Below are 115,267 nucleotides of genomic sequence, written 5' to 3' on the forward strand. Positions count from 1 at the left end.
GGGACAAGCAAATGTAGACAGCTGTTACTGGGGTGTTGTTTGTATGTCACCAGGACAGGTGTCTGCCCCCGCTCCTGACTAATGTCCTGCTCATAGACTCTCAGCTGCTCAGAATGTACGTATGCTTAGTTGTTAGGATACCTAGCTACCATATGTATCCATGAGAACTAGAACTCCCAGCACAACCTATTACTGGATATGAATATGGCTAATATGGCTAGAGTCTAGTAGATCTCAGGAGTGACTTTCTGCAGAAAGCAGAGGTAAAATGATGGCCATCTGTTTACAGAGTCAATGTTAAATAAAAGCAGCTCAGTTTCTGTTTTTTTATGGGACACAAAATTGTGGTTTGTCTTACTTTTCTGCCCTACAGTAACTGATCCGTTATTATATAACACTGACTATGTAAACTGATGGTCATCATGTTACATCTGTTTCTTATATCCAGTAGGCCTCTTGCAGATGACCATGGCTGAGGTCAGTGTGCTATCCATGTGTTTCCCAAATACCATACTGACCCATTCATTTCTATGGACCCGGATACATGACCATGAATTACACAGTCCCGTGTGTGGGCCCACAATCCGGGCCACAAAATATAGAACAGGTCCTATTTTTGTTCTATTTTGAGGCCCTGCTTCTGTGGTTCCTATTAATGTAAGGGGCCGCGGAAACACGGTCGTCATACGGCATATATTTAATGGCAAACAACTACATGGAATAGCGCCACCCTCTGTGCTATTAAATGTAGTTTAAAAAAGCAAACTCACCAGTTTCCATCTATACTAAGTCTTGGTAGCAGGGCCGGTAAAGAACATTACACCCTGTATATAGGATAAGAGAAGAGATACTGTTCAGTGAATACAGGGCAACAGAAATAGAAGTGGTACTGTGCAGTGTCTATACAGGGAATTCAAAGTCATACTGTGCAAGGGTAGTGATATTACGGGGTCTTTGGAGTACATTTGGACCCATCACACATACAGCACTCAATTTCTCACACACACACACACCACTCATACTCACGCTTTGCTTCCCCAGTATCCAAAGTATCCATAGCAGTTATATCGTGAATCCATTAGGTGGCGCTGCCTCGGCTCCAGGAGTGTTAGCTTTACGATCTGGGGGCTCCACTTGGTAGCCCATCACAGCTTACACACCCAGGGCCTCGGCATTTTCGGGTGTTACATTGTTGAACTAGAGGCTATCTACGGTATGTGTCTCCTATATGCAATCCGAAACTGCCTGGTTTGATATGGTTATAGTAGCTGGTGCTCTATACTAACAGTCACAGGAGGCATCGCAGAGCGCCCCCTAAGCATGAAATGGAATGGTAAACTACATTGACAATCTGCCCCTATGAACCTCTTATGATTTTATATCAGTGAAATATATCATATAGTGCCATCAGGAATGGGGCTCTTAGCAATAAGAAAATGGGAAAAGTGTCCAAATTTGGGATTATTCTAATCACTAAAATTAAAGGATTATTATAAATGGTAATTTGTATCGATTATTGTATTAGTGATACCAACTAGGCTATGTTCACACTTGCACTGCTATTTCCATTTTATTGTTGCATCAGAAGTACAGAAAAACTAAACTAACGGCGGTGCCAGATCTGCTACAATGACGGACATCAACAGCTCCTGTGTGCCCCAATGACTAAAAGGGTCATCTGTGTCCTGGGGTCTGTCACTTTACCATAATAAACAGTATGGCATTCTGTGCTATTTTGACACCCCCCCCCCCCATTTTTTTTAAGAATCTGTAAAGGAGACTCCTAATGAACCCTATAGCACAAATGTAAAGCTCAAACTAAAATAACTCAGGAAATGTGTATTTTTGGTGTCCATTTGTCACTCGAAACTCGAAGAAAACACAGAAAAAATATTTTATTATTTTTACTCATTGCTAGAAAACATATCTGCGAGATTGATTCATGATAGAGTTAACCCTTAAGTACCATCATGGTGTCTATCGTACACCACTACCATAGACATATTATGATAGAAACCATGACAGTACTTAAGGGTTAAAGCCTGGCAGTTTATAGACTGGTGCTAAGGAGCAACTGAGCAGCAATAACAAACATCACATGACGAATGGCCATTGTATTACAAGGTGCCGGCTCTGGGTGTAGACCACTTTATAAGTGCATACATATGAATGAGCCGCTGCGGTCTTCAGGCTGTGCTGTCAGGGTGCAGGATTAGGGAGTCTCTGGGCGCACCCAGTATATCAACTGCACACGCCTATGTTTACAGAAAAAGATAGACTGTATTGTTAACTGTTGCATACATTAACTGATCCACCAGATTTCTATTTTAACCCCTAATGCTGCTTTTTCAGAATTAACCCCATTTTGACCCTATATCCAAACCATTATACGTAAAGTAAGATCCCAAACCAAACTGATTCTTAAATTATTCCAGGGCCCTGCTATATTTATTGGTTCTGTGAATTACTCTTTTCGCGAGACGTTGTCCTCATCATCTTCAAATATCGCTACCTTGGTCTTCCTTTCCGGGCAGTATAAGAACTCTTCCACTTCTCCTCCATCATTTGCAGATGAAATGAAGTGGATATGCAAAAGATCATTGAGTGTTTCCTCATCCTTAATATCAGGAATTCCTGTGATCAAGACTGTCCGGTTACACAGCAAATTCTTCATCTGCATACAGAAAAGCAAAAAATAGGGTGAATAAGGTTACCATAGGCCCTATATATCACATATATTCCAAACCAAAATCTCCAAAATTAATACTTTCCCATCCTTAGACAGTTTTTTGCCCCTTGTTATGGCAGAGCAGGGTACTAGCTGGCTGAGTGAAAGCCCTTTGATATGGGTGTGAACAGTGTTGGACTATTCATTCGTTGAGCCCACCAGATAAAATGATTCTGTGGCCTACACACACCAACAACCTCCAGGAAAGAGACCGTCATACCCTTCAAATTTGTTTGTCTTCTGCTAGACCATTGTGTTAGAGCTTGGGCCCACTGAAGGATCTTCTGGTACCAGAAATAGAATCTTCTTCAAAATTTATAGTGTTCCATCCTCAGACAGTGATTTCAGAGTTTTTTGTCCTTTGTCATGGCAGAGCAGGGTGTCATTTGGTGAGAGACCTTTGACATAGGTCTGGATAGTGTCAGACTGAAGTTCCTTGGGTCCACCAGAAAAAATAATTCTAGGGCCCACCCACCAACAACAGGAAACAGACCATCATATCCTTCAAACTTAGGTGTCTTCTGTTGCACCAGTGAGCCTTAGCCCACTGGAGGACCATTTGGTACCCCGGTGAACCTAGTCAGCCACTCCATTGAAATAACCTGCATGTATAGTAGATCTGGGATGCTGGGAGAGTCTAGTGTATGTGCATATGGTAGAGAACTATAACTAGCTATAATTTCTGATGTGTATAGGTTCTTTCCATCAGCTTACCACATAATTTGTAATGTTGCCATCTAAAGATGGAGATACACAGACTTGGTGAGTTTGTTCTCCAAAGGGCACATCAAACTTCCTTTTTTCCACCAGCTTTGGGGCAACTGTAATGTTTTAATAAAGACATATAAGAGATCCTACAGAGCAGAACACACACAAGATCATGTACAAGTTACTATGACTATGGTTCTCTATAGATGTGGGGACGGTAATCACACTCTAACCCTTAGGACTAGGATTATCTCCCTGAAAACAAACGGATCAATCCTTATTTTCCCCAACATCTGTGGAGAGTCAGGAGGCTTCCATACACACTAGATGGTCGGCTGGGCCCATTAACATTGGCAGGCTTGACTAATACAAAAGAACAAAAGGATGTGGTATGTTGAAATCCAGCAGCTCGATTCTTTCCGAAATCAGTGGCTTCAGTCAACATTAATATAATACACTTAAAGAAACAGCAGCATTCAGTATATTACATGTATTCTATACCTCCTTCATTTACAAATGTCAGGATGGCACTCCTAGAGTCAGCAAGAAACTCTCTGTCGTCCACTTCTCCGCCACCATTTTTCGCTTTACCAAAGAACAGCTCTAGCTTGTCCAAGAGTGCTTCTTGAGATATGGAAGTTGGAAGATTAGATACTAAGATCTTGCGGGGGCTCCGGTTCATGTCCATCTGTAGGTTAGGATATAAGATTTTAATTACTGCAATGATTTATATAAGAATCATTAAAGGGTTTGTAAAAAAAAAAAAAAAATTCTGAAGAGTCACCATATTCTGTCACTTATAACTTTTTTTGTGTTTCTATGTCATATAAAGGGGTCATTAATAGGCATTATTCATACAAGAGGGGTAGCAGCAGGATGGAGATTTCATGTAGTTGAGGACAATGTGGTTCGGGTGCCTGGAAATATGAGGAGTCAAAGATATCTGTGTTAAAAACTTTACAGTCACAGTTGGAAGAAATGGTCATGGCGGTCCAGATGGAAGAGATGTAAATGTAAACAGCCAAAGACTTCACCTGTAAGTCACAACATTGTTCCTGTACTGTATTTACCTAACTGGTCTTTATTGCCCTGTGTAGACCCACTATCCACCACTATACAGTCACAGTCTGTTGGTATACCTAAGCTGGGGGCCCATTTGGACGTGTTCGCCCCCACTTGTGGACCCCTAGCTACGCCTCTGATCAGCATAGCATAGTTTCTAATCATTTGGACAGGATGCAAGACAGATAGTCATTACGTACGCTGAGTTCATCCAGGACTGTAAGATTCACAGGCTCAGCCCTCACATTGATGTGGCAATCTTCAATGGCTACCTTGTGATGCTTCTTCTGGATTACTCTTGCAGCAACTATAAATTGAATAAGTTAGTTAGTAGGACGGTACAGAATACTAAACATACAGTATGTCCTGTCCCTTGTCATCATTTACACCAAATTGTCTGATTTCTTTTTGTATTTGACAATCTTTTTGACCATTAGCCTTATGTAATCCTAAAATGTACATTTCATTGATCCTTACCAGATGGTTCCTCAAAGACAACAAGTGCTGTTCCACCTTTGACAGGATATCTAATGTTATGTTTGACACTCATCCCACATCTGGGAATCTTGTCACTCAATTTGCCTTTGAAAAACATTTTTCTTTCCACTCCAGAAGAGCAAACCTGAAAAGAAAGTAAGAATGGCGGTCATGGTCAGAGTAGTATGACTGTGCAGGTCGAACTACTAGCAGTTAAAAGGATAGCCCCACAATCACGTGTCACCTATCCATGTGGTAGGGGTTATGTGTCTGATTGATAGGGGTTCCTCCAATCAAAAAAAGGGGGCCAGTGTTCCTTGTATTAATGGGACAACTGTCATACATACAAAGTTTAAGGGGCTGACCAAGATGGCGGAGAACCGTACTCAGCTATCTTTATTAGTCCCATAAAGATTCAATAAACAGACAATGTAAATGCAGGATATGAGACCCCCATGTTTGTGATTGGTGGGACAGGTTATAAATTGTGACTGTGGCACAGATGTCCCATGGACAGGCCATGAATGTATGATTGGTGGGAATGTGACGCCCGGTACCCCCATGATCAGCAGAACAAAGATGCAGCAATGTGTGCTGGCGTGCTGCGGCCCCCTTACCGCACTACCAGGCACAGCTACAATGTAAATGACTTTGGGGTACTCACTGCTTCCAGCTTGTCGGTTTCCCTTTCTAGATGCAATATATTTTCTTTCAGGTTTTGTTCCTCTGTCTTCAGCTGCTGGTTACGGTCCTGTATACTATTAATTTTGTCCTATCATAGAATAAATTCAGAGGTGTCATGTGAGAATAGAAGTATTAGCCATGCACAAGCACCTTTATTCTTACTCCATGTGTCCAGGTCTTGTCCGATCGTAACAGAGGGAAAAAAACCAAAATATTAAAAGGCATTTCTGCAATGACTGCCATACCTGCTCCAGAAAGTTAGGGTATGTTCATATGGAAGAATTTGGAGATGATTTTTAAGCAGATTTCGCCTCAAAATCAGCTCTATATTCTGCTTGAAATCCGTCTCCCAAAGTTGGATTTTTTTTTTCAGCATGCTGAAATAAGAAGTATCCTACTTAATCTTGCCGCAGATTCTGCGACTCAAACATTGTGATCTGCGGCACAAGGCTCAGGCTTGATTAACCCCTTTGTATATGAGGCTAATCAATATGCAAACCCACGATGGAAAGCAGACACTTGGCTTCAGTTTTTTGACACGGTGCACAGGGATGGTTTTTGGAGAGGAATTTGAGGCAGTCAAAATCCTCTGTGTGATCTTTGCTAAATGGATAGCTCTTTTCTATCAAACACAGCATCACATCTGTCCACAGGCTGCATCTGGTATTGCATCTCAGCTTTATTGAAGAGAATGGGGCTGAGCTGCAATATCGAGAACCAGTGGACAGGTATGATGCTGGTTTTACATGAAAGAAAGGCATGTTTTTTTCCAGGACTGTGCAAATACTTAGCAACACAGCTGATGCAAGAGTTATACAGTAGATACCTTATGTCATGCTTTGAGAACCACAATGACTGTGACTGGTAAAAACAGTGCACATCATATCTTTACTCCAGCCACGTTTAGTCATACTCTCTGTGTACACTCATTGGTCAGACTCCAGATGACTCACTCGCAGTTTGCCTGGGTAGTAAACTGCTTTCAGCCCATTCGCTTACACACATTCTTTATATCTAGTTCTGTCTAGCAGTCACTAACCCTATACTCACATCATAGTGAATATCACCCACTTGATGGCTGTTTGTGTTGGCTATCACACAGCCGCATTGATTTCACTGTCTGTCAATGGGGCTATTCACATAATCGATATTTTGCCAGTCTGTTGTAATAGACCATTAAAATATAGGTCATGTTCTATTTTTGTCCTTTTTCACAGACCCTCCATGCACTGCAATGTTTTAAGGATCGACCCCTGGGGCACAAAACGACTGTGAAAAATTGAGATTTTTCACAGCCATTTTGAAGCACGTCTGTCTGAATGTTGGCTAATGGTATGTTCACATGACACTAATGGTACAGGTCAGAGAGGTAAACATAAGAGTATTCCCCAATGTATACCTCCTACTTATATCACTGTACAGATATATAGACGTGTAAGTGGGCCACAATACCCAATGCTAAACAAGTATACTGCGCACTTTGTGTTTTTAGTCTACTCTATAGGAAAGTGAAGTGTGAATTTCCATCATACAAAGCCATCACTGCAAAAAAAACACCTGAAATGAAGCATGTCTGCAGAAATTGCCACGGGTCTCTCGCACCTTTCAGCTTTTGCAACAATGAAAACTGCTGATAAACCCCGGGGCAGTAACTGAAATGCTGCAGCCATACTACAGGGTTTAGATACAGCATGTGGATGAGAATTAGTGAAATCTCTTCCACTATACTCCTACTGTACATCGCAGCCGGATAGCCTCTGGGGTGTACGCTAACCCACTGCATGCACACCCCGTATGACCCCAGTCTCTAAAAAGAAAAAGAGGTATATGAACAAATACCAACCAGATGGACCTTATAGCCTGAGAGTGTGGGTCTCACTATTTGTGCCAGAGGCTTTCCATCTGCCAAACATAGCGTGATGTAAACCCAAGCTAATATTGCCAAGTAAAACACAAACACTAGAAAATTCTTTTTAGGATACATCATGTACTCAGGGCTCCTGTGCGAGGATACATGTGTATACGTTCGGCACCATAATGTAGTGAGCATATGATTTTCCCTGCATTGTGCACAAGCTAGAATACAATGATTCAGTTTTGCTTATAGGCTACACCATTTACTAGTATGGACATGAATAACAATCAATCTGAAAAGCAAGCAGTTTCCAAAAGACCCGACAGTGCGGTTCCAAAAGACACAACAGTGCGGTTTTTGTGTCTTTGGTGCTCACTAAGTGTGAGTTCACATATAGATATCTATACTAACCTGAAACCTCTGATCGTCATCACATAGAACGATTTCATTCTCCAATAGTTTTTTCTCCTCTTTTTCTGCCCTCAGTTTAAACCTCTGGGCCAGGGTCTCTGCTTCCTCCTTCTTTTTTTCCAGTTTCGCAATATCTTCTAATAGGGCTGAATGTTTCCCCTTAAACAATACAAGACACTAATGACTGGCAATCCGATGAAATTACTGCGAGCATTGGGCGGACATTTACAACATTATAATATAATAGGAACAGCTTTATAGGCAAGTCATACATAATACACTACTCTAAGGACAAGATGATCCAACACTCTTCATCAACCATACATGATATAGTGGGTAGGGGAAATCTGGTATGGGACAGCCACGGCGTTCATTTTATGTGGACTACTTTCTAATGTAAAATGGAGTTAGCATAGTGTGTAGTTCTGTTACGCTTCTATTATTAGGGCAGACATATAGGGGGAGATTTATGAAGACTGGCAGGATCAATGCTTCATACGTCTCATATCAAACAAACAAAAAACGTGGGGCTTCAACCTAAAAGTAGATTCACACATAGGGGAAGTTTTACTAATAGAGTTAAATGTTGTAAACTACATGTCTAGTCTGGCAAGTGCAAGTTTATTCCATCCATAAGTTGGCTTGCTTTGCACAAGAATTTGCATGCACATTGTTGCATTTTAAAAGGATTGTCCTCACCAAATTGTTCCCCCAACAATGGCTCTCAGGCAGTCCTCCTGGTCTCTGCTTACATGTAACCATTCAATGGCTGCAGCACTCACATGCCTGATTACTAGCATTGGAGTTAAAAGATGGGAGCCACAATGCGGTGACAACAGGCTCCCATCAATTGCCACACTGGCCACATGTTCCATATTTTTTATAACCTGGACAACCCCTTCAAGCCAAGCCCCAATCGTTTGTTTAAAAACAACAACATGAATTTTGTGATTTATTTTTTTTTAACCAACCCAAACTTCTGCAAAAAAACTATGTGTCTCATCTGTTGTGGCTTGTGCTCCAGAAAATGGGTGTACAGGGCCTCAAAAAGATGCTTTTTTGTGCAAAAAACTGTGACATTTTGAAGTTTGTGCCTTGCACACCACGTTCTGTACAGGGGGCATGATAGGATGTGTGGGTGCCAGCAAGGAGGCAATGTAGATTAAAGAGGACCTTTCATGTCCTTGGGCACATGCGGTTTTATAAACCGCAAGAAAGCTGACAGTGCGCTGACGGCTTTCCCATTATGTGCCCCAGGGAAAGAGATATCGGTACCGTTACCAATATCTCTTCACTGTCAGAAAGGAGTTCCTGACAGTCTAGCGGGACTATCTCTGGACCCGGGGCACATAATAGGAAAGCCGACAGTGCACTGAATTCAGTGCACTGTTGACTTTCTTGCGGTATATAAAACCACGTGTGCCCAAGGACATGAAAGGTCCTCTTTAAGGCATAAAAACCCTGGGAAATGTGCCCAATATATAGTGTGGTATAAATTAGGTGCACACCCCAGAGGGGCAGAGATTATCAAACGCCAGTCCTGATAAATCAATCCCTATTTGTGAAGGATTCCTAAGGCTAAGGCCACACATCCTGGAAATACAATGCTGCATTTTTCCCCATAGACTGGTAGGGGAAGGTAGGAAAGACAAATAAAAGTTTTTTTGCTGTGTTTTTTCCTCTGTTGCATTTTTTTCTACAAAGTTTTTTACCAGCATTTCCACAACATGTGGTCTTAGCCTAAGGTTATATTCAGAAGACAGTGATAATGATCCTGTCACATCCGGACGTCACACAGCAGCATTATATTCAGTATCAGTGACTGGGGAACGTTCACATTTCCTGTTATTTTGTTGGTCCGTTGTGACAGACCATCAAAATATGCGTCATGTCCTATTTCTGTGTTTTCAAGGATCCCTTCATACACACAACTGTATGAGGAGGTGGGGGGTAAGGGATCGGTGAAGCGGTTGCCCCTCGGGTGTAAGGCAGCCATTTTGCACCTCGGTCGTCTGAATGTAGTCTAAGGCTAAAGCGCCACATTGGTCAAACACAGTATTTCTTCTGCAGCAGCCAAATGCACAGTACAAGCAAAGTGAATGAGAATTTGGTCAATCTGATCCTCACATTGGGGGGACTGTGGAAAAGCTGTGTTTTTAAAAATCTGTGTGTTTTTCATGTTTCCCTATAGATTTAAAAAAAGGAAGAAAATAGAGCAGAGGGAAATGCAGTAAAAACTTGTTGTGCGGCTTTGTTTCACTGTTTTGCTAGTGGGCCTTAGGCTAAGGAGTTCTCATAGTTTTAGTCAGAGCCTGCTGTGGATCCCTCGCACTGGAGTTTATTTGTTAACCCTTTCGATACACTTCTAGCTTTAGCCTTAATAAAGTAAGCTGCAATGGCATTTTTCCAAAAACCGCAGTGTGTGAAAGCACTCTAGAAGCGCTGGAGTGTTTTCCAGCGCTCTTAACCCTTCCCTGTGCGCCTTCATGCCGGGACACGTCCACCCGCTGCGCTGTACTAGGCTGGGACACGCCCGCGGGTGTAACCCATGACGTCACGGCCCTATCCCGGGGTGAGGTGAGCCGGAAGTTCCCGGCCCTGATTCCCTGGGATTCGGAACAATAGTCATCGGTCAGGGAGGAGTCTCCCCTCCCCCGCCGCTCTCGTACATTAGTTTCACCTGCCTGCAGTCATTCAGCGCTACCGTACAGACTAGGCGCAGCCATGAGCGTCAATACGGCCGACATCAACTTCAAGTGGGACCCGAAGTCCCTGGAGATCCGCACGCTGGCCGTGGAGAGGCTGCTGGAGCCGCTGGTCACCCAGGTCACCACCCTGGTCAACACCAGCAACAAAGGCCCCTCCGCCAAGAAGAAGGGCCGCTCCAAGAAAGCCAAAGTCCTGGCCGCCTCCGTGGAGCAAGCGACGCAGAACTTCCTGGAGAGCGGAGACAAGATCGCCCGGGAGAGCCAGTTCCTGCGGGAAGAGCTGGTGGCCGCCGTGGAGGATGTCCGCAGCCAGGGTGAGCTCATGAGGTCGGCCTCGGGGGACTTCGCTGATGACCCCTGCTCCTCGGTCAAGAGGGGGAATGTCGTCCGGGCAGCCCGCACCCTGCTATCGGCCGTCACCCGGCTGCTCATCCTGGCAGACATGGCCGATGTGTATAAACTGCTGGTGCAGCTGAAGGTGGTGGAGGAGGGAATCCTCAAGCTGAGGAATGCGGGCACCGAGCAGGACCTGGGCATCCAGTACAAAGCCCTGAAGGCAGAGGTGGACAAGCTGCAAGCCATGACTGCAAAGCGGCAGCAGGAGCTCAAGGATGGTGGGCACCGGGATCAGATGGCAGCAGCCAGGGGCATCCTGCAGAAGAACCTGCCCATCCTCTACAGCGCCACCCAGGCTTGTCTCCAGCACCCCGATGTAGCTGCCTACAGAGCTAACCGAGACCTGGTCTACAAACAGCTCCAACAAGCCGTGACTGGCATCTCCAATGCCGCCCAGGCCACCACCTCTGAGGAGAACCCGACCCAGCATGGAGGTGAGCTTGCCGTTGCCTTAAATAACTTTGATAAACAGATTGTAATGGATCCCCAAGGTTTCAGCGAGGAACGATTTAGGCCAACTCTAGAGGAGCGCCTGGAGAGCATCATCAGTGGCGCTGCCCTAATGGCCGATTCTACCTGTACCCGTGATGACCGCCGTGAGAGAATTGTGGCTGAATGTAATTCGGTAAGACAAGCTTTGCAAGATCTCCTTACAGAGTATATGGGAAATGCTGGTCGCAAAGAAAGAAGTGATGCCCTTAATATTGCCATAGACAGAATGACCAAAAAGACCAGAGATTTGCGCAGGCAGTTACGTAAAGCAGTTATGGATCATGTCTCTGACTCTTTTCTTGAAACCAACGTGCCCCTTCTGGTCTTGATTGAGGCTGCCAAAAATGGGAATGAGAAAGAAGTCAAAGAGTATGCCCAAGTTTTCCGTGAACATGCAACTAAATTGATTGAGGTGGCTAACTTGGCTTGTTCTATATCAAACAATGAAGATGGGGTTAAAATTGTCCGCATGTCTGCCAACCAGCTTGAAGCTCTCTGCCCTCAAGTCATCAATGCGGCCTTGGCGCTGGCAGCTAAACCTCATAGCAAAGTAGCCATGGACAATATGGACATTTTCAAAGAACAGTGGGAGAAGCAAGTGTGTATCTTGACTGATGCTGTGGATGATATTACTTCCATTGATGACTTCTTGGCAGTCTCTGAGAACCACATATTAGAAGATGTCAACAAGTGTGTGATTGCTCTCCAAGAAAGGGATGTTGATGGACTTGATCGTACAGCTGGTGCAATCCGTGGTCGCGCAGCAAGAGTCATCCATGTTGTCACAGCTGAAATGGAAAACTATGAGGCTGGCATCTACACTGAGAAGGTGGTAGAGGCCACCAAACTTTTGTCTGATGTTGTTATGCCACGTTTTGCTGAGCAAGTAGAATCTGCTGCCGGTGCTCTTACTGGAGACTCCAACCAAGCAGTGGATGAGAACGAGTTTATTGATGCCTCCAGACTGGTGTATGACGGCATTCGGGACATCCGCAAAGCCGTGCTTATGATAAGAACCCCAGAAGAACTGGATGATTCTGATTTTGAGACTGAGGACTTTGATGTGAGGAGTCGTACCAGCATCCAAACTGAAGATGATCAACTTATTGCTGGGCAGAGCGCCAGAGCCATCATGGCTCAGCTTCCACAAGAGCAAAAGGCTAAAATTGCTGAACAGGTGGCAAGCTTCCAAGAAGAAAAGAGCAAGTTGGATGCTGAGGTATCCAAATGGGATGACAGTGGCAATGACATTATTGTCTTGGCCAAGCAGATGTGCATGATCATGATGGAGATGACTGACTTCACAAGGGGCAAAGGACCCCTCAAAAATGCTTCAGATGTCATTGGGGCAGCCAAGAAAATTGCAGAGGCTGGATCACGGATGGATAAATTGGGCCGAACCATTGCTGACCACTGTCCTGATTCTGCCTGCAAGCAGGACCTCTTGGCTTATCTCCAACGTATTGCCTTATACTGCCACCAGTTAAATATTTGCAGCAAAGTCAAAGCTGAAGTTCAGAATCTTGGTGGTGAGCTGGTGGTCTCTGGAGCAGATAGTGCTATGTCCCTCATACAAGCAGCTAAGAATCTGATGAATGCCGTGGTACAAACCGTGAAAGCATCTTATGTGGCCTCCACCAAATATCAGAAGTCCCAGGGTATGGCATCTCTCAACCTTCCTGCAGTGTCTTGGAAAATGAAGGCTCCTGAGAAGAAGCCCCTTGTCAAGAGAGAGAAACCTGATGAGACCCAAACCAAAATCAAGAGGGCATCTCAGAAGAAGCATGTCAACCCAGTGCAGGCTCTTAGTGAGTTTAAAGCCATGGAGAGTATCTAAAGAGACCTTTATGGACGCTCCTTGTTCATTCCCACTGCCTGCATCATTACACAGTAATTCTATCCATTTTCCCAATTTTAGTCTGTTTTCACTTTGATTTCATTTAAAGTGGTTGTGACCACAGATGGAAGTTTTTTTTAAAGGGGTGTTCCTCTTGATACGTATTGCTCGCATTGGTAACTTGCATATAGGAGCTCCCCTTTAAAACGGCTTGCAGTGTGGTAACCTATATCCATTCCCCCAAGTAAACTTGGGTAAAAAATTGGGGTTCAAGGTTAATTAATGGGGTTGTACCACAAATTTATACTTAAGCCTTCTCCACAGGATAGTAGATAAGTGTGTGATAAGATCGGGTCTCGCCGTTTGGATGGCGCAGCACAACTAGTGTCTGCTGTTCCATTTAAACAGTAAATCAGGAGCCCTGGTTCCATTATCAATGGGGGAGTTCTATGGAAAGGCGATAAGTCAAATTTGTGGTACAATCCCTTAAAATACTTTGTATCACTGTGAATGATTAAATGTAAATGGAACAAAGCCGATTTCCAAAATGTACAACCGAAAGTATGAATACAATTAAAGTTCCATAATCTATCATGTTTTACTGGTTACTTATGCACAGGACAGGCGGCCATATTGTTTACTGGACTAGTATTCAGGCTGTGGATTAATCTGGCTGAATACGGGTTTAGTGCACTGGCTCCTGTATAGAGGGTTGGTGTCCTTTAAATGCTGTTACAGGTATTTTGGGTATGTACTGCCTGCTGTGTGGTCATGTAGTGACGTATTTATCATTTGCAGCACCTATATATTTTTAATTTATTAACCCAGTTTAGATTTTTTTTTTTTTCTAAGACACTAATGGTTTTGGGCCCCAGTCTGCACCCCTGGCTCTGTTGAAACTGCACCTTCCACCATGCCGTCCCAGCTCTTTGTAGTCAGGACATGCTGGGAGTTGTAGTCCCTCAGCAGCTGGAGGACAGCAGGTTGTAGGCCACTACTAGATATTTTGCAATGTGTTTAGTTCTTATTAGAAGTGTCATGTTGCTTTTTTTTTTTTGGCTAAGGTATTGGGCCTGAGATGAATACTGTGATTTGGGGCTAGGGCTTTATAGCGTATATGGCCGTGAAATGTTTTGTGTGGCTAGAGAACGCAGGGTAGCCCTGTCTTCATTGCAAGTAATGAAAGTGCAGTCGAGTCCACAACACGGTGGTTGCAAGATATCTAACTAATGGATATTTTGTGACTATCATGTCTGGGCAACTTGTGTGATCATGTTCACGCTCATTACTTGCAGTGTAGGCAGCACGACACTGTAATCTTTCGCCGTGCCGCCCTAACCTAATTGGTATGTAGGCATTTGAAGTTTGGGGAGGGGGCTACAGAAGATGTGAGCCACAATAGAAGGTACTACACCTAGTGACTGCAATAAGGGGTACACATAGTTTTATAGGGTCCTAAGAATGTATATAAACTTTCATTCTGGCCAGGCGTCTCTGGTATTTACTGCACAACTCTATATAGCAATCCATATAATCTATGCATAATCTCTATAAGTGTCATGACCTATAAAGACCCCCATACTGTGACCCATGTATATTATTATACTATAAACATTATTCAGGTTAGCGTACAATGCATCAATGGCTTCCTGCTCTGATCTATAATAGCCTTATATTACAATAATCTTCTGCGGGAAGCTCACCATGCATGAGTCTTGGCAGTTGCTTATGTGGCTGTTACTAAGGGCTATTGCACAAGAAAATACATTTTTTAAGATTTTTTTTTTTTTTATTCATCACTGTTTTTGAAGTGGATTTATCATGCACATGTTGTCACTTCAGAGGCAGCCATTTTGTGTCACAAGGGGTTAATAAGTTTGGTGAAGGCTGGGTTCACTTGCCATGGTTGTTCCCTAGGGCAGTGACGCTATCAATCGCTCATGAGTGTGGTTTATAAAATGGCTCCTGAGTGCCTTCTCACTGTGTTTCATTGCCACGCCACCACTTTCCTGAGGAGGGTTGCCCTGGGCTCGGGGTTTTTACTTTGTGTTCATTGAATGTCTTTGGAGATGGTTACCATGGGATTTGGGGTTTCACTTGATACAAGTATATTCACATTAAAGGGGTCCTGTACTTGGCTTTGGATGTGTCATTCACTGGCACCTTCATAGGATGGACGACTATGTCAGTGCTATGTACGACTCCTTTAATTTCTAGAAACATCACACTAATATTTCTGCATGGATCACTACTAAGGTGTCAAAATGTATGTCAAAGATGGTGGATAGCAAGTGTCTATAGCGGGTGATGAACACTTGGCCTTGTATATAAAAACGTGGAGTAGCTGCCCCAAGTGACCAATCAGAGTAGCTTTTATTGCTAGTTAAAGAATACAAGCTTTCATTTGATTGGCTGCTATGGGCGACTACTTTACTCTCTATGTACAAGGCCTATGAATGGGGCAGATCTATGAAAACCGTCTAATAGTAAAATTCTTTGATGCCAATAGCAACCCATCACAGCACGTGTTTGCGCCAGAGCGGTTTAGGAAATGAAAGCAGAGCTGTGATTGGTTGCTACAGGCAACAAGAGCTTGACAAATTAGGCCCTTGGGGCACAGTGTAGTGCAACACCTCTCTTCCCTAACCCAACATATTACATATGTGTAGAGGTGACAGGACTGAAGCTCGGCGGCCATTTAGTCATAATATTGGGCGCCCTGGTGCCGCCGTTTCCGTTCGGTCACTTTTACCTCTTCCACGTCTATTTATTTGTGTTCTCTTGACATTTCACCATATGGAGTGTTCTTCATTGTGTGTTTGCTTTCAGGTTGCCGTTTGTGTTACTTTTATAACTTAAATGCTTTGTAGGGTTTTTAAAGTTGCTTGTTTTACTGTAATATTCTGAAGATTTTATTTGTATGTTAACAATAAATTTTGATTTTACTTACAAAAAATAACAAGTGTGAATGTTGTTGTTGTTGGCATATCACAGATAGTTACGGGGGGGGGGGGGGGGGGGGATTCTGCCCCAGCAAGACAACATTTGCTTTGCACCCAGTTTTGAATGGAGTAGCTGACTGGACGTCACACACCGTTCCATTTCAGTGGGATTGCTAGAGATAGTGCCATGTGTCTGGTGGTCCCATTGAAATGAATTAAGTGGCGCACGCTGTCTGACCATCCACTCCATTCATAAGTTGGGTACAAAGCACTCCAGTTCTTGTGATAGCTGGATGTCCAAGCCATCAGACAACTTGCCCCCTACCCAAAATTTGGGGATATGTCTAGAATACCCATTTTAGCATTGTGCTACATTATAAAAATTGCAATTACAAAACTTGGGATAACAAATGGGATATACATATAATTTCACATTGCATTCAGTTGCACATAGCCTTGAGGTGCATTCATGAACATTTATCTGGTCTATTTTAGGCTTCTTTCACATGTTGCAGATTTAGTTAATAATTTGCATCAGTATTTTAAAGTCAGGACTGGATCCTAAATAATATTTCTACCTCTTTCCTTTGCATCCATTTGTGCTTTTAGCTTCAAACTATTGAAGCAAAATACATATTAAAGGGGCTCTATCAGCAAAATCATGCTGCTAGAGCCCCACATATGCGTGAATAGCCTTTAAAAAGGCTATTCAGGCACCGCTAGAGTTATATTAAACTATCCCCCCAGTTTTAAAATAATACCCCTAAAAAAAGAATGATCTACTCACCCATCATGCACGCTGGGCGGGCATTCAGGGTGCGCCGTCGTCTTCATCCACACCTCTTCTTCCTCCGGTCCGGTCCTCCTCCGGCGCTCGCGAACTGACATTGGTAAAAAAAAATGGCCTGGGCGCATACGCAGTAGCATGCGGCTTCTACTACGGCTACTGCGCATGCGCCCAGGCCATTTTTTTTTTTTATCAATGTCAGTTCGCGAGCGCCAGAGGAGGACGGGACCCGAGGACATCGGAGGAAGAGGAGACGTGGATGAAGAAGACGGCGCACCCTGAATGGCCGCCCAGCGTGCACGATGCGTAAGTAAATCACATTCTTTTTTAGGGTATTTTAAAACTGGGGGGTAGTTTAATATAACATTTATGGTGCCTGAATAGCCTTTTTAAAGACTATTCACGCATATGTGGGGCTCTATCAGCATGATTTTGCTGATAGAGCCCCTTTAAAGCTGCAATGTATGAATCAGACGGAGGAAAAAAAGTCATCTTTGCTATTACTATTCCATCCTATAAATGTTATTTGCTATCTTTACACGTAGACCACAGCTCATTGTTGGGAGAATATATCCATGTTTAAAGGCAGAGAACAAGATATGGAGCTTTCACCCCCCTGAAGACATCACGAGGGGTGTTGGCATTGTCTTTATATAGGGCAGTTTCTGTTTTCGGTTATCACTAGTGCTTAAGTAAGGAATGTAAGCAATGCCTCATATCTGGGAATGCTGTAACATGCTCGATATGACAACTGCTCTATGCCAAACGCTCCGTGAGCAGGATAACACCATACTGAAGGTTCCAGCCAGCCTTAAAGGATAAGAGTATTCCTGGAATTATTATTTTCCATCAGGACTCCAGGCAGGAAATGGTATCTTCAGTGTGTTTACAGGTTAGGGCAATAAGGCCATGAATGGAGGTGGGGGTGGATGCATTGGATGCTGCCCTATTAGGTAATGTGTACCACAAGTAGCTCCTATGTGATTGTGCAAGGTTTACACAACAGTGTTCTCACATTGTGGCCCCAAGCTGTGGCATTGTGTGTGAGTGACTGCGCTATCTGCTTACACACAGTAAGGAACATGTCCAAACTTTCTAGCGAAACTGTGATGTCAGTAAGCCAAGCCATTGACTGACGTCTATCATTCCACAGTTAGATTCTTGCTCCAACGCAGACTCCTTCACAAATGGCTGACAGCTATAGGCAGACAGAAGCCATAAAGATCCTCAAATTCACAAAAGAAAACTAGTGATAGAAATCTTCTGAAAATATGTAACAAACTGTATCTACTTATACAATATTAATACTTTGTATAATATCCTTAAATCATTTATTTTGAGGCAGAATTGTCAGTAAATTCAGTGTTATTTTGAAAGCAAATTGGCAAGGGATCTAGTTCTGTGTTATACAATGACATCAGCCAACCATCGTGAAGCTATGAATGTCACAAGTAGGTGTTGCAACTCAAATTGTTGATAGCCTCACTGGAGAAGGTGTGTGTGTGTGTGTGTGTGTGTGTGTGTGTGTGTGTGTGTGTGTGTGTGTGTGTATATATATATATATATATATATATATATATATATATATATATATATATATATGGGCCATTAAGGCCAAGGCCCCATGTAGCGAACCGCAGCTAAAAAACACTAGGCGGAAACGCATCGCATCTTCAGACAGTCCACGGAGTTTCTCCCCCTATTATATCAATACAGAAAACGCCAGTGTTTAGGTATAATTGACATGCTGAGATTTTCAGAAACGTGAGCGTTTTTGAAATCGCAGCTTTTCCACGGTTTTGTTTGCAGTGTGTGGATGGGATTAGCCAGAACCCCTTTGAGTACCATCTTGGCATTATAGAAACCACAATAACCCAGAAACCTCCAAACCAATACAGAAAGCAAATACTGTATGTTCAGGTAAGAGCCACTAACCTTGTACATCTCAATCTCCTTTCTTAAGGCGGCTTCTTCACTACTTTTCTCATCGCCGACGTGTATAAATTCTTCCTAGAATGGAGGAGACAGTTATGTCAATGCTTCTGAGTATGCATATGTGAGTTATAACATCTTACTGCAATTGCTAATGCTTCGCTTTCCTTTTGCATTGTTGCTAACATGAAGCTATGGTTTAGTTTAGCATACAAGATTAATACTAATATAACAATATATAATCATTTAAGGAAATCTGTCTGGGTGATTTGGGGCACTAAACCACCTACTGGTCCCTAAGGACTGGGGTATAGCTTTATAAGCCTGCCAGGTTCCCTTTAAAGTTACTGGAAATGACGACTTTTCAAGCATGAGAAATTAAACGTGGACCTTATCTGTAAGCCCTAGGTTAGGATTAGGCAGTCAAAGGCACATCAGGTGTTGTGGAACTACAATTCCCAGCTTACACACTTGCTCTGCTGTACTGCAACTCCAACTGAAGTGACGAGCATGCTGGGAGTTGTAGTTTCACAGCAGCTGAAGTGCCAAAACCTTCCAGCCCCTGCCTTAGGTAGTACTGAGTGCCCACTCACTTGAACGGACATTATGTACATTACGTACATTACATGACATGTACAAGGGCACAGTGTGGATAGACAGTAGTTAACTCTCTGAGGAATCTTTCATTGGAATCAGAGACCTATCTAGAAGTTCCTAAGCCCTGATGCAAAATCAGTACCTAGCTTGTGCCATTTACAACAGTTGTATATTTTATGTGTCAGAGGGACCCCCTCAAGGTTTAGGGCACGGTAGTGACTGCTCCTGCTACAGCTACACCCCTGGTTGGGATATTTTTTTTTTTAAGAGACAATCACATGGAATATATGAGCAGTAAGGATCACGTAGAACAATACTCATTGTCTTAAACATCCATGTATGGCCTAGTTCACATCTGTGGTAAATTTTCCATTACAATGTCTGCCAAAATTTGGCAGAGGAAAAAGTCCTGCACGGAGGACTTTTCTTCCACCAGTTTCAGTTCTAAAATGGACACCATTAGGGCTCCTTCACACGGAGTTACGCTGCACTCATTCTGAACGTAAAAACACGTTCAGAATGAGCGTGTAAAAAGCAGCTCCCATTGACTTGAACAGGAGCCAGCGTACGTGCGCTCCCCATTGAAATCAATGGGAGGCTTTTTTCCCCTATTGCTTTCAATGTATTACGCACGTAATGATGGACCGGAGCAGAGAATGGAGAGACCGAGCTAGTGTGAACCTAGCCTATGCTCTATGTATGCTCGTGACTAGGGTCATGACTTGTAATATAAGTACATCTTCCTATCTATATCCAGCTTGATATTCAACAGGGTCAAGGTCAGAAGGACTGGCTCTACATGGGCCACCCATGCTAGCATAATATATGAGAAAGAGGGTTGTGGATACATTTGCAGGCCGTGGTCACACTAGCGTTCAGGGACTATGGAGCATGGGCTGGCCCACTGAGAGGCAACCATCATAATGGGAATACTAAAGCAGTCTCAGAATACAAATGAATGAGATCAGAAAGTGCTCGTACATATAAGATAAAGTGGATTCAAATGGACAGTTTCAGACAATACAATTATTCAGTGAGGACATCCAACTACAACAATCATTTTAATTGACCAATGACAGGCCGTGATCATCTGTTGGGAAGTCGGCCATGTTTGAATTTTTCATCCAGTAGATCTTTCATACTTATGATAGATGTTTGGCCCACAAACACCACATGATCATCTTGGTGGCCTTCCAAACTGGTCATGTCTGATTCCATAAGCTACACATGGGTATAGCATGAAGCTCCTGAACCCCAATGCAACATTTTTTTTTTTTTACAAGGGTCTCAATCTACAATGTTTCACCCTTAATAACAATGTCTGAGGCCTTTGGTCCCTTAGAAGCCTGCTACCAGGTACAAGTGCTACATCTCCACCCACTATAGTTACACCACTGCGGTTATACAATCAGGCAAATGTTAGGACTTTCCCCACTGAGCGTTCATTTAAGCGTAATACCTGCGTCAGGCTAGGGCTTTGAGTGCGAAGTGTTATCTTGAGCTTGACTGGGGCGCCTCCATCAGAGGTTATCTATTAAATGAGATGTGTGTAACCAAATAGCAAATGATGATGGGAGTCCACACACTGAGCCGAATTATATTCCAATATTGTCAGTCAGCTTTGTATGTAGATGGTCTTAGGCCAAGGTCCCATGTTGCGGAAAAGCTGTTTTTTGCTGCAGATTTTGCTGCCTTTTTTTTTTTTTTTTTTTTTTGAGTCAAAGACAAGAGTGAATTGAGTAGAAAGTATTAGGGTCCATCCACACGGAGCAAAATGGCATTGTTTACAGTGCCGAATTTACCGCGCGTAAAAAAAGCGTCCCATTGATTTCAATGGGTGCCGCTCGCTTTTGTTCTACATGCGAGCGGCACCCATTGAAATCAATGGGACACTTTTTTACGCGCTATAAGTTTGGCGCCATAAACAGCACCATTTTGCCCCTTTAGGGTGCATTCACACTACGTTTCCTGAAGCTTATTCTGAACGTAAAACACGTTCAGAATAAGCGGCGTATAAAGCAGCTCCATTCATTTCTATGGGAGCCGGCATACGAGCGCTCTCCATAGAAATGAATGGGCTGCTTTTTTCACTGCGAGCAGTCCCATTGAAGTGAATGGGAAGTGCCCGCGTGTACGGCTCGGCATGAGCAGAGCTTGCCGTATACGCCGACACTTCCCATTCACTTCAATGGGACTGCTCGCAGTGAAAGAAGCAGCCCATTCATTTCTATGGAGAGCGCTCGTATGCCGGCTCCCATAGAAATGAATGGAGCTGCTTTATACGCCGCTTATTCTGAACGTGTTTTACGTTCAGAATAAGCTTCAGGAAACGTAGTGTGAATGCACCCTTATATTGTAAAATCTGCAACAAAAAAAGCAGCTTTTCTGCAATGTGCTGTCTCAGTCTTAGGGTGCATTCAGACTACGTAACGCCAGGCGTGTATGAGAGCCGTACCCGCCGGCATTACGGCAGACTGCCGAACACTTCCCATTCACTTCAATGGGAGCGCTCGTAAACGCCGCTGTTACGAGCGCTCCCATTGAAGTGAATGGGAAGTGTTCGGCAGTCTGCCGTAATGCCGGCGTGTACGGCTCTCATACACGCCCGGCGTTACGTAGTCTGAATGCACCCTAAGGGTAAGTTCACACAGCGTTTTCTGATCCAGCCTCAGGTTCCGGATTAGGCCTAATGAATGGGCCTAGTTGGGAGGAGGGAGTGTCTTCAGGCCGTTTCGTGAGGCCTGAAGAATGAGCACGCCCTCGAGGCGACTCGGCCTGAGGAATGAGCATGTCTGTTGTTTTTTCCGGGAGCCAGAACAAACAGCACCTGGAAAAAAAGACCTGACCGGCTCCCATAGATTTCAATGGGAGCCGTCTTTTTGGTCAGGATTTTGAGGTGGATACGGCCTCAAAATCCTGACCAAAAAACCCAGTGTGAACTCACCCTTAGGCTAAGGCCCCACGTTGTGGAAACGTAGCTTCTTATGTTGCAGATTTTGCTGTGTTTTTTGAGCCAAAGCCAGGAGTGGATTTAATAGAAGGGAAAAGTATGTGTTTCCTTTATATTTCTCATTCCTTTTCGAGCCACTCTGAACTATTGTCTCAAAAAAAAGTAGCTTTTCTGCAACATGGAGCCTTGGCCATAAAGAGGATTTCCAGCTGTATAAAAATTGTTGCCAATGGTCTAACAAATAGTTAAAATAATAAAAGGTTTTATACCCATTTACCAGTCAGCTGTCCCAATGATGTCTGGGTCCCTGCTACGCTCCATTTCCACCTCCAAACACAGCAGAAAATAATTGGGAGTACCCATTGTGCCATTTTCTGGATAAGGCAGGTTATCGAAGCAGGCAGTGAGCGGGTGTTCCCAGGAATTTTTTGATTCGTTGTGATAGAAGAAATGGAACGCATGGGGGACTGGGCAGCACTGGAATGGCAGAAGATCTGTAAGAGCAAGCAAAATAAATTAATTAATTATAAGCTTTTTTTTTTTTTAGTTTCTTTTTTTTTTTTTTAATCCCAATTGCATCCCAATGACACAAATTTTTAATTGGCTGAAAAACCCCTTTAGTGCTAGGAAATGTTGTCCTGGTGGCTCAGTGGTTAGCATTGCTGACTTGTAATACTCGGGTCCAATATCTGCATGGAGTTTGTATGTTCTCTCCATGTTTTTGCGTCTTTTCTCCCACATGCCAAAAATATACCGATAGATAAACTGACTGCCTGTACAAACAACTGATCCTTGTGGACATCGGGGGATGAATGCCTGTATGGCAGCCACCAACTCCATAACAACTGAAAAGGGTACAGGGAAAGGGAAATCACAGCCCACTCACTCAATTCAGACGAAAATGTCCCATAGACTTAATAAGGTGTAGTGTCCACAAACAATCGCGGATCCCCGAATCCAGAAACTCCAACGGTGTGAGTAATTATACAAGCACAAGCGGTATCCAGCACCAACGCGTTGTTTTTTCTTAAAACTTAGCCTTTATTTTCAATGGTTAAAAACCATACATCATGGAGAAGTTTAAATTCTTATGATCACATCAGGAGATGATAACTGACGCGTTTCGAGGACATATGATCCTCTTAGTCGTAGCCTACGACTAAGAGGATCATATGTCCTCGAAACGCATCAGTTATCTCCTGATGTGATCATAAGAATTTAAACTTCTCCATGATGTATGGTTTTTAACCATTGAAAATAAAGGCTAAGTTTTAAGAAAAAACAACGCGTTGGTGCTGGATACCGCTTGTGCTTGTATAATTACTCACCAACTCCATAATACTCTCTGAGCTTTGAGTATCTGTAAGAATAGCGAATGTAAGAATTCTGATTTCCAAATTATATTTATTTATTTAAGTAAGAAGGCTACTATGGCTAAGGCCACAGATGTTGTTTTTTTTTTATGGGATGTCTATCGTGGAAACAACCACTGTGGTGGAATAGTGCACTGAACCCATCCACTACACAGGTATGGCAGCATCTAACCTGGCAGAAGATAAGATTTAGGGCCCGTGCACACAATGTAATCCGGTGCTCATTCTGACATGTAAACTCGTGTCAGAGTCAGTGCTTCAAAACAGAATCCCATTGACTTCAATGAGTTCCGTCTTACACGCTACACATTGAAATCAATGGAAGGCTTTTTAACCCATTGATTTCAATGTGTTTCGTGCGTTAAACGGAACCCATTGAAGTCAATGGGATTCTGTTTTGAAGCAATGACTCTGACACAAGTTTACGTGTCAGAATCAACGCCGCGTTACATCGTGTGTACGGGCCCCAAGTAATACTTTACCCTGCCATACACCAAGCCTCAATAAGGTAAAAATGAGAATAGGGGTTTGCTGGGAGTGGATATATTTTTTTGCGGTTCTCCATGGTAATAAGAATAAGAATCACTGCTATAATGAATAATCGATATAGGTGATCCATCAGGTCCCATCACTAGAGGTGAGTGCTAGCTGGATCTGCGCTACCGAAGTGCTGGTAACCATCAGAAGGTGATTGGGGAAGGAATAATCACCACTCTCTCTTTGACCTATGTTTTCCTTTAAGCTCACCAGATCATATACTAATTATTATTATTATTATTTATTTATATAGCACCATTAATTCCATGGTGCTTTACATTTGGGGGTTACATACAATACACAGAATATACAGGTAGATATAATGCTAACAATGACCGACTGGCACAGTGGGGTAGAGGGCCCTGCCCGCGAGGGCTTACAATCTATGAGGGAAGGGGGGTAGAGACAGAAGGAGAGGGGGAGACTGTACAGATGGGGGTGCGGTGATAGTGTTATTGGAGGTTGTAGGCCTTCCTGAATAGGTGAGTCTTCAGGGCCTTCTTGAAGCCTGTGATTGTGGGGGTCAGTCTTATGTGTCGTGGTAAGGAGTTCCAGAGTATGGGGGATACACGAGAGAAATCTTGGAGACGGTTGTGTGAGGAGCGGATGAGAGCGGAGTAGGAGATCATTGGAGGATCTGAGGTTACGTGTGGGTAGGTAGCGTGAGATTAGGTCAGAGATATATGGAGGGGACAGGATGTGGATGGCTTTGTATGTTAGTGTTAGTAGCTTGAACTCAATTCGCTGGGCTATAGGTAGCCAGTGGAGGGACTGGCAGAGGGGAGCAGCCGATGAAGATCGGGGTGTGAGGTGGATTAAGCGAGCAGCGCAGTTTAAGGTGGACTGGAGGGGGGCGAGGGTGTTTGCTGGGAGTCCATGGAGAAGGGTGTTGCAGTAGTCTAGGCAGGAGATTATGAGGGCCTGGACAAGCATCTTGGTAGTTTCCTGGGTGAGGAAGGGGCGAATTCGGTGGATGTTCTTGAGCTGGAGGCGGCAGGAGGTGTTGAGGGCTTGAATATGTGGCTTGAAGGATAGGTCAGAGTCCAGGGTTACCCCAAGGCATCGGGCCTGTGGGACAGGGGTAATTGTGGTTCCATTAACTTTGATAGATGGGTCAGGTGGAGGGGCCATACAGGATGGGCTGAAGATGATAAACTCTGTTTTCTCCATGTTGAGTTTGAGAAAGCGGGAGGAGAGGAAGGAGGCTACGGCCGCTAGACAATCTGGAACTCTGGCCAGCAGGGAGGTAATGTCTGGTCCAGAGATGTAGATTTGGGTGTCATCGGCATAGCAGTGGTACTGAAAGCCATGAGATTCTATGAGTTGGCCCAGGCCAAGGGTGTAGATGGAGAACAGGAGGGGTCCTAGGACGGAGCCCTGGGGGACACCTACAGAGAGAGGGCGTGGTGAGGAGGTGGTGTGCGAGTGGGAGACGCTGAATGTGCGGTCGGTGAGGTATGAGGAGATCCAGGAATGGGCCAGGTCTGAGATACCAAGGGATGAGAGAATTTCTAACAGGAGGGAGTGGTCAACTGTGTCAAAGGCAGAGGAGAGGTCGAGGAGGAGGAGGACAGAGTAGTGGCGCTTGGCTTTGGCGGTTAGCAGGTCATTGGTGACTTTTGTTAGGGCAGTTTCAGTGGAGTGCCGGGGTCTGAAGCCTGACTGAAGTCTGTCAAAGAGCAGGTTGGACGAGAGATAGAAGGAGAGTTCGGAGTGGACATGCTGCTCAAGAAGTTTTGAGGCGTACGGGAGCAGTGAGATAGGACGATAGTTGGCAGGAGAGGACGGGTCGAGGGACGGTTTCTTAAGTATAGGAGTGACAGTGGCGTGCTTGAAGGCTGAGGGAAAGGATCCATTGGTTAGGGATAGATTGAAAAGATGGGTTAGGGCTGGAGTAATGACTTCAGCGAGTTTGGGGATGAGGTGTGACTGGATCGGGTCGAGCACGCAGGAGGTGAGGTGGGATTTGGATATTAGGGAGGACAGTTTTTCGTCAGTTATGGAGGAGAAACAGGTCAGGGATGAGGAACAGTAAGTAGTTGGGTAGAGGGGTTGTCGGGGGAGTAGGGTGAGACTGTCTCTGATGGTGTCAATTTTAGTTTTAAAGTAAGCGGCAAAGTCGTCAGCTGAGATAAGTGATGTCGGAGGGGGGGGCGGGAGGACGGAGAAGGGAGTTGAAGGTGGAGAAGAGCTGTTTGGGGTTGCGAGAGAGTGCAGATATGAGTGTGGTGAAGTAGACCTGCTTTGCACAGGTGAGTGCGTTCTTAAATGAGAGAACTGCTTCTTTGTACCTGAGGAAATCCTCCTGGGAGTGGCTTTTCTTCCAGAGGCGTTCTGCAACCCGCGAGGCACATCTCAGTTTTTTAGTCAGGTCAGTGTGCCAGGGTTGTCTATTGATCGGTCGAGCTCTGGTGTATGTGTAGGGGGCCACAGAATCAAGGGCTGAGGTAATGGTGTTGTTATAGAAGGCAGCAGCGGCATCTGTGTCCTGGAGTGAGGATATGTCAGCGAGTGGTAGGAGAGAGTCTGAGAGGGTGCAGGTGTCAAGCCGGTTGAGGTTCCTGCGGGGGCGTGTTGGTTTAGAGGTTGGGGTGTCTATTGGAGAGGAGAGGGCAGAGAATGTCAGCAGGTTGTGGTCAGAGAGCGTGGATGGAGAGTTAGAGAGGTTGCATATGGAGCAGAGGCAGGTGAATATTAGGTCTAGTGTGCCCCCTTTATGTGGAAGGCAGAGGAGGACCATTGGGAGAGACCAAAGGAGGCGGTGAGGGATAGGAGACTGGAGGCGGAGGGGTGGTCTGTGTTAATGGGGATGTTGAAGTCACCCATGATGATGTTGGGGGTGTCTGTGGATAGGAAGTGTGTAAGCCAGGTGGTGAAGTGGTCGATAAAGGCAGCGGTAGGTCCCGGCGGTCGATATATGACGGCCAGTTGGAGGTTGGAGGGTGAGTAGATACGAACAGCGTGCACTTCAAAGGATGGGGGGGTGAGGGCAGGTAGCGCCTGGATAGGGGCAAATGAGCACTTGTCTGACAGGAGGACGCCTACACCTCCACCAGGTTTGTTGTTGGGGCTTTCGCTTTGTCTAGTAATGAGTTGACATCATCACCAGCATCCATGAGATGGTTAACCATAGACAGAAAGCTGGTATTTCAAGAATTTGGCTTAAGCAAACTAGGTTGATGCTTCCCTACAAGGTCTGTGTTTGCTCAGTGCTTCTACATTTTTGCATTGCATCCCTGGGACCATAGATTTGATGGTAGTTGATGTTTGTACGTCCCCCTGACCTCAGCATTACAGATATAAAGCGGGTTATACACATTAGATAGTGGTCGGCCTAATGTTCTTTCAGCTGTCAGCCATATTACTTGACTCTCCTGTACAAGTGTGCTTGGCCAAGTTTGCACATGTTATGTTACAGCCAACGGGCCAGCTAAACACTAACATTCAGATGACAAGATGAGCGAATACTATTCGAAACAGCAGTTTCTAAATAGCACGCTCCCATAGGAATGAATGGGAGCGGCCGGCGTGCAGGGGGTTAAGCAGCTGGCGCCGGCTGCGTCCATTCATTCCTATGGGAGCGTGCTAATCGAATTACCGTTTCGAATAGTATTTGCTCATCTCTAAAAGTGATGGGAACTATTCACATTTTGACGGACCATCAAAATATAGCTCAAGTCCAATGCATGGGAGATTTGGTGTACTTGGGTGCCATAAGGGCGTTAAAAATAGAGGTTTTTCACACCTCAGGTTGTCTGAATGTAGCGTCACTCATAGTTTAATTGACTTTTGACACATTTAATTGACTAATTATTGACACAATAATTTTGGTGGCCACACAAATTGCACAACCAAAGATCGTTTGATGCTCTACAACAGGGGTAGGGAACGTACGGCTCTCCAGCTGTTGCAAAACTACAACTCCCAGCATGCATACTGGCTCTGCTGTTCTGGGAACTCCCATGGAAGTGAATGGAGCATGCTGGGAGTTGTAGTTTCACAGCAGCTGGAGAGCCAAAGGTTCCCTACCCCTGCTCTACAACATCAGAAGTAATGTAAGTAAATGGGATCACATCAGTGGCGTAACTAGGAATGGTGGGGCCCTGTGGCGACCTACGCCTAAGACTCCGACCGACGTCCCGGGCCCTGTGGCAGCCACTACCACTGCTACCCTGGTAGTCACGTCCCTGGATCACATTGTGACTCCAAAGTTGTTGTAAATGTGATGCTCTGCTGCAAAAAAAAAAAAAATATATATATATATATATATATATATATATATATATATATATATATATATATATATAGATATATAGATATATATATAGATAATTTATACTGCTGAAGGGCAAAACAGCGATCTTTGTGTTAATGATATTGATGCCACTTAATGTACAGAATAACACACAGAAGACGTTTTTCTATTTTTGTATAACACTACATGTTCATGGATAGCTATTTTCTAATATTCATTGGAATGGCTTCTTTTACACCTGGGACTGATCCAGTAGGTCACCGGGTCTGATCATTTTCTATAACTATAATTTCCCATTTAGATTTATAGCATTTATTAGTATAAATAGTTACATTTTATCTCATTATAGTGTAAATCCAGGTAAGACAACATCCACATGAAAGTGTGTGCATCGCCAGGCTTTGTCCAAACGAAACATGGATAATAGTGTGCCAGCGTGCGTCCTTGGCCCCATTCTCTCAAGTCATAAAAAAATGCACCCGGCTCACTGCGCCATACATGGGACCGTGTATGTGGCCATAGGAATGAATGGCTCAGTGTGCTAACTGGGAAAAGCAGAGTCATGCATATGAGGTATAAGAAATAGACTGTGGGGGGGAAGGGTGTTTGGCGCAAGAAGTGTGTTTGTAAGCTACTCCATCTTGGCTAGGGAATTTAAATACAGGGCTAGGGCAACAAACTAAATCTTTGCTGTGGGGGCAGTAAAGCCGATCTATACTTTCAGTAACTCAGCCTGATAGTGTGAATTATGACCGAGACTTACTAGACAACAGCTGTGTCACACTGACAGCATACTGATCCCTATACCAGCTGCTCCACCTATGCAACCTTTAACCCCATTTCCTCACACTGGTGACCCACTCACTGCAGAATATGTTGTCACTTTATATGCAGTGAAATATTTTCATTTGTTGTTCATATGGACAAACCCTATGTTATTTGTATGGTACAAAATATTAGAAATTCCGAAGCACAGAAACAAAAAAAAAAATCTAGAATTTAAGAAATACTGAGCAGAAATAACAACTAAAGTAGCCTTCACAAGGAGTAAACGCGCGTGTATTTTTGCAAAATACACGTGTAAAAATAAGACTCCCATTGACTTCAATGATATTTTTAACACATGTAAAAATACGCCTGTAAAATGTCATTGAAGTCAATGGGAGTCTTATTATTACACGTGTATTTTGCAAAAATACATGCACATTTACTCCGTGTGAAAGCTCCCTAAAGAAACGTTCACACACAAGAATCTGCCATGGATTTGGGAGTGGTTTTAGCCACGTGGCAGATCACCCCCCAGTATCTATCTCCCAGCGTCCTGCTGGATCTTGGATTCTGCAGCCTTGGTCCATTCATCCATGCCTAACCAGCTGAGGAAACCCACAACGGAAAGCCAATACAGTGCTGAATACGGCGGTGGAAAACAAAGAGGAATTTTTCACCATGTGAACCTAGCCTAAAGAAATTGGTAATGTAATAGTAACATATTTTATGTTAGATTTTTTGGCATTTCAAGTAATTCTATACTTCTGTATAACATTCTGATAATCTAAAAGGTTGGATGTCTCAGCATGGCTTATACTAGAGGTAAAGCTATCAGCTGGCTTATATGTAAATCTTATAGTGGTAAACTTGTCTTAAATCTATTGAAGTACCTTTAAGTAAATGAGATTAACTGGAATCAGCATCAGGCTTGCTCCAAGGCGCTGATCTATTATCTAGACAGGAATGCCCTGGAGCTCACCTCTCACTTACTGGATTTGCATTCAATGCTGTTTTTTCCTGCCCTGGCATGTCAAAGATGTGACTTTGCATGTCCAATAGAAATACTCTCGTCTACCATACAGGTGAAAATTAGTTTCACCACCCTACACCCTGACTATATACCAATGAATGACGGAACAGTACTCACTTAAAAAGCTAGACATTACATGTGATAGCGCCTGCAGGAGCAGGAAATACCAGCTCCCTGGGGTGGACCAGACAGCAATTTTACTTCACCCTGCTTTCAGACTTTTAGGCCAAGACCCCATGTAGAGAGTTGCAGCCAAAAAATCTGCAGAAAAGACCGTTGTGGAATCACATTGGGGTTTTTTTGCAGCGTTTTACATTGCATTTTCGTACACTTTCTGCCCCTATTATACCTATATGCAAAACACTGCGTTTCAGCAACGTGGGGCCTTAGACTTGAACACCACCCTTGACAGACCAAGACACTTTGGGAGAATTCATCATTCCTTCTATACCAGAAAACCATCATAGAGGGATGATATAGAGGCGCACATTTGGTACTTTCTGCACCTAATTTATTAGAACTCATGCCAGTTTCCTACAGTGAGTTATAATGGAAATCTACACCAGTTCCTACCCGGCGTAGGTTTACATTCTGGCGCCAGGACCTCTGACAGATTTATAAGGAGGCCGCAGCCTCTTCATAAATTTTTCAGTCCTTGCGCCAGTTGGGCAGTTTATCAAAACTGGCATACGAAACACCAGTCTTAACAAATTGACCCCATTAGATTGCCAATGCTTGTTCAATAGTTATTGGCCAAACACTCAACATGTCCACTCCTTTCACCCCCAACTTCATCTGCCTAGGTTCTGCATTGTTAGGAAGCCCCCATACCCATTAGATAGAAGGCCAGTTTAAGCAGCCTATTGTTTTTCATGAGACCGTCTGACTTGTGTATTAGATGTTTGACTGTTTTTCATTAAGAGTACGTCAGGGAGAAACAGGATCAGGCATGCTGAATTTCAATATACCTTTGTTATCTAGGTAAATAAGCCCCCACCAGAGCAGTATGGCTGCTAGGGACAGATTTGGCCATAATGTAGCCCACGCAATTGCTGCATAATGGCTTATGACTTTTTTCTATAAAATCGCCCACTTCCTATTAGATTATTTCAACAGGTAATGGCTGACATTTACTCACTGATCCCCAATCCTTCAAAGGTCTGCCTCACAGAGTCAATTCACCTACAAATTACCAACCTTCTCCAGTGCTCCAGAGGGAAACAATTTGCTGCCATTTTCACATGCAAATAATTTTAGGCCAAGGCCCCACGGGTCGTATGCGATGCGGAAAGAACCGCTGCATGATCGCATTGCGATTCTTTCCGCAGTGCCTTGAAGAGAAAGATCACAGAGTTTTCCTCTGTGGACTTTCTCTTCCCATTATATCTACGGGAAAGCCGCCAGCGTTTCCGTAGATATAATTGACACGCTGTGATTTCTTCCGCAAAGTGGGCATGGGATTCGCGTGAATCCCATCCCCTTTGCTTGCACTGTAAAACACAGCAATTTTTCCCACAGCGTCTCCACTGCGGGCAAATTGTGACGTTTATGTCCCGTTGGGCCCTGGCCTTAGGATCACATAATGTGCCAAAAGGTTATCAGTGTGTCTTTTATTTTACCTCATTTTTGGATGCCATCTTAGTATCTTCCGTCTGACAGCTATGATATCTGTAATCTGAAAGCAGAAATCAGAATATTAGGAAAATCATTAAAATGTTTGCTTACATAAATGTAAAAAAAACCCACAAAACTTTAAATACCATATCTTTATATCTATATATTGCTTTCTTAGGTTATGCACTACATTTTGGGTTCACACTAGCAATTAGATTTAAGTTTTGCGGTTTGCTTGGGGATCTAAAAGACGAAAACCTTATCCTCTTAAACTGCAGTTACCCATGGAGACCCGAAGTCCTCATAGACTATAATGGGGTATGCCGATTTTCCACCTGAAATTGTAGGAGAGAAAAGTCCTTTTTTTCATTAAGAAACTTAATGAAAACTTATTTGGCTGACAGCGGTCATACCAAACTACCATGCACACTTTGGCAGAACTCACTGAAATCAGCGGGTTCAGCTGATACACATCTAATATGTATGACCTGCTTAAGCTATAGTTTACCTGCGCACACATTTTCACGAAATGTTAGTATGATCTTGTATATTTTGGTCAGTATTGGTCAAAATGTCTTTTGTTATTTGATCAGGCCAGAAAGATTTCAAATGAATATATTAGGTGAAGTATCGCAGCCCGCCCTTTCCACTCACAGAGCGCAAGGAATGGCCTTGCACTGGTGTAGATGGGATTATAAATGCCCCCCCAATATCCGGATATAGAACCCTAAGGCCTGGTTCACATCTGTGTCAGTAATCCGTTCGGGGAAATCTGCATGGGGACAACCCCGAACGGACTACCGAACGCATTGTTGAGCAGTGAAAGCACACAGACCCCACAGATTATAATGGGGTCCTTGTGCTTTGCGCACGGCCTCCACACAGAACATTCGGACAGAAAAGTAGTTCACGATCTACTTTCCTGTCCGCATGACTCGTGCGGAGACTGTGCGGAAAGCACACGGACCCCATTATAGTCTATGGGGTCCGTGTGCTTTCACTGCTCACCGATTGCCAATGCGTTTGGAAGTCCGTTCAGGGAGGGGGGGGGGGTGTCCTCATGTGGACTCCTCCGAATGGATTACCAACACAGATGTGAACCAGGACTCAGGTGATCTAGTGGTCCAGTATATATATATATATATATATATATATATATATATATATATATATATATATATATATATATATATATATATATATAAGAATTTTGATAGTGAGCACACACTTATGGCCCAGGAATGGTGGTGGGATCTTAGCAGTTAGGCCTCTTGCATTCAACCATAGCGAAAACATGCAAAAACCATGTCAGTATATCATCTGCAAACACAGATTCACAAAAGAAACTTGTGTGATCCCCTATACTCGTCTGGGTGGCAAATGTAAGCAAAAATGGGGCATGCTTTATGATTTGCATCTTTGTATATAGCACGGACACAAAACCTATGGCCATGTGTATGGGCCCTAGAAATATATATGTCCAGACACAAACTACAGTCGTGTGCAGGAGACCTTAGTGGCCCTGGCATCCATGTTTTACAGGCTATGACAATTAATACTGTACCTAAAAAAAAAAAAAAAGGCATTAGCAATACAGCATGTATTAAAATAGACAATAACCTCATCCAAAACATTTCTCTGCGGATCAATATGTGCACTGAATATCAGCGAGACATTTACCAGTCATTGACCACCATCTTCTACAGAAAGAAGTGATCAGACACCTATAGTAAAGCTATCCTCTGGAGGAACAAATGATGAAGAATACTAAGCTCCAGCACACCCAAACCTTGTATCCCTGGCAGTCGTGCTGCCCCCTACACATTATATGGTCAGCAGATTCCTCTGAAAGTGGTGGGATCAGCTGGCATTTCTGTGTATGTTTAGCTCTAGTTATTCCATTAACCTACTACAATTGTCAGATGTTTGTCCCTGGTAAACAATAGGACTCCACAGAGCTCTATTGTAGGACTGCTGATAGGCTGTGCCAGAAACCTGGAAGCAAACCAAGCTTAAAGGGTGCGGTCCTATATCTACAAATAGAGATTCTAGAGATGATAATAGCACAGGACTACTGCCGCATAGACAGAGGGAAGGAAAATTACAGCTATGGAAAAAAAACACAACCAGATGTTAACTCAAAATGCTGGAGCGTATATATATATATATATATATATATATATATATATATATATATATATATATATATATATATCAGCCATGCCATGAGATGTCATCAGCAAAAGTGTCCAGGATGGCTAGGAATTTGGGCACCATTTTTGCAAAGGACCCATGTACCGAGCCGCAGCCAAACAACACTGCAGTAAGGACCACAATGGAAACTCGTGTTTTTTTGTCAGCAATTTTCACAGAAAGTCCAGAGTTTTCCTCTGCGGACTTTCTGCCCCTATTATACCTATACGGAAAACGCTATTATTTCCATAGGTATAATTGACATGCTACGATTTAAAAAAACAAAAACAGCTCTTCCGCTGCAGATTTTTTTCTGCAATGTGTGGATGGGATTGATCAGAATCCCTTCCACTTTGCAGGCAATATGAAATGCAGTGTTCTTTGCCACGGGTTTTCCATTGTGGCACAAATTCTGTGTTTATGCCACATGGCGCCCCTGCCTTATAGTCTCTTTCCCCCTACGCCCAACAGCAGCACAACTGGGGTATTCCTGCCCCTATGAGCTGTTAGGACAGGTGGAATTTTTAATTACCTAACAGCTTTTGACCTCTATAAGAGGCCGGAAGACCTGCTCCTCCCTTGTGTTTTTTTCTGTCCTGTGGGACAGGACAGGTGGTCAGGGGGGAGCAGATGTTCTGACCTCCTATAGGGGTCCACTACTCTCCCCCACCGGTACCTGACAGCAGAAGATCTTTTTCTGGACATCCTCTTTTTTCAGCAGAGGTCCCCTTCTCCCGGCGGGGACCCTGCCGGCTCGTGCACGCTCCTGTCCGACTGGGGCGCCGGGTCGGGGCTTTCCCCTAGGAACGCTAGACCTAGGAACCTTTCTCAGGTTCCTCCGGTCCGCCGTCTAACAGGGTCCGCCGCACATGCGCAGTGCGCGGGTCTCGCGGCGGACGGGAAGAGAACAACCCCTAGACACGAGCATTGCACGGTAGTTCGGGAGGGGGGTCCCCCGGTCCTGGGGACCATACCTGGGTCAGATCCCCCTCCCCCTGTCTTCTCCCCTCCCCTTTTTTTTTTCATGAGATTCTGGCTCCGTTGTAGCCCCTACCCCTTGGGCCTATTTAAGTCCCCTTAGAGCTTCAGTTAGTGCTTGTCGCTCCGGTTGCAAGCACATCAGTTGGTGAAGCTCCCTGGTCAATTTCTGTGCTGGAGAACTGTCTTCATTGACTAAGGTTTGGTGGACATGGCCGGGGGGGGGGGGGAGGGAGGTTGGAGAGTTGCATCTCTGAGTGCAGTAAGTAGTTAGTGTATCCTTTTTCTTCCTCCTCAGAATGTCTTCTTCTTCCTCCACTGTTCCGCCTAGAAGGAAGGCTACTTCCAAAAGGAAGCATCTGGCGTGCGCTTCTTGTAGAGTGCCGCTGCCTGATGACTCCCAATATCGCTTCTGTCAGGGGTGCAGGGCCCCCTCTGTTGAAACAACTCCCATGCGAGAGATGGTGTCCTGGGTGAAGGGGTACGTCCAGGACTCCATGAAAAGAATGGAAGCCGTCTCCCTGGCCAAGAGGCCACGGCTGGATTGCGAATTGTCCCTGCCGCCTCTGGAAAAGCTGCGCCTCAGGGATGTGGAGTCGTCTTCTAGTACGGAGGAGGAGAAGGAGATTTTTCCCCTGGACAAAATGTCCAGAGTATTCAAGACCCTAAGAATCAGAGACCGGGAAGGCGGGGAAGGCTCTAGCCGTAGGTCTCGTACCTTCAGGCCCTCTTCGGAGATGCTCCGCCTGATGGAGGGCGAATGGAGGCACCCGGAGAGATCCTTTGCGCCATCCACACGCTTCAAGGCACTTTTTCCCGTCTCTGAGAGTCAACTAAAGGCGTGGGGTCCCCCGCCAAAGGTGGACGTCACCGTGGCCAGGTTATCAAGGCGCTCCATCCTTCCATCAGAGGACGGCTCGGGCCTCAGGGACCCCATGGATCGCCGAGTCGAAGGATCTTTGAGGCGTGTATATTCGTCCGCCTCTGCCCAGGCCTCTTTGGGCATGGTCGCGAATGAGGTAGCAACTGGCTTACGCGCAGAACTGTCATCCCTGGCCAAGGACATCGATTCCGGCGTGGATCGTGATGATCTCCTCGCGGCAGTGTCCGACATCACGCTGTTGGTGGATCACCTGACAGAAGCTACCCATTTTCAGACCCGTCTGGCGGCTAGATCCATGGCACTGGCTACTGTGGCTCGCCGACCCCTATGGCTGAAGCCCTGGAAGGCTGACCTTACTTCCAAAAATAGCCTCTGTGGTCTCCCCTTTGAGCCCGGACGGCTGTTCGGAAGGGAGCTCGACCACATCATGGAAGGCTGGGCCGACTCTAAGAGCAAGAACCTGCCACAGCCCCTTGAAGGTCGGAGTACCTCCTTTCGAGGAAGAGGCACCAGAGGCCAGCGGCGATCCGGGAAAGGAAGAGGTCGGGGCTCATCTCCTGGCCGTAAGAATGCCCCCTTCTAATTCCCTCTCAGTACACACCCCCCTTCCTACTCCCCCCCCCTCCCCTGGGGTGGGCGGTCGTCTTTCCCACTATGTGGAGGCCTGGCGGCAGAATATTCGGGACCCCTGGGTCATCCAGATGATCCAGGAAGGTTATAAAATTAATTTTGTTTCCCAGCCGCCAGAGAAGATGGTAAGAACCCGCCCTCTTCAGGGCCCCAAACAACTTCATCTGGAGAGATTGATTCAGGAGTACGTGGACAAGGCCGCGCTAGAGATGGTTCCTCGCGCAGAACAAGGCACAGGCGTCTACTCTCCAGTCTTCTTGGTCCCCAAGCCATCAGGCGAGTGGCGTATGATCATCGATCTCAGGTATCTGAATCACTTCATCCGCAGGCTGCGGTTTCGCATGGAAACCATAAGGTCAGTACTACCTTTCATGCACCCTGGAGATCACTTCGTCACTCTGGACCTGAAGGACGCCTACCTCCACGTACCCATCTTTCTGGCACACCGAAAGTTCCTAAGGATTGCCGTAGACATACAGGGGAAAGAGGCGCACTTCCAGTTCGCAGCCCTCCCGTTCGGCATATCCTCCACCCCCCACACCTTCACAAAGGTCATAGCTCCGGTCGCTGCCGCCCTGCGCCTTCAAGGCATATTCATAGTCCCGTACCTGGACGACTGGCTTCTGAAGGCTCATTCAAAGGAGGTTCTTACCACGCAGGTGCAGACCGTCGTAGCTCTACTAGACAAGCTGGGGTGGCTGGTAAACTGGCAGAAGTCAGTGATGGTGCCATCAACACGAGTTCAGTTCCTGGGACTTATTCTAGAGTCTCTCAACATGACGGTCTCTCTACCCTCTCCTCGCAAAAGGAAAATTGCTCGGGCGGCACATCATTTGTCTTCCACACGGAAGGTCACCATCAGGACGGCGATGAAGGTCCTCGGATTGATGTCCGCTGCCCTAGATGCAGTTCCTTGGGCCCTATGGCATATGCGCCCTCTACAGAACGAGATCTTGAGAGTCTGGAATCACAGTCCTTCAGGTTTACAGAAGCCAATCCAGTTAACCATCAGCACCCGGCAAACCTTGCCCTGGTGGACCCATCTGCGAGATGGGAAGTCCTCGGTCCAGCCCGCCTGGACCCTGTTGACTACAGATGCCTCCCTCACAGGCTGGGGAGCTCATCTGGGGGAGACCCCGGTTCAAGGTACATGGAATGGAGAGGACGCACTCATCCAACTGGCGCGAGCTTACCGCAGTTCATCGAGCCCTTCTGTCATTTGCACCACTTCTACGAGGGAAAGCGGTCAAAGTAAGATCAGACAATCTGACGACAGTCCACTATATCAACAAGCAGGGAGGAACCAGGTCCCCCTCGCTCATGCAAGTCACCAACCTGATCTTCTCCTGGGCAGAACGAAACCTCTCCCAGCTGGCCGCGGTACATATCCAGGGCCGCCTGAACATCCTAGCGGATCAACTCAGCAGACCGCAGGCCGACCGCAGGCGAATGGTCCCTGAACCAGGACATCTTCCACTACCTGACCAGGAGGTGGGGTCTCCCCGAGGTGGATCTGATGGCCACCCAACACAATGCCAAAGTAGAAAGGTTTTGCTCCCTGTACAGGGAAGACAACCCTTTGGCTGTGGATGCCCTGTCAATACCATGGAGGTTCGAACTGGCATATGTGTTCCCTCCCATCCCGATGATACCGAAGGTATTGGCGAAACTCAGGCAGGACCAGACTTCGGCAATAGTGATCATGCCGTTCTGGGCAAAAAGGGCATGGTTCACCGACCTTATCCTTATGAGTCGGGGGAACTACTGGAGGTTTCCACCAGTCAGGAACATGGTGTCACTGAACAGTCGGCCGTGCCTGGGCCTAGACAAATTCAATCTCACTGCCTGGAGGCTAACCGCGCCATACGCGCAGACAGAGGATTGTCCCAGGGAGTGCTAAGTACCTTAGCCCATTCAAGAGCAGAGGCAACCAATCAGAGCTACCAAAGGATCGCCCGGATATTCCGAGATTGACAGAGATGCAGTCCTAGAGTTCTTACAGAACGGCTTGGAGAGAGGACTAGCACCTGCCACCCTCAAGGTTCAAGTGTCAGCTCTATCTGCTCTCCTGGAGACACAGTTATCACAAGATCCTCTTGTCAAACAGTTCCTTAGGGGGGCTGCCAGGCTCCGCCCCCAGGTACGGCCCCCTGTCCCCAGGTGGGACCTGGCCGCGGTTCTACAAGGGCTATGTGCGCCCCCCTTCGAACCATTATCTGAAGTGGACTGGAAGTACCTGTCATTTAAAGTGACCTTTCTGTTGGCAATAACTTCCGCCAAGAGGGTTGGCGAATTGCAGGCTCTAGCAGCCTCCGAACCTTTCATAACTTTCTTTCCTGACAGAGTACAGCTAAGGTTCGTCCCAGGATTCTTGCCGAAGGTACCCACACTTCAGAACACCAATCAAGTGATCACCCTACCGGGCTTCTTTCCCTCCCCTGCCACTGAGCAGGAGGAGAAGCTACACACACTGGATCTGGTAAGAGCACTACGTATCTACCTGGATCGTACAGCACCGTTCCGAAGATCAGAGAATCTTCTGGTTAATGTGTTTGGCCACAATAGAGGCGCTAAAGCATCAAAGGTAACCCTGTCTAGATGGATCAGAGAAGCTATCAGCTGTTCCCTACGGGCTCAGAATCTTCCTGTTCCAGATTTCCTACGAGCCCATGCCACCCGATCAGTGGCGACATCATGGGCAGAGACACGGTTCCTCTCTCTAGAGCAGATATGTGCTGCAGCCTCTTGGAGCTCACAGCTGACTTTTGCCAAACACTACAGATTGGACTGGCGTACGGCCGATGCTACAGCATTTGGGCACTCTATCTTGGCATCAGCCTGCCAGGAGGTCCCGCCCTAGGGGAGATAATACTTGCTAAATCCCCAGTTGTGCTGCTGTTGGGCGTAGGGGGAAAGAAAGATTATGAATGATAATCTGTTTTCCCTTAGCCCAAACAGCAGCACAAGGCTCCCTCCCTAAGAGGTGCTATTGTACAGATTTTGTGTATGTGTGTGTAGCTCTTGGCATAGATTGCTCTGTATATCATACTTGTTACTAACACAAGGGAGGAGCAGGTCTTCCGGCCTCTTATAGAGGTCAAAAGCTGTTAGGTAATTAAAAATTCCACCTGTCCTAACAGCTCATAGGGGCAGGAATACCCCAGTTGTGCTGCTGTTTGGGCTAAGGGAAAACAGATTATCATTCATAATCTTTCTTTCTCACCACTGCCATGAACAAGATATGGATGCGCTGACATGGCACCAGTAGCGACAGCAGCAAAGGCTACTAGTAAAGGTTATCAGTAGTAATAGTGCCTGATGGGTACAAAGAGTCAGGTACCATGGCCTAGATTAGTGATAGTGAGAACCTTTTAGAGACTGAGTGCCACTAATTGCAAAGTGCCAACACGGAAATTTAACCTTAATATTGCACAGATCCACAATTATGGACCTGCAAAATACGGTCGTATGAATGGGGCTTTATAAACATCTTTATACTGAAAGGTAAAAGTTTGCATTTGGCATAATTTTGAACATTTAACGTTCACTATTTGCATTGCACAGGATCTGTTTTATGGTGACCGTGCAATGTTATTACAGCCTGTACGAATATCACGTCTGCTAGAAAACAGATACTGTTTGATATAAATAGAGAGGGACTCCACACAGTGCAATCTGCGGCAAAGTGGCACACAGTAATCTGTTCCACAGGTGGCTAACCACACGTGCCATAAGTTTGCCACCATGGGCCTAGGTGAATATAGCCTATTCTGTTGGAATTACAGACTTAGACATAAGGCAGCCATTAATAATAAACACTCCTGAGCATTTGTGTGTGACAATTCATTCACATCCTATAAAAAAAATTCCATTGTGTTAAGATAGTTGAAGTAAAAGTGACGGTTTCTCTTTTTCTTCACACTTTTTTCTTCAGATGGCCCAATGTAAACTTTATAGGAGGCATGCAATCCTTAAAGAGGAGCTCTCATGTTCTCGGGGTACATGTGGTATAATACACCGCTAGAAAACTCGCAGTGCACTGAATTCAGGTCCCCATTTGGGGGACGAAGCGTAAGATGAGCCAAGTATGCATCTATATTTTAAATATGTCTCATGATCTATACACACACACATATACATATGTACATACAGCAGAAGGCAGCAGGCGCGATATGATCCAGGGAGATATCCGATCGCCATATTTGGGGTCAGGAAGGAATTTTTTGCCCCTCCTGGGGGATTGTTTCTCCTTCCTCTAGATCAGTGATGGTGAACCTATGGCACACATGCCAGAGAGGGCACGCAGAGCACTCTACGCTGGCACGCGTGCGGTCACCCAGATTGCTCACCAAGGGTGCATTCACACTACGTAACGCCAGCGTGTATCACAGCCGTACACGCCGGCGCTACAGCAGGGCTGCCGAACACTTCCCATTCATTTCTATGCTTTTTTCCATTCATTTCTATGGGGAGCGCTCGCATGCCGGCTCCCATAGAAATGAATGGGAAGTGTTCGGCAGCCCTGCTGTAGCGCCGGCGTGTACGGCTGTGATACACGCTGGCGTTACGTAGTGTGAATGCACCTTAACGGGGAATCCGGTACATGATTCCCTGTTAGTGAGCAAACGCTGCTTTCATCTGGCTGTCCATTGGCTGTCAGTGTAGGCTGCACTTGACGTAAGTCATCAGCGCCTGCAGTGAACAAGAGAGAGGACGCCCGGCGGTGCTTCAAGTAAGTATATTTGTATGTGTACTGTCTGGGGAGGGGGGCTACTGTGGACCATTTCATGCTGTGTGGGGAGGGGGCTACTGTGGAGTATACAGGTATAATCCTTTCTGGGGGCCACTGTGGGGCAGATTGTACTGTGTGGGGGACCACAGCTGAGCAGATTATACTGTGTGTGGGGGACCACAGCTGAGCAGATTGTACTGTGTGTGTGGGCCACTGCGGGGCAGATTGTACTGTGTGTGAGGGCCACCGCGGGGCAGATTGTACTGTGTGTGAGGGCCACCGCGGGGCAGATTGTACTGTGTGTGAGGGCCACCGCGGGGCAGATTGTACTGTGTGTGAGGGCCACCGCGGGGCAGATTGTACTGTGTGTGAGAGCCACCGCGGGGCAGATTGTACTGTGTGTGAGAGCCACCGCGGGGCAGATTGTACTGTGTGTGAGGGCCACCGCGGGGCAGATTGTACTGTGTGTGAGGGCCACCGCGGGGAGATTGTACTGTGTGTGAGGGCCACCGCGGGGCAGATTGTACTGTGTGTGAGGGCCACCGCGGGGCAGATTGTACTGTGTGTGAGAGCCACCGCGGGGCAGACTGTACTGTGTGTGAGAGCCACCGCGGGGCAGATTGTACTGTGTGTGAGAGCCACCGCGGGGCAGATTATACTGTGTGTGGGGGCCACTGCTGAGCAGATTGTACTGTGTGTGAGGGCCACCGTGGGGCAGATTGTACTGTGTGTGAGGGCCACCGCGGGGCAGATTGTACTGTGTGTGAGAGCCACCGCGGGGCAGATTGTACTGTGTGTGAGAGCCACCGCGGGGCAGATTGTACTGTGTGTGAGAGCCACCGCGGGGCAGATTGTACTGTGTGTGAGAGCCACCGCGGGGCAGATTGTACTGTGTGTGGGGGCCACTGCTGAGCAGATTGTACTGTGTGTGAGGGCCACCGCGGGGCAGATTGTACTGTGTTGGGGTCCCTTCACTATTTATATCACACATTATCTATTTTATAGCAGACATAATATTAGTACAGGCTGTAATAACATTGCACGGTCACTATAAAACAGATCCTGTGCGATGTAAGTAGTGAACATTAATTGTTCAAAAGTACCAAATGCAGAGACTGCTACTTTTCAGTACAAGCTCTGTAAAGCCCCATTCACACAACTGTAATTTGTGGGCCACAATTGTGGATTCACAGAGTTTAAAGGTTAAATTGCCGTGTTGGCACTCTGTGATAATTTATTGGGTTTTGGGTTACAATTTGGGCACTCTGCCTCAAAAAGGTTCTCCATCACTGTTAGATCATTAGGTCAAAGGCTCTCATCGCAGGACAAGGGTGGTCTGCAGCGAGTTCTGTAGTCTCCACCAGGCCTGACCTCTGAGTCACTGTGACCTTTTTTTTTTATTTAAAGGGCCAGTAATATTTTCATTTACAATGTTGCCTGTTCAATAAAAAACAAAAAAACATTTAAACATATCTGTATTGTGTTTGTGGTTTTTGTCTTGTGTCTGAATTACTCCTTAGATTGTAACCATGATGATAGTAATGGCTATCACTCAATATTTCAATATCTGCAAATACATTTATTACTGTATTACCTATATATAGGGTAGCAGCTGTTGCAGGACAAGGGACTATAGGGGGCGCCATATACACTGAGCAAATCCCTCGTAACTCTAGTTATTGTGATACCATAATGTCAACTCCTGTCACAGGTTACATTACAAGTGTTATGAGGGTTCTCCCTGATGGGGGAATGGAAAAAAGCAGCCCATTAATTTCTATGGGGAGCGCACATATGCCGGCTCCCATAGAAAGCAATGGGATCTGTTTTAAACGCCGCTGATTCGGAACATTTACACGTTCAGAATCAGCCAGCATATACTCCGTGTGAAGGGGCCCTTAGGTCTGCGGTAGCGCATATGATCAGCGGGAATAAGTGGGAATACCCAATTACAGCTAAGGCCCTATGTAGCTGGCCTCAGCAAAAAAAAAAAGTGTTGTGGGAAAAACCTTAAGGCATTTATGCTGAAGGCTTTCTGCTTTCATTATACCTATAGGGAAACCGCCGGCGTTTCCTTAGGTATAATTGACACACTGCAATTTCCAAAACTGCAATGGTTTGTGTCCATTGCACCTATTTTTCCGCTAGGTGCGGATGGAATGGACTAGATAGTATAGTAACGGACACAGACAATGCCCCCTCTGTTTCTGTCAGTTTACATTGACTATAATGTAGTATGGACATTTTCTTCCATCATGTTTAATTACTATTGTAAAGGAAGAAAACATCTTGTATGCAGAACTTTTTCTTCTGTTAGAAAAGCAAAAAACAATGATGGAAGAAAGCTTACATCGTGTTTTATACACTAGCCTGAATACAGACGAAGTCTCGACAAAGGGGTCTTCGTCTGCACCTTTCAGTCAATAGATGTAGCTCTCATCCTGTGATGGATAAGAGCAACGGTCATTAAATAGTATTAGTGTAAACCCACCCAAAGGCTATGTTCATGTGCATTCAGGTTTCCATCCGGGTGGTCCGCTTTGCGCTCTCTGTCATTTGGGTTCGAACAAGAGAGAGTCCACCCGCTAAAACAGCGCATTTTAGACACCTACAGAGATCTGCGGACCTCACAGACTATAATCAGGTTTCTGATGGTTTTCTACTGAAATGGGCAGAGAAAAATCCTCTGAGCAAGACTTTTCTCTCCACTGATTTTTGACGGATTCTGCGGCAGAGACTCTGACTCTGATGTAAACCTACCCAAAATCTGTCAGGTTTCCTATGGCACGTATAAAGTTGTGGAAGTCCAGGGCTACATAACATTTTTGGTTGCGACTCCCGTGGCATGACCAGTGATCGCCGGGTCACCCTGTGACTACATCACTAGTGTTAGTCAAACACTGCTTGTCGGTTTTGTGACTGGAAAGTTGCAGTCAAGACAAACATTAATGAAGGAGTTGCAGGCCGACCTGGCCGTCTTTGGTTATGGCCAAAATTGACGAGTAGCCCTAGCCTAAATGCTCGCAAAAGTGACCAAAGACTCCCTAGTCTCCCCACGGATTGACCATATAAGAGATCTATACAGTCTAAACATGTTCGATAACTACTAGTCAAAAGCTGTCAGTCCAGTAACCCCCTCCCCCAACCAAGGCCTGTCATAACTATAAAAGAAAGGTGTAAGCAGTTTAGGGTGCCCAATAAATAGATAATCTTTGGTTTGTACATGATATAAGTTTACATTAACCCTAACGCCTTAGTCCATTGCTCCTAGCAGAGGATATATATAAGGGTGCCTGCAGGTGACATATCATTAGGCACTGGATGGGCCCAGGCTCTACAAGCACACAGCATCATTCATAATCTGTATGCTATAGGAATCATTTTGGATGAAATGATGATATTTCCTTACCCCGTGAGCCGGCTCTGCTCCTGCGTCTTGTTTGTCTTCTGCACTTTGCAGCTTTCACTTTCATTTCTCTTCCAGGAAATTCTGACTTATCATAGAAGCTGTGCGCGGCCTCCAGCCTTCATAGGCTTACAGCAAGCCTAGGCTGACCCCGCTTAGGATATAGTTACATGCTGCAGATTTGTTGGATACAATTTTGTCCCATTCATGTGTATAAAGCTTGCAGAAATTCATGAATATGACACTGAAACATTAACATTCACCTCAATGGAACGGATTATCCGTCACTGTAGTTTCTGTAGCAAATTTGCTGTTAGTGAATATACCCTAAGGGACTGTTCACACAGGATTTGATGCTGATCTGAACATGACCCCAATGGATCTACTGTCTGCAAATATTGATCCGCAAAAATAAGTCTGTGTTGTATCAGTATGTCATCCACAATTACAGAACTTGTATGATATCCTACACTGGTCTGCAAAAAATAGGATATGCTTTATAATTGGCAGGTCTTAAATATTGCTCATACATACAGGCGCAAAAATTGTGGTCGTGTCTGGTCCCATAGAAATTAATGTGACTGTTCTTTTATCAAGGGCTGCTTTAACCATAGGTCCAATGGTACAGTTGTTATGTTATCAGGGGCCCCACCTTGGACAGTGGGAAAGTCTTAGGGTAAATTCAGATGGATATTTTGGACCGGAACCTGAAGCGGAGGCTGCCTCAGGTTCTGGACCAAAAGATGGGTCGCCACGTCTGAAAGCCAGTGTATTGCACCAGTATCCAATGAATGGGCCTAGTCCGGAGGAGGGCGAGGCGACTCGGCCTGAAGAATGAGTAGCTCGCTTCTTTTTTCCGGGAGCCAGAAGAAACGGCTCCCGGAAAAAGCTCCTGAGCGGTTCCCATTGATTTCAATGGGAGCCGTCTTTATGATCAGGGTTTGGAGGTGATTATGGCCTCAAAATCCTGACCAAAAAACTCAGTGTGAACTAACCCTTACAGTTGCTGTCCCTCTGTCTTGGGTAGTGGGTCCAGGCGGCGCCAACTCATTGGCATCCGAGGTGAAAACAATGGTGAAGTAGGGAGCCGCCTGCTCCCTGCTTCACCATCCAGCCCCTCTCTCTGCTCCCAGTGCCTTGGAGCAGGAGACATGATGTGGTGATGTCTCTTATAACACATCTGTTGCACCTTGAAGACTCTGGGATCAAAGACACGAGTGAAGAGAACAGGGAAAGATGAGTATTAGGGCTCGTGCACACGGAGTTAACACAAGCTTATTTTAGCATAATACACGTGTATAGAATACACGTGTGAAAATAATACTCCCATTGACTTCAATCAACTCTTTTACACGTGTAAAAAACACGTAAAAAGATGCGCTAAAAAACGTGACGCGTTTGACACGGTTTTTACACGTGTGAAAAATTTAATTGAAGTCAAAGGGAGTGTTATTTTAACATGTGTCTTCTATACAAGTGTATTATGCTAAAATACGCTCGCATTAACTCCGTGTGTACGAGCCCTAAGGGTCCAGTCACACGGAGTAAACGCGCGCTAATTTTTCAAAATACACGTATAAAGAATACACGTGTAAAAAATAAGACTCTCATTGACTTCAATTACATTTTTTACACGTGTAAAAAATGTCATTGAAGTCAATGGGAATCTTACACGTGTATTCTTTACATGTGTATTTTGCTAAAATGAGCGCGCGTTTACTCCGTGTGACTGGACCCTTAAGGGTCTTTTTTCTTTTCATATATACAGTGGGGGTAACTGAAGGGGGACATGATACTGTGGAGGCAACCTTGGGGGGTGGAGGAACATGAAGCTGTGGGGGCAACCTGGAGAGGGAAATAAGAATGTTGGGGGACAATATACAATAATGTCTGAGGGGCCCCGGCGGTGGGGACTGGTTAATGTGTGATGCATGCAGGGCCACTAGGGAGGCATTACACTGTGTGAGGGCCACTAAGGGTGTTATACTATTTGAAGGCCATTGAGGGGGCATTATAATTTCCGCAAATTAGGTATTTCTAAGTGGTGGTGATGGGGGGCCCCACACTTATGAAACCTTTGCATAGGACTCACCAATGTTTTAAAACGGCCCTGCTTTTATCTGCAATAGTGGGTAGAAACTATGGTCATCTGCATAAAGCCTCATTCACACGACAGCGCTGTTTATCACGGACCTAAAATCCATGTCAGCCCATTTAAGTCTACCGAAGGGACGTATTCACATGGCCATAAACATGGATATGGATGGATATTTCTGAAATGAGATCCTTATATGTCAATGTGTCTATTCACATGGCTTTTTGACAATGACAGAGCTTGCCAGTTTTTTTTATGGCTGTGGAAATGGTCCGTCAAAAAACCCCAACAAACCTGTCAATAGAAACAATGAAAACAACGTGATCATAAAACAGCTGTGTGACAGATGTTGCAAAAGCGGGCATCACGTGGCCATTTTTCACTGTATAAATAAGGCCTAAGGCCACCGGGTCAGTATTTTCCATCAGTATTTGTGAACCAGAACCAAGGATGAATCTTACTGAATTAAACATAATGGAAAACTTTGCACGTCTTCAAGTTTTGTACCCACTTCTGGGTTTGGCTTGCAAACACTGATTGAATGCTCACCATATAAAAACTGGCTTAGGCTAAGGCCCCACAGGCCGTAATCGCAGCGCTATTCTCCGCGGACCTTCTGTTACAATTATATCTATGGGAAAGCCGCCGGCGTTTCCGTAGATATAACAGCATGCTGCGATTTACAAAACCGCAATGGTTTTGAAAATCGCGGCGTCCGCACTCTGTTTATGTCCACAAAGTGGGCATGGGATTCGCATGAATCCCATCCCCTTTGCTTGCACTGTAAAACGCTGCGATTTTTCCCGCAGCGTTTCCGACGCAGGCAAATTGCGGCATTTACGTTCCGTGGGGCTCCGGCCTTAGGGCTGCGGACACACAGGGGTACAGGGCAGAAATGCTTGCGGAAAAAACACTGGCCCAGATTTACTGCTAGTGTAATTGTGGTACATGTTGTGTATCTTGGTGCATATAGTTTGGGCTAAATTTTTGTCTTACTCGCTGTATGGATGTGGATACTCAGAAAAAGGGAAATACAAGCAGAATGATTTTCAAATTCACTTTGGTGCAATTTTTTTGCAGCAGTTTTTTCTGTAGCAGTTCAGTCATATATGTCCTTGGTCTACATCCACATTCACATGGCTATTGTGCAAAACAGCCTTGAAAAAAAAACCAAAAAACTGTTTTCACAGAAATTCATCATACACCATCAAACTGGGAAAAATAGAAAATGAGGATCATCACGAACAGCCCATGATCCTGTTTATTTTTGGATTGTGGACATCCATTGTTAGACCGGAGTTGTAATACCAAACACAACCCATGGACAGGTGTGGCACTGTTTCAAGATGAAAGCAGTCGTGACTTTGCAATTCTAGACAACGCCTTTAGCTGACCATAAACATCAGACTTTAGACTGCTGAAGTGGCAGACTTCATACATAAACCAAGGGATATTCAGCCCATATACTATAGTTGGTGGGAACCAATATTGGTCGTGTTGGACTATTTGTGGCCGTCTGTAGGCTGTCATCGTGTATGTAGGCTAGACTCACAGACCTCTGAAGGATTTGTGTATTGTGGATACGTTTATACATCGTTTCTTATCAATTCTTTAGTATTGACCAACTTCTGCCTCTTAGGACATACGCTTTATCCTAAGGATATAGAGCTGGGTTATAGAGCAGAATACACTGAGAAAGAATATACCTCTGTTAAACCGGTTAGTTCACAAGTTTTGCAGCAAAATACATTTGAAGAAATATGACATTTGGGTGTTTGCACCTCCACTCCCATAACATCGCTCCAGGCGTTCTCACCCCTCCTCTCCCATGCCAGCACCTCCTGGACAGTGGGATTTGCTCATCCCACCACCCTTAGATATCAGAGCAGTGGGTATGTAGTATAAAGGGACAAACTGCACTTTTTGCCCATGCCGCGGACCCATTTATTTGCTACAGTGAGCCCGGGCTATAAAACTGACTTGCATAGGACCTGTCCTGAGGTTTACTCCAGGATCATGGGCCCTTATACCCTGGATAATACACAGGTGTTTGTATGGGGCAGTAGCAAATAATGGGTCAGCGTGCTAGCCATGGAAACCATGACCATCACACGGCCCAAGAACACGTTCGTGTGTATGAAGCCTAAATCCGTGCCATGACTGAAAGACACCAACAAAACCCATCTGGCATGAAGGTGTTGCAGCAGTTTTCCCATATAGGTCAAAATCCCAGCATCTAGATCTACTAAGCTAATAAACATACCCAAGAGACTTACATCTATAATATTGTACATTTAGGCCAAGGCCCCACATTGCTGACAGGCTGCTTTTTTGTTGCAGATTTTGCATTTTTTGTTTTTTGGGTTTTTTTGAGCAAAGGCCAGGATTGGCTACAAAAGGAATGCAAAATATATAGGAAGTTCTCATAATTCTTTATTTTGCTCAATCTAGTATTGGATCGGGCTCAAAAAACCTCAGCAAAATCTGCAACCAAAAAAAACAAACAACTTTTCCACAACATGGGGCAGGTCATGTAAATCAAATGGTACAAGCTCTCCAAAAATAAAATTTCACTTCAGGGTAGGCAACCGTTGGCGTTCCAACCATTGTGGAACTACAACCCCCAATATTACTAGAGATGAACGAACACTGTTCGGATCAGCCGATGCGAACACTGTTCGGATCAGCCGATGCGAACACTGTTCGGATCAGCCGATCTGAACAGCACACTCCCATAGAAATGAATGGAAGCACCTGTGATGCTGACTTTGCTGGCGGCCGGCAAAGTCAGCGTCACAGGTGCTTCCATTCATTTCTATGGGAGCGTGCTGTTCGGATCGGCTGATCCGAACAGTGTTCGCTCATCTCTAAATATTACTATTTGCTCTGCCTTTCTTGGAGCTGCATTTAGAAGTGATTGGAACATGCTGGGAGTTGTAGTTCCACAGCAACTGGTGTACCAAAGGCTTCTGATCTCTGTTCCATTGCAACAAAACAGGAAAAACATGAAGCGTTGCGGATACCTTTGTAAGGCACTGTAGACCCTGATTTCCTGGGAATATTCACAGTTGTGTCACAGGGTGTTGCCTGTGTTCAGACTTTATACATCAAGTTGTACAGTGACATCTGCTGCCTAAACATGGAACTACACGTCATATGATGGTGAACTGGATAGGAAACAATATAGAAGAAAACACAGTATATGGAAGACACAATAGTTATGTCCTAGATATGCTACATAACACAGATTATATTCGTGCTGATCGGTACTCACAGTTTATATCCAACTGTATAGGGAGGCAATAAGGTCCAAAATGCCTTCCAAGCCTATAACAGGGATGTGTTGGGGCCTTTAATAAGAACACAATTTTTTTTTTTTTTACGTTGATTGTGAGCCCGCATATAGGGCTCACAATGTACATTATCCCCTATCAGTATGTCTTTGGAGTATGGGGGGAAATCCATGCAAACATGGGGAGAACATACAAATTCCTTGCAGATGTTGTCCTTGGCGGAATTCGAACCCAGGACTCAAGGGCTGCAGTGCTAACTACTGAGCCACCACGTCGCCCCTAATAAGAACACAGTTATACCTTTGTGGCTACAAACCAATAACGCAACCATTATCTTTTATGGCTATGCAAATCAAGGTACTAACCACAAAAGTGCACTGGGGGCGGGGCCTGATTTACCCTTTATTGTCTACAGGATACTATCAGAAACAACATGAACTTCTCCTTTCACTGTAATATTATATATCTTTAAATTCACAATACAAAACACAAAATACACCCCTAAAATGCTTCTCAAAATACCAAATTCACTCTATAATACTACAAATACCCCAAAATACACCTTAAGGTCGGGGTCCCTTATGGCATAAATGCCACAGTTTGGCAAAAGAACATGGCATTTTACATTCCCTGCATAGTGGATGGGATTTAAGTGAAGATGCTGCGATTTCCAAAACCGTAACAGTTTTGGAAATCGCAGCATGTCTATTATACCTACGGAAACGCTGGCTATAGGTATAATAGAAGCAGAAAATTTCAGTGAAAAGCAAAACGTGATGTGTTGCCGCTGTGGTTTATCCCGCAGAGCTTCTTTTTTATGCGGCCCGCTACGTGAGGCCTTAGTTTTCTACAACGTACACCTCCAAATACATTCCAAAATACACTCATTGACAAACAAAACAACGCACCAAGTTGGAAAATCAGATTACTGCAAAACTCTGCAGGCAGTTATGTCTGAGTCTTGCTGCAAGAAAGCATTAAAATTCTTCCCCCTCTACCCTAAAAAAGGATCTTAGGGGCTACTTTTGGGTAGTGTACCTCTTGGTTAGAGATTATTGAAGAGTAGACATGTGGGAGGGGGAATGTCATTGGACTGAAAGAAGGAGAATGGGTTTTTCAAAGCAATTCGAAGCTGGTTGTTAGGAGATGTTGATAGCAGTGGTTACACAAGGGCACACTGTGGACAATGCAGTTTAAAATACAAGACATGCTTCAAAATAATGATAATAAAAAAAGTCTGATACATGTTTATATCTTCATATGTCAGTTCATCCTGGTTTCATATACACTCCTTAATATAGGAACACCAAGGACAAGGATATGCAAATCAAAGAAGTAGAAGAGATCTCTCAGATCTGCAAATGACAACATTTTCAGGCACCTAGCTCCAATCTGTGGCATGTGCCAGGGGCAAAAAAAAAACCCAGATTGAGAGCAAAGTTTTCTTAGCCATGTGAAACCTCAAAAATTGGATCAAGTGGTGTGCGATGCCTCCTGGCTATACACCTATGCTCAGCACTGCGTGTCCTAGTGGTTGGGAGAACATACCGATAGGAAATGTAGATTGTGAGCCGTATATGGGACAGTGATTGACAATGTCTATAGCGGCAGAATATGTTGGCGCTATAGAAGTAAGCAAAACAAATAATGTACTGGAATGACAGCGAGAGGTGTGCAGAGGCGAACCTGCGCGGATGGATAGTCTGACTGTGCTGATCCATCTTGTACTGTAAGTGAAACTGGATATCACATTCCAGGCCTAGCTTGTGGTAACAAAAACCATCAGAAGGCATTTGCATGACATTGGGCTACTCGCCATCTGTTCTATTGACTTCTCACCACTACTCCCAAAGGCTATCATGGTGCCGGGCAAGACAGCAATGGAGGTCTGTCCTCTTCAGCGATGAGTCCTGCTTTTTGTCTTGGATGCAGTTGTAGCCAGAGATTGTCTTGGAGACCAAATGCCATAAAGCGGCCTTCATAAGGGGACAACACACCAGTCCTACTCCCCGGATTATGTGGGGTGGCATAATGTACAATATAGTGATGGGTAGTTTTCAAAGTGAACTAAATCACTTAGCTGACATTCCTGGCAAATATTAGTTCATCATAAACTAAAGCAAGGGTGTGGAGTGGATGGGAGGAGGGAGGATACAGCCCAGCAGCACCTCCCGCAGACTCAATCGCCTTTAGTTCTTGATGTTTTAAAAGCAAAGGAAAAACTCCCGAGTTAAAGAGAGTCTGTGTGTAGCTTCATGCAACCCATTTGTTTTGTGTTAAAATCATCTTGTCACTCAGTGCTATATACACTAGGTGCTGCTGCACTGCTTTTCAGCTCTCTGATACACACTCATCATTAAACTATAACAGGTGTCACTACTGTGCTGATCCATATGTGAAGTAAACCATTTTTTAATGTAGAGTGTGAGCTCCATGAAGGGATCACAATGTACACTTTTTTTTAAATTCCTATCAGTGTGTCGTAGAATGGGAGGAAATCCACACAAACACGGGGAGAACATAAACTCCTTGCAGATGTTGTTCCTGGCAGGTAAACCTTCACGATTTGTGTCTAGTAAGCAGTTCATTTAGTTCATGGGTCATAGGATGCAATCCCTATTATTCTCCTTAGGATACAGAGATGAGAGCTACATGGCATGCTATACATTATTCTGTAAATATGATTATTCCACCACGTATCTTCTCCTTGTTCTTAAAATCTTGCAGTTTACTATAATGTGTCACCAAACTGATAATTCCAGGTTGTAAGGATAATCAAAAGAACTTTGCAGGGTTTAAAGGGGTTTCCAGGCTTTTTTTTTAAATGGCCTATCCTCACCCATAAAAAGGTGGATCAACCCCCAAACCAATCATGTGTACAAAGCTGCTTCCGATGTCCGTCAGTACACAATACAGGGCCAGAAGCAGAACGCTCCATCCATTTTCTTGTGGCTGGGCTAGTCCCACTGACTTCAATGGCAGCTGAGCTGCAGAGAAGGTGCCAGGTCACTATACAGCAAACAGAGCTTTCTGCTTCTGGCCTCGTATTGCGTACTGGACATGTGGCGAAAGCAGCTTTTACAGATGATTGGTCCAGGGGCCAGATGTCAGCCTCCCCCATCAATCAATTCTAGGCCATAAAAAGAGAAGCCCAGAAAACCGCTTTAACATGACGCTGCTAGTTTGTGGTATAAGCAATTGTCCTTAAAAAGCATTAATAATCAATATATTAAATTATTAAAACAGAACTTTAACTCATCCAAGGAACTAATAATGACTGTGTAATATACTAGATCCATGTCCTTAGCAGAACAAAGAAATAATGAACTAGATCATGAGGAGCTAATCTCCAATATGAACTAGATTCCCCATTACCAGTGCAGGTATGCTAACACTACAATGTTACATTGAGTTGTGGAATCAATGGTACGGCCATTTCTCTAAAGTATCCCAGAAGTCATATCTCAAAAGGAAACTATAAGCAGCCTCTGTGGACTTGTCTCCCATCAAGTACATATGTGCCGACATTGGGCAGCCAATCTTATTGTGTCCAAATGCATTTAGCATGGCAACCATGAACTAAGTCATTGAGAACATGCCAAGGCAGCATGTATTCCTGCACATGGTGCTCATACTCTAAAGTGAATACATTGAGAGGTTTCAAATAATATTTTTATAATTCCAATGTATTCACTTGCTTCTTGCCTTTGACATTGCTGGATAAGTCTGCCCCCTATTCACACCTCCTGTTAAACCTTCAGACACCATTGTTTTGATCCAAAATGCCTGATCCTAAAGTTATAATACACTTTATAATTGTCCACATTTATCAACCCCAAGAACTGCAGTCAGATCAAATCACAATACAAATGACACAAACATTCAATGTTTTTCATAAACTTTATTGTTGGACCAAATGAACAGTGATTTAGAACCGCAGCTTCTGGAAGAACCACTTGTTTTTGCCAGTCTTGTACCTGCAAGATACAGAGAGCACACACTTTAGAAATAGAAAAAGTCTAACAGCTCACCACTATGTAGCAATGGATAAATGCAGGTGCACGGAGACTAGGCCACGGACCAAGGCTTGAGGGTAACAGACATGAAGAAAACTACAATTCCAGCACCAAGTCAAGATGAAAATCTTCTTGTAAATTAAGACACAGCTTTTAACAGAGAATTAAAAATATATCACGTGTCCACAAAAAAGCAGCCACAAGAATATTTCATAACCACATTAGTAAATCTAGGAGACTGGACTAACATGACACGCTCTAGTTTTGGATAGATCTGTAATGTCCATCTTTAGTCCGGCACTCCAGAACTACATCTCCGAGCCTGCAATTTATTCACCACATTATGAAGCACTCTGTTTCCCACTCCTGTTGCTATGTTTGTGTTGGCATGCCAAATCATTGTAGATATGGGAATAACCATTCCTAAGTCCTAGCCCCTGGGGTGGGGTTTTCATGAACAGCCAAACACTGCTGCATAGCCTAGAATGGCGGCTACAAAAACAGTAGCACATCTAGCTAAGCGGTTTCCTTAACCCAAGCTGCAGAAGTCATCCAGCTCAGATGTGGCAGCTTCTTTCTGTAGCTTCCATTCTCCACTATGAAAGCTAGGGAAACTGCAGAGCAGCACAGATTTACCAAGAAGGGAGGAACACTTAAGTGTCTTCAGAGACAGGCTGCTTTGGATAATCTTTGTGTGATTATAAGACATCAAACTCTCTGGGTCCCCAGCAATCCATGTCACTACAGAGGGAAAGCATTATACAAGGCCCACTGAAAGTAAGGGGGTGTTCAGATTCTAAAAAGTGTATGCAGTTCCTCTCCACCCAGGGTAGTTGAACTGACTCAAGACCAGTTGTTGTAGAGCAGGGGTAGGGAACCTTTGGCTCTCCAGCTGCTGTGAAACTACAACTCCCAACATGCTCCATTCACTTCCATGGGAGTTCCAACAACAGCAGAGCAAGTATGCATGCTGGGAGTTGTAGTTTTGCAACAGCTGGAGAGCCGTACGTTCCCTACCCCTGTTGTAGAGCTATAATACTGAAGTTTTAGCAGTAACCTTCTACACAATTTATTATCTCTTATTAAACAGGTTGGGAGTTCAACAATTTACAAGATTTATATAATTTAATAAGAGTCTTAAACAATGAATTTATAACATTTCTCACACAAGGGACTCAAAAGTCAGTGGCTGCCATACAGGCACATCCCCTACAATCATGAAGACTAGATTTACAGGTGACCAATTTACCCATCAGTTTTTTATTGACATGGACATTCGAAGGACTTAAAGGGAACTGGTCAAGGTGATTTGGGACACTAAGCCACCCACAGGTCCTTGTGGACTGAGGGTTTAGTGTCCCGAATAGCCCACTTCCAACGCCATCCATGCTCCGATAAAAGCTTCTAACAGACAGTTCTTTAGTGAGGCTAAAGCAGTACAACTTGGTCTCAGGGCACTGCACATGTATAATGAAACCAGAGTGTACATCTCAAGCTGTACTGAAGAACTGTGCAGGCGCCAGGAGCGGAGTGTCAAGCGACCCATCTCTAGGCAAGTGCAAAGGTTTGGTTTTCTTCTTTAATGCTAAAACTAATGGCATTGGCACAGGTCTAAATGTGACACCAAGCCCCCAGTACAAAAAGTTTAGTGTCCCATATCAACCTGCCAGATGGATTATGGTCAACTGGATAAGCTCTTAAACTAGAGTTAAGGAGGAAATACTAAATTCTGGCATAATTTGCACTATAAAACTGGTGTACATGTTTGTTTTTTTTCTTTTAAATGCACTTTTACAGTTTATGTGCCACATACGACATGTGGACAGGGCCTGTTGAAACTGAGCCTTAAATTTAAACCCAAATCCCAGCCATTGCACCAAGTTTCTGTCCTAAACCAAATAAGTGGTGTAACGTTAGACAAGACCGTGTAGAAACTACACCATATTTCTAAACGGCATAAGAAACTTTAGAAAATCTGGTGCAGTTTAAGACCGTCTAGTATAACTTTGAACTGTCTATAAATTAGACAGTTGTAGTTTATCTGCCCCTGCGTGTTCTAGGATTCTGTCCAATAGAAAGATGCGGGTCTAAGGACCTAAAAAAGTGCAGCAATATCCAGGTCTATGATGCTGGTAGATTGAGTCATTAGACTCTGTCAGGGCCGGATTTGCAGTCATAATACACCCTGAACAGTTAAATCTGTCTAAACCCCAAAATTCACATTCACACAATAAAAGCAAATACTTTCCAGTTAGAAGGGACATAACATTTTACACATTGATTTAATATGATATACCAACCTCTCCTCAAATTTTACTTTGGCCTCCCTCCTGGCTTTACGCTTCAGAGCTGGGTCCCGGAAAACATCCTTGTTCACCACAGCCTTGTCAAGAGGGATGTCAACAGAGTATCTGCAAAAACAGAAACATGTCAGTCACTCATAAAATATAGTCACATACATTAAGGTCACAAGAGCACCCATGTAGGGTAATACATCCTCTACAGCTATCGCTTTCATTATTGTAATTTACAAATGCTTCAGTATGGACGAACAAGCAAAATAATTTGCCATTTCAAAGCAGTGGGATTCTGAAATTGATGTCAGAGTGATCTATTTCATGCAGCCATCCACCTCCCGCCACAAGCCAAGATCTGAACAGTTCTTTTACTGTAGTCAATGGTGGGCTAGTAGGACAAGGAAGCCTGCATCAGACGTATCTCACTTTCACTACTCACACCCATAAGCTGCAAAAGTAGCAAAACTGATGCAAATACAAAGACTATGATAGTATAGGAGATTCCTTCAGAGACCAAGGCAAGTCCTTCCAATTCTCTGAAATCACAATGTTGAAGGCGTTTGCATTGAATCCAATGAAAATCTATGTAGTACAGAGCTATTCCAGACTATGGTGGGTAAACTGTCTTACGAAAAAGGCCTGGCCCCCCTGCTGTCGCAGAAGAATAAGACTAGGTTTACACCTGCGCCTGTTCTACAATCAGAGTTTCTGTCCCCAAATCCACTTTAAATGCGGAGAGCGAGCAGGACTTTTCTCTCTGCATTTTTCCACCTTTTTCGGACGGATCCCATTGTAGTCTATGGGGTCCCCAGGTTTCTACAGGGAACCGCTTTTTAAGCAGATTAGGTTTCCGTTCTTCGTGTCCCCAAGCAGAAACCCAAACAGGTGTGAACATAACGTTAAAGAAAACCTTTCACAATCTTGAGCAATTTCAGTTAATAGGCGCTGCTCCAGTGATTTCAGCGCAGTTATTTTCTCTAGCCCTCACTGTTCCTGAGCAATCAGTGCTGTTGGTTTTGGCGCCTGATGTGCTTAAAATAGTTAGCAAAGAGAATACGTCCTGTTGCTCCAGGGTCTTGTTTTGGCAGAATTCCTGTGACCGCTAAGGCCAATCAAGGGCCTAACGAAAGGAACTGGGATATCGCTCGCATATGTCACATAGGACGTCCCATGTCCGTTCCTTAGGCCATTGACTGGACTCTGGTCACATGCAGCAAGGACTTCCACCAAAACAAGACCTGGGAGCAGTAGGACCAGACTGCAGTGGGAAACACCAGGGACAGGCATGTATGCGATTTTGTTTTCCACCTTCACGAGCCTTTGTCAGAAACAGATTATCCTGGACAACCTCTTTAAACTGTGTAATGTCAGTCAGTGGAGTGGGATTCAGAGCTCTAATGTGAAGCAGCCAGTGTTATAGCTCAGATTCACCCCTGGCTTGCTCCTGCTTTACACTACGCACCTGACAGTACAGAGACTAGATAGTATATCAGATGCCAAAGATAACAGCATTGATGGCTCAAACTGTGGGGGCTAGAGAAAAAATATCAACTGTGCCAGAATCAGTGGAGCAGCAACTACTAAATGATGCAAAGAGCTTGACTTATTGGGGGTGGTGAAAAGTCCTCTTTAACAGGGATGGGTATGTATATACAAGCATTGGGGGGGGGGGGGGGGACATTTTGCTACAGACCATCATTGCAGATTTTACCTCTTTCAATGTAGCAAGTGAATATACGTCAAATTCTGTTAACTAAGAAAAACTGCACAATTCACCTCCAGTTCTATATGAAATTGATGAAGAAAAAACAAAACCCAAATACCCCCTTCCACCTCCACCCCCTTAGATGCCATATTATCTAGCTGCGCCTTTTGAAAACCCTCCTTACACTGTGCCCAGAAATCCACCATAAGGCAGTGTACAGAACTACAGGCTGTGGGAAAAAAAACAACAAAAAAAACCCCCAAAGAAATGTGTAGCTTACACTAAAAGTGCTGGAATATGGAAGGCCCTGACATTACCTAAGTATGTAGCAGTAATAGAAAGTCACTAAAGCAGGGCACACAACTGCTTGCACAGGATACCCAGTACTCACCTGGTTGGCATGAGGTGGTTGTAGTTGTACACCTTTACAAAGGACTTGATCTTGGACCGCTTGGCAATTCTCTTCTTGCCCATGGTGGCAGTCACCTTGCGGGGATAGCGATCAATGCCAGCAACCAGGGCATGGCTGTATTGACGGTCTGAGGTGCCATCATCAATGTTCTGCCGGAGAGAGAAATACCACGCTGCCATGAAGTACTGTGATTTACACATTGATAGCCCACAACATCTAGACACTTCAGAGCACAATCTAGAACCAGACATACCTTTACAATGACAGCTTTGCGGCCAGCATTGCGTCCTGCCAGAACAAGGACGACCTTCCCTGGTTTCATAAACTTGCCCATTCCTGCAAGAGAGGATTACATTCATAAGAGAGAGCACACAGTTAACAGATCAGAAGACTGGCCTTTTTATATAGGACTTTAGAGCAGTGGTATATCCCTGGTACTGCTAGAGATTAGTAATTTATCCAAAACACAAGGCATTTAGTCAACACAGGGGAAATGAAGCATCATGGTTACTACTGAAATCTAGGAGCTGTCCATATAACACGCTATCTGGAGCCATTCTCTGCGACAGCTAATAGACTGATAGCGCCAAGCTGTAAACCGGAAATAGACCATTAGGTGGGGATTAAAGGGTTATTCGGAGTGTAATAAAGTGTTCCCTGCACTGGTTAAGCTTTATTATTATTACACCTGGGCTCTATAATACCCTTTTAGAGGCAGCTATCAGGACCAGAACTCTCGGTCCTGTACCACTTGGCCTGGGCCCCAGTTCACATCTGCGATCATTATTCCATTCGGTAGTCTGCTTGTGGCCCCCTTGAAATGGAATAGCAAACGCATTAAAAAGCGGTTAGCTAAGAAACCTGTGTGGTTGCTGCATGAATCATGCGGAGAGAAAAGTACGGCAAGCAGCACTACTCTCTCTGCATGATTCGGGCGGAAAACACACACACCCCATTGATAGTGTATAGGGTCCGTGTGGTTTCTTAGCTAACCACTTTTTAATGCGTTCGCTATTCCATTCCAAGTGGACTACCAAACGCAGATGCGAACCAGGCCTCAGACTCCCCTCTACTCAGGTCACAGGTCCACCAAGTAGAGTGAAGTTGGTCATGTGACCAAATACCAGCATGGGAGTCAAGAATGAGGCCTCCTCAGCTCCACTAGGCAAAAGTAACTCAGCCCCCAGGTGTTCAGTAATAAAGCATAGCCACATAATGCAGTCACTGGTAAGCTCTACTACACCCCAGATAACACTTTAACTGCTAGACTGGCGATGAGACCCCCATTGATCATGTGAAGAGTCCCCAGACTAAAGGCAGCAGAAGCTGTACAGGGCTGTGATCTCCAGCAGTCACTCAGAACGGAATGGCTACATGTGTGCACAACAGCAAGGCTGTCCAATGGGGGTATACCAAATACTCCGGACCCCCATTCTCTAGATCACTGCAGGTCCCGGCACCCCTCTACTAAGGCTTTAACACAATCAAACCCCTCACCAATCCAGACACGTCAGACCATTTAAGCCACTTTCCCTTTAAGCTAGTAACAGACAGGAGATTTTAGGCCAATCCTCTAGATACAGCCTAACAATCTGCACACACACACAGGGGGCGCCACCTGAAGAGAAGACATCTCCAGGAAGCAGATGGACTAATACTGGCGAGCTGAAGCGCCACATGCAGCCACTCACAGAACAGGAGAGGCCGGATACAGCCGCGTATCATGTGTAACCCGCACACAAGACACCCCCGGGGCAGCCATGACTCCAGTACGGTCACACAGACACTTCTATGCCGCCGGCCTGGCCTTATATACAAACAAGCGGACGGACATCTAAGCGGGCACTAAAGAGCTAAAATACGGAGGTCACGTCCAAAATATCTGCCCGGTAACATAAAGCGAACTCTTCCCTATGACAAGCCGGTGTCTACAGCGCGCTACACTGAGGAGACACCGGGGATGGACAAGGATTACACACAGAGCCCCAACTACTCACTCGCTCCAGCTCAATGGCCGCCCTGAAAAGAAAGGAAGTAATTGCGGCTCCGCTCACCTTTCACGCTGCTGTCACGGTGACGTATTTCCGCCCAGAGTGGCTGTACGCTCTATCTTGTGGGAGGGAATGTCTCTATGGTGGTGGAGGACTGTTGTGCTTGTACTGCGGGATTTCAGTGGCTCTCGCTGGTGTCCTGGACTGGTAGATAATGGCGCACGTACAAGTGTCTAGATTAGTCTTGTATAAGGGGGTTCTGACCCATTCAAGGAAGGCCATTGTAACATTGTAGTGGAACTTGTCCAAAGGTTGTCCCTACAGTATAATGTCCCCAGCCAGTTGCCCCCACAGTTTAATGGCTCTCTCCATCTGCCCTACTGTTAAAGGGATCCTATCATATAAACCCTTTTCTTCTGAGTAACACGTAGGAATAGCCTTAAGAAAGGCTATTCTTCTCCTACCTTTCTTTGTCTTCTCTGTGCCACCGTTCCCTAGGAATCCCGGTTCTTGTCAGTATGCAAAGCTTGCACAGTATAGTAAGCGGCCATTTTCTCGTGGCCTGTGGGCATGTACAGTCTGCTCCTAGAAGTTACAAGCTACCGTCGGAAGAAGAGGACGCTGCTGACGAAGATAGAGGCGGCGCTGGAGAGAGTTCTCTCGCAGCATTGGGGACGCCCTCGGTGCTGTTTGAGCGCTGGGGCCCGCCCCCAGTGCTGCGAGAGAACTCATTTGCATACCGACAAGACCTGGATTTTTACGGAACAGCGGCGTGGAGAAGACGACAAAAGGTGGGAGAAGAATAGCTTTTCTTAAGGCTATTCCGATGTGTTAGTTAGAAAAAAAATGGGGTTTGTATGATAGGATCTATTTAATTTCCCCCAAAACACAACAGTATGATGTCTGCAGATAGCTCCTGCTTCATATCTCCAGCGGACTGGGACTGCGGGACACGAACCACAATCCGGGACTGTCCCGCACACTCTGGGATGGTTGGGAAGTATGCATACCTCCCAACTTTTGAAGAACAGAAAAAGGGACAAAATGTTGACTCCACCCATTCTTGGTCATTTTCCATGTGCCCCCACACAGTATAATCCTCCTAAGTTACCCATACGTTACGTGTCCCCACATTATAATGTTCCCTTCCAACTGCCCCACAGCATTAAGTCCCTCTCCTGGTGCCTCAGTTTAAATTGGCAGAAACTAAAGGGGACATGAAACAGTGGGGGTAGTTGGAGGGGGGCAATAAATTAATGGCAGGTGAAGTGGAACATGAAACTGAGGGGGTAAAAAAAAAAAGTGGAACAGCTGCAAACTCTAAAATGATTGCGCAGTTGAAAGTAACCGGCCATGTTTTTTTGAAGCGCACGCATTTTAGAGTTTGCAGCTGTTCCACATCTTTTTTTCCTGCCATGTGTGGACGAGGTATATTTAGTTAAATTTCATTCACTTTGCTGGTTCTGTAAAACACATCATTTTTTTTTCTGTAGTAGACAAAGATGTTGTGTTTCTGCAATGTGGGGTTTCAGGTATTTAACGTCTCCCTTCTGCACGGGATGTTCGCCCCATCATTGCTCCCATACAATATAATGGCCCCATCACTGTTCCCCATACATTATGGGGGCCCAGTGAAGTGGCCATAAAAGATTTGGCCTCATGGTGACGACTCATTTCTGGAAATCCTGTACCTAATTGGTCTCACCGATCACATGAGGTGCAGGACTCCCAGCAAGGAGGCGGCAGCACGAGACTGAATGGACACTGGGGGCGGACAACGGAGCGCCAGGGACAGGTGAGTATGCTTTTTGTTTATTTGTTTTTTATTTTACACCTCTCACCCTTCATGTGGGTTGCTCCATTTCCTGGACAACCACTTTAAAGGATTTATCCATGTTTCTTTTTTTTTTTTTTAACTGTAATTTTTATTGAAAGGATTTTTGTAAAATACAATACAACACAAGAATTGAAAACATAAAAAACATGAACGTGAAGCAATGCATATACCGTCAAACAGACTGGGAATGTATACACATCACAAAAACCTGAGAGTGGAAATGAGGGGGTGGGGGAGGAAGGGAAGGGGAAGGAGTCAGAGACCATTCAAAATACAGTATGCGTCCCAAGATGACCATATAGCCTGGAACGCCTCAATAGTATGGTTAAGTGTGACAGTCAAGTTCGCCATGCTACGGGCATCCTTAACTCGGGCTACAAGATCAGAGCCAGAGGGAGGAGAGGCACTCAAATCAAACAGGCTTTATTGGCACATCCGAGTAGATATTTGGCATTGCCAAAGCTAGTACAGTGGGGGGAAGGGGGGTAGTTAGAGTCGAGGGGGAGAGTATGGGGGGGGGGGTGATTTGGGGTATAACAATCCGTGGAGTCTCATCTTCCTCTTAGTTGGTGGCCGCTATATGGGGGTGGGTGATTTGGGGTATAACAGTCCGTGGAGTCTCATCTTCCTCTTGTTTGGTGACAGCTGGACACGTATTGAGCAGTGATCTCCACAGTGGTCTCTTCTTCTCCCAGTAGGATGTAGAGTTTCCTCTTCTCGTCTGCAGATATGAAGTCTGGGATGTGGGCAGAGAGTCTTTGGTAGTAGACGGCCCTCACTGCTGAGTATTTGGTGCAGTGTAGCAGGAAATGGGCCTCGTCTTCTAGGGCCTCCTGGTCACAGTGCTGGCACAGTCTGTTCTCCCATGGCTTGTACGTCTGCCTGTGTCGCCCTGTCTCCATCTCTAGGTTGTGGGCGCTCGGTCTGTACCAGCTCAGGGTCTGTCTGTGTTTGGGGTGGCGTATTCTCTCCAGGTAGGTGGCCATGGTGTAGTCCCTTTGCAGTGACTGGTACACAGTGAGTTTCTTGGAGTTATTTATTGTGCTTCTCCATTCCTCAATGTACCGCTCTCTGTCTCTCTCAATGACTCCTTTTATTTGAGCCTTGTTCAGGGCATGTTGAGAGTTTTGGCATGGCTGATGCTTGGTTGGGGGATATCAGTTTTTCTCGGAGCTCTGTGGCTCAGCCAGGCTTGGTGGTGGTAAGAGCCAGGGCTGCTGCCCTATATGTGTGTCCAGAATGATAGCGCCCTCTTCTGCATGGTGAGCCATAGGGGGAGCCTGCCTAGCTCTGCCCGGCATCCCATGTTGGAGGTGCTGCGGTAGACATGGAGGAGGTACTTGCAGAACTCCAGGTGGAAGGTCTCTGTTGGGCTGGAATCCCACTTTGACTGGTCTGGGTGGGCCCCAAACCTCGCTGCCATAGAGAAGGATCGGAGCGATGACTGCGTCAAATATCTTCAGCCAGACCCTCACCGGTGGTTTGAGGTGGTAGTTGTCTTCTGATGGCGTAGAAGGTTCTGCAGGCTTTTCCTTTCAGGGTTTCTATTGCTGCTTTGAAGCTTCCTGATTGGCTGAGCTCCAGCCCCAGGTAGGTGTAGCTATTGGTTTTCTCCAGTGTGGAGCCGTTCAGTGTGAATTGTGGGGTGGGGGCTTTATTGTGGCCCTTCTTCTGAAATACCATGACTTTGGTCTTCTTCTGGTTGATGGGTAGAGCCCATGTGGTGCTGAATTTTTCCAGCACTGACAGGCTTTCTTGGAGGTCTTTCCCAGTGGGGGACAGGAGTAAACTGTGGCAAATTTCTGCCACAGCCGTTTCTAACACAGAAGCTGCTCAGATCTGTAATCCAAATGGCCAGATGTAGTAGAGCTTCAGTGGCACTGTAGCACAGCTCAGTAGGCTCTCCATATGCAGAGGTGTACATACAGCTGGGCATGCTGCGCATATGCAGCGATGTAGCAGAGCTGAGACGCGGTAGCGGACGGCTCATCGACAACAACATTTATCTAAATATAAGCAGACACTCGCCAACAACACGCAGACGAAGCTGCGGGCAGATTCTAGTGTGTGTATGTATATATATATATATATATATATATATATATATATATATACACTCACCGGCCACTTTATTAGGTACACCATGCTAGTAACGGGTTGGACCCCCTTTTGCCTTCAGAACTGCCTCAATTCTTCGTGGCATAGATTCAACAAGGTGCTGGAAGCATTCCTCAGAGATTTTGGTCCATATTGACATGATGGCATCACACAGTTGCCGCAGATTTGTCGGCTGCACATCCATGATGCGAATCTCCCATTCCACCACATCCCAAAGATGCTCTATTGGATTGAGATCTGGTGACTGTGGAGGCCATTGGAGTACAGTGAACTCATTGTCATGTTCAAGAAACCAGTCTGAGATGATTCCAGCTTTATGACATGGCGCATTATCCTGCTGAAAGTAGCCATCAGATGTTGGGTACATTGTGGTCATAAAGGGATGGACATGGTCAGCAACAATACTCAGGTAGGCTTTGGCATTGCAACGATGCTCAATTGGTACCAAGGGGCCCAAAGAGTGCCAAGAAAATATTCCCCACACCATGACACCACCACCACCAGCCTGAACCGTTGATACAAGGCAGGATGGATCCATGCTTTCATGTTGTTGACGCCAAATTCTGACCCTACCATCCGAATGTCGCAGCAGAAATCGAGACTCATCAGACCAGGCAACGTTTTTCCAATCTTCAATTGTCCAATTTCGATGAGCTTGTGCAAATTGTAGCCTCAGTTTCCTGTTCTTAGCTGAAAGGAGTGGCACCCGGTGTGGTCTTCTGCTGCTGTAGCCCATCTGCCTCAAAGTTCAACGTACTGTGCGTTCAGAGATGCTCTTCTGGCTACCTTGGTTGTAACGGGTGGCTATTTGAGTCACTGTTGCCTTTCTATCAGCTCGAACCAGTCTGGCCATTCTCCTCTGACCTCTGGCATCAACAACGCATTTCCGCCCACAGAACTGCCGCTCACTGGATGTTTTTTCTTTTTCGGACCATTCTCTGTAAACCCTAGAGATGGTTGTGCGTGAAAATCCCAGTAGATCAGCAGTTTCTGAATTACTCAGACCAGCCCTTCTGGCACCAACAACCATGCCACGTTCAAAGGCACTCAAATCACCTTTCTTCCCCATACTGATACTCGGTTTGAACTGCAGGAGATTGTCTTGACCATGTCTACATGCCTAAATGCACTGAGTTGCCGCCATGTGATTGGCTGATTAGAAATTAAGTGTTAACGAGCAGTTGGACAGGTGTACCTAATAAAGTGGCCGGTGAGTGTATATATATATATATATATATATATATATACTGCTCTCAGACAAAAACAGAGAAAACCATCACTGTGGTGCAATCTCATGGTCACTTATAGGTGGCAGGTCTGATAATTGGGTCCCATTCTCTTCCCTTCTTCACTGATACCCCGGAGTGGATCCACCAAGCCTACACCTCACACACATGATCATGGGCAATAGTGCTGCAGGATATGAAGAGTCCAGTGCCAGGAATACTATTTACTAGAGCATTACTTCTAGCTACCATTGCTTGATGGCATATAAATTGTACTGCATTGGTGGACTAAGTGTCCAGTGGAACTTTGTGCGTTCACACTATGCATACAGGGGTGTAGGTGCGGTGTACACCTTGCCGTCAATTAGGTGCATTCTCTGAGGACCATGTGCCTAAACAAATCTATGAGTTTCCGCAAAGTGGGGGCTCAGCCTTATTCTTTTTTATTATTGGCTTTCTGCACTTCAAAACTTTTTCCTGCTTTGTTTGTCAGTGATTTTGTTTCTTTTATAATTTAAAGGGATTCCACCATTAAACTACCTTTTTTTTTTTCTAATGAACACGTCGGAATAGCCTTAAGAAAAGCTATTCGTCTCCTACCTTTAGACGTGGTCTCCGCCACACCGTTCTGTAGAAATACCGGTTTTAACCGGTATGCAAATGAGCTCTCCGCAGCAATAAGGACGGGCCCCAGCGCTGAAAGGCCAACGAGCACATCCCCATTGCTGCCCGAGAGCTCTTTCATGCGCCGCCTCCTTCTTCTGCAGCAACTCCGCCTCTTCTGGCTTCTCTTGCTCTTGTAGTTCGATACAGGAGCATAGAGAGGCCACCCCAAAATGGCCGCCAGCCGACTCCTGTATTGAACTGCAAGAGCGGCTACCCAAAAATGACCACCGGCCGGCTCCTGTATTGAACTGCTCTAGCATAGAGAGGCCACCCCAAAATGGCCGTTGGCCGGTTCCTGTATTGAACTGCGAGAGCGGCTACCCAAAAATGGCCGGCCGGTCGCCAGCAGCATAAAATCGGCCTATATGCTGATGATGTCATACTGGCCCTGACTTCTCCTGGTTCCTCCTTGAGTGCTTCTACGGCGGTCCTAGAGGGATTTGGTAGAGTTTCGTATTATAAGGTAAACTCCTCCAAATCACAGATATTGCCTGTTCTCGTCTCCCCCTCGTTGAGACGAGATCTCAGTTCTCGATTCCCTTACCAATGGAATGACTCCCGTGTAACTTATCTTGGCATTTCCCTGACGGCCCCTAGTTCTGACCTGTTCTCTGCCAATTACATTCCCCTTCTGACCAAAGTTTCTTCTCTTCTTGCCTCTTTCTCACAGCCGATGTTGTCTTGGGCTAGCAGAATTGCCATTGTCAAAATGATGGTGTTACCCTTAATCTTGTATATATTCCGTACAGTCGCTATCCCCCTCCCTGACTCATATTTTACCAAGCTTCAGTCTATTCTTTCCAACTATATTTGGGAGGGTAAGAGATCTAGGGTCCGACTTAAGGTGATGACGCGCCCTTGGTCCCATGGGGGTGCGGGTGTCCCAGATGTTAAAAAATATTATATGGCGTCTGTCCTAGATCAACTTAAGGTCGGGTGGGATGAGACTTCTAAATGGCGTTGGGCCGAAATTGAGGAATGCCTTCTGGATGCCCCGCTTATGAGTATTTTACGCCCTAAGGATTCAAGTCCGACCATTACTTCCCCTCCCTTACTGAGTATTAGGGCCACAGTGTCTGCTTGGCGTTATTTTTTGTCATATACCTCCAGAGAAGATCTGGTCCCTTTATCTAAGCTACCCGTACTATATCTAACCTCTTTTCTCCCCCAGCTGCGACTCCGTGGATGGGTCTCTAGGGGTCTCTACAAAGTTGCTTATCTGTATATTGATGACGGGCTTAAGTCGTTCTCCATGTTACAGGAAGAGTTCCAGCTCCCTAAGACGGATTTCTTTAAATACTTGCAGTTGCGTCATTTTTTTCAATCCTACGAGCCCTCTAGATTGACCTTTCCCAGGCTAGCCTTAAAATTGTGGAATAGGTCCACGCCTGTTAGAGGGGGGTTATCTGTGTTTTATGGCTTTTTCTCTGTCCCCCCGGAGCGGGTCAAGCCACTTCACCTGCTTCGTTGGGAGACGGACCTTGCCAGAACCATCCCTCTGTCGGATTGGTATGCGGCAGCTGGGTTTGTTAAACGGGTATCTAAGGGGGCAGCACATTGGGAAACGGCTTTGAAAATCATGCTGCGGTGGTATAGGACTCCGGTCCAAATGGCGCATATTGATCCTTCTTGTTCCAGACTCTGCTGGAGAGGATGCGGCCAAGTAGGTTCATTCTTGCACTTGTGGTGGGACTGTCCACCGGTACAAACCTTCTGGATAGCGGTATTTCATTTCATGTCCGCCATAGCTGGTTTAGATATCAGTCCCTCTCCTGGTCTCGCCCTTTGTTTCTTAGATATTGGTAGTTTTCCCTCGGATTTGCAGGTTGTTCTGGGGCAGATCGTGCTCGCAGCTCGGGCCATGATCGCTCGTCAGTGGAAGTCTGCTCTTTGTTTGACCTTAGCTGAACTATTTCACCATGTGAACTTGGCATGCACCTTGGAACGTCTGTTGTCTAACAAAAATCATACTTACGCCAAGTTTCGATCCCAGTGGTCTCTCTGGATTTCGTATGTGGAGTCTAATAAGGGAGTTCTTTCTCCTCGGCCTCTGGCCGCCTCCATGGGGACCCCTTGATTACTATTTACCTACTATGTTGTTACCCCAGGTGGCTTTATTTTATTTTATTCTATTTTTTGGATGTATTTTGTGTTTCTCTGGTATTGTATTCAGGTATGTGGTTTTGTTGTTTATGTTATTGTTTGGTTTTCTTGTCCTCTGCTGTTCCTGTTCCGTCTCCCCTATTTTTCTTTTTCTTGTTTCTTTCCTGCTCCCCTTTTGGTTGTGTTCCCCCTTTCATCCCTTTCTTGTCTTCTCGTAGAATTGGTGTCTTTGTAGCGTTTGTATATCTGGTCCTTTGGTCTTTGTATGTTTGGTCCTGTTTGTGTCATCCGTGTTTTTGGATTGCAGCCCGACGTCCCAGCTTACAACTCCTATTTTACTACTTGGACTTATGCCGATTCTTCTTATGTTTGTAGTTGCTTTTTTATATTGTAAAAGTTTTCTTCTTTTCAATAAAAATCATATTTAAAATAAACAAAAATGGCCGGCCGGTGGCCATTTTTGAGTAGCCGCACTTGCAGTTCAATACAGGAGCCGGCCGACGGCCATTTTGGGGTGGCCTCTATGCTAGAGCAAGAGAAGCCAGAAGAGGCGGAGTTGCTGCAGAAGAAGGAGGCGGCGCAGGATAGAGCTCTCGGGCAGCAATGGGGATGCACTCATCGGCCTTTCAGCGCTGGGGCCAGCCCTCATTGCTGCGGAGAGCTCATTTGCATACCGGTTAAAACTGGTATTTCTACGGAACGGCGCAGCGGAGATCATGTCTAAAGGTAGGAGACGAATAGCCTTTCTTAAGGCTATTCCGACATGGTAATTAGAAAAAAAAAGTAGTGGCTTTGGCTCAAAAAAACGCAACAAAATCTGCAACAAAAGAAGCTGTGTTTCTGCAACGTGGGACCTCAGCCGGAGGGTCCATTCACACGGAGTAAACGTGCGTTCGTTTTGGCATGATACATGTGTAAAGAATACACGTGAAAAATAAGACTCCCATTGACCTCAGGGTGACCTAAGGGTGCATTCACACGATGTAACGTGGCACTGATTCTTGCATGATAACTCGTGTAAGAATCAGCGCTGCAAAACAGAATCCCATTGACTTCAATGAGTTCAGTTTAGCGCGTGTAACACATTGAAATCAATGGATTAAAATGCCTCCCATTGATTTCAATGTGTTACACGCTTTAAACGGAACCCATTGAAGTCAATGGGATTCTGTTTTGCAGCGCTGATTCTTACACGAGTTATCGTGTCAGAATCAACACCGCGTTACATTGTGTGAGTGCACCCTGAAGCTGCTATTGATCAAATTATAATCTAGACTTTAATCATGTCGTACTCTTCTGCCAAACATACTTCAGTGTTTTGAAGTATAAGTGGTTTTGTGGCTATAACAGATTTATTTTTATTTTTTTTAAAAAGTGTTTGTTTATTTTTAATAACCTATATTAGAGTTTCCATGGAGAAATGTATTGTTTATTTCTCTTCCTTCCAAATTTTAAATGGCACAAAGTACTACCAAAAAATAAATAAATATAAGCATTTTAACATCATTTTTTGACGATTTCCCCTTTGACTGGGGCTGAAACACTCCTAGTATATAAGGCAGAGTTTCTGCAGTTCATGGTACCAGGCAGATCACATGACCACCAGGCTAGGGAAAAAGTGCATACAGGGATTGAGAAGGCAGGGATGAGATGTTCCGCTGGCTCCCGATTCCTGCAGCTGGAAAATCTCGTGCTGCGTCTTAACTCTGCAAGGGTGGACCAGTACATCCTTGCAGAGTTAATTGCCAAACACCAGAACAACATATAGTTAATATCACCAGGGCATATGGATGTCATTTGGAGTCGCCTTCCTCTCTAATGCAGAATAATAAAAAGATCTGTAATATATCCCACTGTAAAATAAGTTATATATACATACACACACACACACATATATATATATATATATATATATATACACACACACACACACACACACACACACACACACAAACACATATTTGACAACCAAATCTGAAAACTAGCAGCATTTTATTCTCATGAGATGATCTATTTTCACCACATCTACATAAATATAAGCATTTATACAGACCAAAAAAAAAGTGGCATGACAAATTCCATATATAACATGGCACTCAGGAAATAAAGGGTTTTACTAAATATACACATCTGTACAGTGGATTCTTGGAGATCTGGTCACATGGTCCACAGTCATGCAGCAGTGAGATTTTTTAGGCACATGATTAATATGATGTGAAAGCAATAAAGTGAATTACCTCTCTCATGGCAACCACAATTGTCCCATTTATACCATACAGCTACTGGATGTGGTGAGCTACACCAGATTGCTTAACTAACCATAATGATAAATATGCCAAAGTGCAAAGTATCTGAAAAATGAATTAAAAAATAAAAATCTTGTTTGTTTTCATGTTGTTGAAATCCTAAAACCTTTCCATGTACAATCATAGACCTAAGTGCACACCCATAGTATAACTAGAGTTACATCTCTGCAGGAGTTATGATTCACTTTCCATTTCAGTACTTGTAGTCATGTACCGAGGTGGTCGTACACCCTTTGTACAATACGTAGACCACCACTCTATGGCAGTGGTCCCCAACCTTTTTTTCCACCAGGGACCAGTTTCAGCAAGATAATTTTTCTATGGCCCGGTGGGGGCAGGAAAGGGTGTGGCTGGGGGTGGGATTAAGCATGGGGGTGTAGATTAGAATCATGTACATATGAAAACACAAGAGAAAGTGCAAACTGGTGGACACTGCAGGTTATGAAGATGGCTACTGATGACGGATATCACTCCTAATGCTGCTATTAACTTCACTACAGCTGCATTACACATCACAGGGACAAGTGACGTGTAATGTAGTTGCCCAAAGTTTGGTAGGCGAGTGTGGGGTGGAGCCAAGACCCGCTGCACGTCCTGCATAGTACTAGAATCCCGGACATACAGCGGATCCCGGCTCAACCACGCACTTTGCTCACCTTATCCCGATGAGCAACAACCAAGCGTCAGTGCTGTGGAGCCGGCTGGCGGGTCCTTGCTAAACCTCAGGCACTCGCCAACTCCACAACAGCTGCTGACTCCTCACCGCCAGTACGCGGACTGGTGCAACATGCCCCGCGGCCCAGTACTGGATCGCGGACCGGTGGTTCGGGACCCCTGTGGAACACAAGTTGGTTAGATTGCAGTTATAACAAGAAAAAAATGAGAGTCTGCAAAATGCATGATAATGGAGGGAACTGGCAGGAACGTGAAGGGTTATAAATTGTGTACATTCTGCCATGAACCATCCAAGGAGTAATCCTATGTTATAATGGTATGGCATGCCACTAGGATGTTACACTATAATGATCTGTGGGAGTCCAGTTTCTGGGACCACCCTTGACTCTGGGATGGAGGTCAATTTGCCGTGTCCTAGGTGGCATTGCTGTACAGTGAATGGGGCTGTGCTGTAGTTGTGGCTGGGAATGCAACAGTATGTTAATCCAGGGGTTCTTTCCATTAGACTTCATTGATTTCTATCACAGGTTTGCAATGTGAAACCACACCGTAGCTCAGGGGTAGGGAACCTTTGGCTCTCCAGCTGCTGTGAAACTACAACTCCCATCATGCTCCATTCACTTTCATGGGACTTCCAAGAACAGCAGAACAAGTATGCATGCTGGGAGTTGTAGTTTTGCAACAGCTGAAGAGCCGTACGTTCCCTACCCCTGCCGTAGCTCATAGTGTAATTTCCTACTTATGGATCTGAATTTTGACACGAATTGTTCCAGTGCATTTGGTGCAAACACTGTAGCTGGTGGCCGCATGCAGGTCCCATTGAATGGGGTTGTATATATGGACCCTTGACAGTCGAAAGTGCTAAACCATAGAAGTTATCAGGGGCTCCACCATGTCAGCATATGTATTATTATTTATTACGCTTACTTGTATAGCGCCATCATATTCCGCAGCGCTTTACAGATATTGTCAGTCACTGTCCCATATAGGGCTCACAATCTACATTCCCTATCAGTATGTCTTTGGTGTGTGGGAGGAAACCGGAGTACCCGGAGGAAACCCCCGCAAACACGGGGAGAACATACAAACTCCTTTCAGATGTTGCCCTTGGCAGGATTTGAACCTAGGACTCAAGTGCTGCAAAGCTGCAGTGCTAACCACTGAGCCACCATGCTACCCCAACTGTGCAGGTTAAGGGCAACAGAGCATAACTAGAACCATACCCATTTTAATTGTGAGGACCCCACCATCACCCCCCTCTCACCACTAATTTCTATTAATTTCCACAGAGTTAGAATTAATTTAGAGCATCCCAATATCTTATAAAAATAGAATATTTGACAATAACCAGCTCCAAGTACTAGATCCAGACTGCTTTAGACCATAGACGTAGAGCTGAATTTTGCAAGACGTTACATACAACCATACAGTGTGCTTCAGAAGATAAATACAGACCTTACAGAACATGAACACAAGTATGTGAAATATTCTCCCCGGCATAGTGAGCTTATCACTAACCACACCTGGGTGTCCTAAAACTTTGGATATATAAATATCTTTGGTGCTTAACTTGGTAAATCTTGGTTGTTTTAACACTTGCATTTCTGAAGCTTCTATATTTTATAGAAATATTTCTATTACATGGTCCAAAGCAAGTGCTGGCCACAATACCTGGACTATGTATTTATATAGTGAGCTCCTGAACGGCCATAGCACTGCTGTACTGAAGCCATAGCTTTAGGTCATATTAGTAATGTAGTATTTTGGATGTTGGGGAGCTCGCGGTATCATAATTCAACAAGAGACACAGAGCTCAGCCATCGGACAGAATACAGTCATGTGAAGAAGCCCTTTGATTTGCTTTTCCTTACTGAAAGAATGACGTTGTGACACGGTCATGGTAAACCTACGATCTAGTACGCAATAACATGTAGCTGTGGAGCCGTGGTCTCAAAAGGGAAGGGTTCATGAAGGTCGTGCATGTATAACTGGTGAAAGTCTGACTCCTATGACCCCTACATATCACCAAAACGCAGAGGCAGTGCTGCCAGGAAAGCATGGTACATCAGCCATCAGCTATGCCCGAGCAAAGTCAACAGCAGATGTAGTGACATATGTGCTGTGTAGGAGAACGGCTGTTACTCTCATCCATCATAGGATAAGAGCAACGAACTTTTAATAGTGATAGAGTGTCTGCTGCCACCCACTCTAATGTAAACAGCATGATGGAAGCTTTCTTCAGTCATGTTTTTTTTAACAAGAGTGAATGTAGACACTGGAACACTGCTCGGTCTGCATTCTATGGTTAAGGTCTTCATCCTATGACTGAAGAGACCAATGGACAATAATGACGGTAGTGTGAACCTTCCCTTAGGCCTCATGCACGTGGCCAAGTCTGCATACAGACTCTTCCAGGGGGACGATGCTCTGCTCTTTTGACTATAGATCAGCTCATATCCTGCTTTGTTCTGATGTCATGGAATGGAATCCCCCATTGACGTCAATTTGGGATGGAAGGCAGGCTAATGACATCCAAGCCACCTCTCCCTCACTCAGTCATGTGCACAAGGCCTTGTTTATCAGGTCAGCAAAGATTACAATTCTCCAATACATTACATGAGTCTTCATTGTACCCCTAAGACTTTACTTAGAGTACCAGTCCCATTTTGGATCACAGTGTCTCTTTCAATATCCAAACCCCAGGTCTCTGTTCTAATTTGGTATATACCTACCTCTATGTAGAGCTATACCATCATACAGCAGAATACCCTCAAGTCTGCAATGGCAGTAGTGTCAAGAATAATATCGGATCCATACATATTATATATACTATACCTAAAATACATATAAACATCATAAAATAAATTGCCATTTTGTAACCAATTGGATCACTTCTGGAGGATTTGTGATTGTGCTTGGTATCTTGAAGTCTCCTCAAAGCTTCAGGACCACATGGACCTAGTCATACAGAAAATAATAGGGTGCAGACACAGCACAGTCCTCTACAGACACCTGAAATGATTACAGCGAGATGTACAATACACCAATAGACCAGGTAGCGTCAAAAAGCATCTTTTATATTCTTGAGCTGCCTCACAGCAAGGTCGACGGGCAGGTTGAACTTCAGGTTGCTGAGACGGCTGAGAATGTTTAGGGCACTTTCAAAGCCGCTGCTAGCCATATAACTCCAAGGTTGGTAGTGCGATTGTACCAACACACCCGACTTGCAGATGAGGTTGAGCCATGATACAAGACGCTGCTCATTCAGTGCCATGCAGATCAGCGCCTTGAACTCAGAGTCCGCTCCACGCTTGAATGGGTCATGTTCTATTAATACGGTGTTGATAGCAGAAAGCAGGCTCTGCTTTGGGGTCACCTTCTGACTTCCTGAGACAGGGAGGGAGAAAGACTGGGAAAGTTTGCGTGCAGGAGATTCAACAAACGCCTTTCCGTTCTTCTCATTGTAGTATTTAACAAAAAGTTCCCAAGGATGCATAGAGGGAGGGGAGGCAGTGAAGACAGGGATCAGGCAAGCAATGGGTGCTAAAACCAAGCTCATTCCTTGGGACGTAGCATACAGACCATGTGACATGAGGTCCCGGATAGCAATTGCCAGTTCTTTTCTGACCGCTACTGTCAGGTCATCTTTCCCTCCGAGCGCAATCTCTTGCATAGTGGCATAGCTGATGACGTGATCCTGAGGCTGCTGGCGCAATGCCAACTGCCTCACCTTCTCCACGGCGGTCTCTAACTTCTTAATAAGTGGAGTGAAGTCTCTATTGCTTTCATCTTGGTTCCAGAGGTTTTGAGGAACTCGACTTGCACCACAGCCAAACTGACTGACAGCAAAGATCTGCAGGACGGCCAGGGCCCGACGTAACAGATGGAGTCCCGTCTCTCGGATTTGCTTAGCTTGCTCTGGACTCACTGATAAAACAGAAGACATAAGACATTTAGAAGCATTTCTACAATCTTTAGATTTTACTGTGCACAAGGATCTGTTTCCATTTTCAAAGAAAAAAAAACCAACCTTTTTTGGAGATGGTTTTAAGGGCCCATCAGCAGAAATATTAAATAAACCTATTTCTTGGAGATGGACAACCCCATTAAACTTTCCCTCCATGTATAGATATATGGATGGTCAATTATACATCAAAGGGCAGGACATTGGCTCAGTGGTTAGCACTGCTGCCTTGTAGCGCTGGGGTCCTGGGTTTGAATCCGAACATCTGCATGTTCTCTCTATGTTTGCATGGGTTTCCTCTAGGTATGCTGGTTTATTCCCACATGCCCCCCCAAAATATATTGATAGGTAAATTGGCTTCCTGTAAAATCATGTGGGTGTTGGGGAAGAGCCCCTGTACGGCAGCCACTGACTCTACCTACTCCACCACACTCCCTGTGCCTTGAGTCCCTTGGTGAGGAAAGCACATTGTAAATGTTTGTTGTCAGTGTTAACTCCTTTTATATATTCGATCCTATGAACATCAGAGAGGGCCCCCACCCTTCTATTATGTTAGTCCACACTGACATACACAGCTTGGTCTTATATTACCTGCTCGCCCATTTATTTAAATGGGTGCCTTGTAGAGAAGAGTGGATAGTATTCGAAACTGCAGTTTCGAATACCTCGCTCCATAGGAATGAATGGGAGCGGCCGTGCACGGGTCAGCGCTTAACCCCTTGCAGTTCGCCTGCTCCCATTCATTCCTATGGGAGTGAGGTAGTAATAGGTAATAGGTAATAGTATTCGCTCACCTCTAGTGCCTTGTAATTCTACGTTTTCACTACAGTGGTCACTACATAGGAAGTGTGTGATTGGGATTAATACAAAAAAAGACAGACCATACTGTACATAAAGCATTATTCTCACCATTAGGCCGAGGGTTTAGGCCAGAATTTGGAGAATACCCCGTCGCTCCACCAACAGGATTCTCAGATGGGCTTCCAATTTCATCTATATAAAAGAAAATTATTTTATTTAATTTATTCAAAGGCTATTATCATCAGCGATAGTACAAAACTAATACAGAAGGTGTGGAAAAAATGCTATCAAGTTAGAAATAGAAATGTTAATAGTTTATTTTTGTCAATTAATACAATGTAGTGGGAAGAATATGCAAATCTGTCTCCCAAGATGTAAACAGGGAGACTGTGCCTCTGTTTGCTGCCCTCTATAGCAAGCAACCCTGAACTATGGCTATGGCTCCACACACCTGAGAAGGAGTGACGTTATCCCTACAATGTAGTGATGAAGAAAAGAGAAATCTAAATTCCATCAATATTTGGGGTGACCTTTGCCTTCCATCAGTTCTTCTTAATACACTTGCAGGCAGTTTTTGATGGAACTCAGCAGGGAGGTTGTTCCTGACATCTTGTCGGTGGGTGTAGGCTTGCTCCAATCCTTCATGTGATCTCAGACAGACTGGATGATGTTGAGATCAGGGCTCTGTGGGGGCTATATCATCACTTCCAGGACTCCTCCATAGGGCAATGGTCACACCAAATAATATGGGATTTAGATTTCTTTTCTTCATTCGCTTAATTTTATTAGTTAAAAATAAATAAAACAAAAGCACACTATTAACCCTACTATTTCTGAAAGCATTCTTACTTTGCAATATTTTCTTTTTCTACACCTGCCTAGAACAATTGCACGCTACCATATGCGAGACTAGATGCTGTCGGGAATTAGGGCGAAACATCTGTAGACCTATTATCCCAGTGCTCAGTAGGGGGCAGACTAAGCATCCAAGTACTCTGTTTGACTGAAGTCTTTCTGCAGTATATAAACTACTCATCATGGTATAATAATGTGTTAGCAGCCACAGGTAGAGTTTGCAGTTCACCACCAGTTGCCAGATTGAACCTGGACAAACCATTGGTTTCAAGCTGAAAGAAGATATAGTTAGCGGTAAACCATAAACATTATCCATGGCCGCTAATGCATGTATGCCGTGGGGCTCCTCTACCAGCAGGGGGCTCTGCTCTCCCCATAAACAGTTAATTGTCCGCTGTCTGTTCTTCTGTCTTTATCTGGTCTTGGATACACCAATCCTGAGTCACACTATATGCTATCATAGTATGATAAAAATAAATATGAACAGCCCTGTGCCCAGTATGTAATATAGTGACACCCAGCAACATAGCAAACCCATGTTAATCATTAACCCTTAAAGGGAATGTGTATATTCATAATAAAAATGCTGCAGCTTTGACTTCCACTAGGTCATAATAAGTTGAGATATCCGGGTTTCTGTAGATTTCTTTGTAACAGCCCTGTCACTTCTCAGCACACTGATGATCACAGCTGTCATGTTATGCCCTTACAATAGGTGGCGCTAGGAGAAAATTCCACTTGAGGTCTTATATGTACATGTTAGACACAGAATCCACCAGTCACAATAGATGATTTTACAGTTTATCTACTCCCATTGCTCTCCAATAGGAAACCGGAAGCCACAGAAAGTGTTTTGGCTTAGTGGCAAAAGTTGGAATTGCAAGATTTTGGGGATTTTTTTTTTTAAAATATAGATATTGATTTTGAAAACTGAAAACAATTACCAAAAATTCTTAAAAATATGTTTAAAATAAAAATGTGATTCATTACAGTTTTGAGCTAATCAGATGACCCCATGACATCATGCAGTGTCTTACATATTGTAGAAGTGATACTGCAGCTACATCCCCCCGCTTCTCTCTCCTCCCAGTTCCCTAATTAAGGTTTTGTATGGGTAGATAGTGTGTATAGATTGTATGACAGGTAGCCATATAGTTCAGCAATAAACAAATTGTCACTGCTGAAAATTGGAGATTGCAGCATTTATAATCAGTAGTGTATGCTCAGAACAGTGGCCCATAGAAAACTATAGCGGTCTGAATATAAACATAGAATTCAGTGGATCTGAACACAAGGCCCAAAATCACTTAAAGGGGTTGTCCGCATAAATTTGTTTATTTTAAAGGGGCTCTATCATCAGATTTATGCACTATGAGCCACATATATGCCTGAATAGCGTTTAAAAAGGCTATTCAGGCCTCGCTAATCGTATTATAAAAGACGCCCACCGTGCACAGTAAGTATGATTTGAATATTTGTTTTTAGGGTCTTAGTTTAAAATGGGGGGGGGGGGGATTTACAATACGATCAGCAGGGCCCGAACTATGATTTTATTTTCTCTTTTCTTCTTCACCTCCCCGGCGTATTTAAGTAATACATTTTTTGCTCGGACAACCTCTTTAAGTGTGAGGCCTAACTTTGTACAAAACACCCCCAAGTCTGACCTTGAATGAATTGTATGAACATCTCGAGGTCTCGAATCTGGGTCTTTAGTTGGTCCACTAACTGTTCTTTCACCCGTGCTGGATTGACGATTTGAGCAATGGCAGCGTCCACCCGCTGACGCAGTTCTTCAGGGGACAAGCAGCCGATATCTTCATTTAAGTTCACATCTAATTTCTTTATTAACTCATCGATGATCACCTGTGGGAAGAATATTTATTATATGGATATTATAGTTTTAGAGACACCATCAACTAAGCGAGGCCCTAATACTGCCATACTTCTATAGTCAGAGTACAAAAAGTATGGACAATAGGACTACAAATAAAGCAGACAACAATGGAGCCTGAAGGACCCCTTTGACTATAGTGAAATCTGTCAGATGTCCGTTCTTTGTACCCGAAATCACCGGACTGCAGTAGACAGACACCCAGCACAGGTGTGTATCCAGCCTTAGTCCAGTTTTACTGGGTGGTGTTGGTGACAGGAATGTGAAATGTCCATTATGTTTGTAGTTCTGCTCCTATGGTGGAGCTATCCCATGGAAGTAACTAACACCGATATAATCAGAGCCAAATATATGTATACTGTAATAAAGTATAGATCATCTCACAATATGCAAGGAGGCGCTTACCCGTTGCCTCTCCATGACCATGGACTGGGGCAGAGAGTCATAATTTCCTTCTTGATATGCAAAGGTCTCCAAATCATCCAGTTGGGTCTTGAGCTGTACGATCAGTTCTCGCTGCTTTTTCCTCTGCGCCTCAATACGTTCCCTCTTCTCCCATTCACTCTACAGAATACATTTAAAAAAATAAATAAAAATGATGCCAGCTTATTTCTGTATTGCCAAAACATCTAAAAGAAAGCAAGATTTAGAAGACATTGAGATGGTGCATGATAGACTAAGTCTATTGTGACTATATACAATGAGGAAACAAAGCCAAGGCATAAACATGAGGATCTTGTAAAATGACAAATTATATTAAGTGTTATACATATTAGAAAATACACTAAGGGTATGTTCACACAAAGGAATTGGGAATGGACTGAGGCTTTTCAATGGGTGAATAAAAGCTGCAGTAGTCAGACATCTGCTCCGGGAGTTTGTCAGACCTCCGGGTACAGATTCCATCAATAATCCTGGTCAAAAATGTCCAGTGTGGAGAACGTTATATCCAGCAAATGACAGGTACTAGAACAGGTATCGCACAGACGAAGGTTACATTTACGTTTGCTGCATAGTCTGTTGGAGACTCCACTGCAATGTCCGTCGGGAAATCGGCAGAGGAAAAAAGTCCTCTGGTAACGGAGTCCTATATTTAATGAGGTCTATCGGACTCCATGTGTCACCACTATTTTAGTGTTCCACCTCTCTGTTTTGGTCCTCCACTGGACCAGAACAATGGAAAGGCGATGCTTGTGTGGAACAAGTATCAGTTATAGTCAATGGGATTAGTCAGGCTCCATTTGAGTCTGTCATTGGATGGATCCCCATTTAATATCCTTTCAGTTTTCTGTTCCTATGATGGAACGGAAAAATACAATGGATCCTGCAGATGTAAACCTTGCCTTAGATTTTTAAAGAAGTTTGTCAGGATCAACTGGACAACCTATTTAAGTTCAAGCCAAGTCTTTTTTGGGGTCTTTTTTGCTGCTTCTTCCAAAAAAAACCCAGCAAAGTATGGCACTGTAATGTCTGCTCAACTGTATAAAATACTCCATAGTGAATCCGATTAGATCTAGTAGGGTATATGTACAAATGATGAGTTGGATCGGATCATGACGTTGCGACATCTAGTAAGGAGAGCTGGACATGAAGAAGAATCACTGGATTGGGGGATCAGACAAGTCAAGTTTTGGTGCATAGGAGAGACACCAACCCAGAAAATACAAAAACCTGAATTCTAAGTCTACGTGGAGATTATCTTTAAGACATTATTGGATTAGAAAGGAAAGGTAACTTCATGACTTGTCTGACTTGTGGTTGATACATGACTGCACGACACAACACAGCGGATACCTGACACTTACCAATTCCTGCAAGGGGCGGCATGGAAGAGAAAAGGAAAATAAGAGCTTTTATTATTGGCCATGAGTAGAAGCACAACTGGTTTAACATGTAGATAACAGAGCCGGGTGTGTTGTTTGTAGAAGGCCATTACTCATATTACACATTGGCTGGACTGCACCGCCAGGAGCGAACCATTCTGACATCCCAACACATGGCGGCTCTCACATTTACAGGAAATACTGAGAATGGTGGCCATGCTTCGGAAAGACCTTCAAGAATGTTTCCCCTTCTCTTTTGTTCAAGGATTATTACTTCCTCCTTTTGATGAGAAAAATAACTTGTACAAGGGCCTAACAAGATAAGCTATATGGAGCTGTTTGGTGTGGCCTTTTCCAGTGCCTGGCTATAACAAGGAGGTCATCGTTAAAGGGTCGTTTTCTTTGATGATCCATCCACAGGCTAGGCCATTGATAGATCATTGGAGTCTGACAACCAGGACTCCCTGTTTAAAGGGGTTGCACCACTTTGTTTACATCACTCGCCATCTATTTCATAGTGGCCATGCAGTGTAATTACACTCTCATCCCATAGAAGTGAATGAGACGAGTTACACTCCAAGGTCATTGCAAAACAAAAGCCATGATGGAAATAGAGAAGGGGTCACAGCACTAGCAAACGGCGCAGCTTCTTCTCACAACTGATCAGCATGGGTACCGGGTGTCAGACCCCATGGATCTCTTACTGAAGACACAGCATCAATAAAAATGAGCTGGACAACCCCTTTGAGTCTACCACCACCAGAATCACTTTGAAACCATTTATATGTTTTTGTAGGTGCTGTTAGTGATATAAGAGAAATTTATTTGTGTGAAAGTTCAGACTTGCGGCTGAGAAAATCGTTTTTAAGCCGTATACAAATGGGCTGATCGTGCACCTGGAGCGTGAACCTATCTACTGGAGCACCCAGTTTCACCTGTAGTCATAACACATTAGGGCTTGGCAATACTTATGTTAATGGTGGCACCTACGGGTGAAGACAGATGTGGACATGGATCCTGATACACTGGAGCGTCATCTGCATATGGATTCGAAATTCAAGATTGTAGAAATGTCACTTTAAGCAGAGCTGGAGATAGACTTCCTTGCACCCGGGACAAAGGAGAAGCTTGCTACCCTAGCTTTGTATTTAAAGGGGTATTCCCACGTCGCATACTCACCAGTCTTCACTGCTGTAAAATCTTCTTTCTTCCATCATTTGGTGGGCGGGGTTTCACATGCAACCTGCCGTTTAGCCCCACCCCCAAATTAGCGTGCAGCTCTGCCCACCGCATAGCGTGATACTATGGGGCGGCTGAAGGGCCTGTGATGTCATCAAAGGTCCTTAAACACTATATGCACAATATTGGACTATGAAGTACAGGCAGGAGTAACTCCATTCAGTGTTACATACAGAGACTGCCTATCTCTGCCATAATGAACACAATTGAATTAGCTAGCCTGATAACTGGGAGAACAGAAGACGAGTTCAGAAATGAAAGCAGCTCCTCTCCCCTATCTGAGTGCAGGACCTAGGTCACGTGGTGTAGACACAGGAATAGCTAGATACACAGGCTGACTCCCTGCACCTAGCCCCTCCTCCCTCCTTCCCTCCCCCCTCAGAGCAGCAGATACATTATTTGACTCATGAGCAGATAAGTCAAGGGATGTGTCCCAAAAAAAATGAATAAAGTAAGATAGTGGACAAACAAAGCAGTTTTACTGAAGCAGTGTATTTAGGAAAAGTCTTACATCCACATTAGCAAGCAGTATAGATAGGATCCTTGTGATGGGACAACCTCTTTAAATACTATGATCTTTTGATTTGTTGGCTCCCCTCTGGCATTCAGCACCCAGTGCATAGCCCCTGTTGCCTCTCACCCCTCATCCCCAGCTATGCTTCCTATACCCAATATCACAGAGGGGAACACACTTCAGCACTGACAACCTCAAATAAGCAGAGTCGGGAACTTTTGCAAAAAGCGCAACTCAGAATGACCATGTATTTCACGTGTCTCTGATAGCAGCTTCTTCATGCAGTCAATGGAGGTGATCGCTTGCAGCACTTGGATCACTACCAGCGGGACGGCATTTCCAAGAGGTCAACCACATTATTGTCTGTTTATGGCTCAGCTTGATCGAAAAGAAGTTATATTTGACTTCATAACCCCTCGGAGGCATTATTTTATCACACAATGAAAACCTGTAAATCACAATGTTCTTCTGTAGCAGAACACAGGAACATAACCCACCAGACAGCTCCTCATAACGCAACTTCCTAGAACCTAAAAATTTTCAAAATTTTTTTTGCTTCAATGACAAGGCCGCCGATACCAGTCTATAAAGTAATACTGGTAATCACTCATTAACTCTTCCTGGCCATTGTTCGGCATCCTACTCCCCTGCAGCCATGTCTACTCATGCCAATAGAGCAGGGGTAGGGAACATATGGCTCTCCAGCTGCTGTGAAACTACAACTCCCAGCACTTCCATTGGAGTTCCAAGAACAGCAGAGTAATGCTGCATGCTGGGAGTTGTAGTTTTGCAACAGCTGGAGAGCTGTACGTTCCCTACCCCTGCAATAGAGGAAGGCCTGGGTATGTAGTCACTGGGGTCTCCAGCAGCATTGGCTCAGGGCAGTACCCCCTTCTTGTGGCAGCACCCACAATGGTTAGTTGCTGTAATGATCAAAGGTAGGTACAACTACATTTCACGGAAGTAAACAGGGGTATAAAAACCACAAAAACATGAATTTCCAGTTTTAGGTGGAGCGTTCCTTGTTAAAGTGAAGAGATATGAAGAGTCCAAGTATTCACCCGTATAAGTGTTGTGAGAAAGTCCCCGAGCTGAGATTTCACAGAATGATATGAATATGAAGTGTTTATTGTACTCGTGTGAACACCCAGTGTGAACAAACACTACACGCTCTTAAAGGAGTTTTACATAAACAGAATCAGATTTCAATTTTACAAAATTTTAAAGTTAAGCAAATATAAATATTTAAAAATGTAGTAGTCTTAGGGAGTGTCCGACATGTAGTGTCCGCTCCTAGTGTCCGCTCAAAATCTGTCACGGACACTAGATGTGTCCGTGACACCTGTCATTTATTTCAATGGGCATCGAGTGCGTTCTTTTGCACTCCGTGCCCGTCCTTCCCTGTCCGCAAGTGAAGATGTCCGACTTCTCAAGCGGACAGAGGAACCCGACATGCAGGGTTTTTCTGTCCGCTTGAGAAGTCGGACATCTTCTCTTGCGGACAGGAAAGGACGGGCACGGAGTGCAAAAGAACGCACCCGATGCCCATTCAAGTGAATGACAGGTGTCACGGACACAGCTAGTGTCCGCTCCTAATGTCCGTGACAGATTTTGAGCGGACACTAGGAGCAGACACTACCTGTTGGACACTGACGGTAGTGCGAACGCCCCCTTAAAGATTTTCTATAACCATCTTAGGGGGGCGTTCACACTACCGTTGGTGTCTGTTATGAAGGTGTCCGTTTAAAAGAAAAAAAACGGACACCTATCATAACGGACATTAACGGACACTAACTGATGTTAATGTGTCCGTTTTTTTAACTGATCCATTTAATGGATCAGTTAAAAAAAACGGACACATTAGTATCAGTTAGCATCAGTTAGTGTCCGTTTTTTTATACTGTCCGTTTTTCTTTTTTTGCTGTTTATGCTTTCTGAGCATGTGCAGAAAATAAACGGACAGAAAATAACGGACTGTAACTGATGGCCATCAGTTACTGTCCGTTATATGTCCGTTGCCCATAGACCTCAATGTTAAATAAAAAACGGACACTTTCTGTCCGTTTTTTTCAAACGGACAAAAAAATCCTGCATGTGCGATTTCTCTGTCCGCTTGAAAAAACGGACATGGTTGTTAACGGACCCTTAAGGACACAAACAGACAGATGAAATCCCATTGAAATGAATGGAAATTGTAACGGACACAGCTAGTGTCCGTTGCTAAAATCTTGAACGGACAGTAGCAACGGACACTGCAATCGGACACCAACGGTAGTGTGAACGCCCCCTTAGTGGTGACATCTGTTGTCTTCATCAGTTGCCATTAGATACCACCATGAATGCAGGAACTTTCTATGATCTGGGACTTGTCAGAAACCCAGCCATGATGTCCTTATTGTGGACGGGTTATCAGACAGGAACACATGTATAAGAAGATAACCTGTGACAATAAGGACATCATGGCTGAGTTTGTGACAAGTCCCAAACCATAGAAAGTTCCTGCATTTATGGTCGCATCCATTGACAACCGATCAAGACAACAGACTGTCACCACTAAGATGGGTAGAGAAAATCTTTAAGGCTCTGCTAAATTTTTAATTACTTATATTTGCTATACCGGTATACGCTAGTTTCACCACTGCATCTATTACAATGCCTGCCTGTGACATCATAATTACTTTCTTCATATGCTGTGATGTCACACTGATCTTTTTGTGTGCACTATCCCTGTACTGTGACATCACTATGTGTGTTATCATGGTGTGTAAAGGAGACCAAAATAACTGATCTTGCATCTTCTGGTGGTCAGGGTAGACTGAAGTTTATGGGGTCCCACTGTTACTTGTTACACCCCTGGCCAGGGGTGTAACTAAGGTCCTATGGGCCCAAGGTGCAATCTTTTGTCCGGGGCCCCCTACAGCGAATTCTCGCTAGTGATGGTTCCGGGTGCTAAGGAGTAGTGTGGTTATGGTAATCTGTGGGTCTCCTTGGTTTATGAGCCAGATGGAAGCTGCAATCTCAATACTGATGCCAGTGCTTATGGGCCCCCTAAGGCTCCTGCCCCCCCCCCCCCCCTCGTTGTGACTGCACTCTCTGCACCCCCTCAAGTTACGCCCCTGCCATTACCTCCAGAATAGGAGTAGATTGAGCAGAGGGTAGAAGTATAAGAGCTTCCTATACATTTGCCATTTCTACTCCTTGGATTGGCTAAATCTGAACAAATTCTGCAACAAAAAAGCAGCTTTTCCGCCTTAGCTTAAAGGACTAAGACAATCTCTGTTTGTCTCCTTGGTGGGGAATCTGCGTCAGGCTATGTTGCAGTCACTACAAGCGAAATATAATAGCAAATTGATGGTTTTGTAAGACAAAATACAGCTCTCATCTTGGCCCATACAGGGTGGATTGTATAGGTGGGCCCCACCTATGGTCATTCTTGCGCCCACTTGCCATGTTGTATGCAGAGCGGACCTGGAGAGCAAGACGCCTCAGACTGACATTTATTATAACTCACGCTAGTTTTTTGGAGTTATACAGGAAATCTATGCAAGTATGTAAATGGTACAGATCTCCAGTCCAGGGGACAGACATGGCTGGATTATGAAGAGCCCAGGGTGTGCCTTGTGCCTGTCAACGCTTTATTAAGACTGACGTTTTGCACGCCACATTGTGAGGTCAGATATCAGAGTGTTGCACTGTGCACATGTAAGGGGGCGTTCACACTACCGTCTGTGTCCGACAGCTAGTGTCCGTGCGAGATTTTGAGCGGACACAGACGGTAGTGTGAACGCCCCCTAATGCAAACCCTGCAAGCTTCTGCAACAGTAACACAATTATTGTAGAAAACCCATCTGATGTCATGTTGTGATCACTTATAAGGAAGCATCAGGGTGCAGTGTAGCCCTTGCCTTGGCAAGAACCACTTCTGGGTGTTTAGAAGGAGGAATTTAAGGCGGTGATTTAAGACAAATGGTTAAGATAGGAGAAGGTGGCGCTGTGATATGGCACAAATGTTATAAGACAGGAGTAGGGAACGTACGGCTCTCCAGCTGTTGCAAAACTACAACTCCCAGTTGAATGGAGCATGTTGGGAGTTGTAGTTTCACAGCAGCTGGAGTGCTGAAGCTTCCCTACCCCTGTTATAAGATAATGCCCTTATACTGGGGGTGATGAGAGCCCTTATGTTAGACGGGGGCTTTACACCGCACCCCCTGGTTTAACCAATTAACAGCACGCACGCTTATCACATGACTAGCTGCCCACTGGCAGATTGGTAAATCCAATCAACATTTCGGTTAGGGTTATACCACAACTTTGTCTGCGACTCCCATCACATGGGAATGGAGTCGCACTGCAACCCTGAGGGTGCCGTGACCGTGACCTCTAGTCACTAAAAAATTAATAATTGGGATTTTTGGAGACTAGAAGCAGCAGTTGTAGCACCCTCAGGGTTGCAATGTGACTCCATTTACATACAATAAGTTGCAAGGTGACACAGCGATCTTTGGTGTCACGGCCAATGTCACCGTCCAGCCCTCATCATCTAATCTAATATTCCAAAAATGATCAGTCCTGACTTCTAGAAATGTGTTCAATGGCCACAAATTCCAGTCATTCCATCCAGTCCATTCAAGCCTATTGATGAGAACCCCCCAGAATCAGCCAGTTATACAGATTTATATTGCATATATTAGTAGGACGATCGGATCGTTCCGATATCGTCTGATCTTGACCAAATCGTTGTGTGTAGCACTCACCGACTCATCCAGCCCCGGCTGTCCATGCACCCCCCGGACTCCCTGCACATATGGGCAGCCCTTAAAGGCGAAGTCCTCCAGCTCTGCCAGCAGCCGCTCCTTCTCGGTGCCCTCCGCCCGCACGATCTGCTTGAGCCTGAACTGCACCTGGGCGAAGTGCGAGGTGAGTGCGAGCAGGGACGAGTTCAGCAGGTCCTGCTCCTCCTCCAGCCGCCGCAGCTTCTCCACCATCTCCAGCGATACCGAGCCGGAGCGCAGGCGGCCCGAGCCCTCTCCCTCCCCGCCGCCGCCCTCTGACTTCAGGCCGGGCCCATCTGCTTCATCCGCCACCGCTCCGACCGGAGCCCAGCGCTCCCTGGTGAAGGGCTCCCCATCTGACATCGATAACTCATCGGCGGACATGGCGCTCTGTGTGTCCCCAGCTGGAGCTAGGCCGCCATATTAGAATCCGGACTGCTGACGTCAGCAGTAGAGCGCTGACAGATGTCTGTTGCCATGGAGAAGTGACGCGCAGATACTTCCCTGTTCTCCTACAATTAAAGGGACCGCGCGCTGGTTTGTTGTGATGTCAGCGCCCCTCAGTGTTATCCGGATAGCTAAGAGTTAATCTTTATTGTTCTGACGTAGGCGAGGGCTTCACGGCGACATTTGTGATGTGACTAGAAATTGCTCCCATTAAAGAAAAACGCAACATTGTGCGGCGGCAACGCAATGCACAAAATGCAATGCACATGCTCAACTTTATGTCTCAATTGTGTCACATGTAAGGGCGGGTTGACACCTGCGCCCAGTCTCTGCTTTCGGGTTTCCGTCTTCTGCTGAGAGAAACTGGAGAGGAGATGGGAACCGTCCGTGAGCGACTTAAGCCTCTCAGCGGCGAAACCGTTTTTTTTAACCGGACTCAAAGTCGGACAAACCCAAAAGCAAAGACCGAGCACAGGTGTGAACCTGCCCTAACAGCAACTACAGCAACATATAGGCTGAGGCCCTACGTTGCAAGTTTTTTTTGTTGCAGATTTTGTTGCGGTTTTGGATTGAGCAGAAGGGAGAAGTATAAGAACCCCTTAGATATTTCTCATTCCTTTTGAAGCCATTCCTGGCTTTGGCTCAAGAAACTGCAGTAAAACCCAAGCTGCAGAGCTAACCACTGAGCCACCATGTTGTCCCCTTCTCCAAAGGTTGACCTTTAGGTACTAGAACACCTCAAGAGGAGATCACCCTTAAAGAAAAGTTGCAGGATCAAAAAAGGCACCAAGATCTCTTAGGGCCCCTTCACACGGAGTATACGCACGCTGATTCTGAAAGTGTAACACGTTCTGAATCAGCGGTGTTAAAACAAATCCCATTGCTTTGAGGGGCCACATGGTGGCTCAGTGGTTAGCACTGCAGCCTTGCAGTGCTGGAGTCCTGGTGTTCAAATCCCGCCATGGGCAAAAAAACATCTGCAAGGAGTTTGTATGTTCTCCCCGCGTTTGCATGGATTTCCATCCCATATTCCAAAAAAAGACATACTGATAGGGAAAAATGTACATTGTGGGGCTCACAATCTACATTTAAAGAAAAAAAAAAAATCCCATTGCTTTCTATGGGAGCCGCCATACATGCACACTCCATAGATATGAATGGGCTGCTTTTTTCCCTATTGCTTTCAATGTGATATGCGCGCAATAGGGAAAAAAGCAGCCCATTTATTTTTATGAAGAGAGCACGTATGCCGGCTCCCATAGAAAGCAATGGGATCTGTTTTAACGCCGCTGATTCGGAACGTGTTACAATTTCAGAATCAGCGAGCGTATACTCCGTGTGAAGGGGCCCTTAGGCTCAAGTTGCTGACAACCTGTTTTTTTGTTCCAGATTTTGCTGTGTTTTTTGAGCCCAAGTCAAGAGTGTTTTGAAAAGGAATGGTAAATATAAATAAAATATGATTCCCTTTTGTTAAATGCACTCTTGAAGAAAATTCTACTTAGGGCTCATTCACATCTGCGCCCGCTCTCCGTTCATACAGGTTTCCGTTTCCTGCACAAAACAGAGCAGGAGACGGGAAGCTGCAGGACTCTTTCAAACCCATTCATTTGAATAGGTTTGAAAGGTGTCCGGCTGTGAGTGGCAGTGAGCGTTTTATGCTCTCCGCGGCTAAACAGTTTTTTTTTTTTTCAACGGACACAGAGTCGGACATGGTTTTGGGGTGAAGAGCATAAAACGCTCACCAGCGCTCACGGCCGGACCCGGTCTGAAAGCTTTCCGTCTGCATGCAGAAGATGGAAAGCTCAGAACGGAGTCCGGGCGCTAATATGAACCCAGCCTAAGGGTTCGTTCACATCTGCGCCCGGGGTCTCCGTTCCTGCCTGAAAAGTGGGTAGGAGACGGAAACCTGCAGTCATGTTTCAAACCCATTCATTTGGTTTGAAAAGTGTCTGGATTGAGCGCTGGTGAGCGTTTTATGCTCTCTGCGGCAAAACGTTTTTTTTTTTTTAACGGGACACAAAGTCGGACATGCAGGACTTTGTGTCCAGTTTAAAAAAACAAAAAAACCCGGTTTCGCCGAGGACAGCATAAAATGCTCACGGCCGGACACCGTCTGACAGGTTTCCGTCTTCTACCGGCAGAACACAGAAACCTGATACGGAGACCCGAACGCTGGTGTGAACCCAGCGTAACCATAACCAGCGTTAGTAAATAGTGCATCACCCTCCCTTCCCCTAGTGAATCTTCCCCATCCACTGGCACAGATTGCCACCTGGAGCTGCACTGCTACTGGTTAAGACAGGAGAGAGAGGCCTGTGCCAGGCAGATAAGCCTGTGGTGCTGGCACCAGTGCCAGGTCACAGACTCCTGTATTAGACCATGCATGCCCTGCTAAGAATTTTTGTTATGGAATATGCAAATAAAACCTCAGTGGTGGAAGAAAAGAGGAATGCTCTAGCGCCACCTTTTGGATGGTAGCTCCCTATGAATTAATACTTGGTTTTAAACATGGTTTTACTACAGCACAAACTACAGATTAAAGAGGACCCTTCATGTCCTCGGTCACATGTGGTTTTATATACTGCTGCTTCAATGTTTGAATTTGCATATATTCTTCTATGTGTCCATTACATACAAAATTAATATCAATAATCCATTCATACACATATTATACATATGCATAATAACGCATTTTATAGGTATTTGACATAATAAGTTCTTCGTAGTGATATATAAGTGTATCCCATTGTTCAAAAAAAATAAAAATAAAACCAGAACTCCATACAGTTGTTGTCTTTTGGTGGATTCAGATCCAGATCTCCAGTGCTGCAAGGCCACAGGGCTAACCACTGAGCCACCATGCTGCCAATGGTTATTTGATGTGAAGGCCATATCAATCATGGTCGTATTATAACCTGGCAATGACTGTCATTGCTTTGATCATACCAGACACTGGTAATTTTGGCCAACATCTAAAAATTTCCAGTATGGCCCATCTGTTTTCAGCAGACTGAAGCCTGTCATGAACAGCTGACTGCTTGTGGCTTGTATACACCAGATTTCTGGCTGTTCGTTGGTCAAAATGGATGAATTGGTTATTTCGGATGACATAATATAATGTGTATGGTCGGCTACATTCATAAACATACTATGGTATTTGTGCTTTTTTGCTTTACGGTGACTTTACCCGTGATGCGTGTCATGTGGCTAAAGATTGTAGTGTTCCGCGGTTTTTATGTGAATGAATGTGCTTGAATTATAATTTAAGAGTTGCATAGACCATGACACAAGCGTCACAAGTAGCCCTAAAAACATACTGGATTTTTGGCAAGTGTCATGTTGTGTTTGTGGCCTCCCCTGCAAATAAATCCGTAGTATGGCCCAGGACTACTTTAACCCTAGGGCAAATGGTATACTCCCCTCCTTATGAATAATAGTCCCCATAAATAGTAGTTCCACCTTCTGTAATAATTGTTTCCTTATTTATAAATAAAAGGGAACTATTATTTAGAACGGGGAGAAAGGGCTATTAGTTATAAGTGGGGACTATTATTTTAAAAGGGGAAACTACACTCAGTGGCCAAAAGTCACAGGAAGGCATCCCAGTGTTGGTTGTGTCGGATATGATGCTCAAACAGTGTGAAGCGATGCGGCCTATAGCAGTAGTGTCGCCAGGATATCTGAGCAGTCTGATGCAGACAAGTCTCTCATGAACATGGCAGTATGTCGTGAGTTAAGTGATTTTGAACGTGGGATGATAATCGATGCAAGACACATGGGGCATAGCATTTTGGAGAATACCCAGGAATTTGGGTTTCCGAGGTCAACAGTGTCTTGGGTGGGCCTGCAATATTGCAGAAACAACGTTGGCAGCCGCATAAACTGGCACATCGGTTGATGTGGGTCAAATCACCGCTGATTTGAATGTGGGGCGCCAGAACCCCATTTCGACCAGGACTGTACGCTAAGAACTGCACTGCATAGGCTTCAACAGTGGATGTCCGACCCACATGCTGCTGCTACTACTACTGCTGCTACTGCGCATGCACCCACGCCATTTTTTATCAATGGCAGTTCGCGAGCGCCAGAGGAAGACGGGACCCGAAGACATCGCTGGAAGAGGAGGCGTGGCTAAAGATGACGTCGGACCCTGAATGCCCGCCCACCGTGCACGATAGATAAGTTTAACATATTCTTTTTTAGAGTTTTATTTTAAAACTGAGGGTGGGGTGGGGTGGGGGTGGGTGGGTAGTTTAATATAACTTTAGCGGTGCCTGAATAGCCTTTTTTAAAGGCTATTCACGCATATATTTGGCTCTATCAGCATAATTTTGCTGATAGAGCCCCTTTAAGGTGATATAGCATGTGGGGAGGCGAAAGAAACCCTCATCAAATGATTTTTAGATATAGGGTATATTGCTGTAGACCCTCAGTATATATCTTCAACTGAAGATCTGCCTAGTTATGCCAATACACTATATGGCCTTCGTGTTAAATCCAGGTCCAGTGTAGTCACCAAATAGCATACATATAGCATAGATGTAACACTATGGCATAAACCAAACAGCGTAAATATAGCATTAATGTAGTCCGAGTCCAGTGTATTCCCGGACTAAGTAGCATACATATAGCGTAGATGTAACACTATGGCATAGACCAAATAGCATAGATGTGCCGTTAATGTGGTCCTATAGCATAACTCTACTGTCCCTCCCACACTAATCTACAGTAAGTACCCTCCTCAATGCGTTTTGCTATGGTAGGACATAGCTCATGTATAGTACGATAAGGAAAACCTGATGAATTTGCAATAAAAACTGCACTTCCTGCTCCCTTGATGGTAGGACGCGGTACTATAGATTCTGCCAGATCCAGGCAGAATACATAGTACCGCGTCCTACCATCAAGGGCGTGGGAAGTGCAGTTTTTACTGCAAATTCATCGGGTTCTCCTGGAATGTCTAGGTGGCACCCAAAAAGAGGGATGACCTACCACACTTAGGGCGCATTCACACGATGTAACGTGCCGCGTGATGTGGCACATATACGGCGTGTGAGAGGTTGCGCGCCATAAAAACTCCCATTCATTTCAATGGGAGTTAGGATCGTATACGCCGCGTTATTTTGCGGCCGTGATTTTGCCCAGGCCCAGCAGCATGGGCTTAACTATCAGGGTACCAGATATAGCAGCTGCTATGGGGTCCAGCAACTAAGGGGGCTCATTTCCACTGAGACTTAGGGTGCAATAAGTGATAAGTATGGATAAGGGGTAGAAAATGCTGAGCGCGCCCTCTCGCATATTTATCTTTGTGCCCGTTTAAGATTGTGAAGTATAATGGAGGGCCCTTATAAAACCTTTGCACTGGGACCAATAATTTGCAAAAACAATCCTGTATCTTCTTTCATTCATCTAATATGGCCAAATTTAGATTACTTTCCAGAATGTATATCAGCAAAACAAGCTTTATGCTGATTCTGAGCCTGCTCGGAATTTTGGAAGATTTGAACTTCAATATAGACTATAGCCTAAGATCATTACAATATAGATCATTTGATGTATTTACAAATAAACTCAACTTTTGTCAACTACCGTAATTGACATCCAGAGGTTAATATAATAAGACACTAGGAATTTATCAAGGTACATAATTCTGTTTTTTATAGCATATTTCTTGGAGAGTGATGTAGAGAATCCACCTTTGTTTACTCTGGTGAAGGATCGCTGCTTTGTATTACGTCCACCCCCAGGCGTCTTTTTCTGTTCCATTGCATAAGTGCAGCCACTCACACTCAGTATATTTCCATCCTTCTGTCATTGAACAGCCAGACAATGAATAGAAAGCTGGGGCTTTTATGTCAAGGATTTCTCACACTGGAAAAATATAATGTTAAGTCAAATATGGAAAAAAAATATATTATTTACTTTAGCTACTAACCATAGGCTCGGACAAGAGAAAATATGTTTATTTAACCCCAAGCTAAAACTTAGGGTACAGAAAACTGTACATGGGGCCCACAGTTGTAAAGCTCAATGATTCACCTACTTCATTGTATAAAGGACTGTTTCTTAAACTGTGGGTCATGAGCCAAGTTAGGCTAAGGTCCCACAGGACGTCACGCAGCAAAAAAGCGCTGCGGGAAAAACCGTGACGGCAACACATTGCGGTTCTTCCCGCAGCACTTTAGACAGAAAGTTTGCATAGGTTCCCTCTGCGGATTTTCTATTACAATTACACCTATAGAAAAACCGGCAGCATTTCCGTACGTATAATTGACATGCTGCGATTTCCAAAACTGCACCGGTTTTGGAAATCACGGCGTATCCGCACTGCGTTTTTTACTGAAAAGAGGGCATGGGATTTGCTAGAATCCAATCCACTTTGCCCTGACTGTAAAACACCGCTTTTTTTTTTCCCACGGTGCTTACGTTTCTTGTGGCCCAGGCTTTAAGAAGTTTCTTCCACACTGAATATCTGCAAACCACAGCAATACTAATTACAGGGGTGGGACTTGTACAATAGCTCAGAATATGGAAGCTGTCCAGGGCTGCATGTAGCGGAAAAATATAGAGATAACAGTTCTAAAGTGTGGGGAAAATGTACATATAGCAGATCTGAGTCTGTGAGGGGAAATGTGAATATAGCAGAGCTTAGTGTGTGTGTGAGGGATGTATGTGCATTTAGCAGAGCTGTGTGTGGAGAATGTGGATGTATTTGAGCTGAGTGTGTGTGTGTTGGAAGTGGATGTAACAGAGCTGAGATTGTGAGGGGAAAATGTGGATGTAGCAGAGTTTAAACCTCTGCGGCTCTCCTGACCGGTCTCTGCAATCATAGCCGTATCCACCATCTTCTCCGCCTTCTGAGGCTCCAGTTCTGTTACCTCTCTGCTTCTCCTGTACCATATCACAGCACCAGAACTGGCCACATGCTGCAGCGTGATCCGGACACTTGCTTCCTTGGATGGGACTGCGCTGAGTCGCTGCTTCTTGTAACCAGGGCACGCACTTGGTAAAGAAGCCAGTCCCATACAAGGAAAGCAAGTGTCCGGATCACGCTGCAGCATGTGGCCAGTTCTGGAGCTGTGATACTCAGGACTAGGTCGGCAGCAGATAAATCACTGGCAGATGCAGGGACTGCAGATGCTGCTTGTAAAAGTCCCCCCCTATCTATCTATCTATCTATCTATCTATCTATCTATCTATCTAGTCTGGAACAAGCTGTGGGACGCCTCTGGACCAGACAGGGGTGGAAGAACCAGGGACAGGTGAGTGTGGGTTTTATTTTTCACCTTCCCCGGCCGGACCACACGGGAAAAATCTTGGCATTTTACAGTCAGGTAAAAGTGAATGGAATTCTATCCCATGCCCACCCTCAATTGCGGACCATTTGCGGACTTACATTACGGTCATGTAAGACCAGCCTTACTCTGCTGCCTTGTGAGTAAACCTCCAGTGTTAGTCTTTATGTCCGCCTAGATCATATCTTGTTGTAACTACCCTACAGTATATTCCTCATGTAAATCAGCGCCTCATGGAAAAAATATTGGAATAGTTTTTAGATTTCAGGGATTTCACATGTATATGACTTTCTTCATCTCTGTCATGTATTTCTTCACCTTCTGTCCACTGCAGTAATCCACCACAGAATGGGCGAGCTCTCTTACAAACTACAATACAGGTAGTCCTCGGGTTACGACGGTCTCGGGTTACGACGTTTCGTGGTTACGACTAGAGATGAGCGAGTAGGTCCTTGCTAGTCGGGATTGCTGGCAGCTTGCATTTATGCGGGAGCTGACTTTTTCTCATAGGAATGCATTGGCCAGCGTTGACTGGCCAGTGTACAGCATTCGGCCAATCAACACTGGTTCTGCCGGAGGCTCGTCTGTGAGGAGGCGGAGTCTAATATTGGACCACAGCAGTCTCCATTGTGGTCCGATATTAGACTCCACCTCCTGAAATTCGGTTTACGACGACGCGTAAGTACGGATCAACGTCGAGGACTACCTGTATTCCCCTATATGCTGCCACCTAGTGGTGAATACTATCTACTGGCTACTGGTTGGTATTACTATTTAAAGAGGACCTTTCACCACTTTCTCAGCATTTTTAATTCCCTCATTTTTTTCTATAGGGAAAATGCGAGCATTTCCTGAAGTAAAATTTACAGCTTTTTTACAGTGTTTTTTTCCTCAGTGTAGGGATTGGATTAACCAGATTCTCATTCACTTTTCAGTTACTGTTAAATGCAGCAATTCTTTCTTTTGTGTTTCCGCAACGGCCAAAAACTCTGCATTTCCACAATATGGGGACTTAGCTGCAGGAACATGTCAATTTTACCTGTGGAAACGCTTGTGTTTTCCCTATAAGTTTAATAAGGGAAGAAAAAAATCGAAGAGAAAAACGCAGCAAAAATGTAATGAAAAAGATGAAAAAACATGAAGCTTTTCCTCTACATTTTTCTCTTTTCTCAGATTTTTGAACCAAAACCAAGAGTAGATGTGGCAGTAGAGAAGTATAAGAGCTTCCCTTTCCTTTAGTAGCCACTCTTGGCTTTGGCTCAAGAAAACGAAGCAAAATCTGTAAGAAATAATGCAACTTTTCTGTTATCTTTTTAATTACAGAATGTGAAAGGCAGAATCCAACAATGTAATAGTATTACAAGACTGAAGAACCCAAGAAATCCAACCCTGAGCAGCACAGGAATAGTCAATGGAAATAAAACCAGGTACGAACTGATAGGGGGTGAAAATGGAGAATTTTATTGAATTTACAGTTTTAGTAATGAGAGGACGGATGATCTGATGTAATGTACATATAAAAGTCAAGGATATGTTAAATCCATTGACTTTCATTGATTCAGGGGAAGACGAAAAACCCTCAGTAAGGGATAAAAATTCCTTCCCGACTCCACTTCGGGCAGTCAGACTAGTTCCCTGGATCAACTATAATAGCTGTCATTAATCCAGGGGAAGGCGAAAAAACCTCATTGAGCCATTTGCCAATTCAGCATCAGATGAGGAAAAATTCCTTCCCGACTCCACGCATGGCAGTCAGACTAGTCCCTGAGTCAATTACTAAGTGATGTGTCCCTGAAAGATCGGCCAAATTGTATTATTGATTAGGGGACCGAATTAATTGGGGGTGGGGCGCCTGTCTTGATCCAGAGGAAGGAAAGAAAAAACCCCTTTAAGACCTGTGTCCTGTTATAAGGGGAAAAACAATCCTTCCTGGTGCCAGATATGGCAGTTGTTAAATAAAACCTGGATCAAATGCTCATACCGATACTCACCTTATACTCACCAAAGCTGGATGTGGTTGATCCGGAGCAAAGGGTATCGGCGTCGTCAAGGGAGGTCGCGTCGATGCCAGAGGGTCAGAGGAGTCAGAGCCAGAGTCAGAGTGGGGCAGCGATGACATTTGCGGCAGATGGATGGTACACGAGCAGAGAGAGACAGTCCGGAGCAAGCCAAGGTCAGGTTCACACGCAGCGGGCATAGGAGGCACGGGGTTCTGGGCAGGGGGCACGGGTTCGCTCTACTCTGACCAGCTTGGTGACACGAAGGAAAAGTCTGGCACAGGGTGAGAAGCTGGTCCACAGTCCGGCCAATCCAGGTGTTGTAACTTCAGAATGTGCTGCATGGGAAAGAAGTGTACAGAGATATAAAATATATCATGTTCTCTTCTGCCCTACATATATAACGACTTACCCTACCATAAATCACCCCTCATTCACATGAGCCTAGTCAGAACACCCCTCACTGGCCCATACAAACAATTCTCCATCCATTTACTGAAGTCTGGAGGATTCTGCTATCAGTGTTAGGTGTAATGTAATGTATATATTAATAGCAGCAGTTTACTTGTATGTGACAATTCACTAATGTACAGTCATTGGACACCTACAACATTTACATCATTACTTGCTAAGATCTGCTACATAAAATTACAATAAAGGGACTTTTCCTTTAATCTCCAAATCTCCCTACGTAATAAGCCTTCACTCACATGGAAAGGTGTAAATGGGGCCCGTGCTCTTCCTGTCTCCAGTTCCTCCCAGCAGATGGTCCTGAATAACGGCTGGTCTCTGATGTTTCCGGACACTCCCAAGCGCTTCTCTGGATCCTTCTGTAGCAGGTTGACTACAAGATGTTTCGCGTCTACATTCATCCATGGTGAAAACCTTGGCTCATCTTTGATGATAGATTTGTAGACGTCCTTCCTCAGAGAGCTGTTGGAGAATGGATAGGGTCCTGATGCCATGATGGTCACAACTATCCCAAGGCTCCACCAATCCACTGCTACGGTGTAAGGTTTGTCCAGGTGCATCTCTGGGGCCATGTAGCGGAATGTGCCCTTCCGTCCATAGATCTTACTGGACGCCGTCAGACCGTCTTCTGCAATCCCCAGGTCTATTATCCGGATGTGACCATCTGCATCCAGCATGATGTTGGCTGGTTTAAGGTCTCTGCCAGAAAATAAGAACATATCTAGATCAGTCTCTTTAAAGGGGTTGTATGAAATAAAAGAAAATATACAGATGTTTTTCGAAACAGTGACATGTTTGTGTATGTCTGTAAGTGGAGTTGCTGCTCTGCCGCATTGAAGTGGACCTGAGCTACAGTACCAGACACAGGCCATGGATATTAGAGATGCCCCAAAACATGTTCTTCTTACCGATGGGCGATGCCATGGCCATGAAGGAACTGGATGCCACAGATCAATTCTGCTGTGTAGAACCTGAAAGAGACAGGAGAGTGTCAATGACATGAAATAATTCTTTATCAGAAGAGCAGAGCTCTTGCAGAAGACCACCACCATTAACCCCTTCACTATCACAAGCCATATATTAATATCAACTATATAGCTGTATAATACTTAATGTTACCTACTGAACCACCCTAGACCACTATGAGCAATTGATATTAACCCAGTCTTTGCCCTAGACTACCAGAATTACTAGGGAACACTTTACAAATTTGTGTGTCACCCTTTGGCAGAGGCCAGGCTCTGGATTAACCACTAAACCCCTCTAGACCACTAGCAATATTACATGAATATTACCATCAATGTCCTATGTGATACAGTGTGATGTAATGAATGTACGTACAAGCCCCCATTTATTAATGCCCCATATTTCCTCCCTCCTTCAAGACATTTTTTCCCCCATAGTTTGCCATGGCTCTCATGGTTAGCTACTCGCCGTATAAAGTCGATGTCCAAGGTCCCGCACGTATTCAGTAGAGACTCTAGGCTTCCTCCGGACAGGTACTCCATGATGAAATAGTAGTGGCGTGGAGACTGCAGTGCGGCACTAAGATGACTGATGAATGGGCAGCCTCTGGACGCCAGGAGTACCCGTCTCTCTCGCTGGGCGCTGGCTGCATTATTTTGCCTCTTCTGGATGATCTTTATGGCTCTGTAGGTGATTCGGCCGGGGACAGATGCCAGCACCACCTGTGGAAAGAAATGCAAAATAAGTATCTAAAGAAAACAATGGAGAGCTAATAAATAATAACTGTAGGTAACATACCGTAGATCTTGGGTTTCCATTCATATCTGAGATATAGAAAAGCGTACACTTACTTTGCCGAAGCTGCCTTCACCCAGCACCTGATGGAAAACAAACCTGCTGATGGAAAGTGGGGTCGTAGAGCTAGATGTTATGGCGGTGCTGGGCTCTAAAGGAAAATAATAAGGAATACAGGAATAAGACAGGGAGATAACATGAGATTATTCTATAAAGGTGCTAAGGTCATTTTATCTAAAGACCAGTATAAGCAATATACAATACAGTATATAACAATATACTCTCCACACCACCCCTTGAGAAGACCCTCCCTTTTACATACCATTTTATTTCCTATGTCCATTTTTCCTCCCATTATACTCTATGAATGATGTCTCTATAAGCAGACAACCCCTTTATCCCCCAAAGACCACTTAAGGCTCGCGCCATACGTGGCAAAAACCATAACATTACAGCGCCTGCAAATTGGTTGGGATTCTAGCAAATGCCATCCATACTGTAAATTGCAGAAACATACGTGCAGCGGAAATGCTGCGATTTCCAAAACCGTTGTGTTTTGGGAAATTGCAGCATTTCAATTATACTTACAGTAACTCCAGCGGATTCCTTATAGGTATAATTGAAGCGGAAAGTCTGCAGAGGAAACCTTTAGTGCAATTGTCAGGGGGCCCCTGGGGGACATTATTACTTATCAGGGAGCCACTCAGGCAGGGCCGCACCTCTAATGAGGCGATGTGAAGAGCCCGCTTCGGGCGGCGGCCCGGGCGTTTTTTTTTTCCCCCTCACAACCAGCACAACCAGCTGGTTCAGACATCTACGTGTCAGCGTAGGCGGCGTCATCACGCCACCTACGCTGATACACAAGACGTCCTGTGAGAGAAGGGGATGCGGCAGCGGGAGCAGCAGCGGGAGCAGCAGCGGTCGGTCGGTAAGTATAATAACTGTTTTTTTGGTTTATAATAGGCCGCTGCCTGTTGGAGTATCTACCAGCAGGCAGCGGCCTATTTACCAACCCGGACCTGCTCACTGCCGCCCCTGCTTCCCCTTGTACTTTAGGCCCGGCGGGTGGTAGTGAATAGGCCCGGGCCAGGCCGCGATCCCACTGCCGCTATTATTATATTCGGGGGTCTTTTCAGTCCCCCGAGTATAATAATCGGAGCCCCAGGGGAGGTGAGAGAACATAATAAACACTGATACTCACCTCTCCCGGATTCGGTGTTAATCCAAGCAGGCTTCGGGGCTATATGGTAATGTGTCAGACATCACATGGTCTGGGATACTACCATATAGGCCCGAAGCCTGTGGTAGTAGTAATAATCTGTTACTGCTAGCACAGGCTTTGGGCCTGTATGGTAACAGGCTGTTACTGCTACTACAGGCTTTGGGCCTATATGTTACTGCTAGCACAGGCTAGCAGACCACGTGACGTCTGACACATTAACATATAGGCCCAAAGCCTGCTAGGAGTAACATCAGATCCCAGAGAGGTGAGTAACAGTGTTTATTATGTTCCCTCACCTCCCCTGGGGCTCCGATTATTATACTCAGGGTCTGAAAAGACCCCCGAGTATAATAATAGTTCATGGGTGTACAACTGTGGCGCATAATAGAGCTTGAAGGGTCCACTGTGGCCCCTGTAACCTCTATTATGCCCCACAGCGGCCCCCCTGCAACCTCTATTATACCCCACAGTCTATTGTGCCACTGTGGGAATATATATATTGCATATATAGATATATATATATATATATATATATATATATATAAATATTTATAGGGGTTGGATGTGTGGAGAAGTGAGGAATCAAAGATGTCTGTGTTGCAAACTTTACAGAGTCAAGTCACAGCTGGAAGAAGTGGTCAAGGCGGTCCCAAGGGAAGAGACGGGAAATGTGGGAAGACGTCTCCTGTGAGTATTGCTGCACAAAATATCACATTGCCACTGTGGGGCATAATATAGGCTGCAGGGGCTGCTGTGAGATATATATATATATATATATATATATATATATATATATATATATATATATATATATATATATGGGTTGGATGTGTGGAGAAGTGAGGAATCAAAGATGTCTGTGTTTCAAACTTTACAGAGTCAAGTCAGAGCTGGAAGAAGTGGTCAAGGAGGTCCCAAGGGAAGAGACGGGAAATGTGGGAAGACGTCTCCTGTGAGTATTGCTGCACAAAATATCACATTGCATTGTATTTATTGTAATGTTGTAATTCATTGTAATGGTACTGCTAGCACCCCCAATCCCCCCGCTGTCTGAGGCGGACGATCGAAAGATGAACAAGCCCCCCCCCCCCCCCGAACTCAATACGGGGGGGGGGGGGGGAGTCTTTTGATCGTCCGCCTCAGGCAGCAGAGAGGCTAGGTTCACCACTGCACTCAGGGACATTATTACTTGTTTGGGAGCCACTTGGGGACGTTATTATTTGTCTGAGAGTTGTTGGGGGACTTTATTAGTTGCTGTGGGTCACTGGGTGACAATTTGAGATGTCAGGGGGTCACTGGGGACATTATTTAGTTGTCAGGAGGCTACTTGGGAACATTATTAATTGTCAGGGGGCTACTGGAGAACATTTCTACTTGCCTGAGGGCCACTATTGAATATTATTACTTGCCTAGGGGAACTGGGGAGCATTATTAGGTGTCTGAGGACCACTAGGAAGAATTATTAGTTGTCTGGGGTCCACTGGGGAGCATTATGAGGTTTCTGTGGGACAGTAGGGAGCATTATTAAGAGGCCAATGGGGACATTACACTTTGCGGTAAAAAGTGTGGTGCGGAAACGTCACGACTTCCAAAACTGGTGTGGTTTTTGGAAATCGCAGCATGTCAACTATACCTACAGAAATGCCGGCAGATTCCCCATAAGTAAAATTGTAACAGATAAGTCCGCAGAGGACACATCTGCAAACTTTTAGTCTAAAGCGCTGCAGGAAGAACCGCGATGCATTGCTGCCGCGGTTTTTCCCGCAGTGCTTTTTTGCTGTGGAGGATCTGCAAAACGTTGCAAAAACAACACTGGAGAACAAAAAGCTGCGAAAACACAGGTTTTTTTCCCGCAGTCTTTTTCATCGAGCTTTTCTGAATTTTTCTCTGCCCTTACTTTCCCTATTAAAATATGTGGTAATTCTCGCAACTTCACAGCTAAAATTAAAGAGGACCTTTCATCAGATTGGGCACAGGCAGTTCCATATACTGCTGGAAAGCCGACAGTGCGCTGAATTCAGCGCACTATCGGCTTTCCAGATCTGTGCCCTGGGTAAAGTGCTATCGGTCCCGGTACCGTAGCGCTTTACAGTCAGAAGGGCGTTTCTGACAGTCTGTCAGGAACGTCCTTCTCCACAGCAGCGCCTATCGCGCTGTACAGTGTGAGCGGGAAGGAATGCCCCCTCCCCTTCCTGATAATACTCGTCTATGGACGAGCTGTGTGAGCAGAGGAAGGGGGCGTTCCTCCCCACTCACACTGCTGGGTTTTCGCAATGTGGGGCTCTGACCTTTCACCACCTGGGGCACATGCGGTTTTACTGAATTCAGCGTACTATAAGACTGACCCCTTCAATAAACACCATGAGGATATTCGCATCTTTATAGGGAGGGAGGGAGGGAGGAGCTTGATTGAAGGTCTTGACGAGCTGCCCCAGAAACAGCTGATTTGCCCTTATTTATACTCAAAATTCCCGCCATAAAATCATCAGCTGCCAATCAGCTGTCAAGCAAGGCTGATCTGGGGGTCTTTTACATTCTGACAGTGAAGAGCGACGGTACCGGCACTGATACCTCTTCACCGGGGGCACAGAACGGGAAAGCCGATAGTGCTCTGAATTCAGTGCACTGCTGACTTTCTAGTGGTGTATTACACTGCATGTGCCCCAGGAGGTGAATAGTCCTCTATAAAGATCTGAGGAACACTCTAGTAAACAGCAGTGATAGGCAGTGCAGTACATCAACTTAACAATAAGATTATGTAGTAGGTACAATACTTAAACATTTGGGGCCCCACTTTTAATTTTGCCCAGGGCTTCACTTTTTCTAAATACCGACCCGGCATATATGTCCCGAAGGAAGAGGAGCCACATGGCGGTCCAAAGGGAAGTGACGGGAAATGTGGGAAGACGTCCTCCTGTAAGTATTACTGCACAACATATTACTGCATTGTATTCACTGTAATGTTACCTTTAGCAACCCCCCTCCCCCGCTGTCTGAGGTGGGCGATCAAAAAATGACCCCTCCCCCCCTGGTATTCAGTCAGGGGTGGGAGGGTGTCTTTTGTTCATCCGCCTCAGGCAGCAGGAAGGCTAGGGTCACCACTGCTAGGGACTACCGAAGAAAATTACTACTTTCATGGGGGTTAGTGGGGAGCATTATTAGGTGTTTCGGGGTGAATGGAGAGCATTATTAGGTGTCTGGGGGCCAGTGAGCAGCATTATTACGTGTCTGGGGGCCAGTGAGCAGCATTATTAGGTGCCTAGAGGCCACTTAGGACAATATTACTTCTCTGAGGCTCGCAGAGATCATTATTAGGGGCTACTAAAGAACATTACTATTTGCCGGGGGGGGGGGGGGGGGGCTTTATACTATGTGTGGCCACTAACAGAGCTTGGTGATGGAAAAACGTGAATTTTTGTATGTGCCGTGTGGTAAGTGTAGGATGGTGCAACTTTGAGTATGCATTCACATGTCGCAGTTGTGATGCAGTTACAATTGCATCAAAACTGCACTAGAAAAATCCATGCAGTTTTGGTGCGTTTCCAGCAGTAATGTCAGAAAAACACTAAAAAAAAAAACACTAAAAAACTGTAGTTTTCTTTGTCTTTTGGTAAAAATTATTTGGTAGAGGAGCCCCGGAGAATTTTTTTTTTCCAGGGGTTGGGAAACTCGGCTGTAAACTGTCACTAACAAAGCTGTAATATACATAAAGACCCCCCCAGGTAAATACTGCAGCAGCAACTTCCCTCTCATTGCAATGTCTGAATAGTGCTTAGTGATAATAATACAATCACAGTTTTTCGTGGTATTTTTTATTTACTCATTTTGACAAGCTCTTTTTTTTTTTTTTCAAAGAAATTAGGAGAAAACACTTGAAAACACAACTCATAAAGCATTAAACCACTATAAGTGCATTAGACTGTGGAGCTCACACCCCCTGCCACCAAGCCCCACACACTGTATTAAGTGCAGCATTAAAAATATAATTTTTTAACTCCCAACAACCATATAAATCTGCAGTAGCAATGTCTAATACACAGAACTTGTATAACCCTCCTCATATTTATATGGGGACATTTATAATAAAGAAATCCATAACTAGAAACACATTGTGGATGAAAAAGTGCCCTGTATAAATAAAGCGCCCCCTACCTGTTCTTGGCTCCTCCTCCTCCAACTCTCTGGCGTTGGGTCCAATCCTCTTCCTCTTGATGTCTTCCTCCAGGTAGTCCTCTTCTCTCTTCCTCTTCTTGTCCTCTTCTTTCTCCGTCTTCTCCTCCTCTTCTTCTCTCCTCTTCTTCTCATCTCCTCCCTCCATCTTCTCCTCTTCTCTTTTCCTCTTCTTATCTCCGTCTTGTCCATCGAACGTCATTTTGCGCAGAAATCCCCGCCGGGCAATCCAACTCTCTTCTACTCGCTGCAGTCGACAGTTGAAAAGTGAGCGGCAGTTGAGCGTGCGCCAGTCACATGACCTCAGAACAGGAAATGGAATCTTGTGTTGGCACCTGCCATGTAGGTGCTTCATGTATCTGCTCTGCCACATGCAATGTAATGGAGGCATCTAGTGTAGATGGATACAGAAAGGCATAGATGGACTTTCCACATATAGAATTGTAAACCATAGAAGACAGGCTTCAGATAATGTGACTGCTATATCTGGGTGCTCAGCTGTCATTTCAGTCTCTTATGGGGTTTGGTGATCACAAACATAAATGGAAATTCACCCCTGCGGCTTATAAGAGGGACAGCTTTAGTGTTGATACTTACCTCTTCGCTCCCCAGCATCTTCCACTCTTTTACTCTGCTCTGGGCATACCGAGGTTACATATGTGCACCTGGAGTAAAGAACGGGGGCGCAACCAGGCATAGTGAGGGAATTACTTGGGCCACTGCTGTGGGGACATTAAAATGTATGAGGCCAATGCCGGGGGACATTAAAATGTATGGGGCCAATGCCAGGGGACATTAAAATGTATGGGGCCTCTCATGAGGGACATTAATCTGTATGGGGCCAATGCCGGGGTGATATTAAACTGTATGGGTCCAATGCCGGGGGGATAGTAAACTGTATGGGGCCAATGCTGGGAGGATATTAAACTGTATGGGGCCACTGCTGGGAGGATATTAAACTGTATGGGGCCACTGCTGGGAGGATATTAAACTGTATGGGGCCACTGCTGGGAGGATATTAAACTGTATGGGGCCACTGCTGGGAGGATATTAAACTGTATGGGGCCACTGCTGAGGTTATTTAACAATATATCTGAATGTGGCCTTTCAACTTCACATTTTTTCTATGTGCGGCTTATTTGTGCTGCAGCATTGGAGATTCCTGGACTAGGTGAATATATCCTATTAATATTATAAATGTGAAAGTTTGTGGGTTTGTGGGTTTGTGTGTTTGGATGTTTGCATGTACGGATGTTTGTTCCTCAATCACGGAAAAACCGCTCCACCGATTTGGCTGAAATTTTCCACAAACATAGTCATTACACCCAATTAAACAATAGGCTACTTTTCGTCACAATAGCGCACATACGTTTGTGCCAGGACCCCCACAAAACCCAAACTCACACCACCATCTCTGCAATCTCACACACTTTGGACCATAGCAAGCCACAAAATTCATATTGCCCTCTACAGCCTCGCCCCTAACCCCACACAATCTCATATACATATACTTTACCACTTTGCCCCTCACCTTAACGATACTCCAGGAGGCGCTCTTTAACGCTCCGGAGCAGCCATGTTTGCCGACCCCCACCGCTCTGACAATCCGCGACACCGCCCACCTATGTCAATACCCCTAGGTGGTCTAATAAATGCAAAAAAAAAGTTTAAAAAAAGTAAAAAAAATAAAAATAAATAAATAAAAAGGATTAAAAATTCAAATCACCCGCCTTTCCCTAGAACACATATAAAAGTAGTTAAAAACTGTAAAACACATACATGTTAGGTATCCCCATGTCCGAAATCGCCCGCTCTACAAAGCTACACAAATATTTTTCCTGTTCGGTAAACGCCGTAGTGGGAAAAATGGTCAAAAGTGCCAAACCGCCGTTTTTTCACTGTTTTCATTCTGATAAAAATTTGAATAAAAAGTGATCAAAGCAATAACATTTCCCGAAAATGGTAGAACTACAAAGTACACCCAGTCCCGCAAAAAAAGACGCCCTATTCATCCCCGTACACGCACGTATAAAAAAGTTACGGCTGTCGGAATATGGCGACTTTTCAAAAAAATAATTTTTTAACACAGTTTTGGATTTTTTTTAAGGCGTCAAAATGTAAATAAAACCATATAAATTTGGTATCCCCGGAATCGTAACGAAACACAGAATACAGGGGACATGTCATTTTGGTTGCACAGTGAACGCCGTAAAACCAAAGCCCGTAAGAAAGTCGCAGAAATGCATTTTTTCTTCAAATCCATCCCATTCTGAATTTTTTCCCTGCTTCCCAGTACATTATATAGAATAAATAATGGTGGCATCATGAAGAAAAATTTGTCCCAGGAAAAATTAAGACCTCATATGACTCTGGGAGCGGAGAAATAAAAAAGTTATGGGGTTTAGAAGGAGGGGAGTCAAAAACGAAAATCAAAAAATGCCATCGGCGGGAAAGGGTTAACTTCAAATACTTCTGTCCCAAAGTCACTATGTAAAGTTTCGCACCACAACGTATATATAGCAGCTCAAATACAAATTACATCCAACACAAAAGTCTCACGTATGAATTACAGCAAAAACAAGATACAAAGTTACATTTCATATCCCATACCTTATACAAAGTACGAAAACATTATCCACACCTGTATATACCCACTTCTACAATCACCGCAGACGAAGTCGCGGGTACCAGCTAGTAGTTCATAATATGTAGAGGCCTCAAGGCTATGGAGGGAATTAAAAGGACTCCTTTACTTTGTGGTAACAACTAAAATGACTCTATTTCTGTAAGGGGCACCAGTACTGTTACGGGGTAATAAGTGGGCACTCATACTGTGAATAGGCAGTAAAGAGGTGCCAATACAGATGAGGCAATAATGGTGGGATGACATAAATTCTAATCCTCTATATAGCCACTGAGCAGAGCCACTTCTATTTCCAATTCCCTGTATAGACAATACACAGTACCACTTCCATTTCCATTGCCCTGTATACACTGCACAGTATCACTTTTCTTATCCTGTATGTTGGATGTAGTTTCCAATATCTGTTCTAGTGTAGTAGTTCTATGTATGATATGGAGGGATCAGTGTAGTAGTCCTGTGTATAATATGGAGGGGTCAGTGTAGTAGTCCTGTGTATAATATGGAGGGGTCAGTGTAGTAGTCCTGTGTATAATATGGAGGGGTCAGTGTAGTCCTGTGTATAATATGGAGGGGTCAGTGTAGTAGTCCTGTGTATAATATGGAGGGGTCAGTGTAGTAGTCCTGTGTATAATATGGAGGGTCAGTGTAGTAGTCCTGTGTATAATATGGAGGGGCCAGTGTAGTAGTCCTGTGTATAATATGGAGGGGTCAGTGTAGTAGTCCTGTGTATAATATGGAGGGGTCAGTGTAGTAGTCCTGTGTATAATATGGAGGGTCAGTGTAGTAGTCCTGTGTATAACATGGAGGGGTCAGTGTAGTAGTCCTGTGTATAATATGGAGGGGTCAGTGTAGTAGTCCTGTGTATAATATGGAGGGGTCAGTGTAGTGGTCCTGTGTATAATATGGAGGGGTCAGTGTAGTAGTCCTGTGTATAATATGGAGGGGTCAGTGTAGTAGTCCTGTGTATAATATGGAGGGGTCAGTGTAGTAGTCCTGTGTATAAAATGGAGGGGTCAGTGTAGTAGTCCTGTGTATAATATGGAGGGATCAGTGTAGTAGTCCTGTGTATAATATGGAGGGGTCAGTGTAGTAGTCCTGTGTATAATATGGAGGGGTCAGTGTAGTAGTCCTGTGTATAATATGGAGGGATCAGTGTAGTAGTCCTGTGTATAATATGGAGGGGTCAGTGTAGTAGTCCTGTGTATAATATAGAGGGGTCAGTGTAGTAGTCCTGTGTATAATATAGAGGGGTCAGTGTAGTAGTCCTGTGTATAATATGGAGGGATCAGAGTAGTAGTCCTGTGTATAATATGGAGGGGTCAGTGTAGTAGTCCTGTGTATAATATGGAGGGGTCAGTGTAGTAGTCCTGTGTATAATATGGAGGGTCAGTGTAGTAGTCCTGTGTATAATATGGAGGGTCAGTGTAGTAGTCCTGTGTATAATATGGAGGGGGTCAGTGTAGTCCTGTGTATAATATGGAGGGGTCAGTGTAGTAGTCCTGTGTATAATATGGAGGGGTCAGTGTAGTCCTGTGTATAATATGGAGGGGTCAGTGTAGTAGTCCTGTGTATAATATGGAGGGGTCAGTGTAGTCCTGTGTATAATATGGAGGGGTCAGTGTAGTAGTCCTGTGTATAATATGGAGGGGTCAGTGTAGTCCTGTGTATAATATGGAGGGGTCAGTGTAGTAGTCCTGTGTATAATATGGAGGGGTCAGTGTAGTAGTCCTGTGTATAATATGGAGGGATCAGAGTAGTAGTCCTGTGTATAATATGGAGGGGTCAGTGTAGTAGTCCTGTGTATAATATGGAGGGGTCAGTGTAGTCCTGTGTATAATATGGAGGGGTCAGTGTAGTAGTCCTGTGTATAATATGGAGGGGTCAGTGTAGTCCTGTGTATAATATGGAGGGGTCAGTGTAGTAGTCCTGTGTATAATATGGAGGGGTCAGTGTAGTAGTCCTGTGTATAATATGGAGGGTCAGTGTAGTAGTCCTGTGTATAATATGGAGGGGTCAGTGTAGTCCTGTGTATAATATGGAGGGGTCAGTGTAGTAATCCTATGTAACTATGGAGGTGTCACTGTAGTAGTCTGTAGTAGAGATGAGTGAACAGTAAAATATTTGATATTCGTTTCGAATCGCCCCTCAATGTTTGACTATTCAAACGAATATCGAACCCCCTTATAGTCTATGGGGAAAAATGCTTCATTTCAGGGGAACCCACAATTCGACTCAGGAGGGTCACCAAGTCCACTATGACACCCCAGGAAATGATGCCAACACCCTGGAATCCATCTGGGACAGCAGGGGAAGCATGTCTGGGGGCATCTAATATGCCTAGGTCACTGTATTACGTCAGGATCCCTGTCAGCTTGCGATATGCGGGAGCTGACTTTTTCCCATAGGAATGCATTAACCAGCGTTGACTGGCCGAATGCCCAGAGTACAGCATTCGGCCAATAAACGCTGGTTCTCGTCTGTGAGGAGGCAGAGTCTAAGATCGGTCCACAGCAGTCTCGATTGTGGTCCGATCTCAGATGTAGCAGCGTTGCGCGCACGCTGAGCTCTGCTACACCCTCAGATGCAGCAAAGCTGACTGTGTGCTGAACCCTGCTACATCTCAGATGTAGCAGAACTGGCTGTGACTGGAGTATAAGACATGATGTAACAGCAGAATAGTGACTGCAGCTCTAGAGGTGACTGGAGTATAAGACATAATGTAACAGCAGAATAGTGACTGCAGCTCTAGAAGTGACCAGAGTATAAGACATGATGTAATAGCAGAATAGTGACTGCAGCTCTGGATGTGACTGAAGTATAAGTGATTATGTAACAGCCAAATATTGACTGCAGCGCTAGAGGTGACTGGAGTATAAGACATGATGTAACAGCAGAATTGTGACTGCAGCTCTAGAGGTGACTGGAGTATTAGACATGATGTACAGCAGAATAGTGACTGCAGCTCTGGATGTGACTGGAGTATAAGTGATGATGTAACAGCAGAATAGTGACTGCAACTCTAGAGGTGACTGGAGTATGAGACATGATGTATCAGCAGAATAGTGACTGCAGCTCTAGAGGTGACTGGAGTATAAGACATAATGTAACAGCAGAATAGTGACTGCAGCTCTAGATGTCACTGGAGTATAAGACATGATGTACAGCAGAATAGTGACTGCAGCTCTAGAGGTGACTGGAGTATATGACATGATGTACAGCAGAATAGTGACTGCAGCTCTGGAGGTGACTGGAGTATATGACATGATGTAACAGCAGAATAGTGACTGCAGCTCTGGAGGTGACAGGAGTATAAGACATGATGTATAGCAGAATAGTGACCGCAGGTCTAGAGGTGACTGGAGTATAAGACATGATGTACAGCAGAATAGTGACTGCAGCTCTAGAGGTGACTGGAGTATAAGACATAATGTAACAGCAGAATAGTGACTGCAGCTCTAGATGTCACTGGAGTATAAGACATGATGTACAGCAGAATAGTGACTGCAGCTCTAGAGGTGACTGGAGTATATGACATGATGTACAGCAGAATAGTGACTGCAGCTCTAGAGGTGACTGGAGTATATGACATGATGTAACAGCAGAATAGTGACTGCAGCTCTGGAGGTGACAGGAGTATAAGACATGATATATAGCAGAATAGTGACCGCAGGTCTAGAGGTGACTGGAGTATAAGACATGATGTAACAGAAGAATAGTGACCGCAGCTCTAGAGGTGACTGGAGTATAAGACATAATGTACAGCAGAATAGTGACTGCAGCTCTGGATGTGACTGGAGTATAAGTGATGATGTAACAGCAGATTAGTGACTGCAGCTCTAGAGGTGACTGGAGTATATGACATGATGTAACAGCAGAATAGTGAGTGCAGCTCTGGAGGTGACAGGAGTATAAGACATGATGCATAGCAGAATAGTGACTGCAGCTCTAGAGGTGACTGGAGTCTAAGACATGATGTAACAGCAGAATAGTGACCGCAGGTCTAGAGGTGACTGGAGTATAAGACATAATGTACAGCAGAATAGTGACTGCAGCTCTAGAGGTGACTGGAGTATATGACATGATGTAACAGCAGAATAGTGAGTGCAGCTCTGGAGGTGACTGGAGTATAAGACATGATGTATAGCAGAATAGTGACCGCAGCTCTAGAGGTGACTGGAGTATAAGACCTGATGTAACAGCAGAATAGTGACTGCAGCTCTAGAGGTGACTGGGGTATAAGACATAATGTACAACAAAATAGTGACTGCATGTATACTCCAGTCACATCCAGAGCTGCAGTCACTATTCTGCTCTTACATAATCACTTATACTCCAGTCACATCTAGAGCTCCAGTCACTATTCTGCTGTACATCATGTCTGATACTCCAGTTACCTCTAGAGCTGCAGTCGCTATCCTGCTTTTACATTATGTCTTATACTCCAGTCACCTCTAGAGCTGCAGTCACTATTCTGCTGTTACATCATGTCTTATACTCCAGTCACCTCTAGAGTAGAGCTGCAGTCACTATTCTGCTGTACATCATGTCTTATACTACAGTCACATCTAGAGATGCAGTCACTATTCTGCTGTCACATTATGTCTTATACTCCAGACACATCTAGAGCTGCAGTCACTATTCTGCTGTTACATTATGTCTTATACTCCAGTCACCTCTAGAGCTGCAGTCACTATTCTGCTGTACATCATGTCTTATACTCCAGTCACAGCCACTTCTGCTACAGCTGAGATGTAGCAGGCTGCAGCACACAGTCAGCTCTGCTGCATCTGAGGGTGTAGCAGAGCTCAGCGTACGCTCAACGCTGCTACATCTCATATGTAGCAGGGTTCAGCATACACTCTGGTAATGGAGCGGGTGTACATCTCACCCAGACTACTACGGTGGGTGAGATGAGAAATCTCCAGAAAGAATGTTTCTCAGCAGATAATTCTTTCTGCTGAGTGTAATTTCATAGTTCCGGAAACTGGGTTGGATTTTTAGGAATGGCAGGTAGATTGGTAGTGGGACCTGTCATTCGACCCCCCCTCCAGTCCACACTTTGGGGATGTTCCGGCAGCGACTCAGCTGTTGAGAGTCTCCTCGTCAAGGAGGCTTAAGAAGTCAGCTCCAGCAGCAGACTGCGGGCAGAGTGTGGCTGGAGAGCTGACAGAGAGGTCATATTTTTTGGAGCTGTGCCCTGACTGACTCTACTGGATTTTGGATTTCTGTTATTCTAGGTGAGGTAACCTAGTCTATGTTTAGTTAGATCCTAGCCGGGCAGGGATTTATTTTTGTATTGTTTCCTTTTGTTGCTGCGCTACGTCTATGAGTGAAAATAAACTCTACCTTTGTTTTGGACTAAAGAATCTGGACTTGTGTGTCTATGCCACTTCAACTAGCAACCCCAGACCCTGACAATTGGTGGCGGACGCGGGCATGCAGCGGTTACTAGAGGCAACAACACGTCCACTCCTTGCTGGAGAAATTTTTTTTTATGTCCTGGGTGAAGGCTGCTGCTGCTATACAGACCCAGAATATGGAGGAGATACTGAAGCATATCGTGCAGTCCAATGTGCAGCAACAACAAACGAACCGTTTGCTGATGGAGCAAATTGCGCTCCTTAAAGAGACTGTAGTCACTAGCCCGCAAAGACCTGTGGAGCACAGAGATGAGAAGCGGGCTGTGCAAAGAGCTTTGCAAAAGATGACCCCAGATGATGACGTGGAGGCCTTCCTGACTGTGTTGGAGAGAGTGGCTGAACGGGAGAAACTGCCAGCTGCTGACTGGGCAGACGTCATTGCACCCTATTTGACCGGTGAACCCCAGAAGGCCTATTATGAACTCTGCCAGCAGGATGTCCAGGAACTATGACAAATTAAAGGCGGAAATTCTTGCTCGGCTGGGGGTAACCACTGCTGTCGGTACCCGGCGGGTACATACCTGGAGCTACCATAAGGACAAACCTACCAGATGACCGACCTGATTCACCTAGTGAGAAAGTGTCTGGAACCAGACACCTGTACCCCTGCAAAGATGATGGAGAAGGTGGTCCTAGACCGATTCACCAGAGCTCTTCCTCCTGTGTTGCAGCACTGGGTTGGACATGGAGACCCCAAAGATGCCAACCAGCTCGTCAGCCTTCTGGAGAGATACCTGGTGACTGAGGCTGAACTCCGTGATGACCCTACAGCGCGAACATCCCCCAAGAACACCCGGTGGAGGGCACCTCCCGGTAAGACTGTTCCGTTATTTGAGAGCTGAGGGAAAAGAGCTCGTGATGGGTTTTCTAGGCAGTCCACCAGCCCAAGAAGGGAATCTCTGTTGGTGGAAACCAGGGCTGGTACAGTGTTGGAGATGCCATATGGAGATGTTGGAGATTACATATTGCTGCCCAGTGCCCATTTACATCTGAGCCAATGGACTGTGACGCTGGTAGGTGTCAGTCATTATTTGCCAGACCTGTCTGTGCTGCCGCACCGGGACTAGAGACTGGGCCTCAGGTCTGCCAAGTTGTGGTGAATGGCCATTCTGTCCACGTGTTGTTGGACTCTGGTAGCCTGGTCACTCTGGTGCCTACTGTGGAGAGTAAGTTCTTAGCAAAATGGCAAGGCCCATATGAAATTGTGGAAAAAGTAGGGCCAGTCAACTATAAGGTTCACCAACCAGGGAAAAGGAAGCCTTTTCAAAACTACCATGTCAACTTGATTAAGCCCTGGGACCAGAGGGAATCCTTGGTGGCCTTAAATACAGAGGTGGGTGATTCGTTGCCACCAACCCCTCCAGTCCGTGTAAATGAGACCCTCTCAGTGCTCCAAAAAGAAGAGGCAAAATAGTTCCTGCAGAAGAGTAGACGCAAGTTCTCTGATCTACCAGGGCGTACACACCTGATAGAGCACCATGTAGAGACAGACCTGTGAGGAAAGTAAACCTCAAACCCTACAGAATACCAGAGGCCCAGAGGCACGTAGGGAGGTAGTGTCAGCTGAGGTTAAACGTATGCTGGAGTTAGGTTTCATTGAGGAATCCAAAAGTGAGTGGTCTAACCCATTTGTTTTGATACCAAAGCCCAATGGTACTTGGCGGTTCAATGATTTTCGAAAATTGAATGAGATTTCCAAGTTTGACGCTTATCCCATGCCCAGGGTTGATGAACTGATTGAGAAGTTGGGTAATGCCAGGTACATAACCACACTGGACCTGACAAAAGGTTACTGGCAGATACCTTTGTCTAAAGAAGCCGAAGGGCTGTTCCAGTAAAGGGTTATGCCATTTGGTTTGCATGGAGCTCCTTCTACCTTTAAGAGGTTGATGGACCAGATCTTGCGGCCACATCGTGACTACACAGCGGCTTACCTGGACGATGTGGTCATTCATAGCCCAGACTGGAGAAGTCACCTCTGTAAGGTGCAGGCAGTACTGGACTCCATAAGTGAGGCAGGCCTTACTATCAACCATGAGAAGTGTGATTTAGGGCTAGAGGAAGCCAAGTACCTGGGCTATGTCATTGGCAAAGAGTTAATAAAGCCCCAAATCAATAAGGTGGAGGCAATACAGACCCGGCCAAGACCACTGACCAAGAAGCAAGTCAAGGCATTTCTTGGCATTGCGGGCTACTACCGGAGGTTTGTGCCAAACTTTGCCTCTATTGCAGCTCCTCTCACTGAACTGACGAAAGGTGGGAAGTCAGTGATAATC

The 115,267-nt window shown here is 44.9% G+C and overlaps 3 protein-coding genes and 1 pseudogene across 3 annotated transcripts; 1 reads left to right on the forward strand and 3 right to left on the reverse strand.

Annotated features, from left to right (window-relative positions):
• Positions 1 to 1,932: 1,932 nt before the first annotated feature.
• IFI35 (interferon induced protein 35) lies at positions 1,933 to 50,096 on the reverse strand. The gene is made up of 11 exons (XM_075278749.1): positions 50,084 to 50,096; positions 32,149 to 32,204; positions 21,076 to 21,147; positions 19,023 to 19,097; positions 7,926 to 8,084; positions 5,640 to 5,747; positions 4,976 to 5,120; positions 4,699 to 4,805; positions 3,938 to 4,124; positions 3,443 to 3,549; positions 1,933 to 2,674 (listed from the first exon to the last, which is right to left on the reverse strand). Exons 2-11 carry the CDS (start codon positions 32,164 to 32,166, stop codon positions 2,465 to 2,467), a joined length of 1,188 nt encoding a protein of 395 aa, XP_075134850.1. The 5' UTR covers positions 32,167 to 32,204; positions 50,084 to 50,096; the 3' UTR covers positions 1,933 to 2,464.
• Positions 10,511 to 16,281, forward strand: LOC142208651 (catenin alpha-1 pseudogene; annotated as a pseudogene).
• Positions 50,097 to 54,238: 4,142 nt separating the features above from the next.
• RPL27 (ribosomal protein L27) lies at positions 54,239 to 60,844 on the reverse strand. Its single transcript, XM_075277281.1, has 5 exons — positions 60,781 to 60,844; positions 59,037 to 59,119; positions 58,763 to 58,932; positions 56,670 to 56,780; positions 54,239 to 54,330 (listed from the first exon to the last, which is right to left on the reverse strand). Exons 2-5 carry the CDS (start codon positions 59,115 to 59,117, stop codon positions 54,282 to 54,284), a joined length of 411 nt encoding a protein of 136 aa, XP_075133382.1. The 5' UTR covers positions 59,118 to 59,119; positions 60,781 to 60,844; the 3' UTR covers positions 54,239 to 54,281.
• Positions 60,845 to 70,714: 9,870 nt separating this feature from the next.
• On the reverse strand, positions 70,715 to 88,013 carry RUNDC1 (RUN domain containing 1). Its single transcript, XM_075277302.1, has 5 exons — positions 87,547 to 88,013; positions 79,622 to 79,780; positions 78,990 to 79,188; positions 76,579 to 76,662; positions 70,715 to 75,632 (listed from the first exon to the last, which is right to left on the reverse strand). Exons 1-5 carry the CDS (start codon positions 87,946 to 87,948, stop codon positions 74,767 to 74,769), a joined length of 1,710 nt encoding a protein of 569 aa, XP_075133403.1. The 5' UTR covers positions 87,949 to 88,013; the 3' UTR covers positions 70,715 to 74,766.
• Positions 88,014 to 115,267: the final 27,254 nt, after the last annotated feature.

The sequence above is a fragment of the Leptodactylus fuscus genome, chromosome 6, assembly GCF_031893055.1.
Source record: "Leptodactylus fuscus isolate aLepFus1 chromosome 6, aLepFus1.hap2, whole genome shotgun sequence".
NCBI lineage: Eukaryota > Metazoa > Chordata > Amphibia > Anura > Leptodactylidae > Leptodactylus > Leptodactylus fuscus.

Bases quoted from the DNA above. Each gene is read 5' to 3' on its own strand.
- RUNDC1 (XM_075277302.1), bottom strand. From the start codon at position 87,948: ATGTCCGCCGATGAGTTATCGATGTCAGATGGGGAGCCCTTCACCAGG. The intron at 79,189-79,621 runs GTAAGCGCCTCC...TTCTTCCCACAG, and splicing joins TGGTCATGGAGAGGCAACGG to GTGATCATCGATGAGTTAAT. The intron at 75,633-76,578 runs GTGAGAATAATG...CTGTTTTATCAG, and splicing joins CCTAAACCCTCGGCCTAATG to TGAGTCCAGAGCAAGCTAAG.
- RPL27 (XM_075277281.1), bottom strand. From the start codon at position 59,117: ATGGGCAAGTTTATGAAACCAGGGAAGGTCGTCCTTGTTCTGGCAGGA. The intron at 56,781-58,762 runs GTGAGTACTGGG...CTGTTTTTGCAG, and splicing joins AACCACCTCATGCCAACCAG to ATACTCTGTTGACATCCCTC. The intron at 54,331-56,669 runs GTTGGTATATCA...TGTATCTTGCAG, and splicing joins AAAGTAAAATTTGAGGAGAG to GTACAAGACTGGCAAAAACA.
- IFI35 (XM_075278749.1), bottom strand. The intron at 19,098-21,075 runs GTATTACGCTTA...CCTCCATTCTAG, and splicing joins AAAGCCCTAGCCTGACGCAG to GAAGAATTTATACACGTCGG. The intron at 8,085-19,022 runs GTTAGTGGCTCT...GTATTGTTTAAG, and splicing joins AGGAGATTGAGATGTACAAG to GGGAAACATTCAGCCCTATT.